The following is a 144,179-nucleotide window of genomic DNA, read 5'->3' on the forward strand; positions in this document are numbered from 1 at the left end:
ATGTCACGTGCCTCTTTCTTCTTCTTGACCAGGGCCTCAATATCCCAAGTCATCCAGGGTTCCCTACTTCTGCCAGCCTTGCCCTTCACTCTAAGAGGAATGTGTTTACAGCTGGCATTTATCAGAAATGCAGTTTCCTACGGTATAATCTTCCAGAATCAACAAAGAAGTATGCTCAGTGAAATCGAGTAAAAATGAGTTAAATTTAAATGTAATTGTGATAACATAGACAAGATAGAAATGCAAGACAGTTCCGAGGATTCTAGATCTGGTGACGCTAACCTCAAGGTGAGGAGACAGAAACTGTCTGCAATAAATTGGGTCAATCTCCTAATGGGTAAACTGACAGAAGACCAGAATGAGTTGTTCAACAGTACAGTAGACTCCATTGGGCTTTATTCACCAATAAAGTCAGTCTGTGATAACTAATAAGGTATGTGATAACACCAAAAGGAAAAGTTAAAAAAAAACAGAACCATGGTGAATGGGACGAATATAAAGAGTGATAAAACAATTAGTAAGAGTTATAGAAGGACGTATGAAACTAAACTTTCAATGGATAGCAACATCAACACAAATGTTCCTATTATATGATGAAGGTGAGGGTTAATAGAGGCAATGTGCAGACAGATAACAGCGATGTCAATGCAAATGGGGACATGATGGACAAACTGAATAATTATTTGGCATCGATGTGTACACTGAAACAAGTGGTCAGCATGGCAGATCTCTCAAGCAATTGAATATTGAATCAGGGACCAAAAATAATATAAACAAAATAACAGTAATGGATAAATAGTCACTTGACTATGCAGAATTTCTGTATTGCTGAAAAAAGAGGCATTCTATTGAAACTTTTCACCTCGCACTCATCAGGACAGATTCACAAGATTACCAAAGATAAAGAGAATAACAATTTATACTGCATAAGAAGAGATTGCTGATTGTTTGCCAAGTGGAATCTGATTAGCAGAGGTGTTGCTGTGATGAGGCCACATATATTCACACAGGCCCCTGCCTTTGCAGACAGAACGAACATGTCCATGCATTGCATCTTTGTGAACCAAACAGCCATTCCCTGGTTCATTCTCTATTGCACTGCCTTGATCAATCAGAGTCAACCTGCATGGTTTGATCTGAATAAAATTTGGCAATCTTTCCCTGCTGCAAACTCGAGTTCTGATGATCTTATGATCCCATTGATGCTGGATCAGAACGGAGCATACACATGGATTGATGCTGGATCAGAATGGAGCATACACATGGATCAATGCTGGATCTAACTGGAGCCTACACATAGATTGATGCTGAGATGTGGTCTGAATCCTGAATAAGGCTATGTCAAATCAATGAATGTAATTAGATAGTTTGGCGTGGTATCCAATAAGCTAGATAAGCTAGCATCCCTGTATTTTTACATGGACTTCCACAAAAACACACAGTAGGACATACACAGACACTGCACACACACACACACACACACACACACACACAAATATATAGACACACATATAGGGACACACACACAAGCATGTGTAGGTACCTACACACACATAGACATATACAGTTACAGTGAAATGCACAGTTACAGACAAGCAAATAGTCAAATAAAATGTTGAGCATGTCACAATTAATTCCATGTATTTGACTGCACTATACAGATTTAACCCTGTGAGGATTTAGATGAGTCTTTGTATTAGCTCCATCACTGCAGTGGCTGTACTGTGCCCGAAGATGAACACTCCACACAGGATTGCAACTATTCCCCAAACAATCAAACACCACCTGAGAATAAAAAAGTACTTCAATAAAATGGCAGAAACCCAAACAGAACAGGAACCAATAAAGTATTTTTAAAGTGTAGTTATTCTTGTAATGTAGGAAATGTGGCAACCAATTTATACACTGCAAGCTCCCAAAAAATGTAATGAACAGATTAACTTTTTTAATCTTGCTTTTTGAGGGATAATTGTGAACCAGGACTCTCTTGTTCTGCATTCAAATTGTACCAAGGGGATTTTGCTGTCCAGTTCAGAGGGAGGATGGTGCCTCAGTTTAACATCACTGAAAGACAGTACTTCCAACAGTGCCCGTTGTACTGCACTGGAAAAACGGTCTGGAGTCTGTGCTCCCAGCTCTGAAGGGGGACTTGAACTCACAACTATTCAACTCTAAAGTGTGAGTGAACCAAGACAATGAAGTTTTCTATATCACTAGCATCAGGTTATGTCTTCAGGCTGGCCTATTGCTGGCCCTCTTCTCCATATGCCCCTTACACCCAGGATATCAAAATCCTGGGTATAAAGTACCAAAAAAATGAATAACATTAAATCTTTATGACACTTTTGAGACCTGAGCTGGAGTGTTGTGTCCATTTCTGGATTTTCATTCTCCAGGTGGCTGGCGGTGGGGGGGAGTCTGCTGGTCTTGGGAGAAAATGCCATCAAGACACTGGCCACTTCATTGCTGGGTAATGGGTGTGAGCTGGAGCTGGGCCATCTGAGCTGAGAAGAAGTGTGGAAGCAGCCACAGTGCTGCACAACGTGGAGGTGGACGGCTTAAATGGTGGCATTTTGTCTTCGTGAGAAAGAAACATGGAACATGGAACAGTACAGCACAGTACAAGCCCTTCAGCCCTCAATGTTGAGCCGAGCTATGTCCAAACCCAAGATCAAGTGATCCCACTCCTAATCATTCTGGTGTGCTCCATGTGCCTATCCAATAACCGCTTGCAAGTTCCTAAAGTGCCCGACTCCATTATCACAGCAGGCAATGTATTCCACACCCCAACCACTCTCTGAGTGAAGAATCTACCTCAGACATCCCTCCTATATCTCCCACCATGAACCTTATAGCCCCCTAGTAACAGCTACATCCACCCGAGGAAATAGTCTCTGCATCTATCTCCCTCTATCTATCTCCCTCTTCATCTTATAAACCTCTATTAAGTCGCCTCTCATCCTCCTCCACTCTAAAGAGAAAAGCCCCAGCTCCCACAACCTTTCTTCATAAGACCTACTCCCCAAACCAGGCAGCATCCTGGTAAATCTCCTCTGCACTCTCTCCAATGCTTCCACATCCTTCTTATAGTGGGTGTGAGGTGACCAGAACCCAAGATCAATATTCCAAATGTGGTCTCACCAAAGTCCAGTATAATCCCACGGCTCTTAAACTCAAACCCCCTGTTAATAAACACTAACATACTATCAGCCTTCTTCACGGATCTATTCACTTGAGTGGCAAACTTCAGAGATCTGTGGATATGAACCCCAAGATCTCTCTGTTCCTCCACACTCCCCAGAACCCTGCTGTTGACCCTGTAATCCACATTCAAGTTTGCCCTACCAAAATGAACCACCTCACACTTATCAGGGTTAAACTCCATCTGCCACTTTTCGGCCCAGCTCTGCATCCTATCAATGTCTCTTCGCAGCCTGCAAGAGCCCTCCATCTCATCCACTACTCCACCAATCTTGGAGTCGTCAACAAATTTACTAACCCACCCTTCAGCCCCTTCTTCCAAGTCATTGATAAAAATCACAAATAGCAGAGGACCCAGCACTGACCCCTGTGGTACAGAGCAAGTAACTGGCCTCCAGACTGAAAAATTTCCTTCCACCACCACCCTCTGTTTTCTATGAGACAGCCAGTTACTTATCCAATCGGCCAAATTTCCTTCTATCCCACACTTCTTTACCTTCTTCATGAGCCTACCATGGGGAACCTAATCAAACGCCTTACTAAGATCCATGTATACGACATCAACTGCTCTACCTTCATCCACACACTTAGTACCTCCTCAAAGAATTCAATAAAATTTGTGAGGCAGGAATTACCCCTCACGTAACCATGCTGATTATCCCAGATTAAACTGCATCTTTCCAAATGGTCATAAATCCTATCTCTCAGGACCCTTTCCATTAACTTACCGACCACCGAAGAAAGACTAGCTGGCCTATAATTACCAGGGTCATTCCTATTTCCTTTCCTGAACAGAGGAACAATATTTGTCACTCTCCAGTCCTCTGGCACGATCCATGTTAACAGTGAGGACCCAAAAATCAAAGCTAAAGGCTCCGCAATATCATCCCTTGCCTCTCAAAATATCCTAGGCTGTATCCCATCTGGCCCAGGGGACTTATCGACCCTCAGGTTTTTCAAAATTGCTAATATATCTTCCCTCAGAACATCTACCTCCTCCATCCTATCAGCCTGTATCCTCCTCAAAAACATGGCCCCTCTCCTTAGTGATCACTAAAGAGTATTCATTCAATGCCTCACCTATCTCTTCTGACTCCATGCACAAGTTCCCACTACTATCCTGATTGACCGTAACCTTACCCTGATCATTCTTTTATTTCTCACATAAGAGTAAAAAGCCTTGGGGTTTTTCTTTATCTGACTCCTAGCTCTCCTAAGCCCTTTCTTTAACTCATTCCTAGCTACCTTGTAACCCTCAAGCGACCCAACTGAACCTTATTTTTTCATCCTTACATACGCTTCCTTTTTCCTCCTAACAAGACATTCAACCTCCTTTGTGAACCATGGTTCCCTCACTTAGCCATTTCCTCCCTGCCTGACAGGGACATACCCACTAAGGACACGCGGTATTTGTTCCTTGAAAAAGCTTCACTTTTCGTTTGTGCCCATACCTGATAGTTCCTGTTCCCATCTTATGCTCCCTCATTCTTGTCTAATCACATCATAATTATCCGTGCCCCCATTATAAACGTTGCCCTGCCGTGTGACCCTATCCCTCTCTATTGCACTAATGAAGGACACCGAACTGTGGTCACTATCTCCAAAATGCTCTCCCACAAACAAATCTAACACTTGGCCCGGTTCATTACCCAGTACCAAGTCCAATGTGGCCCCACCTCTTGTCGGCTTATCCACATATTATGTCAGGAAACCCTCCTGTACACACTGCACAAAAAGTGTCCCATCGAAACTATTCGACCCATAAAGGTTCCAATCAATATCTGGAAAGTTAAAGTCACTCATGATAACTACCCTGTGACCTCCACACCTATCCATAATCTGCTTTGCCATTTCCTCCTCCACATCTCTATTACTATTTGTGGGCCTATAGAAAACTCCTAACAATGTGACCGATTCTTTCCTATTTCTAACTTCAGCCCATATTACCTCTGTAGGCAGATAGCTCTCGAAATACCTTTCAGCAGCTACTAAACTATTGTTGATTAACAATGCTATTCCTCCACCTTTTTTACCGCATTCGCTACTCTTACTGAAACATCTATACCCCAGAACTGCCAACAACCATTCCTGTCCCTGTTCTAACCATGTCTTCAGAATGGCCACAACATTGTAGTTCCAAGTACCAATGCACGCTCCAAGTTCACCTACCTTATTCCTGATGCTCCTGGCATTGAAGTAAATACACTTCAACCCACCATCCTATCTGCCTGTACACTCCTGTGACCTTGATGCCTTCCTCAGTACCTCACAACCCTCAACACTGGCTTTTGGACTGCATCTCGTTTTCCCATCCCCCTGACAAATTAGTTTAAACCCCCTCCAAAGAGCCATAGCAAATTTCCCTCCCAGGATATTACTTCCCCTCTGGTTCAGGTGCAAATCTTCCAATTTGTACAGGTCCCACCTTCCCCAGAATGTGCGCCACTTATCCAAGTAACTGAAACCCTCTCTCCTACACCATCTCTGCAGCCACATGTTAATCTGCACTCTCTCCTTGTTCCTCAACTCACTAGCACGTGGCACCGGCAACAAACCAGAGATGACCACATGCTTTGTCCTGACTCTCAGCTTTCATCCAAGCTCCCAAAATTCCTGTTTTAAATCCCCATCCCTTCTCCTACCTACATCGTTGGTACCGATGTGCACCACGACCTGCAACTGATCTCCCTCCCCCTTAAGGATCTTGAAAACATGGTCCGAGACATCACGAACTCTTGCACTAGGGAAGAAAGACCAAGATCCTTCTTACCTCAGCCCTCACAACCCCTTCACCCTCCAAAATCCCCCATGCCATCTCATTAACCCCACCCACCCCATGTCACCTCATGCCTACTATGCCAAGCTCTACCCTTCCACCCTGTGAAAGGCAGAGTTTGGCATGAGGGGGATTCTTTGAACTTAGCTTCTCAAAGATCTCCCTCACGCAGACCAGGGTTCATGATTCCCATAAGTGGCCGTGAACCATGACCCCTTAAAAAGTGGCCTAACTGCCTGAAAATTGTGGAGTAGTTTATGCCTCAATGGAGCTGGTCAGGTCAGGAGTGCTCCAAAGCTGTAACAAGTACAGCCCACACCTTTTCAAAACATAGAACATAGAACATTACAGCACAGTACAGGCCCTTCGGCCCTCGATGTTGCGCCGACCAGTGGAACCAATCTAATGACCCTCCAACCTAAACTATTCCAATGTTATCCATATGCCTATCCACAGACCATTTGAACGCCCTTAAAGTTGGCGAGTCCACAACTGCTGCGGGCAGGGCATTCCACGCCCTTACTACCCTCTGAGTAAAGAACCTATCTCTGACATCCATCCTATAATTACCACCCCTTAATTTAAAGCTATATCCCCTTGTGTTAGACATCACCATCTGAGGAAAAAGGCTCTTACTATCCACCCTATCTAACCCTCTGATCATCTTGTATGCCTCAATTAGGTCGCCTCTCAAACTCCTTCTTTCTAACGAAAACAATTCAAGTCCCTCAGCCTTTCCTCAAAAGACCTTCCCACCATACCAGGCAACATCCTGGTAAACCTCCTCTGCACCCTTTCCAATGCCTCCACATCCTTCTTATAATGCGGCAACCAGAACTGTACACAATACGCCAAGTGCAGCCGCACCAGAGTTTTGTACATCTTATTGATGCTAGAATAGCTGCCACACTGCCGTACATTAAAACAGGGACAGTATATCAAAAATACTTCATTGGCTTTGATATACTGTCCCTGTTTTAATATATGGCACTGTGACAGCTAACCTAGCATCAATAAACTCCCAGAAACAGCAATGTGATCATAATCTGTTTTTTGCAAGTTTGGTTGAAGGATGAAAATTTATGAGAATACCATGGAGCAGTACCCTGCCCTTCTTCAAAAGGATGCAGTGGGACTGAAGAGGATGGATCAGACCTAACTTTAATGTCTCATTCAAAAGGCAAACATCTGCCAGTGCTGCACTCTCTCGGTACTGCACTGAAGTGCCAACCTTGTTGTTTCTGCTCAAAACTCTTGAACAGTAATTGAACTCACAATCTTCAAACACAGAAATAAGAATTATATCAACAGAGCCACATAAAATTGCCCAAATCTGCTCATAATAATGGGATCACATCTGTCTCAGACAGGAAACAAATGTCAAGGCTCGAACTAAAATGGCAGTAATGGTGGAGATGGTGGGATGTTGCCCATTGTAATTTTGGTCTCCCCATGTTTAAAGGGCATCATTTTTAATTCTCATTTGCTCATCAGCACTTGCTCCCATTCTGTAAGCAGCATGTTGATAATAATTGGCACAGGCTCAGGTTTACCTGACTCTGGAAGAGATTGGCTCAGTTTGCATGGCACACACAAGACACAGACCTGCGAAGGAGGAGAGAGATGGTGAGAGATTAACAGCATTTTGAATTCATACTGAGGTTAAAGCAGTAAAGACTGGTCTGGCGGGCCCATTGGAGTCAAGGACTTTCAGAACTGTAACCTTACAGTAATTCCATGCGATGTTCCACACATTGGCCTACATTTGCATCTGCGAGAGGGATTGGCAGGAGGCAGGTGAGGGGTGGGGGGGGGGCTGGGTGGATGCAGGATGCTCTGATCGTATTCGGCCCACCACTGCTGCAAGCAAGAATGGAGAATTTGGTGTTCAGCCAAAACTCCATTCACTGCAGCAGAACTGGAGAATCCTAGTCACAGGCAAAATCAGAAAATTCTGGCCAACTCTTGATTGCCAGTGGCGTTCTTGGGAGATGGAGTGGGGGAGTGGGGGGAGGGGGGGCCGATGAAGAGTCCAGAGGTAGAGTGGGGGGCAACAGGCAAGTTGTGTTTGGTGGTGGGGTCAGCTAACTCAGGATAAAATTTGGAGCCCGTGGGGTGTGCAGGCGGGTTGATTGAAAGACCCACCTTGGTGTTTTGTCCCATTTAAAATGAAGTAAAAAAGGCCCTCCAGTTTTCATTCCTCACAGTCCCAACCCCTCCAAACACTGCCCATATACCATCCAAGCCGCCCCTTTACAACACCAACCGTCATGGCCCCTCATCCCCTTTTTGCACAGGACTTCCATGCTCAATGAGCCAACATACAACTCTGGAACCTATAAATGATAATGTTTCATGGGATGTGTAAAAGAAGCTTTGAGAAAACTACAAGCCATTGAAACCACTTATCTTTTAAAATATTATGAAATAGACAGCTGAATTCAGAGAGCCAGAGCTGTTCATCAAACAATGTATTCTTTGGGTCAGCTGTTTCAGCAAACTAATGGGTGCCTGAACTCTCAGCCAAACTTCATTATGCTTGTTATGAGATGAGATTACTATTAGAGTAGAACACCTGCTCCACAAAGGAAACATTGTTTGACAGTTCAAGCACTCTGCTGCCCATTTCACAATGTTTGTTTACACAGTTTAGGTGGTTTCAAGTGTTTATACTTTTGTTATTGATACTTTAAGGTGATTGACACTTTTATTAGCTTGTAGTGAAATTATTTATTTTCAATATAGGAGAATGTTATGCAGCAGTTTTTTTTTCAAATTTATTTTACACTAACTATTATCACTGAAGGGCTCCTTGTGTTTACACAGTGTGCATATTGGGTCAATGGGCATAGACATATCACAGCTTGGCAGAGAAGGCATATGGATCCTTGGGGATCGGGGCACAGTTTGGTATGAATCTGGTATAGGATGCTACAGGGACTTGATGGACTGAGTTATAAGGAGAGGCTGAATAGGTTGGGACCTTTTTTTCTGGAGTATAGGAGGCTGAGGGGTGACTTTATAGAGGTCTATAAAATAATCAGGGGCATAGACAAGATAGTCAACATCTTTTCCCAAAGGTAGGGGAGTCTAAAACTAGAAGGCATAGGTTTAAGGTGAGAGGGGAAAGATAAGAAAGTGTCCAGAGGGGCAACTTTTTTCACACAGACGGTGATGAGTGTCTGGAACAAGCTGCCAGAGGTAAAAGTAAGACAGGTACAATTTTATCATTTAAAAAGCATTTAGATAGTTACGTGTGTACAATGGTTATAGAAGAATATGGGGCAAGTGTGGGCAATTGGGATTAGTTCAGGGGTTTTAAAAAAAATGGGCTGCATGGACAAGTTGGTCCGAAGGGCCTGTTTCCATGCTGCAAACGTTTATGACTCTGTGAGGGAACTCACCTTTTAAAAGGTCCATTCATGCAGACTAGAGTTCTTTACACCTCTGAGGGCTATGAGCTATAATGTGCCCTGACTCCATGAAAACTGCAATGGAGAAGGAGATGCCAATTCCTACCATGGAGCTGGTCAGGTTGGGAGTGCTGGATGCGGAACTTTGACAAGAACTAGCTCACACCCTCTAAAGGCACTCCTGAAAATCAGACAACTTGGCATGGGGTTACAAATCCCGGAATAGGGACCTGCTTGTCTGTACTAAAGGGCTTCTGAGTCATCCAGACTCAGTGAAAACCCAAGCAAAATTCTTGCAGAGAGAAGCTCACTCTGTGTCTGACATATATGCATTTGACGCTGACCCAGAGTAAGAAAAGAGCCCCTGCTGGAAAGTGGCTGAAAATAAGGTGAGGGCTGATTGACATATGGCCATGATGCCTTCTGTGGTTGAACAGCCTGCTGCACTAATCAAGTTAACAAATGAAAAATGTTAACAAATGGGCAATTGGTTGAGTTACTAGGAGGAAATCAGTCAACATCCAAGGATCCCAGCAAGGCTTGGCATGTTATGGAGTGTAAAAGGTGTCAAGCAGAGACAAAGTGGGGAAATGTTCTTTCATTGGGATGAATGTCCCTCAGAATGTGAGTGAGGAGATGGAATGGAGTCACTGACACAGAAGAATGGTTGTAATCCCTCTGTCATAATAAACCCCCCACCACACATCAAGAAACCGGTCGTACCAGGGAAAATGAAGATGAAGAACGCACTGATGCCTCCAATGAGACTGATGACCTCACTGATATCCGGGACAAACAGTGCTATCCCCATGGTGACCAGGACCCAACAGGTTGTCAGCAGCACCCTCTGTCTCCTCTCATAAGCTGCCGTGAGCACCACATTCTGAGGCCGACGCTTTACACACAGCTCCTGAATCACAGATCTGGGTAAGAGATATATATGCATATTGAGAGAGAGAAAGAGAGAGGAGAGAGAAGGGAGAATGACATGTCAGTGGCTTCAAGCTGATTCTGTTTCTCCACTAATCCATCCTGCTGTCCCCTCACACACACACTTCCAGTGTGGTGCCAAGTATTAGTGAGAGTGGATAGCCTCTCTTTGAAGTTTGTTACTAACTCGTACACCAAGTCCATGTTATCAATATATATTATAAAGAGACTTGATACTGGTACTGACCCCTGGGGAATAGCAGTTATCCAAAAGCAGCTCTTTAACTCCAGATTTTTGAACACTGAACGTAAGTTGGAAGACCACCATGGTACAGTTCCTCGCTCCATCACTGGACCCAAGATAATTTGACTGTTGTTCTAATGAACCCTTTGTCTTTTATATCCTTCTCATACATAGATAGTAAAAATGATCCTGTTATCAATAACTCCCTCCAGTTTGTAAACAATCATTTCCCATGATTCTCCGCTTTGTGTTCCTGAGCTAATATTTTCTCTATTCTGTCACTTTAATTCCCTAGTTTTTAAATTTGCAGAAGCTGGTGTGTTGAATATGGAAGCCAGTGGGGTCGAAGGTGAGGACAAGGGGAATCTACATTAGTTCTCGGAGGCAGGGGGTGAGGTGAGAGCAACAGTGCAGCAAATGAAATGTCATGACTGAAGGCCCTGTCAGTCATGGTGGAGAGAATTGTCTAGTTGAGGAAAAAGGGAGCCATATTGTCTCTCAGTTAGAAAATTTCAGTAACTTTGCTTCCAATTTCCACCCTTCTTTTTGCTTTTGCATGTTGCATGTATCTTGTGAGGGAGAAAAAAAAACTGGGAGAATGGATTAGTGTCCTTACTGAAAGTAAGGCATGAGCATGTGTAGTCAAGGTGACTGCAAGAGTCAGTGGGTGTACAATGAATATTAGTTGATAGTCTACCCAAGAAATGGGATAGAGAAATGAAGGGAAATGAAGAGTCAGAGGTGAAACATGCAAAAGCAAAGAGAAGGGTGGAAACTGGAAGCAAAATTGCTGAAATTTTCTAACTGAGGGTAAGAGCAGGAAATAGCACAGATACGGTTATACAGAGAGATCCCAACAGGACTGCAACAAAGAATATTCCACATATTCCATAAAAAGACAATGACAAGGATCCATGCAGGTACCATGGAAACATTTGTTACTTGGAAGAGAGGGGCGGAGTTGAAGGGGAAGTTGTTCAATATGAGGACAGGTGCAGGCAGGCGGAGGAGGGCAATGGTGGGTGGAGATTAGCAGGACCCCTGTTCAAGGATGAAGTGGAAAGAACTCAGACCTTCCTGGTAGGGAGTAGAGGTATAGAGATAATACCCATCCCCAAAACAAAAATTCCCTATTGGGCTGGACATCAGGCAAACATTGTCAATAAAGGTTACATTGCCAAGTAACAGAACATCCTTGATGCCCTACTTTCCACACATAATCTTTTACCATGGGCTCAGTGGTGTCCTCCTCACCTCAACATATTGTTAGAAAGTCAGATAGAATGCATCCTGCCGTGAGTTAGTGCCCAGAGAGAACATAAGAACATAAGAACATAAGAAATAGGAGTAGGAGTAGGCCATCTAGCCCTTCGAGCCTGCCCCGCCATTCAATAAGATCATGGCTGATCTGTCGTGGCTCAGTTCCACTTTCCCGCCCTCTCCCCATAACCCTTAATCCCTTCTCTTATCAAAAACCCATCAACCCGCTTCTTAAAAATATTTAGCGAGGCAGCCTCCACCACTTCAACGGGCAGAGAATTCCAGAGATTCACCACCCTTTGAGTGAAGAAGTTCCTCCTCAACTCCGTTCTAAACCGCCTCCCCTTTATCTTGAGGCTGTGCCCCCTAGTCCTACTGTCTTTTTTGAGCGGGAAGAGTCTCTCCACCTCTATCCTATCCATCCCATTCATCATCTTATACGTCTCAATGAGATCTCCCCTCATTCTTCTAAACTCTAACGAGTACAAGCCTAGTTTATTCAGCCTCTCCTCATAGCTCAATCCCCTCAACTCCGGTATCAGCCTAGTAAACCTCCTCTGCACTCCCTCCAGGGCCAAAATATCCTTGCGCAGGTGCGGCGCCCAAAACTGCACACAGTACTCCAGCTGCGGCCTCACCAATGCCCTATACAGCTGCAGCAAGACCTCCCTACTTTTATATTCAATCCCCCTCGACAGATGGGGCACTGCCTACTCCTGCATTTCTCCCTGTCTCATCACAACAGATCTCATAATAAGAACATAAGAACATAAAGAACATAAGAAATAGGAGCAGGAGTCGGCCATCTAGCCCTTCGAGCCTGCCCCGCCATTCAATAAGATCATGGCTGATCTGTCGTGGCTCAGTTCCACTTTCCCGCCTTCTCCCCATAACCCTTAATCCCCAATCTCTGACTTGCCAATTCATTATTACCCCTCAGTGTGAGAAATTATTTGAGTCTAGAAAATTGCAACATACCTCCCCAAATGGAGTATTATGGGATAGATGGTGATGATGGAAATCCCAAAGAGCAGTCTCCCTATTATAATGAGCACCTCATTATCTGGGTATGACATTAGGATATCTGCGGCCACATCGGTACCAAACGTTAAATATCCATACATTCCTGAAATATACAACAGGGGTTATACAGTCATAAAGTCATAGAGATATTTATGGAGTATGGCGACTCGGGGAATTTCACAGTAACTTCATTGCAGCGGTAATATAAGCCCTATTGTGACAAATAAATTAACTTCAACTTAAGTTTAACTTTATTTACATCACAGAAACAGGTCATTCAGCCCAACTTATTCATGCTGACTAGATTTCTTAAACTGAGCTAGTTCCATTTGCATGCATTTGTTTTCCTTTACAGGTTTGTTTTCCTTTTTTAAATAAGAGAATGTAAGCTCAGCCGTAGATTTATATTGCAATCCCCTGACATACATGAAATGTGACTAGGAACTGACAACACACTGACATCCCTTGACATAGCAAACAATAGTCACCATTTAAACCGAACTCTCTAATTCTTACTGTTTGCTCTCATTGCTTGCTCTCCTGAATAGATGTGTGGGAATGGATAACAAGCAATTGGTTCCCGTAATTCCTGACAGGAATGAAGTATTGTGTATCAAAGGGGGATTACTTATTCTGTGCCTGATTGATCAAAACCCAAATTTGAGCCATGGTTTAGAATTAGGAGCTGGAATTGGGGGGTTTTTCAAGGTGTAAGCAATAGGCTCTTTCTGATTCCTTGATCTGAGGCTCAATCACTTTGCACGCTTACAGACTCAGTCCAGACCTAATTCCTCACCCATCAGAATCCACCAGGAATAATATGGAAGCCTGTGGGTGGGAATGGGAAAATGAAAGGCAATCAATTGCCCTTATCAGAATCTCAGGTTAATGGATTTCTGTCACAGGTCACCGGGGGTTGCGGGGGAGAGGGGATTTGCTTCAAGTCCATCATAGTTTTGGGGAGATGTAGGGAAACCAATGGTAAAGGTGTCGAAGGATTTCTTGTAGCGCCTGGAGGAATAATCCAAATTTCTTTTCATGCCAGCTTTGGAGCTGTGTTTAATTAATCAGTGCCTCGTCATTGCATTCAAGCTCCCTCCATCACTGATGCACATGGACAGAAGTGTGTACCATCTACAACATGCACTGCAGCAACTCACCAAGCCTCCTTCAACAGCACCTTCCAAACCTGCAATCTCTAACATCCAGAAAGACAAGGGGAGCAGACACATGGAGACACTAACACCTGCAAGTTTCCCTGCAAGTCAATCACCATCCTGACTTAGAAATACAACACCATTCTTCCATCATCACTCAGTCAACATCCTGGAATCCTCTCCCTAATAGCACACTGGGTGTACCTACACCACAAGGACTGCAATGGTTCAAGAAAAAGAAAGTTTGTTGCCACTTCCTCAGAGATAACTGAGATGCTCAATAAACTCTAGCCTTGCCAGCAAGTCTCTAAACCCAATCTCATATTTTGAACAATTCTTTGTGTGTGATGCTGTGGCAAGTCTACGATCAGTGTCAGGTTTTCAAATCCTAATCAGAAGCTCTGTGCTGGCAATGTATGAAGGGGATTTGAAAGGTCAGCAGGATGACTCACCCAGGAGATGTGTTTTTAATGCCTTGTTATTTTGAGGTGATTGGCAAATTTTATAAATATCCCATTTGTCTCAAATATTGATTATGCACCTGTTAAATTAAACACCTACTACTTCATATCCTTTCAATCTCTGCTTTTGAGGTAGTCAGAAGACAGCACGTAATTACATTCCATTAAAGCGCAGTGCAATGTCAAATTTCACCCTTCTGTGTCATTTTATTCACCTAGGCATTGGAGAGCAGAGGGTGCATTCTGATTCATTGATGTTCCTTTCACAGGAGTGACCTATAATATTGCAGTCAAGGGATATATCCAGAATAAAAACACACAATTCATTAAAGTACTTTGGAATGTGTGAATTGTCCACTGATGCACAATTGACTGTGCAAGGTTTGCTCTTCCTAACAACGATTGGCAACTTGTGTCCTTCGCATTGCACCTTGGTTTTGGATACTTAAAGCTACCCGGTTTACTAACTAAGAACATAACATGGAATGAGTTGGACTACTATCAATAACACTGTTCTTGGAGATATGCCCACATCTTAAGTTATACCTAGGTTGACACTCAATCATCAGACTAGGCCAGTGAGAAGACAGAATGGCTGCCAAGAGCAACAGAATTATCTCAAATTGGCAGAGAACAAATTTCATGTCATCACACATTCCATTCTATAGAAGCTCGGTAATCCCTAACACCAATCGAATGTCTAGTAGGAACAAACACTCTTAGACGCTCAACTTACAATGTGGCTATGGCATGTGTGGAGCTGTTCTAAATGTTGGTGGGCAGGTTGGAATTTTTCTCCACCCAAATTACTAAATGAAACCTGGTTTTGTAAAACTGCCTATTTACATCATCATTGTATGAGTCTTATGCTGGAATTGAGAAAAAATGTATTATTATCACCCTATAATTATAAAACTGAGAAAGAACTGCAGCTTCAGAATGGTCAAATCCCCTCACACAGAGCATCAAACTTTCTATAATCCAAAATCAAGCAGAGCATAAAAATTAACAAAGGAGTTTACTTCATCGTACCCCCTGCACCCCCCACTGCCCAATTCAAATTGAATGAGAGTTGGAGTCTAAAATCCCAGGGGTATGTTTTTGAATCCTACATGGAATAATGCATTTCTTATGTGTTTTATTGAAAGTTCAGGTTTTTTTTTTATTGATTTTTACCAATTCCTATTACAATCAATTCTCCACAGTCTCTGAGTTCATTGCAAGTTGAATCCCATTTACTGAAATATCCTGATTATGTATGGACAGTGCATTTGTTGCAGAAAGAAGGGTAGATAAATGATAGGTAGGATACAATGATTATAGCACCAGAAGCTTTAGGGTGGCTAACTGTGCCATCTTGGGCTCCAAAATTAAGGAAGGGTATAATTGCACTGAGGTTGCAAAGCAAAGATTTATTAGATTGGATCCTGGGATGTGAGGACCATCCTGTGCTGAGAGACTAAACAAACTGGGTCAATGTTCCCTGGAGTTTAGAAGACTGACAGACAACTTCATTGAAAACAATGATATTTTTAAGAGGCTTGAGCACAGAGGGGTTGTTTCTCCTGGCTGGGAATCTAGGACAATCTAGGACTCTTGGGATAAGGAGTCAACCATTTTGGACTGAGATAAGGAGAAATTTCTTCCCTCAAAGGTTTGTGAATCTTTAGAATTCTCCACCCCAAACGGTTGCAGATCTTCCATCATTGAATATATTTAAGGCTGAGATAGATGGATTTTTGGTCTCTGAGGGAATCAGGGGATATGTGGAATGGGCAGGAAAGTGGAATGGAGGCAGAAGATCAGCTATGATCATACTAAATGGCGGAGCAGGCACGAGGTCTATTGCACCATTACCATCACTGTCAATGTCACTGGCACTGTTGCTGTCGCTGTCGCCATCACCACATGCATTATCCTGTGGTAATATAATCAGGGCCTAATTTTAAGGCTGATTAAATTGGATATCCTAAATTAAAGAATTGGGCATATTAAAATCAAACACAGTCAAACCTCAGACAGGCCAATTGTACAAATACACAAACATGTCTGGGCCTAACCTATCAATCACCCATCAATGGTCGTTGCACTCTACTGAGACCCAACAGGAGATCGTTGCACCCCATTGAAATGCACTGGTCTATTGTTAGAAGCCCAGATTGGGCCAGGCTTTCTGTCACCAAGAGGTCCTGTAGTTGGCTTAACTGACAACAGATTACATGTAAGCAACAACATGGAGATGGACACCTGGGGGTGGACCCTGATGTCCTGTCAGGCAGATATCAAGAAACCCATTGAGTATTGGACCCCTTCCCACCCACCCACCCCCCAACCCCTCCCACCCACCACCCCACCCCCCCAACACCTCCCCCCCCCCCCCCACCTCTGGGACCAATTACCTAATTGGCCAGAAGCCAGAGAAGTTTCTGGAAAGGCAAGTGGGTAGGGGGATAAAGGTACACATCTCAGACACACCAGCAGCGAAGAGTCGATGAGGGAGGTGACCTTGACCATTCGGAAGACTGACCAGAGAAGGAGGGAAGGAAGAAGCTGCCAGAGGCTCATCTTCATGATGACAGACCAGAGGGACTCAGAGAATCGAGCCTGCAGTTTAACCAAACCAGCTTTGTGTGTTGTATACTTGAACCTGGGGTATCTTCTTGTTTTATGCGGGTAATTTAAGGGTTAATAGTGTTATTATCAATAAACTTGTTGAATCTTTACTTGTGTTTGTCCTTTGCCCATCTTGCAAATAAGGGCACCAGAATAAACCGCTGGAGTAAGCAAACTGGTCAAAAGTATCTGAGAATTAGCAGGTACAACAACCCTCACCAGCACCACTAATACCTCTTTCAACTTCATCATCACCTGTATTACACAATTATTCTTACCCTCGACATCACCAGTATTGATAGCCGTGCTAAGCAAGACTATATCTCCCTATGAGGGTTAGGGTTTCTGGGGATAAATGTCATGCCTATAGTTGGCTCAGCCTTGTGGCTGTTCCTTACGTGGCTGTCAGCAGGTTCTTTCTGTATGGAATGTAGTGTCACCACATTCTGTTTTTAGCTGAAGATCATTCTCAATCTAGGCAATGTTTCCAGGCAGAATCTTTCCCTCAGAAACCAAATGGTTATTTTAATTCTGTTATCATTGCAGGTCGAATATGGGGGCCTAACACATTCTAATCCAGGGGAATCTGGATCATCCTGAGTTGGGCATTTAACTATTGAGCAGTCTAGCATTTTGTTTTAAGAAGTGATAACCCACAGGACTAGGGTGAAGAGACAACGCAATGATTTGTTGTTGAGTTTTATTTACCTGTGATCGAGTAAATGAGAAGACATGCGATCATGGAGAGCACAGAGATGAGGATCCAGTGGGATAGCTTCCTGTTCTGCATGCTGCTATAGATTGCGACACTCGCTTCATGACACTGGAACACAGATGATAGTCATGATGTGAAGATGTCAGCATTGGACTGGGGGAAACACAGTAAGAAGTCTCACAACACCAGACTGAAGTCCAACAGGTTTATTTGTAGCAAACACCACTAGCTTTCGGAACTGGCTGTTCCTTCGTCAGATGGGTGGTAACTCATCAGGTAGGTGGGAACTCCCACCCACCTGACAAAGGAACAGCCAGTTCTGAAAGCTAGTGGTGTTTGCTACAAATAAACCTGTTGGATTTTAACCTGGTGTTGTGAAGCTTCTTACTAGAACATAGACACAGGGATCTGAATCAGAACACTGAAAATAGACAGCTATTTACTTCATATTCATCGTCAGACTTTCCAATCAGAAATACTTCCCTAGCTAACAAATATTGACCTCAGTGTTTTACTTTACATTCAGTGGGATTTGTATCATGAGTGAGAAAGAAATATATAGCACTTTTTCCCTGCTCAGAACATCCTGAACAGTTTTTTATGTCAGGTAGTATTTTTGTGGCACTTTGTATTGAGGAAAACACATCAGCCAATGTCTACACATAACAAATAGAAGCAGAAGTAGGCCATCAGGCCCTTTAAGCCTACCCCATACTCAATACAACCATGGCTGGTTTATGCTGGTCTCAACTCCTTTTCTGTGCCATTTTCCCATAGCCTTCTCTTTCTCAATCTATCAAATACTTATCCATCTCCACTTTGAGTACTTCTAATTATCCAGCCTCCACCACCCTTTGGGGCGGAGAATTCTAGAGATTTACCACCTTCTCCAAGAAGAAGTTTCTATGCACCTCAGTCTCCTTTATCTTGCAGCTATGTCAATCTTTTTCGAGACTATCCCACTAGTGAAAACATATCACCTATCCTGTTAAGCCCCCTAAAGGAACTTACATTTGTGAATAGGGTCACCCCTCACTATTCTGAACTCCAAGGGGTACAGACCCAGACTATTTATTCTCTCTTGATAGGACAATCATCTCATCCCAGGAATTAGCCTGGTGACTCTCTTTTGGACTACTTCCAATGTTACTGTATCATTTTTTATGAAAGGGGATTAAAACTGCATGTAGTATTCCATGTGAAGCCTCATCAACATCCAGTACAATTGCAAAAAAACTCCCTATTTCTAAACTCCAACCGCTTTGCAATAAAAGCCAAAATGTCATTTGCCTTCTTAACTACTTGATGGATTTGCTTGTTAGTTTTTTGAGATTCATGCACAAGAACACTTAGATCCCTCTGTGCTTCACTCACCTGCAGTATCTCTCCATTCAGATGATAATCTGTCTTTTGATTCCTCCAAGTGAAGTGTACAACCTCACACTTCCTCACATTAAATTCACTTGCCAGGTTTCTGTTCATCTATGTTCCATGCAGAAACATAATATCCTTACCACCACATGCACTTCAACCTATCTTCGTATCATTAGAAAATTTGGAAATCTTAAATTCTGTTCCTTCCTTCGGATCATTAATATAAATAGTGAACAATTGCAGGCCAAGAACTGATCCCTGTGGCACTCCCGTGGTTACATCTTTCCACTCTGAAAAGGATCCATTTATTCCAACTCTGTTTTCTATGTGACAGCCAGTTTTCAATCCATGCTAACACACTTCCTACAGTTCCATGGACTGTTACTTTATGCACCAGCCTCTTACGTTGGACCTTTTCAAATGCCTTTTGTGTATCTAAATACACTACATCCCTGGTTGCCCTCTATCTATTTTCTCTATTGTACCCTCAAAGAATTTGAGCAGATTTGTCAAACATGATTTACCTTTCATAAAATGTCATTTGCTTTCTTAATTACTTGTTGGATTTGCTTGTTTTATCATAAAACCAAGTTGGCTAAGTTGATTATATCCAGCTTTCCTAAATGATTAGCTATTTCTCTTTGATTATTGACTCCAGTGACTTGCAAATAAAAAATGTTAAACCAACTGGGCTACAGTTCCCTCCCTTCCTCCTTTTTGAATAAGGGAGTCTCATTGGCTGTTTTCCAAACGTCTGGTACTCTCCCAGAATTTAGCAAGTTATGAAACATTTCAACCAATGGGTCCACTGTCTCTGCAGCCAGCTCCATTAAACCAGCACGCAGTTCATTGGGTCCTGGCAATTTGTCTGCCTCTAGCCTCTTGAGTTTCTCTAACACTCTTCCCCTTGTGATTGGGACTTTGGTAAATTCTACCATGCTATTTGAAATCAGCCCATCTGGTATCTTAGGGATATTTGCAATGTCTTTCACAGTGAAGACTGATATAAAAGAAACTATTTAGCATATCTGCCATTTTTTAATGCTGTAATCACTTCACCCACCTCATTTGGCAGAGGTTCCATATTTATCTTAGCCACTCACTTCCTATATATACAGAAACTCTTACTGTTTGTTTTTATGCTAAGTGCAGGTTTTCTCTCAAAATTCATTTTGTCCCTTCTCAAGAACTTGAACGTCTTTTGCTAGCTTTAAAAAACAGCAATAAGACAATGTCCAGATAATCTTGCTTTGATGATTTGGGGAATTAATAAGTAATTAGAGTGCTGAGGAGAATGACCCACTCTTTTCCAAATGGCAGTGGGATCTTTGATTTCTACCTGAGAGTGAAGATGGTTAATGAAAAATGGCACCCGCCAAAAATTCAGCACACTCTTAGTACCAGAAAATGTGTGCCCACCTCAATAACCTGCTTGAGACTCAGAAGTGAGCTTAATCATGTGATCTATTCACCCCAAGGAGAGAATGCTACAACTGAACTTCAGGTAAAAGAATGTGAAGACTGGCACCAAAGCTGGTGTAAACTGCTGTACCCTTTGGTGCATATAATCTATGTGGAGACATGAAGTGTGAGGTTGAAGCACAAATGAAAAATTGGAGTTATTTCTGGGATTACTGTAGACATTAAATATTTCCCAAATAAGTCACTAACCATTCTACTGCTCAGGTAACATGTAGGCCAACCAAATGGCACCAAATCCAATCAAATAGCACGAATCCCAATCAGATGGCACCAATCCCAATCACTTGGCACTGATTTTCCATCTCAGGGAATTCTTGCTGATCTATCCATCACATTAATGATCATCCAAAGGGATTGGCAAATGTTTAATGCTGACTAACACTGGCATCAGATGGAGAAATGTTTTAAAACTACTTTGCGTGTTCTTCCATTAGTTACTGAGACTTTGATAGTGGATTGGTTTTCGGGAGGATTGTAATTCAAGCCCTGATCCCCCATTCCCCTCAACTTGCTGGTTGTCTGAGGTTTTTGTGCAGACATTATTTTCAATTGGGGAGACCCCACCTCTGAGGATGTTCATCACCAATTAGAGGCATAGAATGTGGATTGCCACTTGGAGAATGACTAGTGAAGTGAGAAGAATTGTTTGGTGCACAGACTGTAATTACAACATAGAATTCTTTAACTCCATTGGCTATTTTGGAGTGAGGGGGGTGAGCCATTTACCACTCAGCTATTCATATCCTGACCAACCTGTGAACAAGGGACACTCGCTTTACACATGGACTGGACCCTTCAGCCAAGGAGTTAATGTTATCAAAAATACAGAATGTGGAATCCAGACTTACCACTGGCAGAGGCAAACCCTATTGGAGCATGATATTTCGATGATAAATAGACATTCACCGTGACACCTCAGCTATGACTCTCTTACCTGGAATCCAAAGCAGATTGTTGGTACAACTGTGAACATAGCTGTCCATGAAGTAACACTGAGGGATTGAAACAAAATGGGACTTGGAATGAGTAACTGGTATGGAATAAGGGACATATGATGTATATATGTGGCCTTTTTACATCCCAGTCAATTTATCTTTCTCCCTTTTATACTTCATTTTGCACTCTCATTCTAACATTCCCCTTCTGTTTCCCTCTTTCTTGCTTCATCGTTCCCTCTCCCTTGCTCCGCCATTCCCGCTCCCTCGCACCATCGTCCTCTCTCTCACTCCATCATTCTTGCTCTCACTCCATCATCCTCTCTGTCCATCATTCTGCCTCTCATTCTGTCACTACTTTCATTCCATTATTTCTCCTCCTATTGCTTTGTTGATTGCGCCTCCTTTCAGACATTACTTCATCTTATCACCATTCTTCTGGCTTTCATTCAACCCAATCCTGAGGCTGGAATGACGCTGTCAGAGAGAGATCCTGCCTTCACTGAATGGAACCCTTCATTACCTGAAATGTCTGCTACAAGGAAAAAAAGTGGAGATGCTGGTGTTGGACTGGGGTAAGCATAGTAAGAAGTCTCACAGCTCCAGATTAAAGTCCAACAGGTTTATTTGGTAGCACAAGCCACAAGCTTTCGGAGCACTGCCCCTTCATCAGGTGAGTGGGAGTTCTGTTCACAAACAGAGGGCATATATGTAGATATAACATAGAAACATAGAAAAACTACAGCACAATACAGGCCCTTCAGCCCACAAAGTTGTGCCGAACATGTCCCTACCTTAGAGATTACTAGGCTTACCTATAAACCTCTATCTTACTAAGTTCCATGTACTTATCTAAAAGTCTCTTAAAAGACCCTATTGAATCCACCTCCACCACCGTTGCTGGCAGCCCATTCCACACACCCACCACTCTCTGACTGAAAAACTTACCCCTGACATCTCCTCTGTACCTACTCCTCAGCACCTTAAACCTGTGTCCTCTTGTGGCAACCATTTCAGCCCTGGAAGAAAGCCTCTGACTATCCACTTGATCAATACCTCTCAACATCTTATATACCTCTATCAGGTCACCCCTCATCCTTCATCTCTCCAAGGAGAAAAGGCCACGCTCACTCAACCTATCCTCATAAGGCATGCTCCCCAATCCAGGCAACATCCTTGTAAATCTCCTCTGCACCCTTTTTATGGCTTCCACATCCTTCCTGTAATGAAGCGACCAGAACTGAGCACAGTTCTCCAAGTGGGGTTTGACCAGGGTCCTATATAGCTGCAACGTTATCTTTCGACTCCTAAACTCAATTCCTCAATTGATGAAGGCCAGTACACTATACACCTTCCTAACCGCAGCTTCAAGCTGCGCAGCTGCTTTGAGCATCCTATGAACTCAGACCCCAAGATCTTTCTGATCTTCCACACTGCCAAGAGTCCGATCATTAATATTATATTCTGCCATCCTATTTGATCCTATATAAACTCAATTTACAAGATAATGGTTGGAATGCAAGGCATTACAGGTAATCAAGTCTTAAAGGTACAGACAATGTAAATGGAGAGAGGGTTAAGCACAGGTTAAAGAAATGAGTATTGTCTCCAGGCCGGACAGTTAGTGAGATTTTGCAAGTCCAGGCAAGTCGTGAGGGTTACAGATAATGCGACATGAACCCAAGATCCCTGTTGAAGCCGTCTTCATGCGTGCCGAACTTGGCTATCAGTTTTTGCTCAGCAATTCTGTGTTGTCATGTGTTGTGAAGGCCACCTTGGAGAACGCTTACCCGAAGGTCAGAGGCTGAATGCTCATGACTGCTGAAGTATTACCCAACAGGAAGAGGACAATCCTGCCTTGTGATTGCCGAGCAGTGTTCATTCATCCATTGTCGTAGTGCCTGCAAAGGCTCCCCAATGTATCATGCCTCAGGACATCCTGTCCTGCAACATATTAGGTAGACAATGTTGGCTGAGTTGCAAGAGTATGTACTGTGTACCTGGTGGATGGTGTTCTCATGTGAAATGATGGCATCCGTGTTGATGATTCAGCACATCTTGCAGAGGTTGTTGTGGCAGGGCCATGTGGCATCATGTTCTCCTGAAGGCTGGGTAGTTTGCTGCAGACAATGATCTGTTTGAGGTTGTGCGGTTGTTTGAAGGCAAGAAGTGGGGTTGTGGGGATGGCTTGGCAAGATGTTCGTCTTCATCAATGACATGTTGAAAGCTCCAAAGAATATGTTGTAGCTTCTCCGCTCCGGGGAAGTACTGGATGGCGAAGGGTACTCTGTCCACCATGTCCTGTGTTTGTGTTCTGAGGGGGTCAGTGCAGTTTTTCACTGTGGCGCGTGGGAACTGTGAATCAATGAGTTGAGCACCATATCCTGTTCCAATGAGGGCATCTTTCAGCATCTGTAGGTGTCATGATCCTCCTCATCTGAGCAGATCCTATGTATACGGAGGGCTTGTCTGTAGATGATTGCTTCTTTAACGTGTTACGAGTTGATTGCTTCTTTAACGTGTTACGAGTTTAATGTGAAACGAGTTGGAGCTCGAGAAGTGGAGCACCGTGAGGTCATCCATGGGCTTGCGTTACAGTGAAGTGCTGAGGTGACCGTCCTTGATGGAAATGCTTGTGTCCAAGAATGTAGCTGGTTCTGGAGAGTTTGATGATGGGATGGAACTTGTTGATGTCATCATATCATTGTTTCAGTGATGGTTCGCCATGAGTCCAAAGGAAGAAAATGTCATCAATATTTCTGATGTACAGCATTGGTTGAAGGTCTTGTGCAGTGAAGAGGTCTTGTTCCAACTGTGCATAAAGATGTTGGCATATTGAGGTGCGAATTTGGTCCCCATGGCTGTCCCGTGTGTCTGGGTGAAGAACTGGTTGTTGAAAGTGAAGACATTGTGGTCCAGGATGAAGCAGATGAGTTGTAAAATTGCATCTGGAAATTGGCACTTGTCGGCATTGAGTACTGAGGCAGTTGCAGCTGGCCAACATTGTCTACTTGACACGTCGTAGAAAAGGACGTCCCAAGGCATGGTACAATGGGGAGACCATGCAGACGCTGCGACAACGGATGAATGAAAATCGCTCGACAATCACCAGGCAGGAGTGTTCTCTTCCTGTTGGGGAACACTTCAGCAGTCACAGGCATTCAGCCTCTGATCTTCAGGTAAATGTTCTCGAAGGCGGCCTTCATAACACACAATGCAGAGCTGCTGAGCAAAAACTGATAGCCAAGTTCCGCACACATGAGGATGGCCTCAACTGGGATCTTAGGTTCATGTCACACTATTTAATAACCCCCATGGCTTGCAAAATCTCATTAACTGTCCTGGCTGGAGACAATACACATCTCTTTAACTTGTGCTTAACCCTCACTCCACTCACATTGTCTGTACCTTTAAGACTTGGTTACCTGTAAAGACTCACATTCCAACCATTATCTTGTAAATTGAGCTCGTACCTATATATGCCCTGTTTGTGAACAGAACTCCCACTCACCTGATGAAGGGGCAGTGCTCCGAAAGCTTGTGGCTTGTGCTACCAAATAAACCTGTTGGACTTTAACCTGGTGTGAGACTTCTTATTGTACAATAAAAAAATCCAGAGGGCAATTTTATAGTTTGATAAATATTGTTTTAGACAAAGGTATTCAGCATGATAGAAGCATGGAGGTTGCTGCAATATAGATATTGATTGGCTATAAGATAATTGAACAGTAAAACAGGATCTAGGACTGAATGGTGTACTTCTGCTCTCTTGTATCTATATTTGGGTATCTGATGTTTAACACACTAATGCTTTGTGACAATCTACTACTTTATAAAGACCTTGGGAATAGAGAGCATTGGATGTAAAATGAAAATCACTAAGGATTAATTGATAATGATAATGACAACACATATTGTTCAAACACCATGCCAGAACAATCAAAAACATTAAAGATAACTTGCTCTGAATGAGAATCTTTGCTGTTTCTTTGATATGCTGTAAAAATGACATAGCTATATTATTAAATAACATTTCAATAGATTGTTAAGCATTCTAACGATAGTTACCATTGATTCTATGCAACACCCTGAGTTTCGTTCATCTTTACCTGGAGCTGTGATGTCCAGGAATGGAATTGGATTCTTTCATCAGGTAGAATTTCACAACGACCATAATGGTTAAATATGTGGCAGCCAAAGTCCCCAGGATACTGAGCGAGGAGAAAGACAAATCAGCAAAAAATGAGGAATGATTACTTTCAATATGGAGTTAAAGGCAGCTAGGTACACACCCACATATTCCGACAGACACCCACACACAAACCTCTAAACACATGCAACCATACATACACCCACACACTCTCTCACAGACATTCTATTTCATGTGCGCACACATACACTCATATAGACCATTGCACACGCTCTCAACCACACATACATTCATACAGTATCCAGGTTTGAGCTGACAAATGGAGAATGATATTCACACCACACAAATGTTAGGCAATGGTTCATTTCCAACAAGAAAGGATCCAACCATCACCTGTTGATATTCAGTGGCATTACTATCCCTACTATCAATGTCCTGAGGTTAGCATTGATCAGAAACTGAACTGGATTAGCCATATAAATACTATGGTTATAAGAGCAGGTCAAAGGCTAGGAATCCTGCGGTGAGTAACTCACCTGACTGCCCAAAACCTGTCCACCATCCACAAGGGGCAAATTAGGATTGTGATGGCATACTCTCCACTTGCCTGGATGGATGCGGCTCCAACAACACTCAAGAAGTTCAACACATCCAGGACAAAGTAGCCCACCTGATTGCTACGCTTTGCACAAACATTTAGTCTCTCTACCACCGATGAACTGTGGCAGTAGTTGTACCATCTACTTGATGCACTGCAGGAACTTATCAAGGCTTCTTAGGCAGCACCTTCTAAAATCATGGCCACTACCATCTAGAAGGACGAGAACGTCAGATACCTGGGAACACCACGACCTGGAGTGACCTTCAAGTCACTCACCATCCTTGCTTGGGAAATTATTGCTGTTTTTTTCACTGTTGCTGGATCAAAATCCTGGACACTGCCGAACAGCACTGTGAGTGTACCTACACCTTTCGGGACTGCAACGGTTCAGCTCACCACCATCTTCTCAAGGGCAACTATGGATAGGCAATAAATTTACAGTGCCAGAGACCTAGGTTTGATTCTTGGCTTGATTCACTGCCTGTGTGGAATTTGCACATGATCTCCATGTCTGTGTGGGTTTTCTTCAGGTGCTCCAGTTTCCTCCCACAGTCTAAAAATGTGCAGGCTCGGTTGATTGGCTACACTAAATTACCCCTTAATGTCAGCGGGACTAGCAGGATGAATCATAGGATTAATTAGGGGCTGGGTGTGATTGTTGTCGATGCAGGACTGATGGGCCAAATTGTCTTGTTCTGCACCGCAGAGATGCTATGATACGATGACACGCACAGTCACACATACTCTGTGACACACATATATAAACATACTCACACCATGACATGCATACATAAACACACATTCACTCACACATACATATAGAGGGTGATTCTCAAGCCTCCTGCACTGCGTTTGTAGTGCAGCAGGCTGGGAGACGTCAGCGGCAGCCATTTTGCAGGTTTGCTGCAGTGATGTTTCCTTGGCTTCCAGTGATGGGGGCGTTGCAGGCCAGGCCAGTGACCTGGAGGCTGACAATGGGTCGGCACTATGCATGCACCGATCTCCACACTGACAAATTGGAGCAGGTGCAGTGGTCCACTCAGCGCTATACTGCCAGCCTCTCAGTTGGGAATAGGCTCCGCTCCCTGATTTCCAGAGTAAATCACACTATGGCACTCTGTGACATACAGAGTGTCAGAGATTCCTTCTGGAAATCAAACTAAAAAAAAGTGGGATTCACTCCCATTTTCTTGCGCATTGGTAACTTAAATTTTTTTGGGAGAATCCAGGCCATATACACACACACAAACACACATACAAAGAAACTCTGTCATATACATGGACAAACACATACATAAACATGCACACACACACATTCACAGACATACATACGCAAATACACTCACTCACATATACACAACCTTTCACACACACACACACACACGACGGTACTCCCTGGCTGCACTCGCATCAAGGCTAGAAGTTCATACCCGAGGTCAACACACCTTTGCTTGGTCTGCCGAACTTTCTGTTCTGCCAGTTACAATCCCCATGGAAAGTTCTCCCATACTCTCGCACGCATACAATCATTCACACATACACACACACAATCACTCACAACAGCTCACACTAACACATACACATACACACACACACTGACACACATACACACACACATACATACACGCACTTTGTCTCACTCTCACACAGTCACTCACACACACAATCACTCACACAAGCTCACACACTCAGACACACACTCTCACAACCCTGACACACAGATGCACAATCACTCACACTCAAACACACACCAGTTTACCTCTGAGCTTTTGTACATTCATCTCCATTTGGCAATGACTGACCCACTTATAACCATTGCTGTGGGTATTCAAACATATTTACTATGCCCTACATTGATTCCTGTGTAAGTATCTTTCTGTTATATATGTATTTTACAAAATTAGATCACCTGTGGCCTTTAAAGATTTCTATGCTTTGATTTTCTGCTGGCAATATTGAGGAGTGTTTTACTGATTATCTATTTATAGTTTTCTATTCCTACATTTGCCTCTTGTGACAGTTTTCTATTGATTTACTTTGTATTGATTAAAATAAGGCTGATCTAATTGAGGTAGTTTGGATGATTTAAAGTATTTGACAGGGTCGATTGTGAGAAACTATTTCCTCTGGTGAAGAGTCTGGATTAAAGGGCCTAACTTTTAAATTTGAGCTTGGCTGATCAGTGTAGAAATCGAGATATCTGCCCTCAAAAACCCATGGCTGAGGGCCAATTCAAATTTTTTAAAAATGAGATGAATAGATTTTTATCAGGTGGGAGAATTAGGAGCTGTTGAATTAAGGCAGAAGGAAAAGTTACAATTAGGCCCAAAATCTCCCATCAGATTTGGAGCCCCAGTGTCCAACCTTGAACAGATACTCCATTACCTGGATATGTGGGAAAGATGTCCACTTCCAATCCACAATGGAAAAGCAATCACTAAGGCCATCACTAAGAGAAGGTTCTGGGGGAACTGAAAGGCCTGAAAATGGATAAATCACCTGGACCCACTGGACCACAGCCCAGGGTTCTAAAAGAGATAGCTGAGGAAATTATGAAGGCATTGATGGTGACCTTTCAGGAATCACTGGAGACAGGGAGGGTATCAGACGACTGGAAAGTAGCTAATGTAACACTGCTGTTTAAAAAGGGATGAGGCAGCAGATGGGAAATTATAGGCTGGTTAGCCTAACTTTGGTCATTGGCAAGATTTTAGAGTCCATTATTAAAGATGAGATGCAGAATACTTGGAAGCGCATGACAAAGTAGGACTGAGTCAGCACGGCTTTGTCAAGGGGAGGTCATGTCTGACAAATCTGTCTGAGTTCTTTGAGGAGGTAACAAGGAAGTTGGAGGTGACAAGGAACTAGTGGATGTGATTAACTTAGATTTCCAGAAGGCCTTTGACAAGGTGCCGCATAGCAGACAGTTAAAGAAGTTAAGAGCCCATGGTGTTAAGGGTAAAATCCTGGCATGGAAAGAAGATTGGCTGACTGGCAGAAGGCAGAGAGTGGGGATAAAGGGGTCTTTTTAAGGATGGCAGCCAGTGACTAGTAATGTGCCTCAGGGATCAGTGCTGGGACCACAACTTTTCACAATATACATTAACGATTTGGAGGAAGGAACTGAAGGCACTATTGCTAAATTTGCAGATGATACAAAGATATATAGAGGGACAGGTAACATTGAGGAGCAGGGGGGCTGCAGAAGGCCTTGGACAGGTTAGGAGAGTGGGCAAAGAAGTGGCAGATGGAATACAATGTGGAAAAGTGTGAGGTTATCCACACCATGGGCTCTTAACTTCCTTAAGGAGGAATGGAGGCATAGACTCTTTTCTAAATGGGAAAAAGCTTAGGAAATCAGAAACACAAAGGGACTAGGGAGTCATTGTTCAAGATCCTCTTAAGGTTAGCGTGCAGGTTCAGTCAGCAGTTAGGAAGGCAAATGCAGCGTTAGCATTCATGTTGAGAGGGCTAGAATTCAAGAGACGGGATGTACTTCTAAGGCTGCAAAAGGCTCTGGTCAGACACCATTTGGAGTATTGTGAGCAATTTTGTGTCCCATATCTAAGGAAGGATGTGCTAGCCCTGGAAAGGGTCCAGAGGAGGCTCACAAGAAAGATCCCAGAAATGAAGAGCCTATCATATGAGAACAATTAAGGACTCTGGGTCTGTACTCATTGGAATTTAGAAGGATAAAGGGAAATCTTATAGAAACTTACAGAATACTGTGAGGCCTGGATAGAGTGGACATGGAGAGGATGTTCCCACTGGTAGAAAAACTAGAATCAGAAGGCATAACCTCAGGCTAAAGGGACAATCCTTTTGAACAGAGATGAGGAAGAATTTCTTCAGCCAGAGAGTGGTGAATGTGTGGAACTCTTTACTGCAGAAGGCTGTGGAGGTCAGGTCATTCAGTGTCTTTATGACAGAGATAGAGGAGATCAGGAGTTATGGGGAAAAGGCAAGAGAATGGGGATGAGAAAAATATGAGCCGTGATTGAATGGCAGAGCAGATTCAATGGGCTGAGTGGCCTAATTCTGCTCGCACGTCTTGTCATCTTAATTCCTCAGTGCAGGAAAAATCACATAGAGCAGCTTAGAGAATCAGCACAGAAACAGCCAGCATTAACTAACGCAAGTTTAAATTTCCATGAGAATGTGGGTGTGAGGATGAATGGGTGAGTGTGGCTAAGGGATTGGAGTAGCTAAGGGGGTAGAGTGGGTGAAACTTAGTGGGTGAGATTGTAGCATGACAAATTGGTTGGGTGGCAATGCAGGTGGATAGGGTGGCATAGTGGGCAAAATGATTAATTAGCACGGATCCAGGGAGGTAGTGTGGCTGCGATGGGTGAGGTTGAAAATATGGATGGTGGCGTGTAGTTAGGGTGTAGTGAGGTGAGAATGTAGGTGATCAGGATAGTTGAGTCAGAGGGTTGTCAGGTTGAGGGTTAGTCAAGGGTCAGGAAAAATCAAGGGGTCAGGGGGTCATGTGGGAGTCAGGTGGTGTGAGCTAGTCAGGACAGGTTGAGGGCAGTCAAGGAGGAACTATAATGTCAGGAGGTTATGTGACAGTTGGGGTGGAGTGAGAGGAGAGGGTGGTGGGTGGTGGTCAGAGTGAGTGCTTGGAGGCTGCTGTGCTGTTACCCAGTAATTAATTTCTGTCTAATATTTCCTGGGTAACTATCAAAGAAAGTAAATGGGAACTGTTCAAAGTCTTTAACTTCAGACACTTTTCTGAGGATGCTGGGAGTTTCCCTTCAGAAGTCAAAATTCCCAGGAAATTCCCACAGAGTCAGTACAGTGGGACATCCACAACCTCCTGGTGTCTAGTGAACTGGAGATCAGAAGTTCTGGGCCATAGGTCAGCCATGATCATAGAATCTACAGTGCAGAAGGAGGCCATTTGGCTCATCAAGCTTGCACTGACAACAATGCCGTCCAGGTCCTATCTCTGTAACCTCTCAAAGTTACCTGACTAATCCCTCTGAGCTATACATCCCGGGACACTAAGGGGCAATTTAGCATAATCAATCAACCAAACACCACACATCTTTGGACTGTGGGGGGAAACCCACAGAGAGAACATGCAGTGTCTATTCAGACCAAAGCTGGGAATTGAACTTGGGTCCCTGGTGCTGTGAGGCTGCAGTGCTAACCATTGTGCCATTGTGCTGCCTTAACTGAATAGCAAGTGGTTGAATGGCTTCCTTCGGTTTTTCCTATGTTCCTATGACAACAAATCATACTAATTTCGCTTCCCAACGCCAAAGAACAAGCTTTACAATTTGCTTCTCGGACAGGCATTACAAAGAGATAAATGCGTGATTAGTAGGATTAATCAAAAATTCGACAAAGATATTGAATTTCAGGATGACTTTTACCAGACAATATTCTTCAGTTGAACATTCGCTCTTTCCTGTAACTTTCCTAACTGAATATAAAGCCTACATGAGCAACTTCTCGATTATCAGATACAAACCTGAACACTCAAAGACCCTAGTCAACTACTAACATTTCATTTTTCAAATGTTTATGGACTTTAGGTTGCACCCCAACTGGTCCAAGTAGAGAGAGTGATATTAGTCAGCTCATGGGTCAGCCCACAGATAACAATTTTAACAGAGGATTTGAATCTTCACATTAAAATAGGAGTATGTGGACTGACCTAATAATCAACTATCAGTCACTGTGGTTAAAGTAGCCCTCCATTTTGGGGTATTTTAGAGCATGCAAATGATCTTGAAATAAGAGTTAATACAAAAGATGGTTTTAAATCAAAGAGCAATCTCACAGGCCTTAAAGGCACTGTGGCAAAAGATGTTTATCCTGTTAAATAGAAGCTATTCCCCGATCTGTTATCGAGTGGGTAACTGGAAAATACCTCACAGAGGCCGTGCTTTAAAATCTATTCTTCACAAGTAAGGCTGACATTAACACTGCAATGAAGTTACTGTGAAATTCCCCTAGTCGCCATACTCTGGTGCCTGTTCAGGTCAATGCACCTAACCAGCACATCTTTCAGACTGTGGGAGGAAACCTGAGCACCCAGAGGAAACCCATGCAACTACGGGGAAAATATGCAAACTCCACACAGACAGTGATCCAAGCTGTTAATCAAATCCAGGTCCCTGGTGCTGTGAGGGAGCAATGATTAATCACTGTGCCACTATGCTGCTTCCAATCTGCCTGTGATTAAAGAGATAAAAGAAGATAAGGATTGGGGCACTGGAATTCTTTTGAAAACAAGAATGTCAGAAATGTACATTTTTCAACGGAGCTCTGCAATGGATTTAGTCAGACTGAAAAACTCAGAAATGCTAGTGGAATAGCTGGGAACCACTTTGTTTATGTTAAGGTATGAGGAAGCCTGGCTAGTCTGCATTTGGTGTCATTATTACAGGGAGGTAAGCTTCATCCAATTACGTGAAGCAGATCACAATTGCATATTGACTGTCTGGGAAATAATAACAGGAGCTATCAAGTCACCAGTTTCTGTCTGACTTCAGAGAGTAGTGCATGTGCGAAAGGCACAAATCAAAGAACCATTTGCACCTTTAATGTAGTTAAATCTTCCTGGAGCATCACAAAAATGTCTTAAAGTTTGATACCAAGACATATAAAGCTGACCAAAAACATTACCAAGGAGGTAGCATATAGGAAATGCCTGAAAATGGAATGAGAGGCAGACAGGTAGAGAGAGTTAGGGCATTGATAGCTGTCAATGGTGTCGTGGTTAAAACTGAGGTTACACCAGAATCCAGAATTGGATGACCACAGATATATGGAATCATAGGGCTTGATTTTGCCATCAAGTTGCACCCATTTTCCAGTGCACAAACTTGTTAAAGTCAGGTATGAGGTGAGTATCATGATCTGCGCCCGCATCCACGCCGGTTCCACCTTTACTAAGGCCAAAAACGGATGCAAGCAGGGCTGTGACCAAAAGGATGCAACGGCTATTTAAGTGCATTTGCATGCATTTAAATTGACTTAAAGGGCTGCATGTCCAACTTTACCAGCACTTCCCCCTTTACCACCACATTCATCAATCCGGAATCGGCACGAAGGAGACATGCTCCATTAAAGTCCGATTCAGGTTCTCCATCAGTGAGAATTATTAATGAGGTAAGTCTAACGGCTCTCTGCTGCTTACAGGTGCCCTTTCATTGTGGCCATTTACTTTTTTGAGTCAGTGGGGGTTCTGCGAGTGTGTGTGGGTGTGGGGGGTTGTTGATCAGCAGGGTCTCCAATGTCCGACTTGCAGCACACAAGAGACAGACGGGTGGAGAGGTTTAGTGAGGGAATTTCAGAGTTAGGGCATTGATAGCTATCAATGGTGTCGTGATCAAAACTGAGGATACGGCAGAATCTGGGACTGGATGACCGCAGATATATGGAATCATAGAGCCTGATTTTACCATCAAGTTGCACCCATTCAGTACTGATCGCAGGTCTTGCGGTGCTGCTGGGTCCTAGCACACTCAACACACTTCCAGCTGAAAGATGTGTACAAAGCCCTTGAAAATTGCACTACTGCAACCTCTCAACTCTTCAAGATGCGCCCCCCCCCCCCCCCACCTTTCCCAGAGTGACGTGATGGCTTTTGCAATGCAACCAGTCGATCTTGCTGTTCTATTGGTTGCCACTGGAGCTGAGGAGGAGGAGCTGGAGGGAAAATTGCAGGCACATTTTTGCCTTACCATTTGCAGGAGTAGAGGGAGATGACCATCAGAGGCAGGAGGTGGTCATTCACCCAGAGGTGCAGGAGAAGGAGGGAGTTGAGGCCCCGACAGTTCTGTAAATGAGTATTATTTGAACAGATGTCGGACATTGTGTGCCACCGACATCTACAGTGCAACATCTGTGCTACCTGTTGCAGGGCCTGACACCGGGGTGGCGGGGGGGGAGGGGGTGGCATCCACCCTGGGTGGCTGTCAAATTGACGGCCCCTCTGAACTTCTATGTGACTGGCTCCTTCCAGACCTCTAGTAGATATTTAAATGGCAGTTCCCAGTCAGATGTACACACCTGTGTCCAGTAGGTCACAGAAGCCATGTATGCCCAGGCAGGATAGTGCATCAAATTTAACCTGGACCAGGCCCATCAGGAAGCCTGGGCTCAGAGTTCGCAGGCATGGCGGAGATGTCTAATGTACAGGGGGCCATTGACTGCACCCACGTCGCCTTCAAGGCCTCCCGACAAAATCCCCGAAGATTCATCATGGTTCTAACTCCCTGAATGTTCAACTAGTGTGAGCATAATATGAACAGTATGCACACCTGCACAAGACACCCAGGCAGTGTGCACGACAGCTTCATTGTCAGGAGCTCTGACATTCCAGAGGCATTTGAGGAGGAGCCCAGGGGATGGCTCATCACTGATATGGATTACCCGCTTCGGACGTGGCTGATGACACTTGTGCGGAGGTCTATGTTTGAGGCAGAGACCCGCTATAATGAGGCTGATGTAGCCACCCACACGATAGTGGAGAGGTGCATTGGGTTCCTCAAAATGCCATTCCAGTGCCTGGACCGCTCCGGCAGGGCCCTCTAATACAGCCCTGTGATCTCTTACTGCATTGTGGTCATGTGTTGTGCCTTGAAAAACCTGGCTCGGTAGAAAGGAGGAGGAGGAGGATGTGGAGGCTGACCTGCCGGCCGTTGCTGGGGAGGAGGATAACCAGCAAGAGGAGGAGGAAGAGGAGGAAGAGGAAAAGCATTCTGAGGAATACCAGCCAGGCAATGGAGGACTTGCAGCTCAAATAAGGCATGCAAGGGCGGCTGGGGAAGCTCTAATCACCAGGCAGTTCGATCGCTAGGGATTTGTGTCTGTGGGTTCCATCACCCATCCCCCTTCAATTTTCTTCTATCTCCTGTCACACCAGAGTGGTGGGCCTGGGTACGCTGTGTTCACAAGTATTTTGGCAGGCAGGAGGGTGATGACAATTCACTGAACACCATTATGATGATGCCCTGGTGCAAAACTAGTCTGACTCCTATCTGAGCTCTGCATGCATACTGGCACCTGGACCCACGTCTGTATAGTGGGTGAGGGATCTGAAACCTGCATACCGGGCCCGGGGGCAGCTGGGGTGGGGGACGGGAGAAAATTGCTCGTGGGTTCTTGGGAACCAGTGGCTTCCTTTTCTCAGTGACGCAGCATTGAGGAGCTTCCACAGCTGAAGCATCCCTCCAGTGATCATCAATGGAAGAGGATTCCTATTCGAGCCAAATCTGAGACAATTTAGTCATAGGTAAATGTGAAAAAATACTTAATAATCATTATAAAGGTGTTTGAATAATACATTCTAACATAAAAATTTGTGAACAGAAAACATTAACGTGCTTAAATATCTTTCTAACTAGTGTAGCCCTTCATCCTTGCCATGTCAGTGCAATTACAACTTTCTAACCTTACATGACTTATCGCTATGTCTTAGTGATTCCCCAGAATATACATCAGAGATGGAGGGGGCCACCTGCTTATCTTGCCCCATTGCCTGTGATGCACATGGCGGGCATCCTCAGGAGGGCCTGGACCTTGAGGGCCCTGGCTGGCTTCCAGCTGTCTGGGGTGTTTCCATGACATCCTCTTCACCTTGCTGCCCTTGAGATGCCCCAGTGTCAGGAAGGGAAGAGTCAGAAAGTGTAGCTGCAGCCGCAGACTTCTGGCTGGAAGGCCCCAGCATGGGCTCGAACCCTTCCTTCTCTCTTGGGATTCTTGTAGACCCCTGCATCACTCCATGGGATGGTGGTGCTTCTACAATGGGCTCCAGAAGCTTTGGAGTCACCTGGCACTGCCAGTCCTGGAGCACCACCTGCAACCTACCCATGGTGGTCAAGCCCTCTGCGATGGCCACTTGAGTTGGGGGACACAGTCTGAGACTGGACCATGTTCTGCAACCCCTCAGCCATGGCCCTCTGTGACTGGGCCATGTTCTCAAGGGCTGCTGCTGTAGCCCACTGTGTCTCAGTGTTGCCCACTAGTCCTCCTTCAAACTCTCGAGCCTCTCCGCCATGGGCTGCAGAACCTCGAGAATCCTGTTCAGTCCCTCAGCTGGAGCCTGCCATTCATGGTGAGGGTTGCCTGCCCCAGGCTTTCCGTTATAGATGCCAGTCTTGCAGAGTTGGTCTGTGAACCATGCCACACAGGCAATAACTGGTCTGCCTGAAAGCTTTGGGTCTCCTCCCAACAGCCTCACAGTTGGTCCAGTGTGGCCACCAGCTCCTCCTGCATTGCCTAGATCTGTTGATGCATCTCCAGTAGCTGAGAGAGAAATGACCTCAGAGGCCCAGCATGTAGCCTGGGGCCAGCTGAATCTTCGCCTCCAACAGGCCCCTGCATGCCAGAGGTCTCAGATGTTCCCTCCTCCATCCAGTGTACATTATCCTCACCAGAGAGTGACCCAGAAGCTTCAGCACAAACTAAGCTCACCTACGTGTCAGTATCTGGGATGGTGAGTTGTGAAGCGGAAGCTGATGTCCCTTCACCCATATCCTCCAAGGAATCCTTTGAGCTGTCTGGACCACAATGGGCAGGAACTGCAACATGGGCCTGGAGTCCAGAAGACCCCAGGGTGCATCCAGAAGGCATCCGTATGTGTCCCTGCAACACTCAACACAGTGCAAGGGAGGGAGAGGAATCCGGGATGCCAAACACGTGATTCACATTTTTCCATTGAACATAGAACAAAGCACCAAGAAAATTACATCAGAGGAACAGGTCCTTCAGCCCTCCAAGCATATAGTAACCAGGTTGTCCGTCTGAATTATAACCCTCTACCCTTCTGGGGACCATATGCCTCTATTCCCATCGCATTCACATAGCTATAAAGACACCCCTTAAAGATCACTATCATACCTACCTCCATGACCTCCCCCAGCAGTGAATTCCAGGTACCCACCACCCTCTCTGTGTAAATGAACATGTCTTATACATCTCCTTTACACCTTGCCCCTCGCATCCAAAACTCATGCCCCAAGAAGTTGCCTCAATGTGGTTGAAGGAATGACAGCTGTTCACATCTTGACGGCAGCCTGATCATACTCTTGCTGACAGCTTGCATTTCCCCTACACGTGAGGGCTCCAGTGCCTGCTCCTCACCCGGAGGTCTGGCTCACCATCCCCTGTCTTCACCCTCTCACAGGTGTGTCTTCTCCTGTGGAGACAGAAAGAGCCATGAAAGAAATGATGGCGTGACTCTGCCGAGTCTCATGTGATGACCCTTACAGAGCAAGTGCAGTGGGGCTTTTCGGGGGGATAGGAAGGAGTTGCATGGGGGTCAGGAGCTGGAAGCATGCAAGGTGTAATGGGAGGAACTGGGGGAGATTTGGGGAAAGATGCAAAATGGGGTTCAGCACTCATGCTTGCTGCCTGGATGAGGTCATTGATTTTTTTTTCCCAGTACTGCTTCCTAGTTTGGGGGGAGGTCAGTGCCCTGGCAATGATCAAAGCAGTGACTGTCTTCCAAGCCGCATTTCCATCAAGCCCATGGGTCTTCATCCTCCTGGGGGGAACAGGGTGCATCGCTTCTGCTGCATCCAACAGCCTGCCCAGATCGCCCTCAGAAAAATGGGGATTTGTCATGTGCACATTGTCCTACACTGACTGCCTGCATGTCCATTCTTGAGTTCTCAATGGAACTGTCCCTCTTTAGGGCAGATCAGCTGCAGGCAGAGCATTCCAGCACGACACATGAAGTTTTCTTGTTAGCATTGGGTGGAAGACAAGTGAACACTTGAGGTGTGCTGATGACAGGGGAGGTGGGTGGAGGGGTGAGGGAGTGAGGAGGGAGTGGGGGAGGAATCAGTGCCTCAGTGATTGGGGACAGAGGAGAGTGTCACACAGCCATTGGGGTCTGGTGGAGAAGGGGGCCTTGTTCAGGAGGTTTGGGATGGAGTGAGGGGGATCACTCTGCCTGATATCTGGAGGGGAAGGGCAGATGTCTCTGCCTGAGATCTGCTGGAGGGAAAGGAGGTCCGCTGCCACTCTGCCTGAGATCAGTGATGGGGAACGGGGGGCGGGGGGGGGGGTAGGGGTGGTCTGCTGCCACTCTGCCTAAGATCAACCTCTCTTTACAACAATCTGAGGTCCCTATCTGCTTCATGAAGTTGACCATCATCCTGGTACCTGAGAAAAACCAAGCAGCGTGGTTTATTGTCTCAGGGCTGGTGGCTCTGACATCCATTATTATAAGTGCTTCAAAAGATTAGTCATGGCATAAATCAATTCCAGACTCCCGGATTACCTGGATCCAATACAGTTTGCCTATCGCCGTAACAGGTCCACAGCAGATGCCATTTCCCTGGCCCTGCACTCAACCCTGGAAGACCTAGATAACAAGGACACCAATGTCAGACCCCTGCTTGTTGACTCCAGCTCAGCCTTCAACACTATTATTCCCACAAAACTCACCTCCAAATTCCGTGGCCTGGGCCTCGGCACCTCCCTCTGTGACTGGATCCTGAACTTCCTAACTCACAGATCACAATCAGTAAGGATAGGCAACAACACCTCCTCCACGATCATCCTCAAAACCAGTGCCCACAAGATTGTGTTCTCAACCCCCTATTATATTCTTATGACTGTGCGGCCAAATTCCCCTCCAATTCAATTCTCAAGTTTGCTGATGACACTACTGTAGTGGGTTGGGGATCTCAAACAATGATGAGACAGAGTGCAGGAATGAAATAGAGAGTCTGGTGAACTGGTGCGGCAATAATAGTCTCTCCCTTAATGTCAACAAAACAAAGGAGATTGTCATTGACTTCAGGAAGTGTAAAGGAGAACATGCCCCTGTCTACATCAATGGGGACGAAGTAGAAAGGGTTGAGAGCTTCACGTTTTTAGGTGTTCAGATCACCAACAACCTGTCCTGGTCCCCCCATGCTGACACTATAGTTAAGAAAGCCCACATCTACTTTCTCAGAAGATAAAAGAAATTTGGCATTTCAGCTATGATTCACCAACTTTTACAGCTGCACCATAGAAAGCATTCTTTCTGGTTGTATCGTAGCTTGGCAAGATTCTGCTCTGCCCAAGACTGTAAGGAACTAGAAAATGTCATAAATGTAGCCCGATCTATCAAGCAAACCAGCCTTCCATCCATTGACTCCGTCTACACTTCCCATTGCTTCAGCAAAGCAATTAAGGATCCCATACACCCCGACATTCTCTCTTCCAACTTCTTCCTTCAGGGAAAAAAAATACAAGTCTGAGGTCACATATCAACTGACTCAAGAATAGCTTCTTCTCTGCTGCCGTCAGACTTTTGAATGGACTTACTTTGCATTAAGTTGATTTTTCTCTACACCCTGGCTATCACTGTAACGCTACATTCTGCACGGGGGGGGGGGAGAGGCCCATGATTGTTCTGGGTGGAGGGAGGTTAGGAGGATAAAGAGCAAAGAACAAAGAAAGTTTTAGCTCAGGAACAGGTCCTTCAGCCCTCCAAGCCTGCACTGGCCATACTGCCCAACTTAACTAAAAGCCCTACCCTTCCGGGGACCATATCCCTCCATTCCCATCTCATTGGGTGGCACGGTAGCACAGTGGTTAGCACTGCTGCTTCACAGCTCCAGGGTCCTGGGTTCAACTCCCAGCTCGGGTCACTGTCTGTGTGGAGTTTGCACATTCTTCCCATGTCTGTGTGGGTTTCCTCCAGGTACTCCGGTTTCCTCCCACAGTCCAAAGATGTGCAGATTAGGTTGATTGGCCATGAAATTGCCCCTTAGTGTCCAGGTTAGAGGGATTAGTGGGTATAATATATAGGGATATGGGGGTAGGGCGTGGGTGGGATTGTGTTCGGTGCAGACTCGATGGGCCGAAGGGCCTCTTTCTGCACGGTAGGATTCTACGATTCATGTATTTGTCAAGATGTCCCTTAAAAGTCACTACCATATCTGTTTCCACTACCTCCCCCGGCATAGAGTTCCCGGCACCCACTACCTTGTGTAAAAAATCTGCCTCGTACATTTCCTTTAAAACTTGCACCTGAAACTTGTGCCCCCTAGTAATTGACTCTTCCACCCTGGGAAAAAGCTTCTGACTATCCACTCTGTCCATGCCTCTCCTAATCTTGTAGACTTGTATCAACCTTCAACCTCCGTCATTCCAGTGAGAACAAACCAAGTTTCTCCAACCTCTTTTCATAGCTAATGCCCTCCATTCCAGGCAACACCCTGGTAAATTTTTTCTGTACCGTCTCCAAAGCCTCCACATCGTTCTGGTAATATGACGATCAGAATTGAACACTATATTTCAAGTGCGACCTAACTTAGCTTCTAGAAAGTTGCAACGTGATTTGCCAATTTTTAAACTCAGTGCCTCAGCCGATGAAGGCAAGCATGCCGTATGCCTTCTTGACTACCTTCGCCACCTGCATGGCCACTTTCAGTGACCAGTGTACCTGTACACCCCAGATCCCTTTGCCTATCAATACTCTTAAGGGTTTTGCCAGTTATTGTATATTTCCTAACTGTATTAAACCTTCCAAAATGCATTACCTCACATTTGTCCGGATTAAGCTCCATCTGCCATCTTTCTGCCCAATCTCCAACTGATCTATATCCTGCTGTATCCTCTGATGGTCTTCATCGCAATCCGCAAATCCACCAACCTTTGTGTCGTCCGCAAACTTACTAATCAAACCAGTTTCATTTTTCTCCAAGTCATTTATATATATTGTAAACAGCAAAGGTCCCAGCACTGATCCCTGAGTAACAGGGATCCTTTCTTTCAAATCTCTCCATGGCCATCTCCCTTCTCCCTTCTCCCAGGTGTTGTCCAGCCCTCCAACTCTTCAAGATAGGACTACTGAGTTACTTCTGCACTGAGCAGGCACAGAGCAAATGGGCTGAATGACCTTCTGTGTTGTAACCTTTTGTGATTCAGTAAGGCTTATTTTACTATTTTGAATCTAAGTTCCATTCAGAACGCAACCTTCCACTGCTACCCTCTGCCTTCTTTGAGTGGGTAAGAAGTCTCACAACACCAGGTTAAAGTCCAACAGGTTTATTTGGTAGCAAACACTACTAGCTTTCGGGACTCTGCTCTTTTGTTAGGTGAGTGGGGAGTTCGGATCACAAACAAGGCATATAAAGGCACACACTCAGTTTACAGAATACTGATTAGAATGCGAGTCATTACAGCTAATCAAGTCTTAAAGGTGCAGACAATGTGAGTGGAGATAGCATTAAATATAGGTTAAAGAGATGTGTATTGTCTCCAGATAGGACAGTAAGTGAGTTGTTACAAGCCCAGGCAAGTCATGGGGCTTACAAATAATATGACATGAACCCAAGATCCTGGTTAAGACCGTCCTCGTGTGTGCGGAATTTGGCCACCAGCCTCCACCCAGCGACTCTGCACTGTCGAGTGTCTTGTAGGATCGCAAGAAAACCATCAGCGGACTAGAGCTGACCCTAGCAAATGCAGGCTTTTACCGTACTGATTGGTAGCCAGAAAGCTGTAAGCCTTCATAAAATAGTGACCAGAATTCTCTGGTCTCGTACTGCTGCCAGTGGGAACAGAGAATTTGGCACTCAGTTAGTTTCCTTATTTAAGGAAAGATGTATTTTCACTTGAGACAGTACAGAAGAGGTTTACTAGGGTATGGAGGAACAACGATATGAGGGATGATTAAACAAGTTGGGTTAGTACTCCTTGGAGTTCAGATGAATGAAAGGTAATAGGATTGAAACGTATAAGATTCTTAGGGGATTAGACAGGGTAAATGTTGGGAAGATGCTTCCACTCTTTGGGAGAATGTAGGACCAGAGGGCATAGCAGTAAAACAAGGGGCTGCTCATTTAAGACAGATTTCAGGAAGAATTCCTTCTTTTCAAGTGTGGTGAATCTTTGGAATTCTTTACCCCAAGAAGTTGTGAAGGCTGAGTCCTTGAACATTTCCAAGGCTGAGATCGATAGGTTTTTAATCAGTCGGGGAATTAAGCGTTTTGGAGCTAAGGTAGGAAAGCGGACTTAGTGAATGTTAGAACAGCCAAGATCTTATTAAATTGAAGGGTGGGCTCAAATGGCTGAATGTCATGGCGTTAATATCCAGAGTTTGTGTAGTACCATGTTTCCAAGTGGAGCCAACATCTCTATCCTCAGCTGATGTCTCGTTCACCTTCAAACCTGCTGTACATAGCTTCAATGGTGCAAACAAAAGTCAAGAGCACCATTCTTGTCTACTAAGGCACTGATCTCATTCAACAACTCATTTCCTGTACATATAGTATGACGATCTTTTGTCTCCAGATGGATTGAGGTTTCTGCTGCTTTGCTGATTGTAACTCTGAGGCAAGGCTGGAATTCCAAATCTGCTGCTTTCCAATTGCTTCCTTTGGAAAGGGTGGAATTGCTTTGATTCCTTATTGGGTGAAAAGCCCTGGGATGGAGGCAGAGGTGGGGAGTGCCTTTGCCAGTAGCTGTGTTAACCATAGCCAGAATCAAGCCACTACTCCCAAAGGGTGAGGCATTCCAACCTCCAGCTGGTTGAGATCGTCTAGAAGGATCCACGCCAGCAAAATAGCCTGGAACCCAGACCACCATCCACCCCGACTCACCTCACCCCCAAATTTCTTCCCCCCAACCTTCATCCTGACCGCACGCATCCCATTTTGTGCACCACCACCCAACACACCCTCCATCTGCCCAGACCCATCATGCGATCATTCCCCATCCCTTCTTTCACCCCCCTGGACACAACCACCCCAAATCCCTTCACCCACTTCCTGACACCCCCCCACCACCAACACACCTCCCCTCACTCCCCAAAAAATCTCTCACCCCTCTCCCACCCCATGACACGTCATCCCTCTCCACAACATTCCTCAACGAGCCCCTTTACTCTGACACCCTCATCCCCTTTCCTCTTGACAATAACTCACCACCATCCCCTGTTTCTACCGCACCAGCCCCTCCACCCTGCCCCCGCCACTGCATCTCTCCTACTCCCTGACCCATCTCAGAATCTCAGGTTTTGTAAATTGCTCAGGAAGTTCTAGGTATCTTGGAAAAGGTCGGGGAGAGGTCAAGGTAATAATGATGGAGAATTCCAGATAGTATGGGCCATGTGATACATACACCAGCCTGACTGCCCACCTGCAAGGGCATTTACTGATCCCTCTGGCATGGGTGGGTGATGGAGGGCAGTGAAAGGCACATTCAGTTCACAAGCACTGTGACCTCCACCCAAAGAAATTTCAGAGTGTTCCCTTTTCCCTCCCGGCCTGTCCACCACACCTTCTGCCACCTTCTATTGGTGTATTTCGCAGTTCCATTGAAAATAGAAGTACAGATTAATCCAGGTACTGCATTATTCCTGTCCAATGGATCACTGTACCTGATGTACTTCTGAAAGCCAAGCTCCTCAGGGACTGATAATGGCAGGATGACCAAGAGGCAGACAGCAGACAAGCCCAGCTGGTGGTCTGTGTACCATGGTCGTTGGGATTGAACACCCTCTGACGTGGTTTCATTGTTAGCCATCGAGTCACACACTGAAACAAAACACACAGTGTTAGTTGAGAGCGTCTCCCACACAGACAGTGACCCGAGCCGGGAATCGAACCCAGGACCCTGGAGCTGTGAAGCAGCAGTGCTAGCCACTATGTTAGATACAAAATCTCTTTTTTCAAATTAAAGATTTAAAGAACTTGAAGAAAGGGTGCCTCCATCTTGAATTGTCCTCTCCCTTACTCAGATGACATGGCAGTCCATTCAGTTTATTGCCCTTAATTGGACAGGGAATCTGGCTGCCAAGCCAATTATGGAGGGAAATCCTGTGAAAATCCCAGTGAGCAACTGCTTGGGTTCAAGCCTTGACTCCTGCCTGCAGAGGGAATTTATTTTCTCTTGTGGATGATACCTTTGTAAAGATAAGAATTTTCAAATTAAAGCCAGCTGTATAGAGGGTAGAATAGGAAGTACAATTTCACATAAAGAGTGAAAATTTGATACTCTTCCTCTAAAAGGCTAAGGTTGCTGGGAGATGTTTGGAGCTGTCAAGACAAAGATTTGTAGAATTTTGTAGATTTTAAGCGTAATAAAGAGAGGTAAAGAAAGTAAAATAAATCAGCTATGATTTCACTGAGCGTCAGAACAGGCTTGAGGGGCTGAATGGCCTCCTCTGTGTTTCTTATGCCTGCAGCAGATATTTTACAATGGACCACTGGGGGGAAATGGATGGTTCTTAGATTAAAGGTGAAAAGATTGAATTCACAGCCACTAAGGAAAAAGTTGAGCAATTAACTGAGGGTGGTATCATAATAGAGAAAATGAAAAACTAGTGCCAGTTCCCAGCTCTTACTTACATTTACTGAGTTGATCTTCGACAACAACCAGAAATGCGATCGAGATCATGAAAACATTGAAGATAAAGCAGATTTCACAGAGTCTCCCAATGGCAGGTCCACAGATCTCCTTCACTACTCCCTGGTAAGTTGACTGGTTGCTGACTGAAGAACAGTAACCAAGGATCACCAGGCCACTGATGAGGAAGATGAGAGAAACCTGAAAGGTACAGGTCTGGAGTTATTAACTCGTCAATAAAACCTAATGCAACTTCAGAATCATGAGATCCCGTGACTCACCAAGAAATCATTGCTGCAAAATATAAAGCTGCATTGTATTTTCTGATAAAGAGGATGTTAGTGCTGAGGTTTGAAGCTTTCCTTCATTGTACAACCCAGCAAAGACCTTCTACCTTAGAGTTGTGTGTTTTCCTATTTCCTATTCCAACCATCTTGGGCAGCACAGTAGCACAGTGGTTAACACTGTTGCTTCACAGCTCCAGGGTCCTGGATTCGATTCCCAGCTCAGGTCACTATCTGTGTGGAGTTTGCACGTTCCCCTTGTGTCTGCGTGGGTTTCCTCTGGGTACTCTGGTTTCCTCCCACAATCCAAAGATGTGTGGGTTAGGTTGATCGGCCATGCTAAAAAAAATTGCCCCTTAGTGTCCAGGGATGTGTAGGTTAGAGGGATTAGTGGGTATAATATGTAGGGATATAGGGGTAGGGCCTGGGTGGGATTGTGTTTAGTGCAGACTCGATGGGCCAAAGGGACTCTTTCTGCACTGTAGGGTTCTACGGTCTATCATCTCTGACTGAAATTGTTGCAAATGTTTTTGTACAGCATCTTGCATGATCTCAGGATATCCCAAAGTGTTTTGTAACCATTAAGGTGCTTATTAAATGTAGTCACTGTTGTATTGTAGGAATATGGCAAGCTTCCACAAATGGCAATAGGATACACCTATAGTTATACACCAATGACTGAGTGGCCAAATTCCCCTCCAACTTGATTATCAAATTTGTTGATGACACCACTGTAGTAGTTGGATCTCAAACAATGATGAGATGGAATACAGGAAGGATTAGAGAATCTGGTGAACTGGTGCAATGATAACAACCTCTCTCTCAATGGTAATAAAATGAAGGAGATAGTCAGTGACTTCAGGAAGTGTAATGGAATGCCCCTGTCCACATCAATGAGGATGAAATGGAAATGGTTCGGCACAGCCAAGAAGGGTCAAAAGGTCTGTTTCTGTGCTGTAATGTTCTATGGCTCTATGGTTGAGAACTTCAAGTTTCTAGGTGTTCAATCACCAACAACCTGCCCTGGCCCTCCATGCCAACGTCATAGTTAAGAAAGCCTACCAATGCCTCTTCTTTCTTAGGAAGCTAAGGAAATTTGGCATGTCTGCTACAAATCTCATCAACTTTTACAGATGCACTATAGAAAGTATTCTTTCTGATTATATCACAGCTTGGAATGGCTCCTGCTCTGTCCAAGGCCGCAAAAAATTACAAAGGGTCGTGAACAAAGGGTCATCCATCACACAAACCAGCCTCCTATCCATTGACACCATCCAGGCTTCCCACTGTCTTGGAAAAGCAGCCAGCATAATCAAGAGCCCTACCCAGCCCAGACATTCTCCCTTCCATCTTCTTCCACCTGGAAAATGATACAAAAGTCTGAGGTCACGTACCCCAGCTGATTCAAGAACAGCTTCATCACTCACCTGATCAAGGAGCAGTGCTCTGAAAGCTCGTGATATCAAATAAATCTGTTGAATTTTAACCTGCTGTTGTGAGACTTCTTACTGTGCCCACCCCAGTCCAAAGCCAGCATCTCCACATCATTGCCAAGTACAGTCGTGGACCAATCCAATAGAAGAATATTGTCACCAATGCCTTCTAAAGGCATGGCACCTGAAGGAGGAGGAGTGAATTCAGCCTGGCCTGTGAAGATAAAGATCAATCAAAAAGTGATGCTATATTGTATTTAGCAGATGATGGGAGCTGATATTGCACAGAGCATTTGTGACTCAGGAGGAACAAGAGAAAGTTCAAAGGAAATTATAGATTCAACAAGGCTGAAGGAGGTAAGAATTGAATTTTATATAACCATGGGAATTTTTTAAAAAATGGTTTATTACATTTACCAATTGCACTATACATAGCTCTGAGCACCTCGATGGAGTTAAGGAACATATTGATGAGAATGAAAATGCTGAGAAGATGAGGCTGCGAGGCATTGTGAGAACTTGGCCTGACTGTGGTAAAGATATGGTGAGAAGGGGGGAATGGAGATGTGAGAAATGATGAGATGGGGTGAGGAATGCAGTGTGAATTTGGATAGATATGAAGACTATTTTGAAACGTTTGCCCGGTGTGAAATGGTTGGGAAACCAGTGGTAGAAAATCTCCTGGACTGGAAAACCAATATTTAGGGTTTGAACAGGTGTAGCTCCAGAAATAGTGGACGAATTGGTTTTGACCTTCCATAATTCCTCCAATTTCAGACCAATACCAAAGATTGGGAGGCAGAGAAACTGTTTAAATATAGGAGAGAGAAAATGAGGAATTATAAATCTCTTCAAAAATTTTTTGAATGATATTTGAATGATTCAAATCAAATAAAATCAAATCACTTACCCTAATATAAGTATTTATTAGGGTCATGATAACAGGGCACTTAAATAAAAACTGAAAATGCTGTAAAATCTCAGCAGGATGGTCAATTCTGTGGAGAGAAAGTTCATGTTTTTAGTCTGTGTGGCTCTTCTTCAGAGTTAAAGAGAGGTAGACATGTGCTGGCTATTACACTGTTGAGAATACTTTGGGCGTTAGGATAGATTAAGTGGCAAAGATGTCATGAACACAAGACAAAAGAAGTGGTAATGATAGTATTAAAGACTAAAGCAGGCGATAATAGTTCATAAAGGTAAAGTTAAAATTTTATTTATTAGTCACAAGTAAGGCCTACATTAACACTGCAATGAAGTTACTGTGAAATTTCTCTAGTTGCCACAGTCTGGCGCCTCTTTGGGACAATGCACCAAACCAGCATGGCTTTCTGAATGTGGGAGGAAACTAGAGCACCCAGAGGAAACCCATGTAACACAAAGAGACCATGCACACTCTACACAGACAGTGACACAAGCTAGGAATTGAACCCAGGTCCCTAGCACTGTGAAGAAGCAGCGTTAACCATTGTGCTACCATGCTGCCCCAACTGAAATGCAGAATGCAGAATGTGTTGGCAGACAAAAGAGCTCAGTGTTGTCTGAAAACAAAGCAAAAGACCAAGATGCAGATTGACAGTTTGGGGGATGGGGCAGGGGGAAGTGATGTGATGCTGCAGAATACCTAAATTGGAGAAATGGAGAACAGAGTTCATGGTGTGAAGTTGTTGCACTCAGTGTTAGGTTCAGAAGGCTAATCTGAAAATGAGGTCCTGTTCCTCCTGCTTGCATTGGGCTTCACTGGAATATTGTCACAGGCTGAGGACAGAAGTATGAGTATGAAAGCAAAGTAGTGAGTTGAAATGGTGAGCAACTGGAAAGCCAAGGCCATACTTGCTACTGAGCAAAGTTGTTCCGCAAGCCATCACTGTGTTTAGTCTCTCCACTACACTTGGACAGTGTGAAAGGTGTTAAAGGAGCAGGAGTTAAACCTGCTATAATTGCATGGGAGGGTGCTGTGAGAAAGAGAGGAGGGATTGGGGGTGAAAGGGGAGTGGATCAGGGTATCACAGATGGAAAGGTTCCTGCGGAATGCTGTCTGTGGAGATGATGTGTGTCATCTTGTTGGAGTTGACAGAAATGGCAGCGGTTGATCCTTTGAATGTGGAGGTCAGAGGTGGATAGTGAGAAAAAGGGAACCCTGATCAGAGGGAGGGGAAGGAGTGAGGGCAGAAATTCAGCAAATGAGTTGGACACAGTTGAGTACCTTGTCCATCACAGCTGGGGAGAAACCTCGGCTCAGGAAAGAGGAAGGCATGACAGAAAGTTTACTTCATCAGAAGAGATGCGTTGGAGACAGAAGATATGAAGAATAGGATAGAATCCTTATTGGAAAAAGGATGAGTCAACATAGATTTATAAAAGGGAAATCATGTTTGACAAAGCTTGACAAAGTGTTTTTGAGGACATGATGAGTAGAATGGGTAAATAGGAACCAATGGATGTCATGTATTTCTGTTTTCACAAAACATTTGATCGTTGCACAAGAGGCTATTACACAACATGAGGATCCACACTTACATAATGCAATATGGATTGAAGATTTGTTAGTAGACAAAAAACAGAGAATATGAATAAATGAGGCATTCAGGTCATAATAATTGTTACACATAAAGGATCTGTACTGGGCCCCAGCTATTTATAATTCATTTCAATGACTTAGATGAGAGGATTGAGTATAATGTCAGTGTGATTAGGATATACTTGTATATGATTTACAGTAAGTTAACACAGAGGTACTGCAAGCAGTTGTGAAGGAAAAAAAAAGCTGTATTGTTTTTGTTACAAAGTGATTGTTGCAGTATAAAAGTGAAGAAGTTTTCTTACAATTATGCAGGGCATTGGTGAGGCCACAGCAAGAGGAAGAACATACTTTCCCTCCAGAGAATTTGCTGAATTGGTTTCTGGGATGAGGGCACTGTCCCATGCCTTTCTGTCCTCAACCTGCTGCAGTATTCCAATGAAGCTCAACACAAGCTCAAGGAACACCATCATGTTTTTGACTCGACACTCCATATCCTTTGGAACTCAGCATTGTGTTTAGCAACTTTACATTTTAACTCTGCCTCCATCCTGTTTATATTTGTTGCTGTTTTTTCCTCCTTACATTCTTTCTTTCTTTCCTTTGCATTCAGGGGGCTGCTATCCAGCCAATCACATCTCATCAATGCTTTGGTCATTGCTGAAAAACCTTTTGCCATTTAATCACCCCTGCTCTGCACCTTATTACTGACCTTGTGTTTTGTTCTTCCCCTTAGCCTTCTCCTTTTCATTTGTCCAAAACCTATCATGTTCTATTCTTCCATCATTAAAGGATTATTGACCTGAAGTTTTAACTATGTCTCTCCACAGACGCCACCCACCTCTTGAATATTTCCAGCATCTTCTATCTTTATTCCCCAGTTCTGCCCTTATGGTGGAAGGAAGGCCACTGATGAAGCAGCTAAAGATGGTTGGGCCTAGGACACTACCCTAGTGATGTCCTGGAGCTGAGATGATTGACCTCCAACCAACAAAATCATCTAACTCTGTGCTACATTTGACTCCAAACAGTAAAGAACTTGCCTTGATTTCCTGACTGACCCCAGTTTTGCTGGGGGTCCTGATACCACATTCTGGGCAAAAACTGTCTTGGTGTTAAGGGCAGTCACTCTCACTTCACCTCTTGAATCAAACTCTTTTGCCCATGTTTGAATTAAGACTATAAAAAGATTTTGAATTGAGAAGCAGAACCAAAACTGAGCATCAGTGAGCTGGTTATCATGGAGTAGGTGTCGTTTGATAGGATTGTCAACAACATCACTCATCACTTTGTTGATGATTGAGAGTAGACTGATGAAATGGTAGTTGGCTGGATTAGATTTGACCTGTCTATTATGGACAGGACATACCTGGGCAATTTACTGTTTTCTCGGTAGGTTTAAGTGGTGTAGCTGGATTGGAACAGCTTGGCCAGAGCTTTGGTTATTCAGTAAGCACAGATGTTAACATTACAGTGAAGCTATTGTCAAAATCCATTGCTTGAGAAAGCTAATTAGGGAATAGCCAGAATCCAGGGATGTCAATAGAAAGTTAATAGGAGTAGGTAGTTTGTGGGTATTGATGCTTTGATGGGCACGAGGCTTCGATGGGGAGTGTAGGAGGGCACGCCAGGAATAGCACAGGCATACATAAAAATGAAGTGTCAACCTGATGAAGCAACAAAACAGGACTATTTTTGTGTCAAACAGCAAGTGATGACAGAGCTAAGCGATTCCACAAACAACGGATCAGATCTAAGCTCTGCAGTCTGTTACATCCAGTCATGAATTCTGGTGGACAATTAACAAATCACTGGAGGGGAAGCCTCCACAAATATTGATTGCGCTGGATGAAATATACACCTTTATGAATAACCTTGAGACAAAACATCCTGAGGCCTTGTTCATCATGGCCAGGGACTTCAATCAGGCCAAGCTCAAGAGCATATTACCAAGTTACCACCAACACATCTCCTGTTCCATCCCCAACCGGAAACCATGGATGGACAGAGATATCCACTGCTTGCTGAAATCCAGGTCTCAGGCGTTCAAGTCAGGCAACGTTGACCTATACAAGAAAGCCAGATAGGATCTAAGAAGGTCCTTCAACGATGCCAAAAGACAGTACCAGACCGAGCTAGAGTCTCAGGCTAGCCACATCAAACCCGTCGGCTATGGCAAGGTCTGCAAGATATAAGAGACTACAAGATGAAGGCATATAAAATCGTTGGCTCCAATGCAGCCCTCCCTAATGAGTTCACTGCATTCTATGCCCGATTTGAGCAAGAGGTCAGCGAGAGCATGCCCTCCACCCTGTAGCCAGACGGGCCATCTAAAATCACTCTGGGACAATTGGGCAAGAACTAAAATGACAGGCTGCAGTTTAAAAGACAGAGACAAACAGGTTGCAACCCAGATAAATGAATACACAGGATATGGGTCATCTCCAGGACAAAAGAGACTTTCTGGTCAAACTGGGTTGTTTACCAGACTTAGACATGCTGTAACCCCTTATTTGGGAGGGAGCTGTGTATTCTATGTGTCCCCAGCACCTACAGACATGGCCACTGGGGACACAGAGATCAGTGTGGCAGCACTTGTTTGGGCTTTATTGATCAGGGTGATCAAGTCCTGATTGTTTGGCTGGCAATGGCCAAAAGGGGCGCAAAACCCAACCGGGTATAAAGGACGTTGCACAACCAAGAATCTCTCTCTCTCTCTGACCCCACGAGCAAGCTACAACAATGGTGACTGTCGCCAGCGCTGACCAGCATGAGGAGGGCCACCATATTCGGGAAGGAAGGAAGACCAGAGCCAGAGTGCCAGAACAGACCAAAGGGCCAAACTATGTACAGGACAACCAAGACCAACGCACAGATAAAGGCCAATATCTGCTTGGGTACTTGCCAGTCACACAAGATCTTGTATTGGACTTGAATTCTAGTATTTTCTGTAAGATAACTTATTGTTGGTTGGGTGGGTGATTATTGACTGTGTATTTTAAATAAACATTGGCTGTACTAACAAGACTTGCAGTTATTTGTCCACTGTATAAGGGTTAAAACAGACTGTGCGCAGCCACAACAACCCTGTTTAAACCTGGATCTGGAGTCAACACTGCAGATGTCAGAACAGCCTTCACAAGGGTCAACCCACAGAAAGCGACTCGCCTGGTTGGGGTACCCGGGTGAGCACTCAGATTCTGCGCGGATCAGTTGGCAGGGGTATTCACAGACCTTTCTTTGCAACAATCTGAAGTCTCTATCTGCTTCAAGAAGATGACCACCATCCCAGTACCGAAAAAATGCCAAGCAGTGTATCTTAATGATTATCAACTAGTGGCTCTGACATCCATCATAATGAAGTGTTTCAAAAGGCTAGTCATGGAATGAATTAATTTCGGCCTCCTGGAATACCTGGATCCACTACAGTTTGCCTACCACCATAACAGGTCCACAGCAGACGCCATCTCGCACCCTGCACTCAACCCTGGAACACCTAGATAACTAGGACACCGATGTCAGACTCCTATTTATTGACTACTGTTCTGCCTTCAACACTATTATTCCCACAAAACTCACCTCCAAACTCCATAGGCTGGGCCTCGGCACCTCCCTCTGCGACTGGATCCTGAACTTCCAAACTCTCAGACCACAATCATTAAGCAACAACATCTCCTCCACAATTACCCTCAACACCAGAGCTTTGCAAGGCTGTGTTCTCAGCCTGTACAATACTCCTTGTACACCTATGACTGTGGCCAAATTCCCTTCAAATTTGATTTTCAAGTTTGACGACGACACCACTGTAGTGGGTCGGATCTCAAACAATGATGAGGCAGAGTACAAGAATGAAATAGTGAATCTGGTGAACTGGTGCGGCAACAATAATCTCTCAGTCAATGTCAACAAAACAAAGGAAATTGTCGTCGACTTCAGGAAGTGTAAAGGAAAATATGCCCCTGCCTACATCATTGGGGATGCAGTAGAAAGGATTGAGAGCTTCAGGTTTTTAGGCGTCCAGATCACCAACAACCTGTCCTGGTCCTCCCACGCTGAACTATAGTTAAGAAAACCCACCAACGCCTCTACTTTCTCAGAAGACTAGGAAATGTCAGCCACAACTCTCACCAACCTTTACAGATGCACCATAGAAAGCATTCTTTCTGGCTGGATCACAGCTTGGTAAGAATTCTGCTCTGCCCAAGACCACAAGGAACTAGAAAAGGTCGTGAATATAGCCCAATCCATCACACAAACCAGCCTCCCATCCATTCACTCTGTCTACACTTCCCACTGCCTCAGCATAACAGCAGCATAATTAAGGATCCCAAGCATCTTCGGCACTCTCTCTTCCACCTTCTTCCATTGGGAAAAAAGATACAAAAGTCTGTAGTCATGTACCAACCGACTCAAGAACAGCTCCTTCCCTGCTGCTGTCAGTGTTGAATGGACTTAACTTGCATTAAGTTGATCTTTCTCTATGCCCTTGCTATGACTGTAACAGTACATTCTGCACTCTTTTGTTTCCTTCTCTATGAACGGTATGTTTTGTCTGTATAGCGTGCAAGAGACAATGCTTTTTATTGTATGTTAGTACATGTGACAATAATAAATCAAATCAAATCAACCTCCTGCACTGCCAGGGATAACTCCTATACTCCAGGGAAAACTTCCGCACACCCAGGGATAATTCCCCAACTCCTAGGGATAAGGCCCCACTCCTGGGGATAACTCCCCCATTCTTGGTGATACCTCCCTTAATCCCGGGGACAACTGCTGCACTCCTAGAGATAACTCCAGCACTCCCAGGGATAATTCCAGCACTCCCGGGGATAACTCCAGCACTTCCGGGGATAGTGCTCATGCTCCCAGAGGTAATCCCCGACTCCCAGGGATAACTGCTGCACTCCCAGGGATAACTACTATACTCATAACGATAACCTTCAAATTCCCAGTGATAACTCCCATATTCCCAGGGATAACACTACCAGGAGGCCAGGCTAAACATGTGGGGAGTAGGGCTCAGATGGGATTGGTGCAGACTCCCAACAATAACTCCCACACTCCCAATAATAACTCATGCACTCCCAATGATAATTCCTGCGCTCCCAGGAGTAACTCCCATACTTTCAGGGTTAATTATTGCAATCCTGGGGACAACTCATGCACTCCCACTGATAACTTCGATGCCCCCAGACATTACCCCCATATTCCCAATGATAACTCCTATGCACCTGGAGCTAACTCCTGCATTTCCGGATATAATTTCTGTACTTATGGGGGTAACTCCCACACTCATGGGGGTAACTGCCACATTCCCAAGGATGATTCCTGCATTCCAGGGATAATTCCCACTCTTCCAAAGATAACTCCCATGCTCCTGGGGATATTTCCCACAACCTCTGACACTCCCAGGGATAACTCCCGCACTCCTGGGGATAACTCCCATATGTTCACATACAAAGAGCAAAGACAAAGAACAAAATCAGCCCGGGAAACAGGCCCTTCAGCCCAACGAGCCCGCGCCGCCATCTCAACACCACCAGTCCCCCTCTCCACCCACGACCCCTGTCTAATGTTTTATGGCCATCCATATTGAGGGAAACTGATTTAGGGACAATTTATTCCTGCCAATCAGCCTACCAGCACATCTTTGGGATGTGGGAGGAAACCGGAGCACCCGGAGAAAACCCACGCAAGCACGGGGGGAATGCGCAAACTCCCACAGACACCGGCCCAAACCCATGTGTCTGCACAGCAATCAGTGATAGTCACTGAGCTGTCGCCTTGCCCAGTATCTTGTCCAGTTTAGGCACACACTAACGACATGAAGCACTAGGCCAATCCTGAACAACCAAGAGCAGCCCCAGTACGACCCATCGCGTGTATGCCCCTCGTTGGACACGAGGTGGACCAACTTAAAACCTGTGAATGAAAAGAGAAAAAACATTATTATCATACTGTACCAATTTACATTACCAGGGACGCCCCAATGCTAATGACCCTTATTTAAAACAATCTCCTATATCCACCCATCTCCAACTCAGTCATGTGCCTGTCTAAGTTACTCTTAAATGACTCCAGTGTGTTTGCCTCCACCACCTTACTTAGCAGAGCATTCCATACCCCCACTACCCTCTGTGTGAAAAACCTCCCTCTAATATCTGTGATGTACCTCTCCCCCCTCACCTTAAGTCCATGGCCCCTTTTCCTACATGTCTCTATCATAGGAAATAGCTTACCTCTGTTTACTCTATCTATACCCTTCATAATCTTATATACCTCTATTAGATCCCCCCCTCAGTCGGCGTCTTTCAAGGGAAAAGAGCCCCAATTTCTTCAATCTTTCCTCATACCCCAATCCTTCCATACCAGGCAACATCCTGGTAAACCTCCTCTGCACTCTCTCCAGAGTCTCCACGTCCTTCCGGTAGTAAGGTGACCAGAACTGGACGCAGTACTCCAAATGCAGCCTAACCAACGTTCTGTACAACTGCAACATTAGACTCCAGCTCTTATATTCTATACCCCTTCCTATAAAGGCTAACATACCATAGGCTTTCTTCACCACACTCTCTACTTGCACTGCCACCTTCAAAGACTTATGCACTTGCACCCCATGACCACTTGGTCTGCGGATAGTAACCATGGAAACATTTTGGCAGTGGGATGGACATAGTTTTTGGTTACATTTGAAGAGCTTTGGTGATTGGTGCCAGTTTTCATAAGAGGTAAACATCATGGGCCTGATTTTACCAAAAATTCAGACGAGAAATTGCAGTAAATTCAGGTGTAAGGCCTGTAATGCGATCTGCACCCGATCCTGAGCAGATTGTGCCCTTACCAACACCTGATTTGGGCACGGATCTGGTCCGTGCCCCAATCGGGCAGTCCAACGATTTAAATGTATTAGCATGCACTTAAATCGACTTAATGAACCGCGCACCCAACTGTATCACCAAATCCCATTTTATCGTCTTCCGATCCGTTTCAGATCCACGCTGTCACTGTTAGCGCGAGTGGGTGAAACAACCACTACGGACTCAGGGTGAAGTTCAATAACGGCACAGCTTTATTTTCTTTACGTCGACGGAGAAGCACAGTCAGGACATACAATTGGACTGTGCCGAAAGCGCTCAGCCCGTCCCTCGCAGCAGGGTATTGTTATACCTGAACTTCAGTGCAGTATGCGATTCAAATGCTAATATTTTATTTACAGTATTCGACCTTAGCCATCCTGTCTCGATGTTTCCAAGCGTTGAGGAAATTGTTTTAGGTGTGTGTTAATTGTTTTGTCTGATTGGTTATTTAATAGTCTAGAATCTCCAAGATTTGAACCATAGGTGTGTCATTGATCTCAAAAGAGGTTTTGAGGGGCCAGGAATGTTTCTTCAGCTATGCTAATTTTAGGTGTCTCCATGAGTTGTTTGACTGTTTTAAAGGTGCTGATTTTGATGGGGTGGAGATTTAGTTCCTGTTGGTGCCATCCTGTCCAGCTTCCCTTATGTGCTAGCCCTCATTTGCATTCTAAAAGCATGCTCTTGCCTACTGATTGATGTCTGTTACTTTGTGATTTTTAGTGGAGAGGCTCTGAATGTAACTTTAGTCTGATTCCATTTTGTGTGCCCAGTTTCATAAAATTTGTTGTCCGATAACAGTTACCAACCTGCAGAGTAAAAATCTGAAGCGGATTCCTATGCTGGAGGGGAACTTCTGAAGCCCATCCTTGCAGACCCCCCCGCTAACCACCCCAGCAAACCTGCTCCCCGCCGGCACCCCCACTACGACCTGAACCCTCTGGGAGGCAGACCCCCGCCCCCCGCGATATGAACCCCCTGTGAGGCAGGCCCCCCTCAGCAGAGCACCCCCCCTCACCTCCCCCCCCCCGCTGTGATCCACCCCGCCTGGGAGGCATCCCCCCCCCCCGAGATCAAACTAGCCCCCCGGAGGCAGCCCTACCAACCACCCCCCCCCCCACCTCCCCCCAACAGAGGCAGTTCCCTCCACCCTCCCCATGGCGATCAGAACTATCCCCCCCCCCAAGTCAGACGCCTTGCACCCCCCCACCACCCCAAAGGCAGATGCAGCCCCCCCCACCTCGGCAGAACACATCCCCAGCCTATGGAATGCTGCTATCCCTCCACCATCCTTCTGTCCTGCACTCTTTGATGTGGAGATGTTGGCGTTGGACTGGGATGAACACAGTAAGAAGTCTCACAACACTGGGTTAAAGTCCTGTTGGAGTCTAACCTGGTGTTGTGAGACTTCTACCTGCACTCGTTGGACATCCTGCAGCACCTTCCTGGCCCTCCACTGGCGTCTGCTGGAGGAGGGGGGCCGGGCTCAGATGGCTCTCTGGTTCATGGGGGGAGGGGGTAGTGGAGATTCTCCCAAGTTCATCCTACCCCTATCCTCCACCAGAGATCCATTGGAGCCTGCGCCCCCGCACCCCCCCTCCCCCCTCCTCCAGCAGATGCCAGTGGAGGGCCAGGAAGGTGCTGCAGGATGTCCAACGAGTGCAGGTAGAAGTCTCACAACACCAGGTTAGACTCCAACAGGACTTTAACCCAGTGTTGTGAGACTTCTTACTGTGTTCACCCCAGTCCAATGCCAGCATCTCCACATCAAAGAGTGCAGGTCAGAAGGATGGTGGAGGGACAGCAGCAATCCAAGTAGGTTGGGGGTGTGCTCTGCCGAAGTTGGAGGGGGGGCCTGCCTCCCGGGGTGGGGGCAGGGGGGGTCTGATTGCAGGGATGGGTGGGGGGCAGGGGGAAGTACCTGCCTCCCGGGAATTCTGACCAGGAGTGGGGTCTGATCGCAGGGAGGGGGGGGGCTTGCCAGGGGGTCCTGCCTCCCAGGGGGGTCCAATCGCAGCTTATCCTATCCTCATTTACCACCCCACCCCCGCTTCCCCAGCTCTCTCTGTTTTGTCTTTCACGCCTGGGCGCGCTGTTTTAGTTTTGTCTGCATACGCAGTTCAGAGCCCCGCTTGTTCTGGCAGTTCTAAGCCCCGCCCCACAGCATGGAGCCAGCAGAAAGCGCATGGAGACGCTGGAACGGGGATTGCGAGCTCGGATCCATTTTACATCCGGATCCGGCACTTCGCCTCCAATTGGCAAAATCTGGCCCCATAACACTGAGAACATGACAATGTGCTGACACTAGGGGCCAGTGATGCACCACGTTTGAAACCTGAAGTTCCTGTTCAGACATCAGTGAGGCTCACTAACTGGCTGGAGAATTCATGCAGGAGGAAAAACTTTTGATCACCGGATATTGGGAGCAGTCTGAGGCAGGTTGGCCTGTGCAAAATGTGTCATTTGCATCTAGATGATGCTGAGATAAATATCCTCATGAAGAGAGTGGGGAAGGTTGGAATTTAGTTGGCTGGGCAAGGGACATTATGATTCTGTAGCAGGGAGGGAAGAGTAACAAACAGAACAGAATAAAAGATAGTGTGTAGGAAGTACAAAAATAAATGGAGAAAAACTGCAAAGCAGTCAGACTGTTGGTAAACTGGGGTGTTAGAACATAAGATCTTAAGAAATAGGAGCAGGAGTAGGCCATCTGGCCCTTCAAGCCTGCCCCGCCATTCAGTAAGATCATGGCTGATCTGTCGCTGCTCAGTTCCACATTCCCGCCCTGTCCCCATTACCCTTAATCCCCTCGCTTATCAAAAACCCATCAACCCGCGTCTTAAAAATATTTAGCGAGGCAGCCTCCACCATCTCAACGGGCAGAGAATTCCAGAGATTCACCACCCTTTGAGTGAAGAAATTCCTCCTCAACTCTGTTCTAAACCGCCCCCCCTTTATCTTGAGGCTGTGCCCCCTAGTCCTACTGTCCTTTCTGAGCGGGAAGAGTCTCTCCACCTCTATCCTATCCATCCCATTCAACATCTTATATGTCTCAATGAGATCTCCCCTCATTCTTCGAAACTCTAACGAGTACAAGCCTAGTTTATTCAACCTCTCCTCATAGCTTAAGACGTGTTTAGTGCAAGGTTACAGTTAAGCATTTCCACATGGATTATGGTACGTTGTCTAAGTGGAGATCTGACTCTAAATAAGAATGGGGACCAAACAACCCAGGTTACAATATATTCAGGAGGGATGGGAATGGAGAAAAGAAAGTGAATGTGAGGTTGTGAGGACTTGGTGAACACCACAGCTGGATTGGAAGCAAAGACTGGTTATGGAAACAGTGAACAAACAAGGCAGAGATTATTCATAATGAATTGTATTCCCGGTCCTTGTGCATGAGTCGCAAAAACCCAGCTTACAGGTGCAGCAGGTGGTCAGGAAGGCGAATGGGATGCTGGCCTTCATAGCGAGGGGGATTGAATATAAAAGTAGGGAGGTCTTGCTGCAGCTGTATAGGGCATTGGTGAGGCCGCAGCTGGAGTACTGTGTGCAGTTTTGGGCGCCGTACTTACGCAAGGATATTTTGGCCTTGGAGGGAGTGCAGAGGAGGTTTACTAGGCTGATACCGGAGTTGAGGGGGTTGAGCTATGAGGAGAGGCTGAATAAACTAGGCTTGTACTCGTTAGAGTTTAGAAGAATGAGGGGAGATCTCATTGAGACGTATAAGATGATGAATGGGATGGATAGGATAGAGGTGGAGAGACTCTTCCCGCTCAGAAAGGATAGTAGGACTAGGGGGCACAGCCTCAAGATAAAGGGGAGGCGGTTTAGAACGGAGTTGAGGAGGAACTTCTTCACTCAAAGGGTGGTGAATCTCTGGAATTCTCTGCCCGTTGAAGTGGTGGAGGCTACCTCGCTAAATATTTTTAAGACGCGGGTTGATGGGTTTTTGATAAGAGAGGGGATTAAGGGTTATGGGGAGAGGGCGGGAATGTGGAACTGAGCCACGACAGATCAGCCATGATCTTATTGAATGGCGGGGCAGGCTCGAAGGGCTAGATGGCCTACTTCTGCTCCTATTTCTTATGTTCTTATGTTCTTATGTTCAAGCAGGAAAGAGAGAGCATCCAAATCTAGAGTGCACTGGATGATAAAGGAAGAAAGATGTTCAAAGGAATAAATGGGTTATTAAAGAACAGTAATTATTGATTTGTTAGAGGCACATCATGCCTGACTAACCTGATCACGTTATTTCAAAAAACAACAAGGACAGCTGATGAAGCGAGTGTAGTAGATGTTGTATATCATGGGGAGGCAATGGTGTGGTGGACAAGTAAACCAGAGAACCAGGGTAATGTCTGGTATGGAGGGTCTTTGCTATGAGGAGAGATTGGGTTAACTGGGGTTGTTCTCCCTGGAAAGATGGAGGATGAGGGGCGACCTAATAGAGGTGTATAAAATTATGAAAGGCATAGATAGGGTGAACAGTGGGAAGATTTTTCCCAGGTTGGAGGTGACAAACACAAGGGGTCATAAGTTCAAGGTGAGGGGAGGCAAGGTTCAACACAGATGTCAGGGGGACGTATTTTACACAGAGGGTGGTGGGGGCCTGGAATGCACTGCCAAGCAAGGTGGTTGAGGCAGACATGCTGGGATCATTTAAGGTTTATCTAGATAGTCACATGAACAAATGAATGGTCTAGTTGGGCGCATGAGCGGCGCAGGCTTGGGGGGCCGAAGGTCCTGTTCTTGTGCTGTATTGTTCTAATCAATAATCCCAACTGTCCCATACACTTTACTAACTGTCTAATCAATAATCCCAACTGTCCCATACACTTTACCAACTGTCTAATCAATAATCCCCACTGTCCCATACACTTTACTGACTGTTTAATCAATAGTCCTAACTGTCCCATACACTTTACTAACTGTCTAATCAATAATCCCAACTGTCCCATATACTTTACTGGCTAATCAATAATCCCAACTGTCCCATACACTTTACTAACTGTCTAATCAATAATCCCAACTGTCCCATCCACTTTACTGTCTAATCAATAATCCCAACTGTCCCGTACACTTTACTAACTGTCTAATCAATAATCCCAACTGTCCCATATACTTTACTAACTGTCTAATCAATAATCCCAACTGTCCCATATACTTTACTAACTGTCTAATCAATAACCCTAACTGTCCCATACACTTTATTAACTGTTTAATCAATAATCCCAACTGTCCCATACACTTTACTAACTGTCTAATCAACAATCCCAACTGTCCCATACACTTTACTAACTGTCTAATCAACAATCCCAACTGTCCCATACACTTTACTAACTGTCTAATCAATAATCCCAACTGTCCCATTTACTTTACTAACTGTCTAATCAATAATCCCAACTGTCCCATACACTTCACTGTCTAATCAATAATCCCAACTGTCCCATACACTTCACTGTCTAATCAATAATCCCAACTGTCCCATACACTTTACTAACTGTCAAATCAATAATCCCAACTGTCCCATACACTTTACTAACTGTCTAATCAATAATCCTAACTGTCCCATACACTTTACTAACTGTCTAATCAATAATCCCAACTGTCCCATACACTTTACTAACTGTCTAATCAACAATCCCAACTGTCCCAAAGGCTTTACTAACTGTCAAATCAATAATCCCAACTGTCCCATACACTTTACCAACTGTCTAATCAATAATTCCAACCGTCCTGTACACTTTACTGTCTAAACAATAATCCCAACTGTCCCGTACACTTTACAAACTGTCTAATCAATAATCCCAACTGTCCCATACACTTTACAAATTGTCTAATCAATAACCCCAACTGTCCCATACACTTTACTAACTGTCTAATCAATAATTCCAACCGTCTCGTACTCTTTACTGTCTAATCAATAATCCCAACTTTCCCATGCACTTTACTAACTGTCTAATCAATAATCCCAACTGTCCCATACACTTTACTAACTGTCTAATTAGTAATTCCAACTGTCCCATACATTTCACGAACTGTCTAATCAATAATCCCAACTGTCCCACACAGTTTACTAACTGTCTAGTCAATAATCCCAACTGTCCCATACACTTTACTAACTGTCTAATTAATAATCCCAACAGTACCAAACAATTTACTGTCTAATCAATTACCCAACTGTCAAACAAACTGGGAGGAGAAATCAAAAGGCAGATTATTTTCTAAATGGAGAGAGAAACTGCAAGTAAGTGAAGTACATATTGCATATTCCAATGCATTAATCACAAAAAGCTGGAGAGCAGGTCCAATAAATTGTTAAGAAGGCAAATGGCATTTTAGCCTTTATGGCAAAGCAGTTGAAGTTTAGAAATAGGGAGGTTTTGATGCAATTGTGCAGGGCGTTGCTGAGGTCTCACCTGGAATACAGCATACAGTTTTGGTCCCATTACCTTAAATGGCAGTCCAAAGGAGATTCAGCAATCTAATTCATGGGATGAGAGACTGTCCTATCAAGAGATACTAAATAGCGGGTCTGTATTTCTTTCAGTTTAAAAAGGTGAGGGATGACCTTATTCAAGCACATAAGATCCTATGGGGGTAGATGGTGAGATGTTTTCACTCGTGGGAGAGTCTTGAAAAAGGGGACAAGGGGACATAGTTCCGAGATAAAAGGGAGGCAGGGGGGTGGTCATTTATAACTGAGGTACATAGAAATTTCCCCTCAGAGGCTAGTGAATCCCTGGAATTCTCTGCGCAGAGGATAGTGGAGGCTAGATCAATAGAACCATTTAAAGTGGAGGTGAATAAATATTTGGTAGTTCGAGGAATAGTGGGATCTGGGGAAATGGTACAGGAAAAGAGTTGAGGCCAACATAGATCAGCCATGATGGTATTGAATGGCAGGGTAGGATTGAAGGGCCTGATGTAGTACTCCACCTTCCATTTCTTTTGTTTTTTTGTGTTCTTGCGTCTAATCAACTATCCCAATGTCCCGTACACTTTACTGACTGTATAATCAACTATCGTAACTGTCCCATACACTTCATTAACTGTCCAATCAACAGATTAGTGAGTGGCCGATGGAGCGAGAGAGTGCAGATGGAGTGAGATGATGTAGGTGGAGTGAGGGAATTGAGAGGGATTGAGGGAGTGCAGATAGAATGAGAGAGTGAGATATGGAGTGAGGGAGTGAGAGAGTTAGATATGGAGTGAGAGACTGTGGTGGGGGAAGAGTGCAGATGGAGTGGGGGAGTGAGATGGAATGAAAAAGTGTATATGGCATGAGCAAGTGTAATGGAGTCAGGGGATGCAGAGGGAGTGAAGGGATGCAGAGGGAGTGAGGAGATGTAAGGTGCGAGGTGTTGACATGGAGTATGTGAAGGAAGGGGCGTAAGGAAATGAATGAGAAGGTGTCTTTGCTGGAGCAACATATGCAGCAGCCTGAATCCAATATGAAAATGGTTGAAAACAGTTTGTGGAACCTAAAGTGATTAAAATGGACCAGCCTGCAAGGATTGTCCCTTTGTGTCTGTTTATGCCCTGTTTGTGAACACAAGTGCTCACCTAGCTGATGAAGGAATAAGACTCCTAAAGCTTGCGCTGCCAAATAAACCTATTGAGCTTTAACTTGGTGTTGTATGACTCCTTACCGTGCTTACCCCAGTTCAACGCTGGCATCTCCACATCATGATGACCCTTTAAACAGTGAAATGCAGTAACCATGGAAACATCCTGGCAGTGTGATGGACACAATTCCCAGTTTCATTTGAAGAAGTCAGGTGATTGGAGACATTTTCATATTGAATAAATGTAAATATAGTTGTCATGGCCAATTAGGAAAGTGAGTGACAGACAGGATGCTGACACTAGGGGGCATTGTTGCCCCATTTAGAAACCTATGAGCCCTCATTGACCAGAGAGCTACCAATGAACAGGCAGCTTCATACTTAAGCTAAGTAAATAACTCTCACTTTCGGGAGAAGGACATGGGACTATCAGCCTCAAATCCCTGACCTAACTCTATGACTTAGAGGGTTCTTTAATATCCTTCAAGGTTTCTGGTATTAAAATATTGTTCCAGTGAAATCTTTCCACTGCTCTCTTTGGATGCCCCATAGTTCTCTCAATTGAGGAAGGAGATTCTTGCCACAGAGCATTCACACTGGCACATTTGAGCCTCTGCTTGGGAAGATCCTGAGGCCTAAAGTTGATCACTGGACCAAGAAATGATGGTATCCCGCCTTCCACAAACAGGAATACACCCACACACACCCCTTTCACACACTGCACGTTGACACACACATCTGTAAGCAAACCACACACATTCACACATTGATACACATAGAACCCCACTCACACCCCCACATAAACATGCCCAATCTCACACACAAGCACAAAAGCATCCAAAAGACACACACACACACACGCACACACACACACATACATACAAGCCCAAGCCCTCACTCACACTTGCCTCCTCTCACACACACTTACACGGACCGCACACACTCACTCCCCTCAGACACATAGACACACACACACACGTACAGCTGCATACCCCACCACACATCATCCTACAAAATCACACAAATACATACATACCCAAACATACACACACACATGCACACAAACACACACACACACATACACACCCATATTTACACACACACATCCACATACACACCCATATACGAAGAACCACACCCACTCCCACACATGGAGGTGCAAACATACAGGCACACACAAAAACTAACACATGCACACCCACCAACACACATCCTCAGACATACATGCACTCACACACACAACCACACCAATGTCACACATACACACACACTCTCACCCATATCCACACACACTCAAAGAACAAAAAAACAAAGAAAACTACAGCATAGGAACAGGCTCTTTGGCCCTCTAAGCCTACACTGAACATACTGCCTGACTGAACTAAAACTCCCTACTCTTCTGGGGGCCATATCCCTCTATTCCTATCTTATTCATGCTTTTGTCAAGACGTCCCTTAAAAGTCATTATCATATCTACTTCCACTATCTCCCCCGACAGAGAGTTCCAGGCACCCACCAACCTCTGTGTAAAAAACTTGCCTCGTACATCTCCTTTAAACCATGTCCCTCACCTTAAATCTATGCCCCCTAGTAATTGTCTCTTCCAGCATGAGAAAAAGCTTCTGACTATCTGGAAATTATGATATCCCTCCTTCCACAAACAAGAATATATCCACACACACACACACACACCCAACTCCTGCACATTGCACACATATCTGTACCCAAACCACACATGTTCACACACTGATACACACAGAACCCCACTCATACACGTAATAATTAATCAGATCAAATCATATCTGTTCCTCTACCTCCCACTGACTATTGAGAGACCTATAGTAAACCGTCAGCATTGTGACTACACCCTTCCTATTCCTGAGCTCTTCCCATATTGATTTGATTTGTTTTATTATCATACGTATGTGGATGGAATATTGGCCTTTATAGCGAGGGGGATAGAATATAAAAGCAGGGAGGTCTTGCTGCAGCTGTACAGGGCACTGGTGAGGCCGCAACTGGAGAACTGTGTGCAGTTTTGGTCCCCTTATTTGCGAAAGGATATATTGGCCTTGGAGGGAGTGCAGAGGAGGTTCACCAGGCTGATACTGGAGATGAGGGGGTTAGCCTACGAAGAGAGATTGAATAGACTGGGTCTGTACTTGTTAGAGTTTAGAAGACTGAGGGAGGATCTTATTGAGACTTACAAGATAATGAAGGGGCTAGATAGGGTAGAGGTAGAGAGATTCTTCCCGCTTAGAAAGGATAGCAGAACTAGAGGGCACATCCTCTAAATAAGGGGGCGGCAGTTTAGATCAGAGTTGAGGAGGAACTTCTTCACTCAAAGGGTGGTGAATCTCTGGAATTCTCTGTCCGTTGAAGTGGTGGAGGCTGCCTCGCTAAATATATTTTAGTCACGGGTAAATAGATTTCTGATAGACAAGGGAATTAAGGGTTATGGGGAGAAAGCAGAAAGTGGAACTGATCCACTTCAGATCAGCCATGATCTTATTGAATGGCGGGGCAGGCTCGAAGGGCTAGGTGGCCTACTCCTGCTCCTATTTCTTATGTTCCTTATATTTCTTACGTATTAGTATAGTGAAGAGTATTGTTCCTTGCCCACTACACAGTCGAAGCACACTGTTCGTAGAGAAGGAAAGGAGAGAGTGCAGAATGTCATAGTTACCGTGTAGAGAAAGATCAACTTAATGCAAGGTAGGTCCATTCAAACGTCCGATGGCGGCAGGGAAGAAGCTATTCTTGAGTTGGTTGGTACGTGAACTCAGACTTTTGTATCCTTTTCGGATCCTTTACACAGAAGTTGGTGGGTGCCTGGAACTCATTGCGAAGGGAGGTAGTGGCAGTAGATACGATAATGACTTTTAAGGGACATCTTGATAAATACATGAATAAGATAGGAATAGAGGAATATGGTCCCCAGAAGAATAGGGGGTTTTAGTTCAGTCAGGCAGTATGTTCAGTGCAGGCTTGGAGGGCCAAAGATCCTGTTCCTGTTCTGTAATTTTCTTTGTTCTTTTGACGGAAGAAGGTGGAAGAGGGAATGTCCAGGGTGTATGGGATCTTTAATAAAGCTGGCTGCTTTTGCCAGGGCAGTTGGAAGTGTAGACAGAGTCAATGGATGGGAAACTGGTTTGTGTGATGGGCAGAGATATTGTCTCGCTATATGAGCCCTTTGAGGTGCCTTCCTGCAGTACAGCTGTGATATTCTCCTTTACCGGTAGTACAACTCCCCCATCACTTTTACATCTCCCTCTATCCTGCCTGAAACATCTGTATCCTGAAACGTTAAGCTGCCAGTCCTGTCCTTCCCTTAACCAAGTCTCTGTAATGGCAACAACATCATAGTTCTAAGTATTAATCCGAGTACTAAGTTCATCTCACCTGTTACACTTCTCGCATTGAAACAAATGCACTTCAGTTCACCAGACCCTCTTTGATTAGTAACGACAGCCTGCCTACTCTTTCTCTGAATCTTATTGCCCCTACTTTCTAGTTCCAATTACTCCTCCTAAAGTCATCTCACACTTTGCACAGTTAAATTCCATCTGCCATTTATCTGCTCATTTGACCACCTCATCTACACCTTCTTGTAATCTAAGACACTCAAGTTCACTGTTAACCATTTGGCCAATCTTTGTGTCATCATCAAACTTATTGATCCTACCTCCACGTAGTCATTTATATAAATGACAAACAAAATGCTCAGCACATATCCCTGTGGTATGCCAATGGTCATTGGCCTCTAGTCACTAAATTAGCAGTCTGTCACTACCCTCTATCTCCTACTGCTAAGACAATTATGATTCTACCTTATCAAATCACCCTGTATCCCATCTGCTTAATTCTTAATAAATCTCTTTTTTCTTAATAAATCTTAATAAGTCTTCTTAATGAATCTCCCATGTGGGACTTTATTAAAGACTTTGCTGAAAACTACATCAACCGCACTACCCTCATCCACACACTTGGTTACATACTCAAAAAATTCAATCAAATTTGTTAGGCATGACCTTCCTCTGACAAAACCATGCTGACTATCCCTGATCAAACCTCATTTCTCCAAATGGAGATGGATTCGCTCCTTCAGAATCTTCTCCAGTAGTTTCCCAATCATAGACATGAGACTCACTGGTCTGTAGTTTCTTGCTTGTCTCAACAACATTTCTTAAATAGTAGGACCTCATTAGTTATTTTCCTGTCCTCTGATACCTCCCTGGTGGCCAGGGAGGAAAATTTGGGTCAGAGCCCCTACAATTTCTTCCTTGCCTCCCACAATAGCCTGGGACACAGTTCATCAGACCTGGAAATTTGCCCACTTTTAAGCTCACCAATACCTCTAATACCTTGCCACTCCCTATGATCATTTTCTCTAGAGCCTCACAGTCCATGTCCCCAAGTTCCATAACTACCCCTTCATTCTCATTGGTGAAGACCGACGTGAAATATTTGTTTAATACCTTACTAGTGTCCTTTGCCTCACCCAAAGATTTCCTCCTTGGTCCCAAATGGGCCTTACTCTTTCCTTGGTTATCCTCTTTCCATTGATTATACTTATAAAATATCTTAGGATTTTCCCTACTTTTACCAGCCAGAGCTTTCTCATATTCTCATTGCGCTCCTAATTGATTTCTTAAGCTCCATCCTGCACTTTCTGTACTCCATTAATGCCTCCGCAGATTTGTTCCCCTTATACTTGTTAAAAACCTTTCTTTTCCATCATATTGTATCCTGAATGCCTCTGGTCACCCCATGGTTCTCTGGGTTTCTTATATTCATCCCTTCAAATACACACCCACATATACATGTACATGCACACACACTCGCACACACACACACAACACCCCCCACACGTACACTTCAACACACAAAAATACATGCACCCAGACACACTCCCACCTACCCTCACACACATCTACATCCATACACACCCACACACAGACAACCTACACAGATAAATATGATCATGTGTGAATTGGAAATTTTCAGGATATAAATATGCGTCAATGTTCCTAGAGTCAGAGCCACAATATATGTAATTGCCACAGTGAAAATTACTCAACTGTTGGGGGCGGGGGTGTGGAATGGGGAAGGGGAGGGGGGCGGTGGTGGGGAGCAAATTATGAACTTGGTGTTGGTCCTACTACAATTCATATCAGAAAATAGAATTTTTTTTTAACTAGGTGTCTTTCAGTCAGATAATGACGAAAATATTGACTTTCTGTTAGAATTCTTGGATGAAATGCACAAGAAAAATGACCTGTTAAATGAGGCAGAGTCAACTTTGATAGATTTCAGAAAGTAGATTACTATTCCATAGAACTACCCAGCCTTCAGGAGAACAGTGACCACGACCTCCACACAACCCTGCCACAGCAAGCTCTGCAAGACATGCCGGATCATCGACACGGATGCCATCATGTCACATGAGAATACCATCCACCAGGTACATGGTACATACTCTTACAACTCAGCCAATGTTGTCTACCTGATATGCTGCAGGAAAGGATATCCTGAGGCATAATACATTGGGGAGACCGTGCAGATGCTACGACAACGGATGAATGAACACTGCTCGACAATCATCAGGCAAAACTGTTCTCTTCTTGTTGGTGAACATTTCAGCGGTCACAGGTATTCAGCCTCTGATCTTTAGGTAAGTGTTCTCCAAGGTGGCCTTCATGACATACGGCAGCGCAGGGTCACTGAGCAAAAACTGATAGCCAAGTTCCGCACACATGAGGACAGCCTCAACCAGGATCTTGGCTTCATGTCACACTATTTGTAACCTCAATGACTTGCCTGGCCTTGCAACATTTCATTTATTGTCCTGTCTGGAGACAATACACATCTCTTTAATCTGTGCTTAATGCTATCTCCACTCACATTGTCTGTACCTTTAAGATTTGAATAGCTGTAAAGGCTCGCATTCTAATCAGTATTCTGTAAACTGACTGTATGCCTTTATATGCACTATTTGTGATCAGAACTCCCTACTCACCTGACAAAGGGGAAAAGCCCCGAAAGTTAGTGGTGTTTGCTACCAAATAAACTTGTTGGATTTAATCTGATGTTGTGAGACTTCTTACTTTGTTTACCCCAATCCAATGCCAGCATCTCCACATCTTTTCCATCTGACCATTACTAGTGTTAAATAAATTTGTGAGTTCCACAGAAGCTGTTCTCAATCCTACACTGAAACAATACACATACATTATCAGAGTAAAGAGATAATGATGCTGTTGCAAATACTGATGGCTGGCCCACAGTAAGTATGCAGTTTGAGGATCCCTGATCTTAATCTGTGCTGTACCTGCCCTGAGAGTGTTTGTGGGGACATTTTAGGGGGAGATTTACCCTGTGCCTAACCCCATGCTATACCTCTCCTGCGAGTGTTTGATGGGGACAGTGTAGAAGGAGTTTAGTCTGTATCTAACCCTGTGCTATATCTGTCTTGAAAGTGTTTGATGGGGACTGTGTAGAGAGAGCTTTACTCTGTATCTAACCTTGTGCTGTACCTGTCCTGGAAGTGTTTGATGGGGAGAGTGCAGAGTGAACTTATTCTATATCTAACCCTATACTTTATTTGTCCTGGGAGTATTTCATATAATACTTCAGTGATTGCGATTAGAAGTGTTGGTTCCCTAGCAACATGATCCCTATATCATTGGAAACAAAGGAGAAAGAATAAAAATCTATTTTGTCACCAATTGAAAATACACAAATGGAGCTCAAACTTACCATCTCCACTGCAATGGCTGAGTGTATTCCTCCTGCTCTGTTAAAAGCCCAAGGGAAGTTGAGGAGTCCAGCACCAAGGGCTGATTTTAACAGGATGAATATCGCTCCACAGGAGGACAGACTTGATCTTCTTGTGTACAAAGCATTTGGCTCCGCCAGGAGATTAATACTCTCTCTCGCCAGATCCTCCATCTGACCAATCACTGCACTATTCCAGAACTCCCTAACCTGTTCACAGTCTGACTTGTCCAGTCATAAATGGACTCTCCTCCTGCTGCCCAGTTCTTGCTGGGAGCTGGTTCACCCTCCAGTCTGGCAGAAAATTTTTTAGTTTCTGAGTGCTGGGATTGGCAGTCCATTGGCCAATCAATTAGTTGCAGAAGTTCTCTCCCACCAGTCAGAGCTTGTTGGAGGAGCCATCATGACCTTGTGTCAAATTTCCCTGTGATGGAGACTGGACTAAAGCAAGAGATGATTGGAGGTGTCAACTCACCTGCCGGAATTTAGAAAGCACTGCACTTTACTTTGCGAAAAGTTGTGGAATTCTTCAGTTTAACATGGGCTGAGAAGTTAATAGGATTTATACACATCATTAGTTAGTAATACCAACATCCAATTCTGTCACTTTAAGTTCACTTTCTCAAGCTTGTTTTAAAAGATGAGAATTATTCAGACTCTCCTTCCTGAAGGCGTGGGTGAACCATTAATTCTTCAGTCAGAAGAATGCACAAAACACTGCTTGAGTGAATTGGGCATTGATCTGTGAAATTCCAGGGACTGGAAACTGGGCTTTGATGGGATTTGGTCAGCCCAGGCGCAAGCAGGGGATCTTGAACTTTTTGTTATGAATTAACCTGCCTGTAGCTGGAAAAAGACACACTTTGTCAAAACTTTTAATCTTGCACTCATTGCAACAATTTGCAAGAATACCAAATGTAAAGTGAACAATAACTTGACAACCAATCAGCACTCTCTTCCCATGAAGTATAAATTGCTATTCCCATTTACATTTGATATTCTCGCAAATTGCCCTGATGAGTGTAAGATGAAAAGAAATTGATGATATGTACCTTTTTTCATCAATACCCGAGTTCTGTGCTGTCAAATGACTATTTAGTTTACCTGTTGTAGACAGACATGCAGACTGGAAGGAATGAAAACTGCACGGTCCGTGCGGAAAGTAAGTCCCATCTTTAAACTGTGGACATTCTCCAGTGTGTTGTTTGGTTTTACTGCCATGTTTGTCAGTTGATAGTTTGCTTGACTCTCAATTCAGAAGATTGTGAGTTCATGTTCCACACTACGAGTTGAGCTCAAAAATCAAGGCCGAATCCAATGCAGGACTGAGGGAGTGCTAGCCTGTCAGATGTACCATCTTTCAGATGAGATGTTAAACCAATACTCTGTTTGCACTTTCACGTGCACATAACAGCTGGAAATTTCCAACATGGCCCAAGGCTAGGATTCTCTGGTCCCGGTACAGTGAAGGGAGATTTGGCTGAGTACCAAATTCTGCATTCTCACAGGCAACAGTGGCAGGGCGAGTGAGACTGGTGAATTCCAGCCTCCAGATCCCGTGACATTATTTTGAATAAAAAAGAGAAATTATCCCTAATATTTATCCCTCAACCTATATGCCAAAAACAGATTGTCTGGCCATTACCACATTGCTGTTTTTGGGAGCTTGCTGTGCACAAAGTGGCTGCCATTTTTCCTCCATTGTAGTAGCGACTTCACTTTACAAATTACTTTGGTGACTGAAAGCGCATTAGCATCGCTGGTGGTCATGAAAGGCATTTGTGCATGGGATGAATTCAGAAGAAATCTAGAAACTCAAAACTGGGCATCCATGAAGAGACTGCACAACCATTGAATCAAATGTGGGCCAATGTCAGCCACGTAATTGGTATTTAATGACCTCATGGTCCAGCATATCCCTCATTTTACCATCATCATCGAGCAAGGGGATCAGATCTGTAAGAAACCTCTCCATGAGCAAAACCAGGCATACCAAAAATGAGATGCTATCCTGATGAAGCAACAACAGAGATGACATGCATGACAAACAGTGGAGCTGTAGAACTTTACAGCACAGAATGAGGCCACGTGACCCATCATACTTGGGCCTGCACTTTGAAAGAGCTTTTCTAAATAGTCTCACTCTCTCCAGTCTTTCCCCATAACGCAGCAGATTTCTTCTCTTCAAGTATTTATCTAATTACCATGTGAAAGTTATAATTGAACCTGCTTCTCTTTCAGGTAGTGCATTCTAGATCACAACAATTTACCGTGTTAAAAAAAATCTAATCTCCTCCTTTTGATCTTTGCCAATATCTTTCAGCCTGTGTCCCTCTAGTTAGCAACCCTCCTTTTTATAGAAACAGTTTCTCCTTGGTAGTATGGTGTACAGTGGCTAGGATTGCTGCCTCACAATGCCAGGGACCCAGGTTCAATTCCTGGCTTGGGTCACTGTCTGGTGGAGTTTGCACATCCTCCCTGTGTCTGCTTGGGTTTCCTCTGGGTGCTCCGGTTTTCTCCCACAGGCTGAAAGATCTGCTGGTTAAATGCCTTTGCCATGCTAAATTCTTCCTCAGTGTATGCGAACAGGGGCTGAAATGTGGTGACTAGGGGATTTTCACCGTAACTTCATTGCAGTGTTAATGTAAGCCCACTTGTGACATGAATAAAGAAAACTTTAGCAAGACCCCTCATGATTTTGAATGCCTCAGTTAAATCCCCCCTTCTTCTGCAGGAGTGACGTACAATAGGCAGAGTAAAGAGACTGCACAACCATTGAATCAAATCAAAGCTCTGCACTACTGCTGTACCCAGTTATGAATGGAGGAAGGGGAGACTCCACAATCATCCCATCCTAAATGTTGATGGAGCCCAAGGCATGAAAGTAAAAGACACAGCTGAAGCATTTGCCCCCATTTTCGGCCAGAAGCACCAAATGGATTACTCATCTCGGCCTAATCCTGAGATAGCCAACACCGCACATGCCAGTCTTTAGCCATTTCCATTTACTCCATAGTATTAAGAAATTAGATTGGATACAGTAAAACTGATTGACCCTGACAATCGTCCAGCTGGTGGTACTGGTGGTTTCAGCTCCAGAATTATCTGTATCCTTGTCCAAGCTGTTCAATATCACCACTGGCATCTGCACAAAAATGTGGAAAATTACCCAAATATGTCCTGCCCACAAAATGGAAGACAAATTCAGTCTAGTTATTGCTAAATGATCTGCTCTTGACCACTAGTAAAGGTAGAAGGTATCAGTGACCGTCTTATCAAGTGACATTGATTCAGGAATAATCTGCTCAATTTGGGTTTTGCCAGATCCACTGAGTTCTAGATCTCTGTGCAGTCTAGGTCCAGACATGGACAATAGAGCTGAATTCAGGAGGTGAGGTTCGACTAACTTCCCTCAACATCAAGGCAGCATTTGATCAAACGTGGCATCAAGGAGCCCTGGACAATTTGGGATCAATGGGAATCAGGAGGAAAACCGTCCACTGGTTGGAGTCATACCTGGCACAAGGGAAGATGGTTTTGTTTGTCGGAGGTCAATCATTTCATCCCCAGGACATCACTGCGGGAGTTCTCAGTGCAGTATCCTAGGCCAAACCATCATGCTTCATCAATGCCTTCCCTCCATTCTGGAATTCCCTTCCTAACAGCACAGTGGTTGGACCTATACAACAAGGATTGAGGAGATTCAAAAAAAAAGCAACTCATTACAACCCATTCAAGGGCAATTAGGGATGGGCAATCAATCCTGGGTTAACCAGCAATGCCCAACCCTATTAATAGATCTTTAGAAAGGGGATGTGTGCTGATGATTTTTTCCAATGTTCAGCACTTTCCAAACCCACGACCACTACCTACATCTCAGGGGCTGCAGTGGTTCAAGAGGGCAGCTTACCCTCATCTTCTCAAGGGTAATTACCGATGGGCAATAAATGTTGGCCTAGCCACATTGCCCACATGCCATAAATAAATTAATAAAAAATTCAGAACTCCTTAGATAAAGAAGGTTTCTATGCTTGCATGTAACAAGGCTTAGATAATATTCAGGATTGTGCTGACAAATCATGCATAATATTCACACCGTACAAGTGCTAGGCAAATTATCTTCAGCAAGAGAGAATAACTTCCCTTGGCATTCAATGGCGTTACCACTGCTGAATCCATCAATATCTTGGGGGTTAACATTGATCAGAAGCTGAACTGGCCCAGCCAATAAAACTGTGGCTGTAAGAACAAGTCAGAGCCTGGGAATTCTGAGCTAAATAACTGTTGCTGACTCCCCAAAGCCTGTCCACTCTCTGCAAGACACTGTCAGGAGTGTAATTGAATACTCTCCATTTTCCTGGTTGAGTGCAGCTCCAACAACATTCAAGAAGCTCAACACCATCCAGGATAATGCAGCCCACTTGATTGCCACCTCAGCCATAATCTGAAACATTCACTCCTTCCTGCATCAGCTCACAATGGAGGCAATGTGTACCATCTACAAGGTACACTGGAGCAACTGTCTAAGCCTCCTTTAATAGCACCTTCCAAACACCACTTCAAAGGCCAAAGGCAGCAGCCCACCTTCAAGTTCCCTTCCAAGTCACTCATCATCCTGATTTAGAAATCTATCTGAGTTCTTTCATTCTCCCTGGGTCAAAATCAAATGTAGATATACCTGTACCACACAGGTTGCAGAGTTCAAGAAGGCAGCTGACCATCACCTGCTCAAGGGCAATTTAGGAAAAAAAATGAATGTTAGCCTTGCTAACAATTGCCCTTGTTCAACTGAACATGAGGAATATGACAAAAGGAAAGCATTTTTTAATAAGCTATTTTAAAAGAGCAGATGTGGCAATTCTGTTTCCATTCACAGGTGGGTCTTTAACCAGATGACACATATAATGAGATAATTAACAAAAAATGCAGGAGATGAAGAGAGCTTATTTTACACAGTGAGTCAATGTCTAGAACATGCTTCAGGAATGGATTCAAATGGGATATTAATGCATACGTTGGGAAGGAAATATCTTGAAGAATATGGAAAGAAAGAATGGAGTGGGACTAATTGGATACCTGTTTCAAAAAGGAGCATAGTTATGAAGGACCCAATGTCCTCCTTGTGTGTTGTAAAGTCACCACAGCCCCAGATGACCATCGGCTGCTCTCCCCTTTGAGGGAAAGAACTGACTTTTTAAATTTAAACCAAGGATCACCACAACTCAGGCAAGGGGCAAGGTTGAGAAGGTGGGGCCTTCATGAATAACCTCAGCCAGCGTAAGAATTGAACCTGTGCTGTTGGTGTCACGCTGCATCATGAACCAGACATCCAACTAAATGAAACTCCACATGTGTTGCATAATTCCCTGGTTGAATCATTTAATTCAGTTCTTTGAAGCTACCCCAATGGATTCAGTAGTGAACTGCTTAACCTGTTATGTTAGTGAGCTGACAAGTAGGTTCAGGCCCAGTTCCTGGCCAGTGCTATGATTCAGTGCCCAGCTTAGGCAGGAGTTAGAGACAAATTGAGGACAAGGACTCTGAGAGCAGTTGGTGCATCTGAGACAGTACATAGCTGATAGGGTATGGCTGGGTGTGTGGTTAGGTGATGGGGAATGATGGGGAAGAAAATTGGACTCAGGCTCTTGAAATTCTTGGATTTGTGAATGAAAGTTGCGTAAATCATTACAACTCCAGAGTCATCTAGCAATCATTCAGATGGTTCACTTTTCTTCAAAACAAAAATTATTTGCAGGTCCTGATTCTCACAGGTTTCGCATCCTGTCCATTAAGTTTGAAAGTGCTTTTCTTCCCCCTTCTCTCTCTCTCTCACACACATTATAATTCCTTTTTTTCATAATGATCTCATTTGTAGAATCCACAAGGGTCAGAACCATTATTAATCCAATAAACATCATTGAGGGAATGAAAGGGCTTGTGGGGGCAGGGATGCATTGTTTTAAAAATTGTATCTCTGTTAAGCCCTGTGGGTGCCTGGTCATTAACCTCTTGTGAAAATAGCTTCAGTCCTTGCAGACAGGATGATTGATGTCAACTCTGAGTAAATTTAGCAGCAATTAATTCGATCCCAGCTCCACTCATTGCCTTTAGCCTCAACAGGGATCAGTTCTTAGGTTAGGCTATGATTCAACAATTGTGGCCATTGTCTAACCCGGTCTCTGTTTTACAGTGTTTGTGGTTGATATTAGAAGATTTTATGTGGCATTGTTCACAGACAGTTATTTGACATGTTTCTTGTTCTAATTCTACTGATGCATGACATGTGGAGAGTGCATTACTCACTGACAAATGTGGAGCTAGATCTATTAAAAGCCCGCTATTTTCGATCACAATCTCCAAAAGCTGCAAATAATTGCAGCCTGAGGTCAATCAGAGTTTAGTTGCAATTCAAGGAAGGATATTTTCAAGTTTCATGGAAGCTCATACATTCCCTATTCCAGTTCCTTATTGGTTTGTCTATGAATTTCACTTATATAAAGGTCTGTCTGTGTGTCAGGACTCACTGTTCTATGTGGTGTGGTTGTGAACTATGTTTCACTATTCAACCCAAGTCTGACTGTGAATCATTTTCACTGTTCAATATATGACTGACTGTAAACCACGTTTCGCTATTCAATAAGGGGCTGACTGAACTATTCTCACTGTTCAATATGTGACTGTGAACCATGTCTCACTGTTCAATATGGAGCTGACTGTGAACCATGTTTCACTGTTCAATATGGGGCTGACTGAATATTCTCACTGTTCAATATGTGACTGACTGTGAACTGTATCTCACTGTTCTACACGAGTCTGACTGAATCATGTCTCACTGTTCAATATGGGGCCGACTGTGGACCATGTTTCGCTATTCAATATGGGGCTGACTGTGGACCATTCTCACTGTTCAATATGTGACTGACTATAAACCATATCTCACTGTTCTATACGAGTCTGACGGTGAACCATGTCTCACTGTTCAATATGCGGCTGACTGTGAACAACGTTTCACTGTTCAATGTGTGTCTGACTGTGAACCATGTCTCACTGTTCAATATGCAGCTGATTGTGAACCTTGTTTTACTGTTCAATATGTGACTGACTGTGAACAACGTTTCACTGTTCAATATGTGACTGACTGTAAACCATGTCTCACTTTTCAGTACGGGGCTGACTGTAAACCATGTATCACTATTCAATATGGGGCTGCCTGTGAACTATTCTCACTGTTCTATATGAGTCTGACTGTGAACCATGTCTCACTGTTCAATATGCAGCTGACTGTGAACCATGACTCACTGTTCTATATGAGCCTGTCTGAATCATGTCTCACTATTGAATACTTTGATTTCATTTATTGTCTCATGTATTGGGTTACAGTGAAAAGTATTGTTTCTTACATGTTGTTCAGGCAAACCATACAGAGCATAGAGTACATAGGGGAGGAGGACAGGAGAGGGTGCAGAATATAGTGTTACCATCATAGATAGGCAGAGACAAACATTAGCTTAGTAGGTAGGTCCATTCAGAAGTCTGCCAGCAGGTAAGAAGCTGTTCTTGAGTCAGTTGGTATGTTTTCTCAGACTTTTGTATCTTCTTACCGACAGAAGAAGGTGGAAAAGATTATGTCTAGGTTGCATGGGGTCCTTGATTATGCTGGCTTCTTTTCCAAGGCAGCGGGAAGTATAGACAGAGTCAATGGATGGGAGGCTGTTTTGAGTGCTGAACTGGACTATGTTCACAACTTTTTGTAGTTTCTTGCGGTCTTGGTCATAGCAGGGGCCAAACCAAGCTGTGAAACATCTGGAAAGGATGCTTTCGCTGGCTTATCCGTAAAAGTTGGTGCGAATCGTAGCAGACATGCCGAATTTCCTTAGCCTCCTGAGGAAGTAGAGGCATTGGTGAGCTTTTCTAACTGTAATGTCAGTGGAGGAATCAGGACAGCTTGTTGGTGATCTGGAAACCTAAAAGTTTGAAGTTCTTGACCATTTCCACTTCATCATCATAGATGTAGACAGGGGTGTGTCCCCCACTATGCTTCCTGAAGTTGATGACTATTTCCTTAATTTTACTGACATTGAAAGAGAGATTATTGTCATCTCACCATTTCATCAGCTTCCATATCTCTTTCCTATACTCCGGCCTGATTCTGAACAGGGTCAGACCCTGTTCAATATGGGTCTGACTGTGAACTACATCATTCAGACTTACAGTCTAGCAATGCAGAAAAGGCCATTTAGCCCATCAAGCCAGCCTACCATTAAACATCTGCTAATCTCATTTTCCAGCATTTATTTCATACCCTTGAATATCCAAGCTACCGAGCTAGCAGCAGTCACATACATGGTAAGCCACCCAAACTTATTTTCCACCTCCACCAACATATATTCCGATAGTATGTATGTGTGCAATAGCTTAACCAAGTTCCTACCATTATGGAAGCCAGATATTTAATCTATGTGAAAGGAAAGCCCCTACCTTCAGCTCGCTTATTAAAATATATTCTGCAGGCCATCGAAGAGCAAACATATGGGATCATTAAAATTAACAACCACCGTAGGGCCTCTCCACCTCGCAATTATAAGGCCAATATAAGACATTGGCCAAAGTGGGTGCTTACACTGGACAATTTTGGCAGCCACCTATAGGATTCAAGTAAACACTTTGGCCATTTGCCAAACTAACATAGCCAACCTGGTCCAGTCACAGTGCACAGACGATTCCCTAAAACAGATTTTCGAAGGAGTCTATCCAGCCCCATAAGAGAAATAGAAGGACAAAATACAAATTCAGTACAGCTTAATTCTGAAGGTGGACACATATGTAGTTCCCACCCAAGATAGAAACCAGCTCAAGTACCAATACGACAATGGATATGGATACCAGGGTATAGAGGTAACAACTAAGCGATGAAAAGAATTATGTTGGTGACATCCATTATATAGAAAATTGTTTAATTTGTGCTCAAAATAACTCCAATAGGTGCTCCAGGAAAGGAGAGCTAAGGCACACAAGCCCAGTAGAAGGCCCCTGGACAACATCTAAGTTGATTATATTGGCCCACTCCTACTATGTAGGAATGGATTCAAATATGTCCTGGTAGTAATAGACACCTTCACCAAATGGATTGGGGCATTCTCCACTAGGTAAGGTGATACATTTGATAAAGTGCCCCATGCAAGGCTTACTGAGAAAGTGAGGGGGCATGAGATCCAAGGGGACATTGCTTTGTGGATTCAGAACTGGCTTACACACAGAAGGCAAAGAATGGTTGTAGAAGGGTCTTTTTCTCCATGGAGGTCAGTCACCAGTGGAGTGTCTCAAGGATCTGTCCTGGGACTCTTGCTCTTTGTGATTTTGATAAATGACCTGGATGAGGAAGTGGAGGGATGGATTGGTAAGTTTGCTGATGACATAAAAGTTGGAGGTGTTGTGGATAGCATGGAGGGATGTCAGAAGTTGCAGCAAGACATTGATAGGATGCAAGACTGGGCTGAGAAGTGGCAGATGGACTTCAACCCAGGTAAATGTGTGGTGATTCATTTTGGCAGGTCAAATAGGATGACAGAATATAATATTAAGGGTAAGACTCTTGGCAGTGTGGAAGATCAGAAGGATCTTGGGGTCAGGGTTCATAAGATGCTCAAAGCAACCTCGCAGGTAGAGGCTGTGGTTCAGAAAGCGTATGGTGTACTAGCCTTCATCAATCGAGGAATTGAGTTTAGGAGTTGGGAGATAATGCTGCAGCTTTATAAGACCTTGGTCAGACCCCACTTGGAGTACTGAACTCAGTTCTGGTCGCCTCATTACAAGAAGGATGTGGAAGCCAAAGAAAGCGCGCAGAGGAGTTATACAAGGATGTTGCCTGGATTAGGTGGCATCCCTTATGAGGATTGGTTGAAAGAGCTCTGTCTGTGCTCCTTGGAGAGACGAAGGATGAGGGGTGATCTGATAGAGATGTATAAGATGATGAGAGGTATTGATTGAGTGGATAGTCAGAGGCTTTTCCCCAAGGCTGAAATGACTGCCACAAGAGGGCACAGGTTTAAGGTGCTGGGGAGTAGGTACAGAGGAGATGTCAGGGGTAAGTTTTTCACGCAGAGAGTGGTGAATGCGTGGAATCAGCTGCCGGCAATGGTGATGGAGGCGAATTCAATAGGGTCTTTTAAGAGACTTTTGGAATACTTAGTAAGATAGAGGATTATAAGTAAGCCTAGTAGGTAGGGACACGTTCGGCGCAACTTGTGGGCCGAAGGGCCTGTTTGTGCTGTAGTTTTTCTATGTTTCTATGTTTTCTAGATCTAATACAGCTAAGGCCACCACAAAAATATTAATCCATCAGGTATTGACACAATGGGGTTTTTCTTGCAGCATTGAGTCTGACCAAGGGACACATTTCACTGGTCGGGTGATGCAGAATGTTATGGCTATGTTTGGCATCAAGCAGAAATTTCACATTGCCTACCACCCACAATCTAGTGGAATCATAGAACACATGAACTGAATGCTCACAGGGATCATCAGGAAAACTGTGCAGCAAAACAAGATTGGGATACAGTGCTTCCCTTTTCCTTCATGATGGTACGCAATACCGTTTCCAGCTCTACTGGATACATCCCCCACACATTAATGCCTGGCCGGAAGCTGAATATTTATTAGGATTTGATTTGACTGAGCCCGCTAGCACAGTGCTCATGCACGAGAAAGATGTCCAGCAAATAACCGAAAACATTAAAGCAGCCCAGTTAGTTGTGGCTGTCTGACTAAGAGTTAAAAAGAAAGAGAGCAAGGCACATTTCAATAGAAAGATGCACCCAGTAGAATTTTCAGTTAAACAGCAGATAATGATTTTCCTCTACAACCCCTGTTCTTTTTTGTCCCAAACTAATGCAGGCCTGCACACCCTCATCGACAAAAATAAACCCTTCAGTGTATAAGATCTTGATCACTAATGGGAAACTGGTTGATTGCACATAATAAGAAGTCTCACAATGCCAAGTTAAAGTCCATCAGGTTTATTTGGTAGCAAAATCCACTAGCCTTCAGAGCACTGCTCCTTCATCAGGTAAGTGGGAGTTCTGTTCACAAACAGGCCATGTAAAGACACAAACTCAATTTACAAAAAAAGATTGGAATGCGAGCCTTTACAGATAATCAAGTCCTAAAGGTACAGACAATGTGAGTGGGGAAAGTGTTAAGCAGGGGTTAAAGAGATGTGTATTGTCTCCAGACAGAACAGTAACTGAGATTTTGCAAACCCAGGCAAGTTGTTATGGGGGTTACAGATAGTGTGACATGAACCCAAGATCCTGGTTGAGGCAGTCCTCATGTGCGGAACTTGGCTATCAGTCTCTGCTCAGCGACTCTGCACTGTCGTGTGTCGTGAAGGCCACCTTGGAGAATGCTTACACCAAGATCAGAGGCCGAATGCCCGTGGCCGCTGAAGTGTTCCCCAACAGGAAGAGAACAGCCTTGCCTGGTGATTGCCGAGCAGCGTTCATTCATCCGCTGTCGTAGCGCATGGTCTCCCCAATGTACCATGCCTCAGGACATCCTTTTTTGCAGCATATCAGATAGACAACGTTGGCCGAGTTGCAAGAGTATGTACCGTGTACCTGGTTAATGGTGTTCTCATGTGATGATGGCATCCGTGTCGAGGATTTGGCATGTCTTTCAGAGGTTGCTGTGACAGAGTTGTGTGGTGCCGTGGTCACTGTTCTCCTGAAGGCTGGGTAGTTTGCTGCGAACAGTGGTCTGTTTGAGGTTGTGCAGTTGTTTGAAGGCAAAGAGTGGGGATGTGGGGATGACTTGGTGAGATTTTCATCTTCATCAATGACATGGCGAAGGCTCCGGCGAAGATGTCATAACTTTTCTGCTCTGGGGAAGTATTGGACGACAACGGGTACTCTGTCCACTGTGTTCCGCGTTTGTCTTCTGAAGAGGTTGGTGCGGTTTTTCACTGTCACGTCGGAACTGTTGATCGATGAGTCGAGCACCATATCTTGTTCTTATGAGGGTTTCTTACAGCATCTGGAGGTGTCTGTTGCGATCCTCCTGATCTGAGCAGATCCTGTACATACGGAGGACTTGTCTGTAGGGGATGGCTTCTTTAATGTGTTTAGGGTGAAAGCTGGAGAAGTGGGGCATCATGAGGTTATCTGTGGGCTTGCGGTATAGTAAAGCACTGAGGTGACCATCCTGAATGGAGGTGCGTGTGTCCAAGAATGCAACTGATTCTGGGGAATAGTCCATGGTCAGTCTGATGGTGGGGTGGAACTTGTTGATGTCATCATATAGTTGTTTCAGTGATTGTTCATCATGAGTTCAAAGGAAGAAAATGTCATTGAAGTTCCTGTGCAGTGAAGAGGTCTTGTTCGAATCTGTGCATAAAGATGTTGGCATATTGAGGTGCGAATTTGGTCCCCTTGGCTGTTCCATGTGTCTGGATGAAGAACTGGTTGATGAAGGTGAAGACATTGTGATCCAGGATGAAGCAGATGAGTTATAAAATTGCATCTGGAAACTTGAAGTTGTCGACATTGAGAACTGAGGCAGTTGCAGCAATGCCATTGTGAGGGATGCTGGTGTAGAGTGCCAAGACAGCCGACACCTGACAGTTTCCAGATGCAATTTTACAACTCATCTGCTTCATCCTGGATCACAATGTCTTCACCTTCAACAACCAGATCTTCATCCAGACACACGGAACAACCATGGGACGAAATTCGCACCTCAATGTGCCAACATCTTCTTGCACAGGTTCCAACAAGACCTCTTCACTGCACAGGACCTTCAACCAATGCTATACACTAGATACATTGATGACATTTTCTTCCTTTGGGCTCATGGTGAACAATCATTAAAACAACTATATGATGACAAGTTCCATCCCACCATCAGACTGACCAGGGACTATTCTCCAGAGTCAGTTGCATTCTTGGACACACACATCTCCATTAAGGATGGTCACCTCAGTGCTTCACTGTACCACAAGCCCACGGATAACCTCACGATGCTCCATTTCTCCAGCTTCCACCCTGAACACATTAAAAAAGCCATCCCTTACAGACAAACCCTCTGTATATACAGGATCTGCTTAGATCAGGAGGATCGCAACAGACACCTCCAGGCGCTGGAAGAAGCCCTCATAAGAACAGGATATGGCGCTTGACTCATCGATTGACAGTTCCGATGCACCACCCAGAAAAGCCACACTGATCTCTTTAGAAGACAAACACAGGACATGGTGGACAGAGTACCCTTCGTCGTCTAGTACTTCGTCAGAGCGGAGAAGCTACAACATCTTCTCTGAAGCCTTCAACATACCATTGATGAAGGCGAACATCTCACCAAGGCCATCCCCACTCCCGCACTTCTTGCCTTCAAACAACCGCACAACCTCAAACAGACCATTGTCCGCAGCAAACTACCCAGCCTTCAAGAGAACAGTGACCACAACACCACACAACACAGCAACCTCTGCCAGACGTGTTGAATCACCGACATGAATGCTATCATCTCACGTGAGAATACCATCCACCAGCTACATGGTACACACTCCTGCAACTCAGTCAACGTTGTCTACCTGATATGCTGCAAAAAAGGATGTCCCGAGGCATGGTACACTGGGGAGACCATGAAGAAGTTACGAGAATGGATGAATGAACGCTGCTCAACAATCACCAGGCAAGACTGTTCTCTTCTTGTTGGGGAACACTTCTGTGGACACGGGCATTCGGCCTCTGATCTTCGGGCAAGCGTTCTCCAAGACGGCCTTCACAACACATGACAGCATAGAGTCACTGAGCAGAGACCGATAGCCAAGTTCTGCACACATGAGGGCGGCCTCAACAGGGATCTTGGGTTCATGTCACACTATCTGTAACCCCCATAATGACTTGCCTGGACTAGCAAAATCTCACTAACTGTCCTGCCTGGAGGCAATACACATCTCTTTAACCTGTGCTTAACGCTCTCACCACACACATTGTCTGAAACTTTAAGACTTGATTACCTGTAAAGACTCGCATTCCAATCATTATTTTGTAAATTGAATTTGTGTCTTTATATGCCCTGTTTGTGAACAGAGCTCCCACTTACCTGATGAAGGAGCAGTGCTCCGAAAGCTAGTGGATTTTGCTACCAAATAAACTTGTTGGACTTAACTTGGTGTTGTGAGACTTCTTACTGTGTTTACCCCAGTACAACACCAGCATCTCCACATAATGCTTCCACATAAACCAGCTAAAAGCTTATGGAACTCAGAATAATCACTTCTACCATCTCACATTAGATATAGGGGACGATGACACTTAGCGACTAGAATGGCCTCACTCAGTAAACGTATTCCCTCAAACACACCTCATCCACTTCAAGCCAGTGTTCAAACCAGACCTGTCCTCCTGTCTTACTATAACCAAAAGCCTCTTCCACACCCAAAGTGCCCTTAGGTGTACTAATTGACCAGATATAATAGGAGACTTGCACACTGTAGAGGATTGGCAGCCCTTGCAGCATTATGGATACTCCCATAAACATAAACCTCACTAGCCTTGGACCCAACAGTGAGATCCTGACTAAATGACACCAAATAGTTTTGATGGGTACACCTGATAGCACATCCACTTCTGGGTAAGGGATCAGACCAAGAGAATGGAAGACGAGGATAGAGGACTCAGAACTAAACACAACCCTACAGCGCAGCCCAATGAGCAGACATGGATATGGAAGCCAGGTGAGAATGTAATGATGGAGTCCCATGAGGCAAATGATTCAGAGGATGAATTGCTGATGGAAATGTTGCGTGAAGATATTTAAGGTGCTCCAGATGATAAGATTCAGTCTACATGCAGACAAATGCAAGGTACAAGAATTTCTGATGGAAACCCCCACTTTCAAAACCCCCAGTATACAGGTCTTCAGTGACCGACTTACATCAAAACGTCTACAGTTACAAAAAAACACAACCAACCTATCCCCGTGCTGTCTTCATAACTGCTAGTTCGATTAACTGGGTAACTCACACACAGACTCTTTTGTTACCTTTCTCCAATTAAGACTTAAGGCAATTTTGCTATATTTTAAATTCATCAAAGCAATTGTACTAAATTTTAAAAGTTATCGAGACGACAGTGCTAAATTTTAATTTAATCGAGGCAACTATGCTAAATTTGAAATTCATTGAGGCAGAATATGCTTCATTTTGAAATCAATCCCACCCAATTCCAGCCACTTCTTTTCAACTTTTGTGATCCTTTCCATTTTGACCTGGGTCGGATCTGCGACTTGGGTCGGTGTCTGTGGGAGTTTGCGCCTTCGCCCCATGCTTGCGTGGGTTTTCTCCTGGTGCTCCGGTTTCCTCCCACATCCCAAAAACGTGCTTTTAGGCTGAATGGTGTTAACAAATTGTTCCTAAATTAGACCTCCCTTAATCTGGCACACATATAATTCTCTAAATTTGCATCCCTTTATTGTGGAGTCCAAGAGGCATAGACAAAAGTCATAGGTAGAAGAAGGATTGGAATGGGGCACTCACTGAATGTTAAAATGGGCGGCGCGGGCTTGTAGGGCCGAAGGACCTGTTTTCTGTGCTGTGTTGTTCTTTGTTCTTAATCTTCTGGATCATTGTCAATGCAGGGACCAATGGGTCTACTACTCCCTTGGGTCTTTCTGTTTCTGTTCTTCTCTCAAGCTATGACATTGTTTTCATCTTTTAAACACTTGCTTCATGGTCTTGCCTTCCAACCTACCAATAGAAGGGAAACTCTATCTAGCCCACATCCCACAAAACATACCAATGCCGAAGTCTTCTGGTCATGCCAGATCGACTCCTAATGCTATTTGAATCCCTACAGCCAATGGTGACTGCCGCCAAATAAAAATAAGCCACCTTAATTTTGCAGGCCAGCTTTTCCAACCACTGCATGACTCATGGATTTTCAGTCTGAAAAAAAGATCTTTGCTCAGTCGTGATTTTGAATTGAAAAAAAAATGCAGGTGAATAATTAATGAACTGGGACCCTCTTGACCACACCACTACTGATAATGTTCCAAAAAAAAGGAGTCACGTACAGTTTAAACATGGATCATGAACAGCTTAAACACAGTTAGATGTAGACAGATCAAATATTAGACATGATAACTGCAGAAATTATGTTGATCTCCTCAGGACAACGATGAACAGTGACAGAAGATGTAACTTCAATTATTCTTTTTCTATTTAATTACTTGTAGAAGCTTACTACTTTTATATTACTTGCTAGCTCGCCCTCATTCTCTATTTCTCCTGCTTTTTTTAATCATTCTTTCCTTTGATTTGATTTCATTTATTATTGTCACATGTATTGGGATACAATGGAAACTATTATTTCTTGCAAGCCATACAGACAAAACAATTATTCAGAGAATACATAGGGAAGAAGGAAAGGAGAAGGTGTTACAGTCACAGATATGGTATGATAAAGATTAGTTTAATATATGTTCAGGCCATTTAAAAGTCTGATGATAACGGGGAAAAAGCTGTTCTTGTGTCAGTTGGTATGCGTTCTCAGTCTTTTGTATCTTTTTCCCGAGGGAAGAAGGAGGAAGAAAGCATGTCCATAGTTCTTGGGGCCCTTGATTATGCTGGCTACTTTTCTGATGCAGCTGGAAGTGTAGACTGAATCAATGGATGGGAGACTAGCTTACAGAAACATAGAAACATAGAAGTTAGGAGCAGGAGGAGGCCATTTGTTCCGTTGAGCCTGCTCCGCCATTCATTACGATCATGGCTGATCATCCAACTCAACAGCCTAATCCTGGTTTTTCCCCATAACTGTTGAGCCCATTCGCTCCGAATGCTATATCCAGCCACCCCTTGAATAAATTCAATGTTTTGGCAGCAATTATTTCCTGTAGTAATGAATTCCACAGACTCACCACTCTTTGGGTGAAAAATGTCTCCTCACCTCTGTCCTAAATGATCTACCCTGAGTCCTCAAACAGTGAACCCTGATTCTGAACACCCCCCACCATTGGTATTATCCTCCCTGCATCTACCCTATTTAGTCCTGTTAGAATTTTATAAGTCTCTATGAGATCTCCCCCTCAATAGCAAAAAACAATCCTAACCGAGTCAATCTCTCCTCATACGTTAGTCCCGTTAGCCCCGGAATTAGCCTGGTAAACCTTCCCTGCACTCTTTCAAGAGCAAGATCATCCTCCCTCAGAAAAAGAGACCAAAACTGCACACAATATGCTAGGTGTGGCATCACGAAGGCCCTGTATAATTGCAACTCACACAAATTCACAAATTCACTCAAAGGGTGGTGAATCTCTAGAATTCTCTGCCTGTTGAAGTGATGGAGGCTACTTTGCTAAATATATTTAAGACGCGGGTAGATAGGTTTTTGGTAGACAAGGGAATTAAGGGTTATGGGGAGAAAGCAGGAAAGTGGAACTGAGCCACTTCAGATCAGCCATGATCTTATTGAATGGCGGGGCAGGCTCGAAGGGCTAGATGGCCTACTCCTGCTCCTATTTCTTATGTTCTTGTGTTCTTAACAACACACCCTTGCTCCTGTACTCAAAGCATCTCACAGTGAAGGCCAACATACCATTTGCCTTCTTTACCGTCTGCTGCACCTGCATGCTTAGATTCAGTGACTGGTGCACAAGGGTACCCAGGTCCCGTTGCACACTCCCCTCTCCCAATTTACAACTATTCAGATAGTAATCTGCCTTCTTGTTATTGCTTCCAAAATGAACAACCTCACATTTATCCAAATTATACTGCATTTGCTATGGATTAGCTCACTCACCCAACCTCGACAGTTCATTCTGAAGGATCTCTGCATCCTCATCATAGTTCACCTTCCCACCCAGCTTCGTATCATCTGCAAACTTTGAGATTGGACTGGAGCATAGAAGTGAGCACCTGCCATCCTCCACTTGTTGGAGAAATCTCAAGTAAGTTGCATGCAACCCAGATTCCCCTCCCTCTTTTGCACTTAACGTTGTTATCTGTGTTTCAGGAAGGGAAGCTGATACACTTGGGCCATCTGGCATCACTGCCCTCACTGCTACTCCCACCCATCCAGCTCCTGACAGTTTGGAAGATACGTCAGGGGAGCGGATGAAGGGACTTATGCACTAGTTTTGTGTCAGTTTCCACCTTGCAACTCACCATCCCAGAGACTCTCACGTCAGTTGGTCAAGTTAGTGACAAGGCATCTGGATCACTCTCTAGTACACACAACACATCTGCTGATGTACGTTGGGTAGAGGAGGGAATGTCCTACGCCTCAAGCATGCGGGGGCCTGCCGGAGGCGAGGACTCAGTTGGCCCCAAGTTACATTGCTGGGCTTCTTCTCCCTTAGTTGCTGGAGATGTCACAGGTACAGAGTCAGAGAATGTAAGAGGGGCTGACAGCAATACTGGATGAACTGCAAGGCTGTTGGGAGGTGTCCCAAAGCTTTCAGGTGGACCAGCTATCACCGTCTTGCATGGTTCCCAGGACAACACTGCAAGAGTGACATCTGCAGTGGAAAGCCTGGGCAGGAAACTCTCACCATGAGTGGCAGTTTCCAAGCAATGGATGAGTCACAGCCAGCCATGGCAGAGTCCCAGAGGGCCTGGCCACATCACAGTACGCCACAGCTGAGGGACTGAACAGGTTTTTTGAGATTCTGTGGCCGAGAGGCTCAAGATCTTGCAGGAGACCTAACGGGATAGTACTGAGACACAGCAGGCTATGGTTGCAGCCTTTGAGAACATGGCCCAGTCACAGAGGGTCATGGCTGAGGAGCTGCAGAGCATGGCCCAGTGTCAGAGGGCACTTGCTGCTGCCATTGACAGGTGATTCCCAACTGAAAGGACAATCGCTGAGGGCTCGACCACCATGGCAAGAACACAGGTGGTCCTCCAGGACTGACAGGGCCAGGTGATGCTGGAGCTTCTGGAGTTCACTGCGGAAGCACTTCCATCCCATGGATTGACTTACAGGCCCACGGGGATTCCAAGGGAGGAGAAAAGGCTCAAGTCCATGCTGGGGCCTTCCAAGAGAAAACTGCAGCTGTGGCTATACCTTCTGTTTGCCCCCTTCCTGATAGCGGCGCAACTCAGGGGCAGTGTGATGAAGAGGGTAGGTCATGGATATGCCCCTGACACCTGGAAGCCATCCAGATCCTCAAGGTCCAGGCCCCCCAGAGGGTGATCGCCAGGGCATCACAGGCCATGGGGCGCAGTAGGCAGTTGGCCACCTCCACCTGCAAAGTACATCCTGGGGAGATACTGAGATGTAGTGGTAGGCCACGTAAGGGTAGGAAGTAGTAGTGGAACTAAAATGGTAAGAGTGAAGGGCAACACTAGGTCGATGGAATACTTAGGTACTTTAAAGTCTCACATTCATGATTTTATATTCTCACTTATTTTGGAAGTACTATTATTGGCAACAATAAATGTTATTTCACTCCACAGCTATGACTAACTTGAGTGATGGACTGGGTTATGTTTCCAACCCTTTGTAGTTTCTTGCGGCCTTGGTCAGAGTAGAAGCCATATCAAGCTGTGATACATCTGGAAATGATGCTTTCTATGGGCATCTGTAAAACTTGGTGAGAGCTGTGGAGAACATGTTGAATTTCCTTAGCCTCCTCAGAAAATAGAAGCGTCCGTGTGCTTTCTTAATTATAGATCAGTGTGAAGGTACTAGTGCAGGTTGCTGGTGACCTAGACACCTAGAAACATGAAGCTCTCAACTACTTCCACTTCATCATCATTGATGTAGACAGGGACATTCCACTATGCTTCCTGAAGTTCTTTCCTAGTTCATGAATGCTGCATCCATCTCAGCTTTCATTCTTACTGAGATAAATCTTTTCTGAGAGTTATTTCATACCGCCTTAAAGTCTGCCACTGCATCGCCAGTGTCCTATGTGATACAGAGTGATATTTTGAGTACTGTGTTCTTATAAGCCTTTCTCCTTATAAACCTTTCTCCTATGTAATTGCTTTACTGCCATCTTTTGAGGGTTCTGAGCATGTGCTGATTTTGGCGGGCTTTTCTGTCTACCAGGAAGTGGCCAGTAAATAAAACCTGTTTTACGAATCCTCCTGTTTTCATGGTTATTACTGCCATTACTATTTTGTTGAGTTAGTGTTATTGCTAAACTTCACTATTTTATTATATAAAGATCTTTCTTTTAAACAATGCATTTGCATTTGATTACTTTTGCTGCAGTCTCAAGTTATTCACTAACTTATGACATAATTTCCTTGCTCACTCTGCCTTTAGACTTTTCCCCTTCAAACTGAATGCGACGTTCTATCATGTTATGATTACTGTCACCTAGATGCTCCTCATGAGATGATGGATTCATCCAGACTCATTGAATATTACTGGGTCTAGATTAGCCTGATCCCTCATTGGCTCTAGGACCTACTGCTTGAAGAAATTGTCCCAAATACACTATCAGCTTATTCTCCAATTTTTACCTTTGCCAAACCGATTTGCCCAATCTACATAAAAATTAAGCTCACCCATGATTATTACGCACTCCATTTACTTTTTTTCCTGAATGTTCTGTCCTACAGGGGATGCATAAACTGCTTTCATAGCTCGCCTCTTACTTTTCCTATTTTTTATGTCTATCCAAACTAAGCATCAAGGATCACACGGCAGAATTTGAGGAAGAGCAGGAAATTCTTGCTGGAGTCCCGACTAATATCTGTTTCTTGACCAACACTGCTAAGGTAGAAAAGCTGGTCATTTTATGCAGTAAAAAGTCTGACAACATCAGGTTTAAGTCCAACCGATTTATATAGCTTTAAGCTAGTGAGTTTACTATCAAATAAATCGGTTGGACTTAAACCTGGTGTTGTCAGACTTTTTACTGTGTTTACCCCAGTCCAATGCCGGCATATCCACATCATTTTATGCAGTACCACTTGTAGAACCTTAGTGTACACTAACTGTTTACTTGTTTCTGAGATTGAAATTACCCCACTTCCTAAAGCATTGCATTGGCTCCAAAACACTTTGGGATGTCCTGATGTCATGGAAGTTGTGGTAGAAATGCAAATCTCACTAGCTAGCAGTGCAATGTAAGGGTATATGGGAGAATCTTAGGTGTGACCTGCTTCTGTCACTCAGAGCTGCAGAGATCCCACGATTAACTCAGGTATGGGCTAACAGAGTTAAGATGCATCAGTGTCGGAAGAATTCATGGAATCTCTCTGCACTGACACAACTGTGGTGTGAGCTAAATAATGAAAAGTGACAGACAGCCTGGCACTTCAGCCTGTAATGTTTGGGTGTCAGGAGTCAACTGCTCGAGTTACTCAGCCTTTTGTCAGCATTTGAAAATTTAATTCCCTGGATTTAACAGTAAGTCCATTTTCCCATCTCAACCATGTCAAGCGTGAGTTGATTTTACATTTTCCCACAGCAAGTCTCTTTCTTTGCAAGTTAACCCTTGAAGTGTCCAATTTGAGAAGCACTAGCCTTGCTGTCTTGGGGAACAACTGGCTTAAGGGGTGGTGGGTGAGTGGAATCGGCTGTCGTTGGTGGTGGTGGAGGCAAACTCGTTGGGGTCTTTTAAGAGACTTCTGGATGAGTACATGGGATTTAATGGGATTGAGGGTTATAGGTAGGCCTAGTAGGTAGGGATATGATCAGCGCAACTTGTGGGCCGAAGGGCCTGTTTGTGCTGGAGTTTTCTATGTACTATGTTCTAAGTGTCTCCACCTCTAGACAATTGAGAATACAGCACTACATCCAGCACCAATATTGACTTGCACTGGAATTCATTCAGCACAGGACTGTACTCTCACTGGCATTGACACTGCAGTGGGAACCCATCCAGTACTGGCAATGGCCCTGGACTGCAACTATCCAGCACTTCAATTGTCCCTGCACTGGAACCCATCTAGCATGGGATGGAACTCATCCAGCACTGGAATTGTTCCTGCACTGTAGTGGAACCCACTCAGCACTGGCAATGACCCTGCAGTGGAGCCCTTCTAACCCTGGACTGTCCCTGCACTGGAACCCATCCAGCACTGGCATTGATTCTGCACTGGAACCTAGCCAACACTGGCAATGACCATGCACTGGCACTCATCCAGCACTGGCATTGACCCAATGCTGGATCTGCACCTGCACTGGAATTTAATAGATGGAGCAGAATGATTTTACTGTAACAACAAAATAGACACCAATCTTCAGCAATATGCCTTTATTTTCAGTAACACTTTTGTTTAGCTCTCTATCATTCCTATCACATTAAGTTGACTGATCTGATGTTCCCAGATTTTATTCTATCTCAATTTTTATTCGATAGAAGTAACATTAGTTGTTCACAAGTCCTCTGGCAAAATTCCCTCCTAAATGGAGTTTTTAAAAATATATAAATTACTGTTCCCTTCTTAGCTTTTGTTGGTGCAAACAATTGGGTGAAACCTTGGGTTATAATATCTTTTATCTTTGTCAATTATTTTCTTCATTTTTATCTCAAGTGTATTCAGAACAGTTCAACCTCCAATAAAACATTGTTTATGTTATCTCCTAAACTAAAAACGCAGGGTAAATAGTTATTCGACACTTCTGCCATTTTTTGTGAATATATCTCAATTATCTTTTCGTGGCCCTAACTTTATCTTAATTTCCATAACTTTTCACAACTTGAAGTCCATTAGGTTAAAATTCTTAAAAATCACATTGTATCAATATGGACTGTATCTCCCCTTGGGAGTGTTTGATGGGGATAGTGTAGAGGGAGATTTACTCTATATTGAATCCCCAGCTTTATCTGTTCTGAGAGTGTTTGACAGAGACAGCATAGAGAGTTTTACTCTATATCTAATCCTGTATCTATCCTGGGAGTGTAGATCGATATCTGACCCATGCTGCACCTAAAAAGTGTTCCACTTGCTAGAACTGCGTTACTGGGAGTTACTTGTGACTTCAAATGATAGTCTAAAACTTATGGGGTGCGATCTTACCAGCTCGCCATGCTGGTCGATCAGTATGGCAGGCCAGGAAGATAGCATGAGAACTCAAAAATCTAATTTGTGCCCAAGTGCTCTGAAGGTGGCTTCACTGGGGTGCTTAGGCTCCTCTCTACTATCCCCACTAGTGCAAAGCTCCTAGCCGTCAAAACAAAATGATAGAATGCCAGGAAATTGCAGTGCCAAGCTTGCCAAAAGAATGGCACGGAAGACTCCCATTTTCATGCTGTTATGACACAGAAAATTTGAGAAAATTGCCCCATGACATCAGTTTACCCACACACCAAACCCGCCCCTTTTACTTCAATGAAATCTCCTTGTTTAACAACATTGCTGATGTTAGCAGTTTTACATTTTCATCTAAATTTCAAATTACCCCTTTCATCTTGTTGGACAGAAATAGTTCACCAGTTTGATTGTTCTAATATTGCTTGCAAATCTCAGTATATTTTTCACAGAAGTTAAGAGACTGTAGATTCCAATGTAAAATAGCATTTTATTAAAATAACTTTAATCTTTACAAACTGTAGGTGTTATAAAAAAGAAATTATATTCAGCAATTAAGAATGTACATTACACAGCCAGAACATCAAGATTCAAATCAGAATAGAAATCTCTGCTTGCTATTTCACGGAGTGAGTATTACACATCACGACACAGCAAGAACAAGAGTGACCTCGGCCAAATCTGTGTCCTCCTGGATCACAGGGTATTCTGTTGGGAGTTCCCAGGTTGTCTGACAGTAGTGTCTCCCTGGGATTCCCATAGTGTCTGAGAATTCCTTGGGAGTCTGTCTGGAATTGCCAGACACACGGAAAAGCTAAAGTGAGGTGTTGCTCTTCTCCTTTTCTGGACCCTTCTCTTGAGATACTGTTAAATGTAAAAGGCTGAAAGATTCCTTCCCCTTAGACAAGATGATTTTTAAATGAGTTTTAAGCCTGAATTGGATTGGATTGTTACAGCTACGACAGTTAGCTTGAGTACACTGATGCTGGAGCTGTCAACCAGTCCTCTCCAGGCCAGTCAGCCTAGCTGTCATTTCTTCTACTGGTACAAGTTTGGTGGCTGAGTTACCTGTCACATACGGACTAGGAGTAGCAGCAGCCTGGAGTTAGAAGCAGGTTTAGCCATTTACCCATGGTCTGGAAGACACCACGAACGTGGGAAAACTAAAAGAATAGTTAGACTTCCTGACAGTGACCCAACACTGACATTAATAAATCACCCTTAAGCACAGCTCCAGTTTGGACAGCACAGTGTCAGCTGATCAGAGGCTGCCTGTGGATTGGAGATTGAGTGTCATGTCTCTCCTTAAACAGAGCATTGGCAACAGCCAGAGCCCCTCCTTGTAGGAAACGGACAAAGTGATCTCCCACCAATGGGCCAAGAGCATACAGCCCCTGCTCCTGCACACACTCATATGTGTAGCAGTCCACGTCTATAGGATTATGCTTGCTGTTAACAGGGAGCTCTGTGTTGGTTGCTAATGATCTTCCTTGATTGGGCAGAAATGTCAAGTTGGGGTCTGAGCCAATCAGGATTAGAGCCATGGAGATGTTGAATGTTCTTTTTTCTCCTGACCTCAGGTCCTGAATGACGCACTTCCTGTCGGGGGTGAAACACAGCACACGGTGTTTGGGAAGACTGAGGTACCTGTCATAGGGCCCTGTGGTTGTGCACGATTGCTGGGTCATCATCTGGTGAACTTTATGATACTCTGGGTACATCACTTTGGGAAGCTGGTTGAAGATCAGGCCTGGATCATTGACCCCTCTGCGAAAGACATGGATCACTGAGGCGTTGCTATGGTGAACGCAGATGACAGCATCTGCAGCAGTCAGTCCGGCTCCTACAATCAGAATGGGGTCAAGGTTCACCCCCATCTCTTGCTCCTTGAGTGTGTTTTCTAGTTCTGATGTTGTGTGATAAACAAATGGAAGTTCTTCACCATTGACTCCAAGCCAAGCAGGGCTGTCATATGTTCCAGTTGCCAAGACAACCTTCTCTGCATAGATGCAGAAAGCTTTCTCTGAATCATCCCCTGATTTGCTGTAACCATTCACTTCAAACAGGCTTGTGCTGGGCGTTTGAGGAGAGGCTTGTGCTCCTGCTATATTGTCTGACATTCCATGTTTTTGCTTTTCCTCACTGGAACTCGGACTAACCTTTCTCACTGAGGTCACGACACTGTTGCACACAAAATTCTCCTGCAGCCCTTTTGCTTTAACATAATGCTGGTAATACTGGGCAATGTCTGCTGTCATCGCTCTGTCATTCCGCAGGCATCTGTAAGACAATTGCAAATGCTTTCAGGAATTGGGCGAAAGAGAAAAAAATACAAACTACTAACCATTTAGTCTAGAAAGGCAAACAGCATCTTGAAACTAGTGACCATAGTGTACAAGAAGAACACTGTTAAACATTTTGGACCAGCTCAACAGCCAACAGGATTTCCCAACTGGCACTTGCTAACTTGTATCTGAATCAGTACTCACAAGGTTGAGATGGTAGCGTAATGGAAATGTCGTTGGACTACAAACTCCAAGACCCAGCTAGTAATATGAGAACCTGCATTCAAAATTCACTATGACATTTGGATTCAGTTAATAAATCTAGACCATAAAGCCAATCTCAGTAATAATGACCAATAAGCTTATTTCTTTTGGGAAGGAAAGCTGCTGTCCTTACCCAGTCACGTGACACCAGATCTACAGCAATATGATCGACTTAAACACTGTGATGCCCATATCCCATGAAAAAAAAGGTACCAGATACAGGAGCCTTTAACTCAATCTTGGGTGTTCATTAATTATAATCTGTATTTAAATTATGGACCATCTAAACCCAATACTTCATTTGCTTTCTTGGAAACTCTGATATTCCACGTTATTCCCGTTCATATAGAATCCAACATACACTAATGTTGTAATCCAGAGATGTGGAGATGCTGGCGTTGGACTGGGGTAAACACAGTAAGAAGTCTCAAAACACCGGGTTAAAGTCCAACAGGTTTATTTGATAGTAAACGCCACTAGTTTTTGGAGCACTGTTCCTTCAGCATCATAAAAACCCATCTGGTTCACTAATATTCTTTAGGGAAGGAAATCTTCCATTCTTAGCTGGTCTGACCTATATGTGACTCCAGAAGCAGAGCGATCTGGCTGACTTTAACTGCCCCCTTGAGGGGTATTAGAGACAGGCAGCCAAAACAAACTTGAGAGATTTTGAGATTCACCTCAAATAAACTCTAGATGCTCAATTCCTGCAAATCAGCACGTGTCCCAAGGGAATTTTCACTGTTGCTGGATGTGAGATGCAGATAGTGAATTGGTTTCCTATATTACACTTCATCCAAGTTATCTTTTCCATTCCCATTTTCCACTTTAAAGTAAAAGTACGATTCAGGCCATTGATATGAACATGTGAGCTCCTAAAATGCTCAGCTGCTAAACTCACTGGTCAGGGAATTTTTTAAATTAATTCTTGGGATATGTGCATCACTGACTGGACCAGCATTTGTTGCCCATCCAGAATTGCCCTGTGGCTTGCTAGGCCTTTTCAGTGGGCATTTAAGAGTCAACCATATTGCTGTGGCTCTCTAGTCACATGTAGGTCAGTCCAGGTAAAGATGATGGATTTCCTTTCCTATAGGACATTAGTAAACCAGCTGGGTTTTTACAACAGTTGACAATGGTTTCATGGTCATCATCGGACTTTCAATACTAGATTTTTGTTGAATTTAAATTTCAACATCTTCAAAGTCTCTGTACCCTGGGTGTCTGGATTACTAAGTCAAGTGACAATACAATGATGACATGCCTCGTCTGAGTTGCACATTAACCCATGCACATTAACTCATCCTGACCAAACATGAGAATTCCATGGCATGCGTCAGACTACGTCCAACACACTGGTGACCTGCTTCACCATAAGAAGCTCAATACCTCTCCACCCATCCTACTGGGTGAAGGAGCTGCCATTCAAGGCCTGTGAGAGCCAGCACTGGGAATTAAGCAGCTCAGTCCACACCAATACAGTGTGGATGGAGAGAAGTCGTGAACAGTGTCAATGCTCAGAACCCAGAATTTTTTTTTGGCTCTTAGAGTGGAACTGAGTGGGGCAGACCAGTATAGATTCCAGGCTAGATCACTGGAGTTAGAAGAGATCAACGGAGCCTCCACATTTAGCTGGAGTTGCTACCCTGCTACCAACCCTATTCAGGCCGAATGACCACTTGGATGATATCCTGATACATTGTTGAGCCACAAGGAGTCAACTTATTTAAAATGAAATTAGACAAACATTGTGTGCATGTGCTCTCATATTAAACACAGTAAAGCTTATCATTACCTTCTCTTGACTCTCATCCAGTCTCTGAAGGAAAGATCAGGCAGCTCCATCCAATCACCAAGACTGAGAGTGAACATGGATCCCTCAATAGACTGCCAAGGGACAAAAACAATGAACAATTAGTACTGAATACCAGCTGTGATTTCTCTAAATGAAAATGAAATCACTTCATAAACAGCCTGCTCTGCTGTGTGAGTTAGTAATACAAGGACCAGCTAACCATCCTCTCTGATTCAATCAGTCTATACGCTACAGTCCATAGCATTTAACTTTAATGTGAGGCAGTGAAACAAAATCCATGAAGTAAAAGGAGTTGTACAGTGAAGGAACATACTTAATCGCTCAGTGGATTGGACTAAATAAATACCCAGTCCAACTCTACTCCTGATGAGTGCAGAGCCAGGAGTTTTTCTATTTGCCTCTTGCAGACACTGAAACAATGAGTTATTACCCACAATAATTTATTGTCTTTTGTTTAGTCAAACTTCATTTAACTGAGGATGGCTGTCCCAAAGCTTCCATTTTACACATCACAAGGGGAGAAATTCTTTGAAAATTGACCATTCCAAAGCAAGCAATTTCAATGAGGATGTACAACTAGAAAATGCACACTGCATTTTAACATGGTTAAACATCCCAAACCTTCTCTGGAAGATTCCCAAACAAAATATGTCACTGAGCCACATAAGAGGTGATTAGGATAGAGTTGACAAGAAATCTTGTTCAAAGAGGTAAGTTCAAGAAGAATTTTAAAGGATTTGGAAGAGAGATCAGAATGTTTAGAGAGTGAGTTCCAGAGTCTGGGACAAATGCAGCTGAAGGCACATTTACCAATATGATGCGTAAAAGGCTTAATTGTACAGAGTGCAGGGATCTTGGAAGATTATAGGGCTAGAGGAGATTTCAGAGATAGGGAGGGGTGAGACCAGAGAGGGATCTGAAACAGGATAAGAATTTTAGAAACAAGATATTGCATCACTTTCTAATCACATCTTTCTTCATCCTCCAAATTCTCCTTCTTACTGTGACTGATCGCTTACAATGACATTCTCAAAATCTCATCTGTTTGTGGTCCCCGATTAACCAAGACATTTTTATAGCTACTGATTTGGTCATTCACACCCTTAGCTCTGCCTCTGATGCCAGTAATCACATTAAAACCATCACACCTTCACACCCTGCCTGCTCCCCCCTTACAGGCCTCATGTCTGCTTGCTTCAAAGGATGCAAACTTCAATGGATTTGGCTGACAATTGATTCAGGTATCCAGCGTCAATTTGACTGGAGCAGATAAGATGTGGAGATGCCAGCGTTGGACTGGGTTTTGATGTCTTCTTACTGGAGCAGATAAACCAGATTCTGCTCTTGTCTACAAAAACTGTCTGTTCTTCCAAATTCACTCTGAAATGCAAAGATAACTCCCAATTTTTTTCTCGACTACAGCCTGTTCCCTTCGTCCTCCAATCTCAACTCCAACAATAATTACGAGGAGCTCATGGATTTCTTTGTCACAAAGAGCAAGACTATCCAATCAGTTGCCTCTGCCACTTTCTTTCCTTCCCCTAGGCCAGCAGACCAACCTTTGTGTACTGTTCGTGCTTGTCCAATCCTTGAGTTCACATCTTTCTCTAATCCCTTCTCCTCTCCACTCATGTCCTGTCCACCCCATATCCACTAAACTGCTGACCACCAACTGCATCCCATGTTAGTCAATAATGTTAATAAGTCTCTGTCTTCAGATGTATTGTTTCTCTCTCCTTCAAATCCGACATGATCCACTCCTGTCCTTCAAATCTGACACTGTCCATTGTTCATTCCCTCCAATCAGTTTTCCACCCTTTGCCACAGTCCCTCAGAATCAGCTCTTATCAAAGTCACAAGCACAGAATTCTTGCAGCAGGGACACAGGCCAATCAACCCATTGTGTCTCCATCTACTCTTTGAATAAGTAATTCATTGAGTGTCATTCTCAGCTTCCTCCCTCAATCTTTTATAATTCTTCCTTTTCAGATAACTGTCTAACTCAACTTTGAATGTTTCAATTGAACCTACCTTCACCACACTCCAGGTAGTGCATTCCAGACCTTAACCACTTGCAGTGTGAAACAGATTTTCTCATATCACTTATGTTAACTACTCTACATCTGTACCCTGATGACATTGTGTGTGGCAGTGAGAAGGGTAAATTATCCCTCCTCATCCTTCTCAACCTGTCTGCAGTCTTTGCAAAGGTCGACCACACCATCCTCCCCCAGGTGGTTCTGCACTGGTCCTACCCGTCTGCCTGTGGGTGCTGAGACACAGTAAGATGTAGAAAATGTATATACAAACATTCACACAAACGGATATCGCCGTAGCACAGTGGTTAGCACTGCTGCCTCACAGCGCCAAGGTTTGGGTTCAATTCCCGCTTGGGACACTGTCTGTGTGGAGTTTGCATGTTCTTCCTGTGTCTGCATGGGTTTCTTCCACAGTCTGAAAGACATGCTGGTTAGGTGCAGCGGCCTTGCTAAATTCTCCTTCAGTGTACCCGAACAAGTGCCTGTGTGTGACAACTAGGGGATTCTCACAGTAACTTTACTGCAATGTTGATGCAAGCCTACCTGTGACACAAAATACACACTAATAGGTACATGCACTTACACACAAATTGAAACACATGTATGTACACAAATGTATACACACATGAATATGCACACGGATATTCACACATACACACACACGCATACAACAGAAATAAATACACACACATATTCACTGATTGATTCTTTAATCATATACTTATATTCTAGATTACTGATTAACTTTGATATCAGTGTTAACTTGGCTTCACAGTTATCACTTTCCCTGAGTCATATGCTTGTGTGTTCAAGGCTCAAGTCAGGAACTTGAGGACGTCTCCTTGGCTGACATTCAATACAAAGGGAGTGCTACACTGCTAGAGGCAATGTGGGGGATTTTAGGATTTTAACACCTGATTGGTAATGAATTGAGGTTGAGGTGGGGGTGGGGTTAGGGAGGGCAAGTGAAAATTGCTAACATCTGAAACCAGTTCCAAACACTCCTACTACGCCTGGAGTCCTGGTTTAAAATGTGGCAGCTTAATTATTTAATTATATTGGTGAAGCGTTTTGCTTCAGGTTTTAGCAGCTACCTGGATTGAATTGTTGCTGACAAGTTATTGAGAGTGTGCTGAAGAAGCAAATCCATGTGTTTCCCAACAGGAAAGCATGGATGAACAAGGATATCCACTGCTTGCTGAGGTCCAGGTCTGAGGCATTCTAGTCAGGTGACCCTGACTGATAAAAGAAATGATGTGGAGATGCTGGCGTTGGACTGGGGTAAACACAGTAAGAAGTCTCACAACACCAGGTTAAAGTCCAACCAGTTTATTTGTTTCCAAAAGCTTGTGGGTTTACTATCAGATGAACTGGTTGGACTTTAACCTGGTGTTGTGAGACTTCAAGTCCAACCAGTTCATCTGATAGTAAACCCACAAGCTTTTGGAAACAAATAAACTGGTTGGACTTTAACCTGGTGTTGTGAGACTTCTTACTAATAAAAGAAAGCCAGATATGATCTAAGGAGATCCAAAGATACCAAAAGACAGTACCGGACCAAGCTACAGTCCCTAGCTAGCAATACAGATCCCCGCCAACTATGGCAAGATCTGCAAGATATAATAGGCTACAAGATGAAGACATGTAAAATTGCTGACACCAACGCACCCCTCCCTGATGCACCATTGCAGATGTCAGAGCAGCCTTCTCAAACATCAATCCACCGAAAGCGACTGGCCTGTATGAGGTACTCAGACGAGCACTCAGATCTTACGAGGACCAGCTGGCAGGAATATTTGCAGAAATCTTCAACCTCTCTTTATAACAATCGGAGGTCCCCATATACTTTAAGAGGTGACCATCATCCTGGTACCAAAGAAAGCAGCGTGCATTAACGACTATCATCTGGTGGCTCTGACATCCATCATTATGAAGTGGTTTGAAAGATTAGTCAGAGCACCAATCAATTCCACCCTCCCAGATTGCCTGGATCCATTACAGTTCCCTTACTGCCACTAAAGTTCCACAGCAGATGCTATCTCACTGGCCCTGCACCCAATCCTGGAACACCTAGATAACAAAGACATCTATGTCAGACTTTCATTTATCAACTAAAGCTCAGCCTTCAATACTATTACTCCTACAAAACTCATCTCCAAACTCTGGCCTCTGTAACTGGATCCTGAACTCCTAACCCACAGACTGCAATCAGTAAGGAAAGACAGCAACACTTCCTCCACAATCATCCTCAACACTGGTGCCCCACAAGACTGTATCCTCAGCCCCTTACTACACTCCTTATACACCTATGATTGTTTGGCCAAATTCCCCTCCAACTCAATTTTAAAGTTTGCTGTTGATACCATCATAGTGGGTCAGATCTCAAACAATGGTGAGACGGAGTACAAGAAACAGATAGAGAATCTGGTGAACTAGCGCGAGGACAATAATCTCTCCCTGAATGTCAACAAAATGAAGGAGATTGTCATTGACTTCAGGAAGCGTAGTGGAGGACATACCCCTGTCTAGATCAGTGGGGACAAAGTAAAAATGGTTGAGAGCTCCACGTTTTTTCATGTCCAGATCACCAACAATCTGTCCTGGTCCCCCCATGCCAACACTATAGTTAAGAAAGCCTACCAACACCTTTACTTTCTCAGAAGGCTAAGGAAATTTGGGATGTCTGCTACAAGTCTCACCAACTTTTACAGGTGCCTCTTAGAAAGCATCCTTTCTGGTTATATCACAGTTTGGTATGGCTCCAGCTCTGACCAAGACAACAGGAAACTACAAAGGGTAATGAATCAAGGCAGTCCATCATGCAAACCAGCCTCCCACCCTATGATAATATCTACACTTCTCGCTGCTTCGGAAAAGCAGCCAGTATATTCAAGGACCTCACACACTCCGGACATACTCTCTTCCACCGATGGGAAAAAGATACAAAAGTCTGAGGACATGTAACTGACTAAGGACAGCTTCTTCCCTGCTGCCATCAGACTTTTGAATGGACCTACTTGGATCTTTCTCTACACCTTAGCTATGATTGTACCACTACATTCTGCACTCTCTCTTTTTCCTTCTCTATGAATGGTACGCTTTGTATAGGGCACAAGGAACAATATTTGTTGCTGTATGCTAATACATGCAACAATAATAAATTAAGTCAAAATCAGGCCTCAGGAATCCCAGCAACTGACTGGAGAGGGGAGCTGTTGGATCCAGTGGAGTTTTTGGGCAGGAGAAGCAGGAGACCCATCCTCGCTGATCAAACAAACTTGTCGCCTTCCTTGTGAACATTGTCAATTGGTTGGGAGTGGGATTGTGCGTCAGTGGGACAATGTGAAGTCTTTATCCCATACCATACCCCACAACCAGGAAACATTGATTCATTTGACATGAGCTGTTTTGGGGCGATCTCAACTATATTTGGAACTTGGAACAGGTGAACCGAGGACCTAGGTTCACAGCACCGGGGCTTCATCAGGCCATTCAATATTCCAATTTGAATAGAGGATGCATTGTACATAAAATCTAGCAGTTAGTGCTGAGCCAATATAAACCTTGTTTTGAGTACTGCGTGCAGTGTTAAAATCTCATACTATTAGAAGCATACTGAGGCAATAGAGAATGTACAGCACAGATTCACTAGAATACTGCCTGGATGAAGTAATGTAAATATCATCACCATATTGAACTGCTTTTGTGGTGATATAGTAAATGATTTTAAAATTAAGGGAACAGTGGTGCAGGAGTAGGCTGTTCAGCCCATCATACAATTTAAACACATCATGGCTGATCATCTACCTCTGCACCATTCACCTTCTCAACCCTGTCCCTCACCTGAGGTGTGTTGATCCTTAGGTTAAATCACCACCAGTCAGCTCTCCCTGTCAAAGAGAAGAGCAGCCAATGGTCAACTGGGACTATGGCAACTTTACTCCAATATCCTCAGACCATTTAACGTCATTAGAACCACCTTGAGTGAAGAGATTCCTCCTCATCTCAGTAGCCTGCCCCTTATTCTCATACCATGTCCCCTTGTTCTAATCATCAGCTGGGGGTAACCATCCTAACCACATCTCTCTTGTCGCACGCTGTATGAATTTTCTAACTTTCAATGAGATCATCTCTCATTCCTCGAAACTCTAGGGAATATAACCCAGTTTCCCCAATATCTTATTAAACAACTCCATCATTGCAGGGATCAATCTGGAGAACCTCTGCTGCACTTACAAATGATGACTAAATTATAGAAGTAGATTGTTTGCAGTAACTGAGGGATGATGGATACAAAGTAAAAACTATAACAGAGAGCAGGAGACAGTTCTTCACACACACGTGACATTCTGCAATTCACTTCAAGATATATATATGTGGTTGAAGGAAAAGAGAATAAAGAATCTGGAAATCGGCTGGGTAAACATGATTGGGAACTTTTCTGATATGGAGATCTGAAACTGACATGGACGGATTGAGTTGTACGTCCTGTCTCCATATTGTCGTTTTGAAACATTCCTGTAAAGGCTGAAAAAAAGTGTTATATAATACACACAAGCTTATGATCACAGTGAAAACACAGGTACGTGAATAAAGAGTATGATGAGCTACACCCTTGTGAATTTGCTTTAGAAGTACTTTCTTACTTACATGCCAAGCTCCTCCTAGTGGTCCCTTGCCCAGGACCAGATGAGGAATGTAATGGTTGTGTTCTCGTCTCCAGGTTAGCACCGAATCCCTGGATCCACCAAAATCAGCGTCAGGACGAAGGAGGGAGTCAAACAGAACAGCGACTGGATTGTGGGAACGGCCTTCCAGTCCTTCAGACAGAAACTCCAAATCCTAGAGTAGATGAAGAAGTGGTGTAAGGAATATCTATGGAGCTGTGCACAACAGAAAAGCTGCTAAATCACCCAACCCCTTGGACACTAAGTCCAAAAGATAACTAGTTCTCCTACACTGAGTCTCTAACCTTTTCATCCCAAATTCTCTTACCTTGTTCCTTTCTTTTTCTTCATTGAAAGGGTGTGAGGAACACTGGCTACCCAGGTCTACCCACAGCCACATCCCCACAACTCTGCACATTTACCATGGCCAATTCACCTAACCTGCACATTTTTGGACTGTGGGAGGAAACTGGAGCACCCATAGGAAACCCACGTAGACACAGAGAGAACATGCAAACTCCACACAGACAATCACCCAAGACCAGAATTGAACCCAGGTCTCTTGCACTGTGAGGCAGCAGTGCTAACCCAGTGTGCCACCATGCCTCCCCTCGTGCCATTTTCTCTTCTAATTAACTCTTGATCAATTTGCTGGTACTTTGCTCCATAAATCCTTATCCTCAGTTACTGAATGAATGCAAATTCATCCCAATAGAAAGATAATTGACGATCTTAGTAGGATGTCAGGATTAACATTCAAGCTGAGAGAGAAGGAGATTGTGAAGCTTTCTAACATTTATTCTGCAATGACACTGTTCTGCTTCTTATTACCTGCTCCACAATGGATATTCCCAGGTTCTCCTCCAATTTCTGTTGAAGGATAGGGTTGGGATGGATTGAAGATTCTTTGAAGTAAGGCCGATATCCAGAGAGGAAGTAGGATAGACATATGGCTGAAGGCCCATTCCCTGTTTGAAAACAGAAGTGATTAATTACTCTAAATTTACTCTGCCCTTTTTCACTTTATGATTGCACGTGAGACAATGGATTGAGATTGAACAGGCCTGTTAATTCCACATATGGCAAAGTAAAACAAATTCCATTCATTTTCATACCAATACCTATTCCAATACATGTAGGGACACCACACTGAGATGTTAACGAGCAGGTTGGCTTTGTAAAGTATATGGAGTTTACTGTGCAAAGTCACACAACATCCAAGAGAAAGTAGCCTGCTTCACTGGCAATATACACCACTTTAAACATTCACTCCCTCCGCCACTGACTCAAGTAACAGCAGTGTGTGCCTTCAACACGATGTAGTGCAACAACTCACCAAAGCTCATTTGAAAGTGCCTGCAAAATGCACAACCTCTACCAACTAGAAGGACAAAAGCAGGAGATGTATGGGAATACCAGCACCTGGAAGTTCCCGTCCAAGCTACAGAATGGGGCAATGGGGCCATTCACGGCGAGAGAGCAGCAATGGGGCCATTCACGGCAAGAGAGCAGCAATGGGGCCATTCACGGCGAGAGAGCAGCAATGGGGCCATTCACGGCGAGAGAGCAGCAATGGGGCCATTCACGGCGAGAGAGCAGCAATGGGGCCATTCACGGCGAGAGAGCAGCAATGGGGCCATTCACGGCGAGAGAGCAGCAATGGGGCCATTCACGGCGAGAGAGCAGCAATGGGGCCATTCACGGCGAGAGAGCAGCAATGGGGCCATTCACGGCGAGAGAGCAGCAATCTCGAACAATTATTGGGCTGAATACCAACTGGCTGAAAGTTGATCCTCCTTGGTGACCCCAACACCAGAGTTGGAAAGAACACAGATCTTTGGGGACGTGTAATCAGCAGAGAGGGATTAGGGAAACCTAACACCAAGGGAATCCTGTTCCTGACAAAGTGTCAAGAACGTTGCTTTATCGAAACCAATAACTAGTCTGAGACAAGTCCAAGGCTTCAGCCTCATGCAACACCCTCACTCCAAACACAAAACTACTCAACTGCATCATCGTCCAAGCGAAGGCCCACAAGGATGTGTGTATCACCTGCACTGTGACAGGAGCCAACAACTGCTGGATGGACCACCGGCCAATCCATTCTGTTGTCAACATCAATGTAGTCCCAAAGCAGTGATGGCAACACAAACAAGGGCACAGGAAACCTACCGCTGAGGCACTCCCAAGAGCCTATTTAGTGGGGGAGCCCTATTCGACCAGTGTCTCACTGCCAACCTGACAACTTCCAGTGTCCCAGATACACCATCACTCCTCCAACTATCATCTGACCCACCTGGGTCAGAGATTGTAGGTCATACATTAGACTCCAGAGTCACGTGAGAACTCATTTTTAGTGTGGAAACAAGTCATTCTCAACTTGAAGTAAGAAGATAGTAAGAAGATTCCAGAGGTCCAAGCTAATGGCCTAGGGGTCATTGATTCAAATCTCAACACAGCACCTGGTGCAATTCAAATTCAAGGAATAAATAAAGCTAATCTCTGCATTGGCTATCAGTTGTTGTAGAAACCCAACTGTTCATTAATGTCCTTTATGGAAAAAAATCTGCCATCCTTACACAGCTGGCTTACATGTGACTCTAACCCATTTCAATGTGATGATTCTTTACTGCCCTCAGAACTATTAAGTTTGGAGGTAATTTGTTATGGTAAACAGATATTGGCTTTGCCTGCAAAGCTAGTGTCCCATGGAAAAAAACACTTCACTGTGGTCTTAAGGATAATTAGGGATGAGTAATAAATGGTTTCCCCCAGTGCCTGAATCTTGAAAATGATTTAAAATGAAAAGTTTTTCCCAAATCCACAACTTCCTTCAACTGTTCGGTCTTACTTGAATCTGAAGAGGTTATTGATGGAAATGAAGTGACCAAGTTTGAGCTGGATTAGATTCTATTGCTGATTGGGTCAAATCCAACTGAACATTGGAGGAAGCACCTTGGCTTCCTGATGATTGTTGGTTCCAATTGGAAATAATGGAGAAAGGAAGCAAGATGAAATTTCTTTAGAGTGGAATCCTGGGTGGAAAGTCAAGGAAAAACGCTAACCAAATATCATTTCAACTCTCTGACTCAGAGTGAATCGAGTCGGTGAAAGTCATTCAGAAGCAAATCACCAAGTTCCAGTTAGCACATCATCAGCCGAATCTAGAGCCTGACCGCCCAGCAGTCGGGTTACATTTGAGGCCCCAGGAAGAGGAGCGAGGGGGCGCCGATTTGGGGAAGGGAGGGGAGGGGCAGAGGACGCCGTGGGGGGGAGGGGCCGATGACGCAGGGATCGAAGGGAAGGGCCGATGGTGCGGGGGCGGGGCCGGGGTCGGGGCCGATGGGGCGGGGCCCCGGCCGATGGGGCGGGGCCCCGGCCGATGGGGCGGGGCCGGGGCCGGGGCCGGGAGAGAGGGGGAGGGGAGGAGAGAGGGAGAGAGGGGGAGGGGGAGAGAGGGGGAGGGGAGGGGACAGGGGGGGGGAGGGGGGAGGACAGAGGGGGGAGGGGACAGAGGGGGGAAGGGGAGGGGGGGAGGGGGAGGGGGGGACAGAGGGGGGAAGGGGAGAGGGGGAGGGGGGGACAGAGGGGGAGAGGAGGGGAGGGGGGAGGAGAGGAGGAGGAGGGGGGAGGAGGAGGGGAGGGGGGAGGGGGGAGGGGGAGGAAAGGGAGGGAGGGGGAGGAGAGGGGGAGAGAGGGAGGGGGAGGAGAGGGGGGGGAAGAGAGGAGGAGGAGGGAGAGGGGGGAGAGGAGGAGGAGGGGGAGAGGGGGAGGGGGGAGAGGAGGGGGAGGGGGTGGGGGGGGAGAGGAGGGGGAGGGGGCGGGGGGGGAGAGGAGGGGGAGGGGGCGGGGGGGGAGAGGAGGGGGAGGGGGGAGAGGATGGGGGAGGGGGGAGAGGATGGGGGAGGGGGGAGGGGGGAGAGGATGGGGAGGGGGAGGGGGGAGAGGATGGGGAGGGGGGAGGGGGGAGAGGATGGGGAGGGGGAGGGGGGAGAGGATGGGGGAGGGGGGGGAGAGGATGGGGGAGGGGGGGGAGAGGATGGGGGAGGGGGGGGAGGAGGAGGAGGAGGGGGGAGAGGAGGAGGAGGAACATAAGAAATAGGAGCAGGAGTAGGCCATCTAGCCCTTCGAGCCTGCCCCGCCATTCAATAAGATCATGGCTGATCTGTCGTGGCTCAGTTCCACTTTCCCGCCCTCTCCCCATAACCCTTAATCCCCTCTCTTATCAAAAACCCATCAACCCGCGTCTTAAAAATATTTAGCGAGGCAGCCTCCACCACTTCAACAGGCAGAGAATTCCAGAGATTCACCACCCTTTGAGTGAAGAAGTTCTTCCTCAACTCCGTTCTAAACCGCCCCCCTTTTATCTTGAGGCTGTGCCCCCTAGTCCTACTGTCTTTTTTGAGCGGGAAGAGTCTCTCCACCTCTATCCTATCCATCCCATTCATCATCTTATACGTCTCAATGAGATCTCCCCTCATTCTTCTAAACTCTAACGAGTACAAGCCCAGTTTATTCAGCCTCTCCTCATAGCTCAACCCGCTCAACTGGTATCAGCCTAGTAAACCTCCTCTGCACTCCCTCCAAGGCCAAAATATCTTTGCGCAGGTGCGGCGCCCAAAACTGCACACAGTACTCCAGCTGCGGCCTCACCAATGCCCTATACAGCTGCAGCAAGACCTCCCTACTTTTATATTCAATCCCCCTCGCTATGAAGGCCAGCATCCCATTCGCCTTCCTGACCACCTGCTGCACCTGCAAGCTGGGTTTTTGCGACTCATGCACAAGGACCCCGAGGTCCCTCTGCACCGCCGCCTGCTGCAGTTTTTCGCCTCGTAAGTAATAGTCCTTCCTACCATTCTTCCTACCAAAGTGGACCACCTCACACTTGCCAACATTAAATTCCATTTGCCATTTCCTGGCCCATTCGCCCAGCCTATCTAGATCCTTCTGCAGACTCTCCACACCCTCCGCACAATTTGCCGTTCCCCCAATCTTGGTGTCATCAGCAAATTTCGACACCCTACACTCGGTTCCCTCCTCCAGATCATCTATATAAATGGTAAAAAGGAGGAGGGGGGAGAGGAGGAGGAGGAGGGGGGAGAGGAGGAGGGGGGAGGGGAGGAGGAGGAGGGGCGAGAGGAGGAGGAGGGGGGAGAGGAGGAGGAGGGGACTGAAAGGAGATCCCAAGGCCACATTTGGCCAGTCCCTTTTTTTTTCTGCCCCACAAAGATCCCTCTTTTTTAGGGCCGCGTTCTCAGCTTGGACTTCCAGCTGAATAGATTGGAAGACGGTGGTTCCCTCTCAGCGGCCGGAGCCTCAGTTACGAGGCTTGTACTGAGTCAGGTCTACTAGCTCAGCTGCTGCAGGAAACAGTGATGGGAGATGGTGGCAGGGCAGGAACTGACTGAGTGGTGAATCTTGTGTGGCAGGGAGAGAGTTAAAATCCTCACAGTTTCCGAAAGGTTTCAAGTTCAAAGTCAGCTGAGGTGATATTTATAGTTGATTAATCATTTATCCTTGTCGTGAGACTGTCATTGGCAACGCCAACATTTAATGTTCATTTATTATCTATTTACCCTGACTGAATATCTTGCCAACTACAATTATGGTTATATAGCAACAACTTGGATTCATATATCACCTTTAACATAATAACATGGTGCAGAGTTTTCGAAAAGAGTGTAGCCAGAGAAAGTTTTATACTGAACCAGATGAGATATGAGAGTAGATGACCACAAGCTTGGTTAGAGGAGGAAAGTAAGAGGAGTAATGAATCTTTTGCAGTGTATTCCTAAGCTTGGGGCCTGGACACCTGAAGATACAACAACAAACGCTGATGAAAATCAGGGATGTTCCAAGATGCCATTATTGAAAGAATGCAGAGATCACAGAGAGATGCTGGGCTATAGGAATGGGGTGGAGGTGGAGGTGGGGGAACCACAGGAATTCTAATAGGAGTGTGAGGATTTGAAAATTGAGGCATTGTCTGACTGCATTCAGACAGTGGGCAAAGTGAGTGCGACTTGATAGAGTTGGATACAGATACGTTCAGGTGAAGAATGGCCATTTGTGTGGGCATTGAAAAGGGAGGGGCTGAGGAGAGGTGAAAATCTGAGGTGACCATCCTCAGGCCAGACAGTGTGACATAGCAACTATTCACCCACATGAGGCATCACTCCTGATTCTGTTAATTTACACAATAGGCATTTTCCAGGGCCGTGGATGGGTCAGGGGGGCTAGATGAGTCGGTGGGCTGGATGAGTCGGGGGGTTGGATGGTGGGTGGGGGATAGGTGGAAACATGGGGTGTCACTGCATAGGGATTTAACTTCACCTCCCCCCCCACCCCCACCCACGCAGCTGCTGGGTTCACTTTGTCTGGACAGAGTCACTTTCCACAATCTTAGCAGCTCAAAATCATTGACTGAGAGCCTGAAGCCTTTCCTGATGCAGTGAATAATGCATGTTATCAGGCTGTTTGAGGACAGGAGATAACATTTCTGAGGGAAGATAGCATTGCTAAGCAACTGTGCAGAGATCAGATAAAGACATTGTGAGTTTAAAAGGCCGAGCTGTACAGGCCCCAGCAGGACAATGTTTAACACGTCACCATTCACATTTACATTTAACCCTGAAGGAGTAGCAAGATGCTGCTTTATATTGCTGTTCCAGAAAGTTCCAGCTGTAAAACAAACCTCAAAAGCTTATTTTAACTGTAGAAGGAACAAATAACCCCATTCACAGGCTCAGGATATCTCGATGCGTTTGACAACTAATTAATGATTTTGGGTGGTCATTGTTGCAGAAGCCTGTTTGTGCACAGGAAGATCCCACACATAACCGATAATCATACTTAAACATTGTTGGAGGGTAAACTTGGGCTAATGTGCTGTGGTGTACATGCCTGCTCTTCAAAACATAGTCATGATGTAGGTTGGATTACTATCAAATAAATTGGTTGGACTTTAACCTGGTGTTGTGAGACTTCTTACTTCAAAACATAGAACATAGAAAAGTACAGCACAATACAGGCCCTTCGGCCCTTGATGTTGTGCCGAGCTTTGTCCAAAAACCAAGGTCCAGCTATCCCACTCCCTATCATTCTGGTGTGCTCCATGTGCCTATCCAATAACTGCTTGAAAGTTCCTAAAGTGTCCGAATTAAGTCGCCTGTCATCCTCCTCCACTCTAAAGAGAAAAGCCCTAGCTCCCTCAACCTTTCCTCATAAGACATACCGTCCAAACCAGGCAGCATCCTGGTAAATCTCTGCACTCTCTCCAATGCTTCCACATCCTTCTTATAGTGAGGTAACCAGAACTGCACACAATATTCCAAATGTAGTCTCACCAAGGTCCCATACAGTAGCAGCATAATCCCACGGCTCTTAAACTCAAACCCCCTATCAATAAACGCTAACACACTACAAGCCTTCTTGACAGCTCTATCCACTTGAGTGGCAATTTTCAGAGATCTGTGGATATGAACCCCAAGATCTCTCTGTTCCTCCACATTCCTCAGAACCCTGCCATTGACCCTGTAATCCGCATTCAAATTTGTCCTACCAAAATGAATCGCCTTGCACAGTGCCACATAATTTTCTACATCGACCTGAAAGGAAAGTGGGTCTTCAGTTTAATCCCTATCTGAAAGATGGTACCTCTGACACTAAAGCACTCCCTCAGTGAATGTTGACTTACACTCTTGTCACCCACAACCTTTTGACTTGCACTTTCAGATCTCAATTGTTTTGGTCCCTGTCAGTGGAGGGCTCAGTTATTGAGGATGTTTTGGAGTTTTGAATTTTCATCCTAGATCCTCATTCATAATCTCGTCCTCACTCACTAGGGCTATCTGGAAATACATGATGTGAACGCAAGAAAAAGAGATGACCTGGCAGCCAGTGCAATCTCACAGATAGATCTATCTTGTGTGCAGTTCTGGTCAACGATTATTTTATGAGGAAATGTTAAACAGGTTGGGACTCTACTCATTGAATTTAGAAGAATGAGAGGTGATCTCATTGAAATATATAGGATTTTTAAGGGGCCTGACAGTAAATCTGAGAGGATATTTCCCTCATGGGCTGGTCTAGGACCAGAGGGCATAGTCTCAGAATAAAGGGGTGCCAATTTAGGACTGAGATGAGGAGGAATTTCTTCTCTGAGGGTTGGGAGACTTTGGAACTCCTTTCCACACAGTTTTTGGGGGTAGACTAAGATAAGATAGATTTTTGATCAGTCAGAGAATCAAGGGTTTTAGGGAAAGGGCAGGAAAGTGGACGTGAGGAATGTTGGATCCTATTGAATGGTGGTGCAGGGTCAAGGGGGCCAAACGGCTTACTCCTGTTCCTATTTCTAATACTCTTATTGCCTTCCTTTACTCCCACCTCCATAACCACCCTCCACTAACCATTTCCTCAAAATCTCTTCCATGGGTACCGGTCGCTGTTCTGACAAGTTCCTGAGGGTTAATCGATCACTAGGGGCATCACCACTGAGCTCCTGCTATCCTCACCAGACATCTAGAGATGCAAGGTTCCAATTGGGTTAGGGTGGGGTAGGTGCTCAGTGACCTGGAGTGGGAACAGTGACTGAAAATCTCTCTCTCGCTCAAAAGTGCTGAGATTGGCTGGATGAGAACCTCCTCCCATCTTGGAATTGAGGTTCGGTTTTTCTTAATGGTATGGCCAGGAGTGTGACACCTTTGACAGCACCACTGAGAGGATCAGTGTGTATGATGTGATGCCTCACATGGTCAAATAGGCTCCTGTATTCACGATCCAATTAAATACTATGATTGGAAGGCAGAAAGCTTCAGGTAATAGATCTGCAGATCTCTATGTGATTCTCCCTCTGATCGCAAAGTGCCTCTTCATACTCATCTCACCAACTACTGTTTGAAATAAATTTTTTGGACTTTAACTGGTGTTGTGAGACCTCTTACTGTGAAATACTATCACCAGAGCAAGGCCTAGCTCTTAGTCTTCCCTGAGTTAGTTGTCCTCAGCTGGAGCAAGAGAGTCAGAACAACCTGACAGCCTTGTCAGAAGGTATGAATTTTGAGACCAGAGAGACACACACTCCTTGAGAAAAAATAACTGAATGGTAGCTAATGGAAGGATATAAGTTGTGAAGCATAGAATCTCTACTGTGCAGAAGGAGGCTGTTCGGCCCATCGGATCTGCATTGACTGTTTGAAAGGGCATCTTACCCAGGACATCCTCCCAAAACCCCATGCATTAACTATGGCTAATCCATCTAATCTTAACATCTTGGGACACTAAGAAGCAGTTTAGCAGGCTAATCCACCTAACCAGCACATCTTTGGACTGAGAGAAGAAAACAGAATATTTGTAGGAAACCCACACAGACATAGGGAGATTGTACAAGCTCCACACAGTCACCCATGGTCAGAATTGAACTCAGATCCCTGGTGCTGAGTGACAGCAGTGCCAGCCACTGTCAGTACAGAAATAATTAACCTGGGATAATTACTTTAAACAGATACTGTGTGATTTGGACTCTGGTTGAAATAAATGAAGGATACCATCACAACTCATATCAGGAAATTCTTCTTGAAGGAACTCGTAGATAAAGTATGCAAGGCAAAATCCTGTGTGAAATCAATGGAAACAACAATGGCTGTTTTGGAGGAGGTAATGTTTGAAGCTTGGATGGGGTATTAAAGATGGGATGAATGGCCCTTTTTCATCTTAGTCTGACCTGGCCTTAGTTCCTTGGACTGTCCCAAGCTTTCAAAACAATTGTCAAGGAAAGTTTGAAGCAAAGCACTGTAGGTGCTACATTTAAATGAACGTCCTATATTGTCGAGGAGCAATGCTGGAACTCAAAAACCTGGAAAGTTATTATACACTGTATCTGAGGCCCTGCTCTCCACTTTGCTGTGCAGATAACTCCCGGGAAAGCAAATCTATCCATTTGAACTTGTGGGATTATTTGGCAGGTTGTGCAACTGAGCATCTGTTGGAGATAATAAAGCCATTTGTAATCACTTGAATAGAGGTCTGAAGCCTGAGATACAGACCCCCAGAAAGAGTCGGAGAGAGGATAAAGGTGAAGAAATTAAACTCACTTGAGAGTAAGGTTGGGTTTGAAATGTTTCAAGATTTTTGGAGCAAAGTTCTCAGGGAGATCTGCTCTGACAGACAAGAGGTTTGAGTAGGAATGATGAGGAATCTTGACTCTGACACTGGGAAATGGAGGGGGAGTGGGGAATGGATGATTCAGGAGATTGGTTCAGAGGATTAACTTACCAATGACAATGACAGGAATGGGACTGATTTCCTGCAATGATGCAGTTTCTTCCATTGCTCTCAAAAATTGAGGCACCTTTGTTCAGCCACTGTCGACTCCAGAGATCTTCCTGTCTCAGTCTGCTGAATCAGAAATGGTATGTGTTAAATGACATCTGCAGGAAAATGTGAGAAAAGAGCCTGCCCGAATAAACCATCACTGTGTCCAGTGTCTGAATAAATCATCACTGCATCTGAGTTCCAAATAAATTATCATTGTGTCCAATGTCTGATTGACCCCTCAGTGCATCCAGAACCTGGATAAACCATCGCGGTGCCCAGTGCCCGATCACTCATTCCCAATGATTTATCCGGGCCCTGGGCACCGTGGTGGTTTATCCGGGCCCTGGGCACCACGGTGGTTTATACGGATAAACCATCGGAAATGGGTGTGAACGGGGAATGAGAGTGAACAGGGATCCACATGCAGCACCCACCTGAGTTCAGATGCAGGAAGTCCTGTTGAGCTGCTAACAGTTGACCTTAGAATGAGGTTAGGGTTGGGTGAGAGGGCGAGGGTGGGTGGTTAGTGTGTTTGCTCCTGATTACTATTCAGTAACTTGAGCTAGGGAACACGTGAGACCTCCACAACGGAAGAGTTGACAGGCATTCATTAAATACAGGCACATGTGATGCCGAGCTATTGGGTACAGAACGCAGCTGTTCAAAAGCTGCTGCCTGTGGGGAGAGGATATGATACTCCTCGATTGTACAGTTTTCTGGCCTACCTGCTCGTACGCCAGGGAAAGCTGTCCTTCACCGGCCTGATCGAAACAAGGACACAGCCTCCCAGCAAACTGCACATTCCCGGGTGTGTCTCCTGATTAAATGTCAGTGTTAAGAAAGCAGGGAGGAGTCAGAGCTGGAGGTTGGGCTGAGGAAAGACGCTGAGAGAGCGTGACTCAGCACTAACAAAAGGGGTACGAACCAGGATCAGCGTGAATCAGCAGAAGGAGAGAAAGGAATCAAATTACAGATAGCAAGACAGGTTTAGACAGCCACACAGTGACCTACACACGCCAACCCATATGCATACTAACCCTCAAACTGACCCAGACACTCTGACCCCCTCCACAAGTACTCTAATCCACACACTGACTCCCCACACACATTGACCACCCTACACAGACACCCCCCACGTGCACGCCGGCTCCCCACACACATACACCAACTCCCCACACACACACTGGCCCCCACACGCGCACACATACTGACCCCTATACATACTGAACACCCAACAGGCACATACACTGACGCCCCCCTGAGTGCAGACACAAGACACCCTGGCACACACACACACTGACCACCCTGCATACACACATTGCATTGAATCCCTCCCCCCCCCACACACACACAATGACCCCCCCTCCCCCATACACACTGACACCTCCACACACACACACACACACACACACACACAAACACACAATGCATAAGCCCTCTATACTGCACACTGACCACCCCCCCGCACACTGACCACCCCCCCGCACACTGACCACCCCCCCACACACTGAGCCCTCCTGCATACACTCACTGAACCTACACTGATAAACACAGAATACCCACCCCGCCCAACACACACACACACACACACACACACAGATCCCACAGACACGCTGACCCACTCACACCGACATCCCCATACACACCCCTTCTCTCCCATCCCGACCCTCACACACACTGACCATACACGTACGCAGGCTGACCCAAACATAATCTTACCATAGTCAATTAGTGCAGCCAGCTGGTAAGATTCCGTGCGTGGCCGAAAATTGGGTTTGTGTCTGGTTTGACGCTGCATGGAATTTGCCCGGCCCAGTTTTGCTGGCAGGATTGACTTTGCACCCTAAGCCTATTCACATCTTAATGCTTTCATTGAAAATACATTAATGCGTCCCACTCAGCTCCCTTGCTGGCCCAACCTCAGTGAGAATCACTCCTGATCTCCAACTGTGGAGGCCAAGCGTGATGGGCACACTGGGTGGTTCAAAGGCTGTTGAAGCACCTGGGGTGGTCAGGGCATGGCTGGGCACTTCCCATTAGGTGGTGCCCAACTTGCACCCTGGCACTACCCAGTTGGGTGCCTTAAGTGTGCTAGGGACAGAGTCAGGGCGTGTGGCCTAAATGGTGGTGAGGCCCTGACCTGAAGGGGCGGGGTGGGGCTATGATGGAGTGGTGCTATGTACAAATAATGAGGGCTTATGCAGTGGGGAACTATGCAAGAGGGGGGTTCCTGCAAGAGAGGTGCTCTGCAATAGGGGCTGCTCTGCAAGGTGGGTAGCTCCGCAATGGGACTTCTTCAAGAGGGGGCCTATGCAAGAGTGCATGGGGATGGAGGGGCAGCTATGCAAGAGGGAAGCATGCAGAGAGTGGGGGGCATAGGGTGTCAGCAAGAGAACTAATTGGCAGGGTCCTGATGCCCTGATCCCACTGACCCATGTTGGTATGGGCAGGGAGAACACAGACATTGATGGTAGACACTGAAATTGACCCCACACACTCATCATACACACTCATAGACTGACCCCCGAAACACTGATCAGACACACACACACTCACTGATTCACCCCACATACAATGACCCCCCACACACTGTTGTGGAGATGCTGGCGTTGGACTGGGGTAAACACAGTAAGAAGTCTGACAACACCAGGTTTAAGTCCAACCGATTTATTTGATAGTAATTTGATGCTCTGTCTGAGGCCAGTACCCCCCACACACTCACAGACTGATCCCATACATACTCACAGACTGAGCCCACACACGCCGATTGTACACACTGAGGCACTGATCACACATTCACAGGCTGAATCCACATACTGATCAGACAGAGCCACAGATTGAATCCACATACAGATCTCACATTCAAAGACTGAATCCACACACATTGATTGTATGCATTCACAGACTGACCCCATACACACTGATCACACATGCTCACAGACTGACCACACATTCACTGATCACACACTCACAGACTGACCCCACACACAGAGATCACACACACGCATACATACACGCTGATTACACACACAGACTGTCCTCACACACACTGATCATACACACTCACAGACTTACCCACACACACTCACAGACTGACCCCACATACACTGATCACATATACACTTACTGATTCACCCTACACACAATGACCCCACATATGCTCACAGACTGAGCCCACACACACAGACCATACACACTCAAATGGGGTCCACACACAATGGTAGTAGACACTGAGACTGACCCCACACTCACTGATCGTACACACTCAGACTGACCCTACACACATTGAATGAATACACTCACAGACTGACCCCACACGCACTGATTGACCATTTACTGACTAACCCCCACACACATTGATCGCAAGTACTCACAGACTGACCCCCGACACACTGATCACACACACACTCACTGATTCACCCCACACACAATGACCCCACACACACTCACTGATTCACCCCATACATACTCACAGACTGAGCCCACACACACACCGATCATACACACTCACAGTCTGATCCTACAAGCACTGATCGTACACACTCAGAGACTGAACCCACATGCTGATCAGACACAATCACAGACTGAGCCACACACAGATCTCACACACACTCAAAGACTGACTCCACACACATTGATTGTACACATTCATAGGCTGACCCCATACACACTGGTCACACGTGCTCACAGACTGACCACACACACACAGATCACACACACACATACACACATGCTGATTACACATAGACTGCCCCCACACACACAGATCATACACACTCACAGACTTATCCCACACACACTCACAGACTGAACCGACATACACTGATCAGATACACACCTGCTAATTCACCCACACACAATGACCCCCCACACAATCGCAGACTGACCCCATACCTGTTCATAGACTGAGCCCACAACACACTGATCTTACAAACTCAGTCTGACCAAACACACACTGATGGGAAACATTGAGACTGACCCCAAGCATACTGATCACACACACTCATAGACTGACCCCACACACATTGATTGTCCACACACAGACTGACCACGCACACATTGATCATACACATTCGTAGACTGACCTCACACACACTGATTGTACACACTCACAGACTGACCCCACAAACACTTATTGTACACACCCTCAGTCTGACTCCACACACACTGATTGTCCACTCACAGTCTCATGCCACACACACTGATCGTACACAATCACAGTCTGGCCCCACACACACTGATGGTACACAATCACAGTCTGGCCCCACACACACTGATGGTACACACTCACAGAATGACCCCACAAACACTTATTGTGCACACTCTCAGTCTGACTCCACACACACTGATTGTCCACTCACAGTCTTATCCCATACACACTGATCATACACAATCACAGTCTGGCCCCACACACACTGATGATACACACTCACAGACTGACCCCACACACACTGATCATACACACTCACACATTGACACTATGCACACTGATTGTACATGCTCACAGACTGACCCCACATACACTGATCATACACACTGAAACAGACCCCACACTCACTGATCATACGCACTGACAGACAGACCCCACACACACTGATCACATGTACTCACAGACAGACTCCACACACACTGATCATATGTACTCGCAGTCTGATTCCACACACACATGTCGTACACACTGACAGTCTGACCTCACACACACTGATTGTACACACACACTGATCCCAGACACACTGACCACTCCCACACTGACCACCTGACATGCCCCCCCAACCCCGCCACCCCCCCCCCACACACACACACACACACATGCACACACACACGCACACACACTTACACACTGATTCCACCCCTCACACACACTGACTTGCATACAAAATGACACAAACCCATGCCTGTTGCCTGTAGTGGGGAGCATGCCTTATGAGGATAGGTGGAGGGAGCTCGGCCTTTTCTCCTTGGAGAGACGAAGGATGAGAGGTGACCTTATAGAGGTGTATAAGATGTTGAGAGGTATTGATCGAGTGGATAGTCAGAGGCTTTTTCCCAGGGCTGAAACTGTTGATAAAAGAGGACACAGGTTTAAGGTGCTGGGGAGTCTGTGCAGAGATGTCGGGGTAAGTTTCTCACTCAGAGAGTGGTGGGTGCGTGGAATGGGCTGCTGGCAATGGTGGTGGAGGCGGATTCGATAGGGTCTTTTAAGAGTACATGGAACTTAGTAAGATAGAGGGCTATAGGTAAGCCTAGTAATCTTTAAGGTAGAGACATGTACAGCACAACTTTGTGGGTCAAAGGGCTGGTATTGTGCTGTAGTTTTTCTATGTTTCTACCTCACACACACCCACCCCCACCCCCACATACATTGACACCCATACACAATGACCCACACACGCACACTCTGATCCACCCCCACACACACACCTATGCACACACAGACGGACTCCTTCACACACACACACACACACACACACACACACACACACACACACACACACACACACACACACACACACACACACACACACACACACACACACACATCGTACATACCCCATTCTCAGACATACCCCATTCACGCTGATCATACACACTCACAGAATGACCCCACACATAGATTTTCCACTCACAGTTTGACCCCACACACATTGAAGAGACACATTCGCAGTCTGACCTCACACACAGTGAGCAGACACACTCACAGACTGACTCCATGCACACTGATCATACTCACTCACAGACTGACCCCACAGACATTGATGGTATATCACACTGATCACACATACACCCTCACTGATTCACCACATGCACAATGACCCCACACACACACACACTCACAGACTGACGCCACACATGCTCATAGACTGAGCCCACACACACTGATATTACACACTCACAGACTGACCCCTCACACTGATCAGACACACTTGCAGACTGAACTCACACCTACTGGTCATACACTATCATAGACTGAACACCCACACAGATTACACACACGCACAGACTGACCCCCTCACACTGATTGTACACTCACAGACTGACCTCAGATATATTGGTCATACACAATCACAGATTGAACCCACACACAGATCAGGCACATGCACAGGCTGACATCACACACACTGACAGTACACACTCACAGGCTGAACCCACACACAGTGATCACACACACACACACACACACACACACACACACACACACACACACACACACACACACACACACACACACACACACACACACACCCCACAGACACTCATTGATTCACCCCACGCAGAATGACCTGCCACACACTCACAAACTGACCCAAAACATGCTGTAAGAAGTCTCACAACACCAGGTTAAAGTCCAACAAGTTTATTTGATAGTAAACCCACAAGCTTTTGGAATGCTGTTCCTTCATCAGGTGAGTGGAAAGCTCTGATCAGAAACTGATCAGCTATAGCTGTAAAGACTCACATTCTAATCAGTATTCTATAAACTGTGCGTGCCTTTATATGCCATGTTTCTGATCAGAACCTTCCACTCACCTGACAAAGTAATAGCATTCTGAAAGCTTGTGGGTTTACTATCAAATAAACTGGTTAGACTCTAACCTGGTGTTGTGAGACTTCTTACTGTGTTTACCCCAATCCAACTCTGGCATCTCCACATCATGCCCACACATGCTGACAGACTGAGCCAGTACACACTGATCATACCCAATCACAGACTGAACTCACACGCAGTGATTGTACACACAGACTGAACCTGCATACAATGATGGTCCACACTCACACTGACTCCACATACACTGATCACATGCACTCACAGACTGACCCCACAAACACTGATTGTACATGCAGATTTGAACCCATACACACTTATCATACACACGCGCACACACTGATGGTCACCCACACACAATGATGGTACTCACTCACAAGCTGACCCCCACACAGGCTGATCATACACATTAGCAGACTGACCACACACACACTGATGGTATACACTCACAAACTGACCCGACAAATGCTCACAGACTGAGCCCGCACACTCTGATCGTACATACGCACGGTCTGACCACACACACACTGATGGTACTCACTCAGACTAACCCTAAACACATTGATCACACTCATGCACAGACTAAGCCCACACACACTGATTGTCCACTCACAGGCTGACCCGCACACACATCACAAGCACACTCACTAATTCATCCCACACACAATGACCCCACGCATTCCCACAGACTGACCCCACACACATCGATCATACACATTCAGACTAACCCAACACACACTGATTGTCCACTCATAGACTGAGCCCACACACCCTGATCACACACACTCACAGCTTGACAACACACACTGATCATTACGCTCACAGATTGACCCCACACACACTGCTGGTACACACTCACAAACTGATTCCACACACACTTATCAGACACTTTCACAGACTGACTGCACACACATTGACTGTACAAACCCATTGACTGACCCCTCTGATGATACACATTCACACTGACCCCACACATACAGATTGTACACACACACACACACACTGATGGTACTCACTCAGACTAACCCTACACACATTGATCACACTCATGCACATACTAACCCCACACACACTGATTGTCCACTCACAGGCTGACCTACACACACACACATCACAAACACACTCACTAATTCACCCCACACACAATGACCCCACGCATTCCCACAGACTGACCCCACACACATCGATCATACACACTCAGACTAACCCAACACACGCTGATCATACACACTCATAGACTGGCCCCACATACTCTGATCACACACACTCACAGTCTGACACCACACACTGATCATACACGCTCACAGATTGATCCCACACACACTGCTTGTACACACTCAAAGACTGACTCCACACACACTGATCAGACACTTTCACAGACTAACCTCACACATATTGATTGTACACACTCATTGACTGACCTCACACACCCATTGTGACAATCAGTTTAGTCTCAATTTCTGTGTTATTCTGTTTGCATGTATCTCCCCACTCCTGCGACTCACCTAATTCCCACCCCCAGCACAACTTGCATTCTTCTTTGTTGCTGGAATGCTCCCTATGTTTCTCTCATTTGTTCACTTGGGCTCTATCCAGTTTTGGTGCCTCTGTTTCTGTGTGATTCTGTCTGTCTGTCTCTCTCTCTGTGGTTATCTCTGTTTCCTTGTGTGTCTCTGTGTGGCTTTGTCTCTACCCCTATTTGTGTGTGTCTTTTCTCTCTCTGTTTGTTGTTTGAGGCTGGTGGGGGGGAGGGCACGGGTGGGAGGGGGGTGGCCATGGGTGCGGGCAGGCATGGTGGCGAGCAAGCGCGGGGCAGGCAGGGTGGCGCGAGGGTGGGCTGGGCACAGGCGGGGTAGGCACAAACAGGGGAGTTGCGGTGTGGGCATGGGGGCGGGCAGGGGTGGGTAGAGGCTGGGGGGACAGAGGCGGGTGGGGAAACGGGCAGGGAGGTGGACGGGGGGTGGGGGGGAGCCGTGTACAGAGGTGGAGCAAATGGATAGAGGAGGAGTGGGCAGGCAGAAGGGAGCAGGCGGGCGGGGTGAATTGGGTGGGTGGGAGCTGGCGGGATGAATTGGGTGGGTGGGAGTGGGCCAGCAGGCAGGGTGGAGCGGGCAGGAGGGAGCGGACAAACAGGGAGGAGTGGGTGGACAGGGGCAAGTGGGCGGATGGGGCGAGTGGATGGGCGGGGAGGACCAGGTGGGCGGGGAGGAGTGGGAGCGAGGGGAGCGGGTGGGAGAGTGGGCAGAGGGGCATTGCGAATGGGCACGGGGAGCGCAAAGGTGGGCAGGGGAGTGGGCAAGCAGAGCGGGCAGGTGAGGGGGAGAGGGCAGACGGGGGGAGTGGGCGGATGGGGGGAACGGGTGGACAGGAGGGAAGCAGATCGATGGGGTAAGGGGAGCTGGCGGACAGGGTGGGGAACGGGCGGACAGGGAGGAGCAGGCGACGGGGGGGAGCGGGGGACCGGTGGGGCAACGGGTGGATGGGAGGGAGCGGTGGACGGGGCTGAAGCGATCGGATCGTGGGGGAGCAGGCGGACGGGGTGAGAGTGAGCAGACGGAGGGGGGAAGTGGGCGAACGGGGGGACCAGGCGTGGGTGGATGGGGGGAGCGGGCCGACAGTGGGGAAGCAGGCCGATGGAGGGAGCATGCGGACGGGGTGGGGTAGCAGCAGACAAGCAGAGGGAGCGGATGCGGTGGGCAAGCGGATGGGGGATGCTGCGGGCAGACGGGGCGGAACTGGCAGACGGGAGGGGAGCGGGCGGACAGGGGGCAGTGGGTGGATGGTGGGGGGAGCAGGGAGACGGGTGGGGAGCGGGCAGCCGGGGGGCGGAAGCGGGTGGATGGGGTGGGGGGAAGCAGGCAGACGGGGAGTGGAATGGGCAGACAGGGGGTAGCGAGCGGACAGGAGGAGCGGGCAGATGGTGTGGGAGAGGGCGGATGGGGGGAAGTAGGCAGACGGGGGGGGCGCAGGTGGACGGAGGGGAGCTGGTGGATGGGGGACAGCGGGCGAGGGGGTGCGGGCGGATGGGGGGGAGCGGGCTGATGGGGAGGAGTGGACGGACTGGTGGGTGGAGCAGGCGGGCAGTGGGGATGGAAAGGGTGAGTGGGGGTGGTGGAGCCAGCGGGCAGGGGCTGGGGGTGGGGAGGGGGTAGGTGGGGACCCAGGAAGGGAGTGGGTGGGGGTCCGCGGAGAGGTTTGGCATGGTGTGGGGCTGGGAAGGGGGTGGCCAGGGGGCCGGTGTGGGGGCAGGCGGGGGACCGGGGAGGAGGCAGGTGGGGGGCTGGGGAGGGGGCAGGCAGGGACCTGGGTAGGGGGTGGGCAGGAGGCCAGGGGCTGGAGAGGGACTGGGCGGGCAAGGGGTGGGGCGGGCTGCTGATGTACCTACCTTAGGGGGCAGGAGAGGGCAGGCAGCTGATGTCTCCCCTTCAGTGGAGGGCGAGGGAGCTGCAATAACACTGTGTTTGCTTCTTGAACAGCTGATGCTGCAGGAATGAGTCTGTGGTCTCCTGATCGTGATCCTTGTCTCTGAGTCAGAGGGTTCAGGGTTCAAACCTCACTCCAAACCGTCCGGGAAAATTGCAATTGGAAAACGGGGTTAACACTGAGCGGGATTCTGAACTCAGTGTGCGTGGGTGTCATCGCATCAGAGGGCCTGTGGAGACAATCAAACCCTCTTCTGTTAGAAAGCTACCTGGCTTATTGACTGATTATAAAGATGATTCCTTCTGTGGAAGGAGTGACCCGTGGCCTATCAGACTTATTACTTGCCCTATGAATCCTTCCACAGTTTGACAATCAGGAGACAGTTAAGATAGAACAACATTGACGCAATCCCAACGCACCGCACCTCACAGTCTTCTTTATCACAGGCCTGCTTATTTGCAGGAAGTGTCAGCTTCCTGTTTCTGAGGCAAAGTGGTTTCTTTACTCGTGTTTGACAGCAGATGATCTATGAACTGTGAGCTTGGGGCACTTTCTGGTCATTTTCCACAGGGGACCTGTTGACTGCTATGTGGATTGTATAAGAGTGTTCCACCTCAGGCTGTCTTCTAATCATTCCTGCCTCACTGTTAATCTACACCCCAACTTGCTGTGAGATAATTACACAGCAGATACATTTTTGACAACAACTAGAACAAATAGTTCACTTCAACCTTGCTTGTCATTGAAAAGGGGAGCAGTTCATCCTGCACTGTAGATAAGGGTAGTGTGACAAAGGAGAGGCCCTACAATCTCAGTGCCTGCACTGATAATCTGGACAACATCCGGAAATAAAAAAACGCTCTCCATTAAAGTGGAATTTAGAAATCCAATTGGTTCAATAGGTAATGAAACTGCCGCCCTTACCTAGCCTCTGCCCAATTCCAGTCCCACACTAAAATGTGACATTAACTGACATCTGGAAGGCGGAGAGGGGAAGGAAAGAATGCCAGTGGACCCCCAGGTTTGCAAGAGGAGTAAAGCAACCAACGGAGATACCTGCAGAGTTTGAGCGGTTAGCTATCACACGAATGATTCATCCACTTAGAATAAGATGGTGGGAGTGATATTGCAAATTTGAAACTACAGCAATTCCCATAACAGTATTCTGAGTTTCTCTTTCTCCATTTCTAAAGGTTCAAAGGTATGTAACACTATGCGGAATCTGAAGGAACAGGTCAACAGTCAGTGGGGCAGGTTACTGGGACATAGGTTTGTGACTAAACATTACAGCATGTTAATAACAGCTGTGTGAGGTACTGGTACATAGAAGCAGAAATAGATCATTTGGCCCTTCAAGCAGATGGGGATAATCACGAGTGATTATAATCATGGCTCTTCAACAAATTCAATATCCTGATCCCCCCTTCCCCCACCCCTATATCCCTTGATACCTTTAGCCCCAAGAGCTGTATCTATTTTTTTTCTTGAAATCACACTGTTTTAGTCTCAACTACTTTCTAGGGTACCAAATTCCACAGATTCATCATTCTGGGAGAAGTAATTTCTCCTCACCTCAGTCTTAAAAGGATCGCCCCTTATCCTCAAACTATGACTCCTAGATCAGGATTCCCCACCACTGGGAACATTCTTTCTGAATCTATCCTGTCTAATGCTGTTAGAATTTAAGTTTTTATGAGATCCCCTCTCACTCTTATAAACTCCAATGAATGTAATCTTAACCAATTTAACCTCTCCTCACATAACAGACCTGCCATCTCTGGAATCAGCCTGGTAAACTGTTGCTGTTCTCCCTCTATAGCAAGGACATCCTTTCTCAGATAACTGCACACTCTACTCCAGGTGCGGCTCCACCAACATCCTATGCAATTGCAGTAAAACATCTCTATTCCTATACTCAAATCCTCTTGCTAGGAAGGCCATTTTTCTTCTTTATGGCCAGTTGTACCTCTGCACTTACTTACAGCAACTGATGCATAAGGACACCAAAGTCCCTCACAACATCCACCTCATTCAATTTACTGACATACCTAGGGCAGAGCTTTTCTGATGGCTGGGTTTCCCCATAAAGTGTCTGTAGGAATACATCCAGGGATTGTCCCTAGAATCTAAAGTCCAGGACCAGCTAGGTGTACATGGTCACATGGAGAGCTGAGATCCGAGGGGGGTGAGGAGATGAGATGGGGAGCTGGATGGAGAGATTGTCTGAGGGAAAGGGAGGAACCTCTTGCGGAGAGCAGACTGAGTGGGGAGTTGTGGAAATGAGACCGCTGAGAAGGTGTTCCTCTCCCCGAGGCCAGAATGGCCCTAAGGTAGTCATTGATTGCTTATTGAGGGGCCTCAATTGGGGCAAGAGTGAGTGGGCCAGCCTAAATCTTGCCTGTGCCACCATAAAACTGAGGACAGGTCAGGGCAGACAGGATAGTATTAGAAAGCCATTGGGATTTTGGACCCTCCCCATCTGCGCATGTGTGACAGGGTACTATAAAATTCAGCCCCTGGAGTAAGTTATATAATTCTGGCTGCCATGTTGCAGCAAAAAAGTCCAGTGTTCAGGCCTTCAAGGAAAGGTATGAGGTTAGTGGATCTGAGCTGTGAGGAGAATATGAAGTGTGCAGAGCTGGTTATTATGGAGGAAAGACTCAGGGTGTTCTATTCCTGATAGTCAGCTGGTGAAGGAAGCAGAGCCAGGCTTAGAATTAGTTTATTAACCGTGAAACATTACATGTATGTACCTCCTCACACAATCCACACCCCGGACTAGACTTAAATTCATTTCATGGGATGTGGGGTGTCACTGGCTAGACCAGCACATATTGTTTAACTCTATTTGCCTTTCAGAAGGTGATGATGAGCAGAGGAGAAACACTCAATGCAAACACATTACCCCTCAGCCCCTCACCCAACTGGTTGAACAGTAAATATTCATTTGACCCTGGAAGGCATCACATCCCAAGTTGACCACTCTCCTCACATTACACCAGTAGGGCATGGAGACTGGGATCTTGCTGTTCCTGTAAGGCACAGTGCCACACTGGTGATTTGCCTACTGGGAACTGACCAATTATCTTTTAAAATCAACCATAAAGCTGAATTTAGGCGTAAAAACACCAAAGACACATTATTGAAAAAAGTTTGAAAATACATAGAAGTTACGAGGGGTATACAGGCCACTCAGTCTTTTTATCAACCACATTAACTTTAATCCCACATTCCCTTCATATTTCCTATGTCCTTTTATTCCACATAGCCAGCCCGCAAATCTATTCTGTAAATGTTGCCAAGTTGTCTTCTGTGATGACTAACTCCCATAGTACATTTTACAGCCTTTCAATTCTCTGTCAATAACTTTCTTCTGCACTTTCCTGGGTTGCCAACTCTAGGCGGACCTTTTCTTTCAGATGTCATACATTGCCACATCCCACCTTCCCTACCATTGGTTGTCTGACATGTCAGTAACTGGGTGTCCCCGCCTCCCCTCACCAATTAGCTGTGACCAGCAATTTAAGTACGTAATTGGATGGTTTCTGATTGTCAATCAGAGATTTTCTTTCAATTTCTGTCAATTTGAGAGGGATAGACTCCACATTACAGCACAGACATGACCATTCGGTCTATTCTGATTATGCTCTACTCAAGCCCCCTCCTATCTTTACAAACCTGTTCAAACAACATTTTAAAAAACATTATGTTTCTAATTCTGCTGAGGATTTTTCACTTCTGTGATTTGCAGCTTTATTTTGGAGATCTTTAATTCCTCTAGAGATGATATGGGAGAAATTTGGGAACTGTACTGTCTGAAACCAGCCTCTGGCATTTCATCTGCAACCTCTGTCTATGCATTCCAGTCATTAGAAACATCTTTCTCTGCCTCTCAAACACCTTGCCCTATAATCTCTTCTGTGCAGATCCTGAATTCAGAGTTACATTGTAATATCTGCTCACTTGTGATTATTGAATAGTCTTGTCCATTGCAAAGTTTGCTCAATACCTTTTAACTTCTAAATGCATTCGGTTTATTTCCCTTTCATTAATCAACAGCCTTATATTCTGCTCACAAGTAAATGGCAATAAATATTAATAAATATGTATAAATATCAATTTCTCACCCACACCCCCTTTCATGTTCTGCTCACAAACTCTGAATAAGTACCCATTTATCACCCTCCTGCTCATTCCTATCCATCTGTCTTGACTGACATCTGCAGGGCTGACTTAGGTACACTGAAAGAGAATGACTAAAGGGTCCTAGTGCTTGTCATAAAAATTAAGATCGTAGGAGCTGGGGGCAGGAATAGACAATTCAGCCCCTCGAGCCTGCTCCGCCACTCAATACGATCAATACGAACTTCAGCTCCACCTTCCTGACTGCTTCTCATCATCCCTCATCCCTCTACTAATAGAAAACCTTTCTGTCTTCTTCTCAAATCTGTTTATTGTTCCAGTGTCTGCTGCACTCTGGGATAGAGAGTTCCACAGATTCCTGACCCTTTGAATGAAATAATTCCTCCTCATTTTTATTTTAAATCTGTCACCCCTTACCCTCAAAGCTTCTCAATTTGGAATGTCCAACAAGAGGAAACATCCTCTCTACATCTACCTTGTCAATCCCTTTTAGTATTTTATATACCTCAATTAGACCTCTACTCATTCTTCTAAGCTCTGGTGAGTACAGCCTAAGCTTCTCAATCTCTCTTCATAAAACAAGTCCTTCATCTCTAGAATCAATCTAGTGAACAAATCTCCTGATAAATTCCCTTCAGTTGTTGATTTTGATTCGATTTATTCTTGTCACATGTATGAGCTTACAGTGAAAAGTATTGTTTCTTGCACGGTATACAGACAGAGCATACTGTTCATATAGAATGGAACGAGGGAGTGCAGAATGTAGTGTTTCAGTCATAGCTAGGGTGTAGAGAAAGATCAACTTAATGCAAGGTAAGTCCATTCAGAAGTCTGATGGCAGCAGGGAAGAAGTTGTTCTTGAGTCGATTGATACATGACCTCAGACTTTTGTATCTTTTTCCTGAAGGAAGAAGATGGAAGACAGAATATCCGGGGTGTGTGGGGTCCTTAATTAGCTGGCTGCTTTGTTGAGACAGCGGGAAGTGTAGTCAGGGTCAACGGATGGGAGGCTAGTTTGCATGATGGATTGGGCTACATTGACAACCTTTTGTAGTTTCTTGCGGTCTTGGGCAGAGTAGGAAGCATACCAAGTTGTGATAAAACCAGAAAGAGTACTTTCTATGCTGCATCTGTAAAAGTTGGTGAGAGTCATAAGCGGACATGCCAAATTTCCTTAGTCTTCTGAGAAAGTAGAGGTGTCGGTGGGCTTTCTTAACTATAGTGTCGGCATTGGGTGACAGGACAGGTTATTGGTGATTTGGGCATCTAAAAACTTGAAACCCTCAATCATTTCTACTTCATCCCCATTGATGTCAATGGGGGCATGTTCTCCCCTATGTTTCCAGGAGTCGATGACAATCTCCTTCATTTTGTTGACATTGGGGGAGAGATTATTGTTACCTCACCAGTTCACCAGATTCTCTATCTCATTCCTGTGCTCTGTGTGTTCAGCCAATTGTGTGTGCAGACATGCAGCAGCTAGATTGGGGGGGTGGGGAGAAAGGGAAGTGGGTACTTGGGGCAGTAAAGAGGTGGAAAATTGAGAAATGAGTAGTGGGTGGTGACAATGTGAAAAAGCAGCAGAGGAGTAGAGTATTGTGGTTGGCAAAGAATGGGCAATCTGACCTGAGAGGCATGGAGCAAGAGTGGGTTCCTGAAGAAGGTGGAGAGAAAGGAGGAGGTGTTGAATTAAAAATATAAGATATGATTGACAGAGGGCAGAAATGAGGACTAGAATGTGGGCCCCAAGGTCAAGAAATGGATAATTCTTTCTCCAAATGATAGGAATATTTACTGAATGTGAGATACTGGAGAAAGGCGGAAATGGTGAGAATGAACCAGGTGATTAAAAAATAAATGAGCATGTGAGAGACAGGGGGAGAGAAGCAGGAGAGAAAAATAAAGAACAGAATTACATTTATATAATATTTTTCATTGACACTGGATGTCTCAAAATGTTTTATAGTCAATGAAATACTTCTGAAATGTAATGCTGTTCTGATGCAGGAAAACAACAGCATACATTTTGTACAGAGTAAACTCTCATATGATACTGTGCGCGTGGAGGAAGGTAAACTAATCTGGGGAAACTTTGACAAGTTACAAGTCATTGTAACTTGTAATCTTTCCAAATGAAGGGATCCTCTTGTCTTGGGATCTACTCTCTGGTATTAGACGAGGGTGGGGAGCAGTTTCGTTATAGGCACAGGAGACATCTTCAATATGAGAGACAAACACATTTTCTGATTGTGATCAGAAACATTGCAATCTGCTCTCGCACTCAGCAAAATGTGACTAAACATGGTCAATCACAGGACAGTTTGCTCATCTCAGTTTCTCAGAATATTTGCAGACCTTTCTGTTCTTTACTCCATTGTGTACCTATTGGACATCCCCTTTAAAGGTTAATTCCATTCAGAATTAGAATATTGAGCCAGGTTCTTGGGTAATGTTTTCCACTGCTTATACTCAGTTACTGCACAGTGAAAGGTGGTTTTTACTCATTATGTGAGAGACGTTTTTGCACACCAGCACAAACTGGGTCAAGGGACTGGAAAGTTTTTAAAATTAGAAATGACAGTCTTTATCAATAAAACCGATCTAACTGCAATTAGCACAGCCACTAATAAATAACTTGCTGCTATTAAAACCACAAGGCTCTTAGGCTAGAGCGCAAAGTTATACTGCGGTTAGTTTTGGCATGATAATGCTAGGTATTGGGTTAAAAGGTTCAAATGCATAGCATTGCTAGAATCTCGTTAGACCCAAATGCAACAAATGTCCATCCCAAGGAAACATTTGTGGTTTGAAGTACATATTGCATCACATATTCTTGACGATAGCTGATGGCCAGCGAGTCTGTGGTTAACTCACACAGTTCTTCTGGGCATATTATTCTGCAGTATGTAGGTGGGATGATTGGCAGATCAAAATAAGCTGCTATTTGGTAATGAGAACACAAAAGATATTAGATGCAAAGGGTTACAGCAAATTTTAAAAATTATTCTCTTACATAAATTCCATGCCCAGGCAAGGTAACAGATACTTATGATTGACTTAAGAGCTGGAACCTAGTCAGAGGTTTGGGGGCTTATATATGGAATAGCATACTTGGGAATGAGATATAGACTGGAATCTAGTCGAGGCATTTGCAATATTTATACAGAAAAACACATATCCAGGAATAAGTTACAGACTGGAACCTAATTAATGTATTTGGATGATTTATATATAGAATAACGGATACCTGGGAGTGAGTTACAGACTGGAATCTAATTGATGAGTTCTGGGTGATTTATATATAGAGTAACAGATACCTGGGAGTGTGTTACCGACTGGAATCTAATTGATGGATTCTGGGTGGTTTATATATAGAATAGTAGATACCCAGAAGTGAGTTACTGACTGGAATCTAATCAAGTGGTTTGGGATATTTATATAGAATATCAGATACCCATGAATGAGTTATAGACTGAAATCCAATTGAGGGGTTCAGGTGGTTTACATATAATATAACAGATACCCACGAATATCCAATTGGAATATAATCAAGGGTTCAGGTTGGTTTATATACAGAGTAATAGATACCTGAGAGTGAGTTACAGACCGGAACCTAATCAGGGGTTTGAGTAGTTTGTATATAGAATAATGGATTTGTGAGTGAGTTACAGGCTGGCATCTATTCAATGGATTTGGGGTATTTATGTAGAATAAAAGATACCTAAGAATCTAAACAAAGGTTCAGGTGATTTATATATAGAGTAACAGATACCTGGGAGTGAGTTACAGACTGGAATCTAATCTAGGGGATCGGGTGGTTTATACATAGAATAAACAGGTATCCAGGAGTGAGTTACGGACTGGAACCTAAGCAGGAGTCTGGATGATTTATGTAGAGAGTAACACATACCTGGAGTGAGTTACAGACTGGAATCTGATCAAGGGTTTGCGTGGTTTAGAAAGAACGTAGAACATAGAAAAATGACAGCACAAACAGGCCCTTTGGCCCACAAGTTGCACCGACGATATCCATACCTACTAGGCTTGCCTATAACCCTCAATCCTATTAAGTCCTATGTACTCATTGAGAAGTCTCTTGAAAGACCCTAACGAATTTGCCTCCACCACCACCAATGGCAGCCGATTCCACTCACTCACCGCCCTCTGAGTGAAAAACTTACCCCTGATATCTCCCCAGCACCTTAAACCTGTGTCCTCTCGTAGCAACCAGTTCAGCCCTTGGAAAAAGCCTCTGAGAATCCACCCGATCTATACCTTTCAACATCTTATACACTTCTATCAGGTCGCCTATCATCCTTCGTCTCTCCAAGGAGAAAAGGCCGAGCTCCCTCAACCTGTCCTCATAAGGCATGCCACCCAATCCAGGCAACACCCTCGTAAATATCCTCTGCACCCTTTCAATAGCTTCCACATCCTTCCTGTAATGAAGTGGCAAGAACTGAGCACAATATTTCAAGAGAGGTCTGATTAGGGTCTTATAAAGCTGCAACATTATCTCCCAACTCCTAACCTCTCCTAAATCCCTTGATTGTTGAAGGCCAGTACACCATATGCCTTCTTAACCACATCCTCTACCTGCGAGGCTGATTTAAGAGTCCTGTGGACCCAGACCCCAAGGCCCTTTTGATCCTCTACACTGCTAAGAGTCTTACCCTTGATATTATACTACTTCATCCCATTGGACCTGCCAAAATGGACCACTACACATTTATCCGGGTTGAAGTCCATCTGCCACTTCTCCGCCCTTGCATCCTATCTGTGTCACGCTGCAAATTCTGATATCCCTCCAAACTATCCACAACACCACCAACCTTCATGTCATCAGCAAACTTATCAACCCATCCCACCACTTCCTCATCCAGGTCATTTATGAAAATTACAAACAGCAAGGGTCTGTGGGGTACTCCACTGGTGACTGAACTCCATGCAGAAAAAGACCCATCTTCTACAACAGTGACCACCATTGCCTGGGACATCACCTCCACCCAAATTAGTTAATTTTCCTTTTAAATGTTGCTTTTTGTTACAGTTATTAATTAGTTTATTTTTGGCAAATTGGTCTTATGGTAAGGTGAGTAGAGTAGTACTCCAGAGGCCAATATTCTGGGGACACAGCTTCAAAGCCTGCCATTGCAGCTGGTGGAATTTAAATCCTTTTAAAGTGGCTGAAGATTAATTAATTTGCTTATTTGTCAATTGGTACTCCGAAGAGTATAAAAGAAAGACCTTTGGGGCACTCCGTCAGTTGATAAGAAGCAAAGATATGTAATTCTGCATTCTGTAAATAAACTATAAATCAAGTAAAGTATTTGTACCCCATTTCATACTTTCACCATCTGGCTTGGGATCTAAATAACTGCCTCTATTTTCCATTCTGACGAACTATTGTCCCATCTCCAACCTCCCTTTCTTGTTCACAGTCCTTGACTGTATTTTTGCTTCCCAAATCCATTCTTGGCTTTCCCAGAATGCTATGTTTGAATGAACATGCAGAGACTATTTCCTCGGGCGGATGTAGCTGCTACTAGGCGACATAACTATAAGGTTCATGGTGGGAGATATAGGAGGGATGTCCGAGGTAGATTTTTCACTCAGAGAGTTGTTGGGGTGTGGAATGGACTGCTTGCTGTGATAGTGGAGTCAGACACTTTAGGAACTTTCAAGCGGTTATTGGATAGGCACATGGAGCACTCCAGAATTATAGGGAGGGGATAGCTTGATCTTGGGATTGGACATTGCTCAGCACAACATTGAGGGCCAAAGGGCCTGTATCGTGCTGTAATGTTCTATGTTTCTATATTCTATGAATCCCTCCAATCCCTGCCACATTACTGAAATGGCCTCCACCAAAGTTGCAAACAACATGCTATGTGACATACTCACTCTGTTTGCATACTCGCATCTTTGACCCAATCTTGAGCAGTTGGGTGGGACTGCTTTCATGTGATTCTATTTTTATCTGACTAGTTACAGCCAATGAATCATCAAACTCTTGTTTCCCTATTCCCATGCCTGCTGTTTAAAGTTTATTTATTAGGCTCACATAAGGCTTACATTATCACTGTAGTGACTGTGAAATTCCCCAAGTCACCACACTCCAGCACCTGTTCAAGTCAATGTAATTTCTCATCCAAATGGTTCCCTTAGACAACATCATCTCAAAACACAAGCTTTCAGTCATGCCAGACTACAGCTCAATTCACCAGCACCTATCTCATCTTCCCATCCCTGAATTCACACATTGCTCGAGTTGATAAGCGGCATCAAGTTTCCCGGCAGTGTGGGGTGGCTTTAATGGGAATTCCCATTAGACTGCAGCCGTTCAAGAAACTGGCTCACCATTACCTTCCCTAGGACACTTAGGGATGGGCAATGAATGCTGGCCCACACAGTGACCCCTAAAGCCCCCTGAGCTGCATCAAGTAGTGCTCCTGATCATTGGCCAGCTCTACGCCGTACAAAGAAAGCCCTTTCTATTTGAAGTCACCTTTAAAAATCTCTGGTTAGGCCTCAGCTGGAGTCTCTGGAAGTCACATTTTTGGAACAATGTCAGGGCCTTGTGGAGAATGAGGAGGAGATTCACCAGAATGATACCAGGGATTTTTGTTATGCTGAGAAACGAGAGATCTGGGAGTTGTTCCCATCTGAGCAGTGAAGGTAAAAGATAGGTCTCAGTGGTGGGGAGATGAGGAGAATTTATTTCACACAGTGAGTTGATGTGATCTGGAATATGCTGCACGATGGCATAGTGGTTAGCACTGTTGTCTCACAATGCCAGGGACCTGGATTTGATTCCCAGCTTGGGTCACTGACTGTGCGGATTCTACATGTTCTCCCCATGTCCTCATGGGTTTCCTCTGGATGCTCCAGCTTCCTCCCATAGTCTGAAAGACATGCTATTTAGGTGCATTGGCCATGCTAAATTCTCCCTCAGTGTACCTGAACAGGCATTAAAGTGTGGTCGCTAGTGAATTTTCACAGTAACTTTATTGCAGTGCTAATGTAAGCCGACTTGTGATGCTAATAAATAAACAAAAACAAAAACATAGAACGTCAAGATTTTCATCATGAAACGTGGAAGCATGTTTAATAGAAACTTTCAAAAAGGAAATATGTGACTATCTCTGAAGAAAAAAATTACAGGGGCTATGAGGAATGAATAGCAGAGTGGGGCTGGGGGAGAGGGGGCACAATAGGTTGAATGGCTAAAGATTTTATAGTCTGCCTATAGATTCAATAATTGTGACATTGCTCCATTGGGCCTGGCACATGGGCAGGTGGACACTATCATTGACTGATACATCATGGAGATATTATTGGGATTCCAATAGGTGGAAAAATGATACATTGCTAAATATTGATGTGCTCAGAAAGGGTTAATCAGAATAGTCTGGAGTTGACACACTCCACAGCTGGGGCTTTATCTTTATGCTACAGTCATATTAACCTTTATCTTTTATTTGCTAAGCAGGGCAGTATGATTCAATTTGAAAGCAGTGACTGCTAAATTGTTGAACCTGGGTTGACTCTGCAGCAGTTTCATTTCCAGTTCCAGACTGAAGCAATCGCCAACAGAATAAGGGAACTTGACTCAAAGCTAAAGTTGTCCAAGGCTTCCAATCTTTCAGGGCGCTGTTAATGAGGAAAGGCCATTTACTAGCCCTTTCAATTATGGTTCATGTGGAATCAGGAAGTTGACTGAATGATTCAGATTAATTCGGAATTATAATTGAAGGTTTCAGTTGGAGGTGCAGTAATGATATGTAAAGAATGTTTGATAGGGTTACAGAATAAAGGAGTTATACTGATCTCATTAGGCTAACAGAGAAAAGAAATCATTGAATGAGGATACTGGTTTGTGAACTAAAATTATTCATAAGCACCAAAGATAATTAACTATCCCCAAAATCTGTTGAAAATATCCAGATCAGAGATGCTTTGTGCATAAACATGTCACCCTCATAATACAGGATGCACCGAAATTGTACTGTGTATGAGGAACTTATTACAACACTGCTGCACCAGTTTAAGTCAGGCATTGCTGTAGCAGATTTTTCTGGCATGGTGGCATAGTGGGTAGCACTCAGCGCCAGAAACCCAGATTCAATTCTGGTCTCGGGTCACTGTCTGTGTGGAGTTTGCACATTCTCACTGTGTCTGCATAGGTTTCCTCCAGATGCTCCAGTTTCCTCCCACAGTTTAAAGTTGTGTGGGTTAAGTTGATTGGCCATGCTAAATTGACACTAGTGTCAGGGGAACTAGGAAGGTAGATGAGGGTTATGAGAATTGGGCCTGGGTGAGACTGTGGCTGGTACAGACTTGAATGGCCTCCTCAGTACTGTAGGGATTCCATGGAGAAAATGAAAGTAAAAAACCCTGGCTCCCCTGCTTGATGCCTACTAACTGTCTTGCCTCCAGTGCCACCCTAACCCAATTGCCTGGTGCCAGGCCCCCTTGTGGAAATTTCCTGAACTGGAGACAGGATTGTTAGAAAGCTTGGGCACCACTGGGGTTGAGTTGGTGGGGTAGGGAGGGTAGGAAGTGGAGTGGTTTATTAGAACATAGAATATAGAGCATAGAATGTTACAGCGCAGTACAAGTCCTTCGGCCCTCGATGTTGCGCCGACCAGTGAAACCAATCTAATGACCCTCTAACCTAAACTATTCCAATGTTATCCACATGCCTATCCACTGATCATTTGAACGCCCTTAAAGTTGGCGAGTCCACAACTGCTGCAGGCAGGGCATTCCACTCCCTTACTACCCTCTGAGTAAAGAACCTACCTCTGACATCCACCCTATAATTACCACCCCTTAATTTAAAGCTATGTCCCCTCGTGTTAGCCATCACCATCCGAGGAAAAAGGTTCTCAATATCCACCCTATCTAATCCTCTGATCATCTCATATGCCTCAATTAGGTCACCTCTCAACCTTCTTCTTTCTAACAAAAACAACCTCAAGTCCCTTAGCCTTTCCTCATAAGACCTTCCCACCATACCAGGCAACAGCCTGGTAAACCTCCTCTGCAGCCTTTCCAATGCCTCCACGTCTTTCTTATAATGCAGTGACCAGAACTGTATGCAATACTCCAAGTGCGGCTACACCAGAGTTTTGTACAGTTGTTACATGACCTCACAGCTCCAAAATTCAATCCCTCTACCAATAAAAGCTAACACACTGTACGCCTTCTTAACAACCTTATCAACCTGGGTGCCAACTTTCAGGGATCTATGCACATGTACACTAAGATCTCTCTCGATGTACATGTGCATAGATCCCTGAAATTTGGCCAATTATCTTCCTGAAATCTTCCTGTGCCAGATCAGTCTGCAAAGGTGAAGTTGAAGTCACTTCCCAAAATAATGATACCTGACACATTCTGATCTCCCGCCCCCCCATCCCCCCCAAAAGTGACAGACATGATGTTTCAGCTTTATCATTCTCTTCTTGTGACTGCATGTACATGTGTGCTTGTGTGCATCTTTGCTGTGTAAGTTTCTCTGTTTGTGTGTTGTCTATGTGTTTTGTCTTGCACATGTGACAGTGTATGTGTATTCGAGTGTATGTACGTGTGTATGTGTGTTTGAGTGAGTGTGACTGTGTTTTGTGTGCATCTGTAGATTTGTATGGGCTATTGAGTCTTTGCATGAATGTACTCAGTTTTGTGTGTGCATATGTACATCTGTGTGTGTGTGGACTGTTCATATGCACCTATGTATGAAAGTGATTTATGTGTCTGTGTACTCATTTTTGCGATTGCATGTTACTCTGTGTATATCTGTTGGTGTATAGTGCATGTATGTTTACATATAACCGTGTGCCTGGTTGTTTGTGTCTGGACATGTTTGTGTGCTTGTATCTATTGGTGTATTGTTTGTATGTGTGTCTTGTGCATGTGCCCATGTGTATATGCCTGTTTGTGTGTTTCCCTCTTCGTATCTGCTCGTATATTGTGTGTTCCTTTGTTCGTCTATGTGTCGAAGGATGAGATCTATTTTATGGGATATTGGCCAGCACTTCTTCCCCATCACTAATTGCTCTTGAGAAGTTGATGGTGAGGTATCTTCTTGGATTATTACAGTGCATGTGATGTAGGTACCTCCACAGTGCTGTTGGGGTGGGAGATTTTGATCTAGTGACAGTGAAGGAACAACGATAAATTTCCAAGTCAAGATTATGTGTAGGTTGGAAGGGTGGTGTTCACATGTGTCCACTGACCTTGTCTTTTAGATAGAAAGTGCTTTTGAAGGATCCTCGGTGAGTTGCTGTGATGCATTTTGTGTATAGTAAACATTACTGCGGCTGTGCATTGGTGACAAAGGGATTGAATACTTAAGGTGGTGAATGGGGTGCCAATCAACCAGGCTACTTTGTCCTGGATGGTATCAAGCTGTTTTTGGGTGTTGTTGGATCTACACTCATCCAGCAAATGGAGAATATTCCATCACACTCCTGACATGTCCTTTGTAGATGGTGGAAGGGTTTTGGAGAGTCAGGAGGTGAAGTTACTTGCCGTAGGATTCCTAGCCCTTGACTGTTCTTGTTGTCATAGTATTTATATGGCTAGTCTCATTCAGTTTCTGGTCAACATTGAGCTCCAGGATGTTGATAGTGGGGAATCAGTGATGGTAATGTCACTGAATGTCAAGAGGTGATGGTTAGATTCTCCCTTGTTGGAAATGTCATTGCTTGGCACTTGTGTGAAGCAAATGTTACTTGTCAGCCCAAGCCTGAATATTGCCCAGCTCTTGCTGAATTGTACATGATACCTGATACAATGATACATGATACAACATCTAACAAATTATAATTTAGCTGAACATTGTGCCATCTACAGTTCACATTCCCACTTCTTATCACGTTGATGAAGCAGCTGAAGATGGCTGGGCCTATGACACTACCCTGAGGAATGTCCTGGAACTGAGATGATTAACCTCCAACCACCACAACCATCTTCCTTTGTGCTCAGTGTGAGTTTAACCAGCGGAGAGTTTCCCCGCTGATTCCCACTCACTCCAGTTTTGCTAGAGCTCCTTGATGCCACATTGGGTCAAATGCTGCCTTGATGTCAAGTGTAGTCACTCTCACTGCACTTTGGAGTTCAGGTCTTCTGTCAATATTTGAACCAAAGCTGTAATAAGGTTGGGAGCTGAGTGACCTTGATGGAAACCAAATTGAGCGTCTGTTAGCAATGTATTTTTAAACACTTGGTACTACTGCTGATCCTTTCCATCACTTTATTGATGATCGAGTAATTGATGGGATGGTAATTGGCTGGGTTGGATTTGTTCTGTTTCTTGTGTACAGGGCATACCTGGGCAATTTTCCACATTGTCAGGTAGATGCTAGTGTTGAGCTGTATTGGAACAGCTTGGCGAGGGGCACGGCAAGTTCTGGGAGCGCATGTCTTTGGTACAACAGCCTGACAACAGGCCTTTAGCCTTCGCAGTATCCAGTGAGATTGTTAATTTCTCGTTATGTGGAACACATCGCATTGGCTGAAGACTGCCAACATGATATTGGGGACCTCAAGAGGATGCTGAGATGGATGTTCATAGGGGATTTTCACAGTAGCTTCATTGCAATGTTAATGTAAGCCTACTTGTGACCCTAATAAAATAAACTTTATGTTTCCAAGGAAGCAGACACGTAATGCTGGCAGCTAATTCAGGCATGGTTCCTCACAGATTCAAACTATTCTGCATCTTGAGGTCCTTAAAGGTTCAGACAGGTCAGTGATGGGGGTCTGGTAGAGGTGTGGGGGGACCGGCAGGGTTGTGGGGGTATCAGCCAGGGTGTGAGAGGGAGAGGGGGCACGCTGATTGTGGAGGGACTGGTAGGGATTTGGGGAAGGTGGGCATGGTGGCAGGCTGGCAGCATTGTGGGGGCTGGCAAGATTGTGGGGGGTTACTTTGGATGCAGGGAGCTGGTAGCAGTTTGAGGGGCTGGTGGGGAGGGAGGGAGGGTGGATCAGGTTGTGTGGGAGAGCCAGTAAGAGCCACAGTGAGTGCCAATATTCTACCAGACCTCGTGCCCCCCCAAATCTGGTAGTGTGAGGTCCAGGAATTTTGACCAGGACAACTTCCCCAGTTGGGTCTGAGTTCAAATTGCAATGGGGGTTTGATGATGTCATTGGACAATGGTCAATATATTTAAGAAAGGATAGCAATGGGCTCAGATGAATGTCCTGATTGCCTGCTCAGTGAACAGGTTACAATACAAGATATGTGCTCCATCAGAGTCCCAGAGGACCCTCGACTGACTGGTAGTGATTTAACCTGAGGATCACCGCACCTCAGGTGAAAGACAAGGTTGAGAAGGAGGGGCCTTCATGTATAAACTCAGCCAGTACAGGAATTGGCCCTGCTCTGTTGGCAGCGCTCTGCATCAAAAGCCAGCCGTCCAGTCAACCGAGTTAACCAACCCCCACTAAAATAAAAGATAGTGTGAATAGGATATTAGAAAGCTAATCAGCAAACTGAGTATTGCCTTTTGTGACTGAATCATTGCACTGAGGCATATGATTTTTCATTGGGATCATGAGGTAAAAGCGGAGAGGATTAGAGAGTGACTGGGGCCATTTTGGAAATCTGGACCAATAGCACGGTGCTCAATGGGGAGGGAGCTGGAGATCCTCTGCTCCTGGAACCTGCACACCTCAAATAGTCCACAGCAGCAACTTAGTCAGTTGAGGACATCTGCTGGTCAGTGTCTGTATGACAGGCTCCTGACAATCACCCCGAATCTGATCTGGAACATTGACACTGTAAGAAGTCTGACAACACCAGGTTTAAGTCCAACCAATTTAGTTGATAGTAAACTCACAAGCTTTCGAGGTTAACCTCTTTGTCAGGTGAATGGAGAGTGACGAAGAGGTTAACCTCAAAAGCTTGTGATTTTACTATCAAATAAGTCAGTTAGACTTAAACCTGGTGTTGTAAGACTTCTTACTGTGTTTACCCCAGTCCAACGCCGGCATCTCCACAACATTGACACTGACCAGTTGTGGTTTCAGAGCTTCATCAATAAATGAGAGTTACATTGGGGCTGGGGCCGTGGGGTTGCAGGCACATCTTCAATCAGTTTCAGCTGTGGATGAGTTAATTGTATTTTTATTTCAGCAGTCACAGGGTTCGGGGTTCAAGATCCAATTCACAGCAGAATTGAGGGAGTGATTACGCTGACACTCCAGTGAGGACTGAGAGAGTATTTACGTTCACACTCCAGTGAAGACTGAGGGACTGATTACACTGACACTCCAGTGAGGACCGAGGGAGTGATTACACTGACACTCCAGTGAGGGCTGAGGGAGTGATTACACTGACACTCCAGTGAGGACTGAGGGAGTCATTACACTGACACTCCAGTGAGGGCTGAGGGAGTGATTACACTGACACTCCAGTGAGGACTGAGGCAATGATTACACTGACACTCCACTGGGGACTGAGTGTGCAGTCATGCTGACACTCCAGTGAGGAATAAGGGAGTGGTCATAGTGTGACTCTGTTTTGTGAAGTTTGAACTTTCTCATCACCATTGACTGATAAACAATCACACAACTCTCAGTGAAGGAAGTAAAGGTTTGTTGGAAGATTTAGCTGACATTTGTTTGCTCTACACCAGAGGTCAGTGTTGTGCAACTAATGTTGCTTTCTGGCGTTTGAGTTAGTTCAGTCAGGTGAGTGAACAGTTCTGCTGGGAGTACTGACATTTCTACAGTTGAAGTTGATTTATTAGTCACAAGTAGGCTTACATTAACATTACAATGAAATTACTATGAAAATCCCCGAGTCACCATGCTCCAGCGCCTGTTTGGATACTCTGTGGGAGAATTCAGCATGGCTAATGCACCTAACCACCCAGGAATTCTTTCAGGGCCCGATTTTACAATTGCGTCACGCCCGTTTTCGGGCACAGAAACATGGTGGTCGGGTGTGAGGCCATTAATGTGATCCGTGCCTACGTCCGCCCAGATTGCCATTTACCGAAACCTGGGAATGACAGCGATTCACTTTGTGGGCACAATGGCAATTTAAATGCATTTGCATGCATTTAAATTGAATTAATAAACTGCCCACCCAACTTTATCAGCATTTCCCCCTTTACCATCACGTTTGCCAATCAGGAACCATGCCATAATGGACCTGCTAAATAAAAGTCTGAATCGGGTGCTCCAGTTGCTGAAGAGCACATTCAGAGCTTCCAACGGCTCCCTGATTCAAATCAGTGGTTGGGGGGAGGGAGGGAGGTGGGTGAGATCATTCTCTGGTTTGGAGAGGGGTAGGGAAGTGAGGCCAGATCATTGTCTGGTTGGGAGGTGGGGAGGAGGAGGAGGCACAGCAGATGTATCTCTGGCGTGGAGGGGGGAGGGAGGAGGAGGCGGGTCAGATGTATCTCGGGGGTGGGGGTGGGTGAGTGAGGCCGGACCATTCTCTGATGGGGAGGGAGGGGGGAATGACTGAACATAAGAAGTAGGGGCAGGAGTAGGCCATCCAGCCCCTTGAGCCTGCCCCGCCATTCAATAAGATCATGGCTGATCTGAAGTGGATCAGTTCCACTTTCCCGCTCTCTCCCCATAACCCTTAATTCCCTTGTCTGTCAAAAACCTATCTCCCCGTGACTTAAATATATTTAGTGAGGTAGCCTCCACCACTTCAACAGGCAGAGAATTCCAGAGATTCACCACTCTTTGAGTGAAGAAGTTCCTCCTCAACTCCGTTCTAAACTGCTCCCCCCCACTTATCTTGAGGCTGTGCCCTCTAGTCCTGCTATCCTTTCTAAGCGGGAAGAATCTCTCTACCTCTACCCTATCCATCCCTTTCATTATCTTATACGTCTCTATAAGATCCCCCCTCATCCTTCTAAACTCCAGCAACTACAGACCCAATCTATTTAGTATCTCTTCATAGTTCAACCCCCTCATCTCCGGTATCATCCTAGTGAATCTCTTCTGCACTCCCTCCAAGGCCAAAATATCCTTGCGCAAGTGCAGCGACCAAAACTGCACACAGTACTCCAGCTGCGGCCTCACCAGTACCCTGTACAGTTGCAGCAAGACCTCCCTGCTTTTACATTCTATCCCCCTCGGTATAAAGGCCAGCATACCATTCGCCTTCTTGATCACCTGCTGCACCTGCAGACTGGGTTTTTGCGACTCATGCACAAGGACCCCCAGGTCCCTCTGCACCGTAGCATGCTGCAGCTTTTTGCCTTTTAAATAGTAATCCTTCCTACTATTATTTCTGCCAAAGTGGATAACCTCACACTTGCTAACATTATACTCCATCTGCCAGGTCCTCGCCCACTCACTCAGCCTATCCAGATCCCTCTGCAGACTTTCCACACCCTCCGCGCAATTTGCTTTTCCTCTCATCTTTGTGTCATCAGCAAATTTCGTCACCCTACACTCAGCCCCCTCCTCCAGATCATCTATATAAATGGTAAATAGCTGAGGCCCCAGCACCGATCCCTGCGGCACTCCACTAGTCACCAACCGCCAATCAAAATAGCACCCATTGATACCAACTCTCTGCCTCCTATTAGACAACCAATCTTATATCCACGCTAAC

The 144,179-nt window shown here is 45.0% G+C and overlaps 2 protein-coding genes across 3 annotated transcripts; both read right to left on the reverse strand.

Moving 5' to 3' along the window:
- Window positions 1-1,585: 1,585 nt before the first annotated feature.
- On the reverse strand, window positions 1,586-70,589 carry slc38a8a (solute carrier family 38 member 8a). The gene is made up of 10 exons (XM_080188151.1): window positions 70,079-70,589; window positions 44,653-44,851; window positions 43,683-43,839; window positions 25,694-25,795; window positions 21,584-21,641; window positions 17,787-17,901; window positions 12,803-12,950; window positions 10,114-10,313; window positions 7,531-7,582; window positions 1,586-1,785 (listed from the first exon to the last, which is right to left on the reverse strand). Exons 1-10 carry the CDS (start codon window positions 70,268-70,270, stop codon window positions 1,680-1,682), a joined length of 1,329 nt encoding a protein of 442 aa, XP_080044277.1. The 5' UTR covers window positions 70,271-70,589; the 3' UTR covers window positions 1,586-1,679.
- Window positions 70,590-93,566: 22,977 nt separating this feature from the next.
- On the reverse strand, window positions 93,567-115,327 carry LOC145342073 (oxidative stress-induced growth inhibitor 1-like). Of its 2 annotated transcripts, none has more exons than XM_080187278.1 (6): window positions 114,912-115,327; window positions 114,436-114,555; window positions 104,992-105,128; window positions 104,144-104,335; window positions 97,434-97,525; window positions 93,567-95,369 (listed from the first exon to the last, which is right to left on the reverse strand). In XM_080187278.1, exons 2-6 carry the CDS (start codon window positions 114,488-114,490, stop codon window positions 94,343-94,345), a joined length of 1,503 nt encoding a protein of 500 aa, XP_080043404.1. In that variant the 5' UTR covers window positions 114,491-114,555; window positions 114,912-115,327; the 3' UTR covers window positions 93,567-94,342. The 2 variants fall into 2 exon arrangements, with proteins under 2 accessions (XP_080043404.1, XP_080043405.1); XM_080187279.1 differs by having other exon boundaries at window positions 114,436-114,558.
- Between the last annotated feature and the right edge of the window lie 28,852 nt (window positions 115,328-144,179).

The sequence above is a fragment of the Carcharhinus amblyrhynchos genome, chromosome 4, assembly GCF_965287045.1.
Source record: "Carcharhinus amblyrhynchos chromosome 4, sCarAmb.v2.hapA, whole genome shotgun sequence".
Classification (NCBI taxonomy): Eukaryota; Metazoa; Chordata; class Chondrichthyes; order Carcharhiniformes; family Carcharhinidae; genus Carcharhinus; species Carcharhinus amblyrhynchos.

What these genes read in the sequence shown, in the direction of transcription:
- slc38a8a (XM_080188151.1), bottom strand. Translation starts at nt 70,270, where the DNA reads ATGGAGGATCTGGCGAGAGAGAGTATTAATCTCCTGGCGGAGCCAAAT. An exon ending in CAATCTGCTTTGGATTCCAG is followed by an intron (nt 17,902 to 21,583) that starts GTAAGAGAGTCA and finishes TCTGTGTTCCAG; the next exon opens with TGTCATGAAGCGAGTGTCGC. An exon ending in ATAATACTCCATTTGGGGAG is followed by an intron (nt 10,314 to 12,802) that starts GTATGTTGCAAT and finishes TCTCTTACCCAG; the next exon opens with ATCTGTGATTCAGGAGCTGT.
- LOC145342073 (XM_080187278.1), bottom strand. Translation starts at nt 114,490, where the DNA reads ATGGAAGAAACTGCATCATTGCAGGAAATCAGTCCCATTCCTGTCATT. An exon ending in CACTAGGAGGAGCTTGGCAT is followed by an intron (nt 97,526 to 104,143) that starts GTAAGTAAGAAA and finishes GTCCCTTGGCAG; the next exon opens with TCTATTGAGGGATCCATGTT. An exon ending in TGGATGAGAGTCAAGAGAAG is followed by an intron (nt 95,370 to 97,433) that starts GTAATGATAAGC and finishes ATTGTCTTACAG; the next exon opens with ATGCCTGCGGAATGACAGAG.